Consider the following 144179-nt stretch of genomic DNA (forward strand, 5'->3'; position numbering starts at 1 on the left):
AGAGCCACATCCATTAGAATTGATCATCATATAATCTTGCTGTTGCCATGTACAGTGATCTCCAGGTAATGTTCACTTCACTTCGCATCAACTCATGTAAGTCTCTCCAGGCCTCTCTGAAAACATCCTGCAATAATATTCCATAAGATCCATACACCATAACTTATGCAGCCATTCCCCAACTGATGGGCATCCATTCAATTTCCAGTTTCTTGCCATTACAAAAAGGGCTGCCACAAACATTTTTCCATATCCTATGTACTCTTTTAACTATTGTTTATTTTTGTTTATTATTGTCTACTATTTATTGTGTCAAACAGAATTATTTTTTCAGTTCTCCACATATTGACTTGACTTTTATAATAATCATGATATTTCAATATGTAATACAATTAGTAAACAAGGAATGGTTAATTTAAAGTAACTTAAAAAACAATGATTCATGGTTAGAGCACCAGCCCTGAAGTCAGGAAGACCTGAATTCAAATCTGGTCTCAGATACTTAACACTTCCTAGCTGTGTGACCCTAGGAAGTCACTTAACCCCAATAGCCTTAGCAAAAAGAAAGAAAGAAAGAAAGAAAAAGAGAGAGGGAGAGAGAGAGAGAGAGAGAGAGAGAGAGAGAGAGAGAGAGAGAGAGAGAAAAGAAAGAAAGAAAGAAAGAAAGAAAGAAAGAAAGAAAGAAAGAAAGAAAGAAAGAGAAAGAAAAGAAAAGAAAGGAGGGAGCGAGGGGGGAAGGGAGGAAGGAAGGAAAGAAGGAAAAAGAAAAAAAGAAAAGATTCAGATAATTAAATAAATATTTATTACTGAAACCATTTATTTCACATGAGCAGTCATATAAAACACATTTCCATATTAATCATGTTGTGAAAGAAAACACAGACCAAAAGAAAAAAATATATATATATATATATACTTCAATCTACATTCTGATACCATCAGTTCTTTCTCTGGATATGGATATAATTTTTATCATAAGTTCTTCAGAATATTTGTATTGCTAAGAATAGCTAAGTCACTCACAGTTGATCATCTTTCAATGTTGCTTTTACTGTGTACAATGTTCTTGGAGCTCTGCTCATTTCACTTCGCATAGTTAATGTAACCATTTCCAGGTTTTTGAGAGCACAATATAATGACTCAATTTAAGAAAAGGATACAATATTAAAAGAGAATTGTCATGTAGCTATGATTTGAAATTGAGAGTTCACTATACCCAGAAAAAGAACTCTGGGAGATGACTAAAAACCATTACATTGAATTCCCAGTCCCTATATTTATGCACACCTGCATCTTTGATTTCCTTCACAAGCTAATTGTACAATAATTCAGAGTCTGATTCTTTTTGTACAGCAAAATAATGTTTTGGTCATGTATACTTATTGTGTATCTAAGTTATATTTTAATATATTTAACATCTACTGGTCATCCTGCCATTTAGGGGAGGGGGTGGGGGGGGTAAGAGGTGAAAAATTGGAACAAGAGGTTTGGCAATTGTTAATGCTGTAAAGTTACCCATGTATATATCCTGTAAATTAAAGGCTATTAAATAAAGAAAAAAAAAAAAAAAAAAAAAACAAGAAAGGAAATTGCAAAAAAAAAAAAAAGAAATTGAGAGTTCATTTGAAATGTTAAAACTTGTGATTAAAAATATAGCCTAGGTAATACTGTTTAAAAAACTCTGAATTCTGAAATTGTATGTAAATATTAAAAAAAACTTTTTTTTCAGAATGAAAATTCTTCATTCTGAATATGTGTAGCTTTAAAAATGTATTAGCTTCAGCTGCAGTTTGCAAAATATATATTTATTCAGTTTTTTTTAATAATAGCCTTTTATTTTCAAAATACATGCAAGAAGAGTTTTCAACATTCACCTTTGCAAATCCTGTGTTCTAATTTTTTCTCCTTTCCTTCCTCCTTCCTTCCCTTCCCTTGACAGCAAGTAATCCAACATAGGTTAAACATGTATAATTCTTCTAAACATATTTCCACATTTATCATGCTCCACAAGAAAAATCAGATCGAAAAGGAAAAAAAAAAGCAAAAAAAAAAAAGCAAGCAAACAACAACCAAAAAAGGTGTAAATACTATGTGATGATCTACATTCAGTCCCTCTTTCTGGATGCAGATGATCACAAGTCTATTGGAAATTGTCTGAATCATTTAATTGTTGAAAAGAGTCGAGTCCATCAGTGTTGATCATCACATAATCTTGATGTTGCAGCATACATTGTTTTCTTGGTTCAGCTCACTTCACACAGCATCAGTTCATGTAAGTCTCTCCAGGCCTTTCAGGTTATTTCTAAATGATAGCGTATTTCATTTTTTCCCAGCAACTGGTACAGTGCCTTGTATATTACAGATGCTTAATAAATGCTTATTTAAGGAATTCTATTTCTAAGTTTAATTAAGTAAAATTATGCAGAATATAAAAATCAACACATGGGGCATCAAACCATCAGATTTAAAATTAATAGTTAAAATGCCCATTTTTCCCCCAACAGAAAATCATTAAAATTCCAATAATCACTAATTTTTAAATGTTCAAGGCTGATGATACTGATGGAACCCTTGCTTTTCCTCTTAACATCTTAGAAAACTAATAAAACTGTACAATGTGGTAGTCATAAGTGATTTATGTGGCAGAGTTTGGGTATCATCCTTCCTTTGTCTAGGGGGATTTCATCCATAGTTTCCTTCTTTCTTAAAACTTCTGATAAAGTTGTTTTTTAGGATTTTTTTTTTTTTTTTTGGTACTAAGCAAGATATAAACATAAACTTTTTTCAGGCTTTTGTGATCACAGGATTATTAGTTTATTTAGTAAAAACTGCTGGCTAAGGAAACAGGATAGGGTTGTTAAAGTATAAGGTTACATAGGTAGTTGAGAGAGCACTATTTCATTACTAGAATGAAATGATCATCTCCATGGAAAATTAGACTTGACAGGGCCACTGAGTTTCAAAGAAGTTAAATTATTTGTCCAAGGTTGCAGAAACATCACCTTTCGACAAATGTCATGTAGTCAAAGCTCTGGTTTTTCAAGTAGTAAAGTATGGTTGTGAGAGTTGGACTATAAGAAAAGCTGAGCACTGCTCAGTCAATGCTTTTGGATGGTGATAGTGGAGTAGACTTGAAAATCCTTTGGACAGCAAGGAGATAAAATTCAATCAATATTTAAATAAATTCAGGCTATTGATATTAAAATTGATCCCATGTCATTTTCTTATTGATCCTATTTACAAGTACTTGATTTTTTCCCCCCATAACTATCATACTCTTTTTTTGTCTCTGAACTTAGTTCAGCTTCCCTGTAAAGAGTTAGGTTTAAAATTTAAGTTCTCCTGCCATAAGAAATTTAACTGACTTTCGAGAATGTGTGAGAAAGCAAGGTAGTTTGGACCTTATGCTTCTGTTCTACCAAGCTGCCCTTCAAGGGTGTTTGATTTGCTGTCCCAAAGCCTGGGCCACTATCTTGAATCTGCACTAAGATAATGAGCACTTCTTAGTCTCATGAGAGAACAAGGTGGAGGCCATTGCTAGCCTCCATTACCAAATTTCCAATCTGTGCCTCAGTTCTATAGTCAGTGATGTTGCCCTTAATTTTATATGATCTACCCTGCTCTGGTCTTTGTTCTATACTTCTTTAAGCCCTATATAAAAGGAATTGTTCTCTTGCTTAGAGTCTTTGGCATTAATGGTAGGCAAGTCATGGACCCCATTTACTGATAGGTAGCATGTCTTTGCTAATATTGCCTTGCTTGAAATCTGGCTCAGTTTACACTCTTACCGAAATCTCAATCCTGACACTATTCACTGGAAGGTCAAATACTAAAGCTGAAACTTAAACATGTTTGGCCACATAATGAAAAGATGTGACTCATTGAAAATTGACTATTTGTTAGTAAAGATTGAAGGCAAAAGGAAAAGATGGCAGAGGATAAGATGGTAGATGGTGTCATGGAAAAGATTAATGTGAACCTGGACAGATTTGGAGAGATTGTGGAGGACAGAAGGGCTAGGTGTGCTGTGGTATATAGAATCACAGAGTTGGATACAGCTGGTCAACAAGAGCTAGGAATAGAAAGGAATCCTTTTCTTATTGAAGGGCTTTTTTAGGTGTTCTATTAACAACTGTTTTTTCAAATTGTTGTTCAACCCTCTCACCCAAGATATTTCTGTATAATCTCAGAAACAAAATAATGTTTAACAAAAAATTTTCCTTATCCTCAAAACTGTTGAGGCAAAAGAAAAAAAAATCATGACTATAAAAGTTGTTCTTGTGGGTTTTTTTGGATCCATGAAAAACAAAAACAGTATTCTATCAATGCATGCTAAATTTAAAATTATTTTTGACTGATATTGCAAGAAAATAAAGCATATTTCTAAGTGTTTTAAATGTTTTCACAAGTAATTAATGATCAGGGATTCTACATTACCTAGTATTGGTCTGGCTCGCTTATTTAGAATTATATATCTGGAGTTCATGAGACCTTAAAGCAGATTAATCCCCCCTTACTCATTTTACAGATAGAGGACACCTTGACCCTTAAGGCTAAGTGACTTGCCCAAGATTACAAGGATATTAATTCAGAAGCAGTATTTGAACCCAAGGTTACATGGATGGTAATATTCAGTGGCAGTATTTGAACTCAGACGCTCTAACCCAGAAGCCAATCCATTACAGTATTGCAAAATGGAAAAGCCTATTTGTTAACCGAGCATAAGGAACTTTTTAGACATTCAAAGTAATGTTATAGACTTTCTTCCAGTTTTAGACGGTTAAATAATGTCATCTTTTCCTAGAATTTTATTAAAATTGATTTTTGATTTTCAAAGGCTTCCTGGGGCTCTCCTATAATTACAGTAAAATACACCAGAATATATAATTCAAGTTATTTCTACAGACAATCTTTTATGTTTTTAATTTGATAGTGCTATAGCTCTAAATATTTGGGACAAATTTTAAGCAGGGCTGAGTAAGCCATCAGCTTCACAAATAGGTCCATATTATGGAATCTTTCAATTCTTTATAGTAGTCTGCATTAAACTGGTTTCACTGGTTAAATAACAGGCTTTAGTGAAGGTCGGGGAAGTCAGCTGGGATCCTGCTCCAGCCTCTGCACACTCCCACTCTAAGTGGCCACTCTGGTCTTATCAGCCTCTCTGGGTAACAAGTTCATCCACGTACTTCCACTCTTCCTCTTCGCTACGTTTGTCTCAAGTTCAGCAACTTCATTTATTCAGGTTTCTTTCCTTTAAAAAAAAACCTTTTGTATTGCGAATTTAATAACCATCAACATAACACAAAGAATAAAAAAGGATTGTATAGAAAACTGTAAACTTGCTTTAAAAAGTATTAAAAATACTTTTATTTAATTAATTATTAATTAATAATTAATTAATAATAAAATAAATAAACATATTAATTAAAAAATTAAAAATAAAAAAAATTAAAAATGATGACAAGTTCGTGACAAAATTGCCGGATTTGTCTTTTTTTTAAAAAAAAAATCAACTTTGTGTATTTTAAAAATGTATTAATGCACTTTTTGTTATTTTTTTACATTTTCCACTCAGATCCTCCTCCCCTGCCCCGTTCCCCATGGATGCCTTTCAGTGTAACAGTCATGCCAAAAGAAAGGGAAAGTCCACGTCTGAAAATAAACTCTTCTGCATAAGTAGCTCAGCAGCCCAGGCTCACGCTTCACGGTCACTTGGTTAACGCACCTTCCCAGCAGGAAGGAAACTTACAGCCTCAACACTCCCCTCCCCAGGAGTCGGAGGGCACGGAGCTGCCCCAGCCGGACGTGACGCCAACCCCGTCGTTGATGGCGTTTAAGTTCCTTCCGGTCTCCACTGTATGCCTGGGCCTACTCCCCCCCTCCACATCCCCCACCCCTCCCCCTTACCTTCTCACTTTCTTCCTCCCTCTCTCACTTTCTATCTCTCCACCTCTTTCCCCGCCTCACTACCCCTCACGCACGGCTCCACCTAGCTCTCCCCTCCCTCGCCCTCCCCCTTCCCTCCTCCTTCCCCTCCCCCCGCCTCCGCCCGGAAGGCTCCAGTGTCGGGAGCATCCGCGGCTGCGTCACCGCCGCCCCCCCCCAGACAAGATGGACACCGCCGAAGAAGGTAACGCGCTGTCGCCTCCTCCCCGTCCGCCCCCGTGACACCCGCACCCTCGCTCCCCCCCTCGTCTCCCCGCCCCCGGGCTGCGACAATCTCTCTCGGTCACTGCTGTCCGCGGGTCTCTCGTTGCTATCCCCTGGGCTTCCTTGACGGGGGAAGTGATGGGCGAGGGGTCAGTTTCCTGGGCACGGGAGCAGGCGATCCGGGAACCCCGGGGCCGCCCGGAGGCGCCTCCTCCGCCTCCTTTCTTGCCCTGGCACACGCGTGGAGGGCGGGAGCCGCGGCTGCAGGCGCCTTGTCCCCCTTTTCCGGCTGCCCGCGGGTGGCGCGCGCCCCTGGCTCGCGGGGGGATGCTGTGACTAGGGCGGGGGGGTGGTGGTGATAGAGAGGAGCGGAGGGAGGGGGGAAGGGTGTCCAGGCCGGATTTCCACTGCGAGCAGGGAGCAAGCTTGGAATCATTCCCACCCAGACTGACCTGTGGATGGGTCAGGCCGCCTCGGGGCGAGGTGACCGGACCGCTGGACTACAGGGCAGGGGGCAGCCGCTCCAAGGCGATTAACTTCTATTTGCCTTACTTTTCTGCGAAGAGGAAGGGGAGGGGGAGGAAGAGGAGGAGGAGGAGAGAGATGGAAAGGTAGAGTGTGTTTGGGGGTTAAAAGTTTTCCCCATAGGGCATCTCTAGCGCACTTTTTCCCACTTTGTCCAGTACTGAGGCAGGCTGTAGAAGCCGACTCCTCCTTCCTTTCCTCCTCCCCAACTTCTCTGTCAGGCACCAGCGCCCCAGAACGAGAAGAGAGCTTCGAGTTGCAAAATGCATCCCCCTCCTCGAAAATGAAGTGATGGGGGTGGGTTGAAGCCTTCTTTAATTAACTTTTTTTTCCCTCTTCTTTCTCTCTAGAATTTTGTTGCTTCTTAATCCCTTCCCCCTTGAAAAAATGTCGATAAATTTTTTTGTTGACTTGGAAAGTTAGGGAGGAAAACAAGTAACATTGCTTTTGTCACTGGAGTAGGTAGAGTGAACTGGCCTGATTAAAAACCAAGTCTTTTTTTTTGCCAGCTTGTGTTTGAAAATTTGTTTACTAAGTCAGAAAAGAAAGGTTAAAAAAAAAAACCATAAAAGATTATTGGTAGGAGAGTTGCAACTAAATACATAAATATATCTTGTTTGTAGTGTAGTTTCTTTCCTTTTTTTTCCCTACTATCATCATTTTATTTTATTATTTATTTAATAGCCTTTTATTTACAGGTTATATGTATGGGTAACTTTACAGCATTGACAATTGCCAAACCTCTTGTTCCAATTTTTCTCCTCTTTCCCCCACCCCCTCCCCCAGATGGCAAGATGACCAGTAGATGTTAAATATATTAAAATATAAATTAGATACACATTAAGTATACATGACCAAACCGTTATTTTGCTGTACAAAAAGAATCAGACTCTGAAATATTGTACAATTAGCCTGTGAAGGAAATCAAAAATGCAGGTGGGCAAAAATATGGGGATTGGGAATTCAATGTAATGGTTCTTAGTCATCTCCCAGAGTTCTTTCTCTGGGCGTAGCTGGTTCAGTTCATTACTTCTCCATTGGAAATAATTTGGTTGATCACATTGTCCATCAGAATTGGTCACCATATAGTATTGTTGTTGAAGTATATAATGATCTCTTGGCCCTGCTCATTTCACTCAGCATCAGTTCATGTAAGTCTCTCCAGGCCTTTCTGAAATTATCCTGTTGGTCATTTCTTACAGAACAATAATATTCCATAATATTCATATACCACAATTTATTCAGCCATTCTCCAACTGATGGGCATCCACTCATTTTCCAGTTTCTAGCCTGCAGTGTAGTTTCATATCCATCCCTGTGTTAACCAGCTCTGGAGCTTGATATAAAGATATACATGGTGATGTGTTTAAAGTTAATAATCTGATTATACTAGTAAATTAAGTTTATGCTTATTAAAAAAAAACTTTTCCCCTCTCTTAATAATGCATTATATACTAAATAATATAGGAAATTACATAGGCGATTGTGAAAGGACTTATGGTGTAAGTGGGAAGAGAGCCTTGAGCCGCAGTTATGGTCTTGAGTTGAGGAAATCTTGATTCCACTACTATTAATTGTGTACCATGGACAAGTCACTTAACCAATTCAGTTTTCTCATCTCTTTGGGGATTTAATTCTTGCTGTGCTTCATGCAGTAGATTATTGTAAAGAAAGTGTTAAATAAATATCAGTGCATTTCCATATTTTGAATTCAGAGAATTGCTATAGTTTCTAATTTTTCCAAAAAATTGTGGGTTTGTGCATAATGAAGTAGATATTCTTTAATTCAATGATATGTGATAAATTGCATAGTTTCAGGCTATATAAACCGAGTTGGATATCTGACCAAAGGCATAACTGTTATGATTAGGCAAAAGGGATAATTAAAAAAATTATGAGTTTCCAGTTTTTAGTATAATAGATTTAATTTTATAGAATTCGTTTCTGATATTTTCTGAAGTGTTCTTATAAACTAATAGTTAAGACTGAAATGATTGTTTTCTCTGTTAGATGATTTTGATAAATTATTTCATTTTTGAGAAGTCTTTATGTCATTAATAGATGTTTGCCTCACCCTTTTCCCAAAAATTCTTAATATGTTATTGAAATTGTATATGGCAGTAGCAATACCCACTCCAGTAAAGGAAACCACTCAAAGTTCAGAATGGTTATCTTTTGTCAGAAATTTTTGAAATTCAGGTTTTCTCTGAAGTAGACATTTCTGAATTCAATTTCTAATCTGAAAATTCAGAAAGATTGAATGTGCTCTTTTATTCTGATCTATTGGGTAAATTTGATAGTAATGTTTTGGCCAGAACTTTCTCACTAGTTTCTAAGAGATTCATACAATGTTAGTACTAAATGAGACCTTAGAGCAGGGGTCCTCAAACTACGGCCCACGGGCCAAATGCAGCAGCTGAGGACGTTTATCCCCCTCACCTAGGGCTATGAAGTTTCTTTATTTAAAGGCCCACAAAACAAAGTTTTTGTTTTTACTATAGTCCGGCCCTCCAACAGTCTGAGGGACAGTGAACTGGCCCCATATTTAAAAAGTTTGAGGACCCCTGCTTTAGAGCTCTTGTTCAGCCCCTTATTTTTTAGATAAGGATATACAAGAGACTCAGGAGAGGTGAAATGAACTGCCTTAATGCCATGTCTAGGAAATGGTAGTTGTAAGGACTGTAACCTACATCTCTACTAATTCATGATGGTGAGTCTTCAGCCCTGCATTTTGAAATCTTTTCTGGGTCAGTAAAGAGGTTATATTATTTTCAGTATAATTTTTGGGTTAAAATATTTTATTGTATACTGAGTTTTGGTTTTTTTTTTGAAAATTGACAGGCAGCATGGCATAGTAGAAAAGAAGTCTGACAGAGTCAGGAGATTAGAACTTGTCAAAGATACTTCACTGGTCTGGACCTTGGTTTTTCTCATCTGCAAAATTGGGGTGGTTCTAAATTATCTCAGGTTCAGTTAGGTACTAAGATTCAGAGTATCCCATTCTTTGCTTACATCTGCTAACAGTTTTTTTATGCCTGATTCCTATCATGTATCATATTTCAATGCAGGCATTTAATTTTAGGGTAGTACACCAAAACATTATTTTATTAATACGAGTGAGTACTTCTTTTATAGATGAATGTGGAATTCTGATTATGTCTTAGACTCATGAAATAAGCTGCTATGACCGAAAAAATATGTCATTTCCTAGCAGTAGCCAGTCTGGAGATGATGAGTCTCTTTGAATGAGGCTGGTTTACTTTGATACCTTTCTAGCTGGATAGGAAGTGTGAGACTTTACTGATTTCAAGACAAAAAAAGCTGTAGAGTTTTATTCTCTTCCATAATTTTTTTTCCCAGTCAGCAGAAAATCAGAGAAAGCAAAAAGTGTTGTGTTGGCAAATGATAAAGACAATCTCATCCTTCGGAGTAAAACACAATAGCATCAAAATAGGTTGAAGAATGAATGGAATACCCATTCCCCCCACAGTCCTCCCCAGACAGGTCCTGTGATTTGTTGACCATTCCTTCCTCCCAGGATTTTATTATAGCCTACTGGTGAATGACATACATCTGAAGACAGAAACCTTCTATCAGTAGGTTCCTTGGTGTGAAGTCAGACAGAATAACCCAGTCCCAAAAAAGTCTGTCCTTTGGAAAGCATTTAGCCCAGGACAGCTGTTTGTGAAAACAACAGGATTCATTTCAGGTATAACTTAAAAACATTTTTGTTTTTAATCAGTAAAAAACTGTAGTAAACCTTATGTTTCAGTATCATAGATAATAATTGAATTTCATTTGAAAACTAAAATTTTAAAGTTATTTCTAGTGATGTTGGAGGACATTGAATCAAATACTTTAATTTTTGGTGAATTGAAATCATAAATTTCTTTATGAAAAAATTAGTGGGCAGACTCATAGTTTATGTAATAAGAAGTTTATAATCCCAAAATAATTGTGCACCAGAAGTAGTATATAAGATATAGAAATGATAATAGTTGCCATTTATATAGTGGCTTAAAGTTTACAAAACAGTTTATATGTATATATTTTATCTCATTTGAATCTTATCAACTATGTGAGATAATATCACAGATTTTAGTATCCACATTGTGGAGATGATTAGACAAATCTTTTATTTTAGTGTGCTCTATGAACTCTGTAACATTTAAGTATATTCCTTACTTGTTGACTGCTACAGAGTAAGTATGCATTAGTATTAAGCAGATGACATTAGCTTTGCTTCTGATAGAATACTTTTTTTTATGTTCAATTTAAAAGTAAAGAACACCTTTGAGTTTTTTTTTTGTTGGTTTTTTTTTTGGTGTTTACATATATATACATATTTACATCTTGAGTATACTGGAATCATAGTGCATTGATCAGAGTTCTGAAATTCTTCAAAGATGTTTGTCTACACAATGTTTTTGTTATTGTATAAATTAGATTTCTAGTTCTGTGCACTTAACACCTCTCTGTCCAATTCATATAATTTGGTCATCTGTTCCCTTACTAATGGATACCCCTTTAGTATCCAGTTCTTTGTCACTAATTAAAAAGCTTAAAGCAAGTATATATGTTCATTAAAAGTTTTTACTATTATCAAAGAAGATGTCCATTGTAGAGTCTGGCTCCTAGAAGGATTTCCTGTAAACAGTGACATCTTAGAAGAAACTGACATGATTATACCAAAGCCTCAGCATTGCTTCCCAGCATATTTGTACAGGAAAAATCAACTGGATGAAAAATGCCAATTTTTCTAGACTATGATAAACATTTGAATGATGGACGACCTATTTCAGGGTCATCAGTATATGTGTTTCTTGGACAAATAATGCAAACTTGACAGTGACCTATTCCCAGGATAGGAGGATGATAGTGGATCAGTTCGCCTTTGGGAAATTCTACAGTGCTTTTAATGACCCCAAACTTCTCTCTGGAGGGGGAAAAAATGTTTCTGGTGGTATTATATGAGTCATGAATACCGATATCTTAAGAACTAAAGTTGATTATCACTCAAAGGCCTGTGGTAGGTGTAAGTAAGCTGCAGTATATATTTTATATTAATATTACTGTGTAGTTGTTTGAGAAGCTGTAAAAAGGATCTCCTCAGGGAGAGATTTGTGATTAGAAGAGTCTGAATAGTCACTTAATGAGAGTGTGAGAGAGAAGTAGTGAACAGTTCTTGCTTTTTGCATCTATGAAAAGTCAAGAATTCTGTAAGAACATTCTTAGTGCATTATGTAGGATATGAGTAGAATAACCTAGTTGGAAGAGCATTCAACTGAAGGTTTAACAACATGTTTAATAAAACAAACTAAGAATCAAATAGGGTGATAAGCCATGGATGTGCCATAATCAGATCCTTTGGAGACAGTACCCACAAGAATGAGATCACAGATCCATTGAAGCGTGGGAGAAGAGAATAGACTAGTTAAAATACTTATAAGAATGGATGAAAAAAATATATATTATTTATATATATGAGTGTGTGTTTTATATATGTGTGTGTGTGTATATATATATATATATATATTTTTTTTATGACAAGTTACTGTGAGCATCATTTATTTTATTATGTTGCTTCATAACATAGCATTGGTATCAGGAGCTATTGAATGGTATAGAGTTGTTTATTTCTTTGCTATATGCTCTAGATTACAGTCTTTTTGTCTGCTTTTTATAGCTATCATATACTCACCTCTTACAGCTTTTCTAGTTTACCTTCAACCTTCTCTTGAATCAGAGAAGAGAATAAAACTAGTAGCTAGTGCCTTCCATCAGATTACCATCATTCATGTTATATATAATTTTTATGTACATATGTGTGTTTTATATCCCTGATTAAGATGTGATGGGTTTGAGATGGGATGTGTTTTTGCCTTTCTTTATATATCCAACATGAGATTTATTTGAATCATAGGATTTGAGAGTTGCAAGGAATGTTAGTGATCCTCTAATATAATGTATATCCTAAAGGAGTCCCCTACTATAACATAATCAATAAGTATGTTTCCAGTTTCTTTTTGAAGACTTCCAGAGGGATAACTTATTCCCTCATTTCTCACCTGGCTGCATCACTTTAGGAGTTGAAGCTTCTCTGCTTTTTCTGTTTCCCAGAAATTATTGAAATAACTTCATTATTTTGTAAGATCTAAATTAGCCTTGATACTCTACTTCATCTTTGTACCTTTTCTGATTTTAGATTAGAACCAGAAACACCAAACAACACAATTGATTAAAAACTAACTGGAGCTGTCCTAGTTTCTATTCCTGGGCCAGTAAACTACCTGGAGCTGACTAGACATTGTCCCTCCTGTTTCTTGATTGTTTTGCAAGTCTCTCAAATTCTCCCCTCTCAAGATTCCCTGGCTTTCTTTGTGGGTTTTTGCTAATTATTCCAAACAGCTTATCTAGTAAAACTCTGAGATACATAACCCTACTCATTGGCGTGTTAGCCTTACTCTCTGCCATATATAAAACATATTCCTAGCTCCCTGCTTGGGTACCCATTTGCTATGTGGCACCCCAAACAACAATTTTAATTGCACCAGTTAAAAATCACCATTTTTGTTGTATTGACTCATTAAAGTTCAGGTTGACACCTCTATTTAAGAAATTAAATAACTTATCCATCTTTTCATTTCTCATCTGCCTGATGCATTCTTTTGAGATTTTGCTTGATTAACTTCAGGGTGCTGATTTTTTTTATCCCCTCATCTTTTAGTTTGCTTTTGTGCTATTTTCCCAGGTTAAATTGTAAATTCCTCTAGGGTAGGGACTATTTTTCTTCTAATTTGTATCTTTAGTGTTTAGCACAGTGCCTGGCACATATTAGATACTTAAAAATGTTTATTGTCTGTTGACTACCTCTCCCCCTCTCCTCCTCTCCCCCAGGTAATTGGGGCTAAGTGACTTGCCCAGGGTCACACAGCTAGGACGGGTTAAGTGTCTGAGGTCAGATTTGAATTCAGGTTGTCCTAACTTCAGGGCTGGTGTTCTATCCACTGCTGTTGATTACATCTTGAGACAGTCCATTCTACTTTTGACAGCCCTAATTGTTAAGAATTTTTTCCTGATCTCAAACCAAAGCTGTCCACTTTATGACTTCCATAAATAGCTTCTAAGGCTAAAGAGAACAAATTTAATTTCTTCAGATCTTTAGATTTGGGACCCTTCACCATGTGGACAAAATCCTAAATAATGAAAGGGTCAAAAAAATTGTAGAAGCAGTAACCATGGATGTATAAATAGAAATGAGGAACAAGGGTATGTTTATTCCTTTTAGCATTATTGTATAAAGGTCATCCTGGTACTAGAGGAAATAAGAGAGGTCAAGTATACAGAATTTTGGTGGGGTGGAACCAGTTTTTTGCCTAATGAAAGAACTTGAAAGGAAGAGGTCTGAAAAACAAAGGATAATTTAACAAATAGGAAGGGTTTGAGGAGGATCATTTAGGATGAGAACTAGGAAGAGTTGGACTAAAATGAAAGGGGATAAGGAAATGAGTAGTAGTTGGAGAAGGGAGTTCTTGCTTAGGTATCTTTTATTTACCTAGCAGTTTAATGTGATTGTATTTCCTATTTAATCTTTTATAATACTTTGTAAATAAATCATTTTTGGTGATATGGTGTAGCCTGTTTATATCTATCATGTGTTGTTTCAGTAATCTTTGTGAATGGAAATACTGATGCTTGGATGATGGGTTCTGTATTTAAGGCTATCTAGCATCACCAGAAAAAAGTTAATAACAAAGTGATAAATGTTTGTGCAGGGTATACTTTAAGATCACTGAAAGCTCTGAAAATTATTTAAATACAATTTCTTTCTCCATTTTATTCCTTAGCTGCTTCTCATTGTTTGTAGTGTCTATTCCAATCAGATTTTGATTGACAAACTCAGTGTAGCAGATGCAATGATCTTCTTTTCTAACTTCATGTTATGCTATCAAAAATAGTTATTCTTCATGTATTTGTTTTTTTTCCTGTATCTATTATTATCTCTTCTTGAGTGTTTATAGATCTCAATGCAGATCACACACACAAATGTGTGAAATAACATTTTGGGGATTGATTAAATTAGCATCATGTTACCCTAACCCTAAAAGCATCTAGAAAGACCTTAACGCTTATACTTGTATTCTGTAAAGGATAACCTTCATAATTATATTGGGTCCTCTTTGAATATTTGTCTCCTTGTTTTAAGCTTTTCTTGATACATATTATCAGATCATTATTGAATATTTTTTTCTTGTTACCTGCAAAACAAATCTACACTTTTTTCATATCTAAAAATGTATATTACATTCATTATTCTTTTAAGAAGTAACAAAAAAAAAAAAAAGAAGTAAGTAACATGTTTCATCATCCATCTTCTGAAGTCATGATTGGTCATTACATTAATCTTAGTTTTTAAAGCTATTTTTCTTTACAGTATTGTTGTTACTGTTTAAATTGTTCTGGTTTTGCTCACTTCCTTCATCAATTTGTATATGTTTTTGAAACTCCTTTTCCACATTTCTTGTGGTACAATAATAGTTCATTATATTCATATGCCATAATTTGAACAGCTTTGCTATTTGTGGTTGCCTCTTTTATTTTCAGTTCTTTTCTGTTATGAAAAGAATAATTACATTTTTTAAAAAAGAATGAGTATTTTTTCTCTTTCTTTGATTTCTTTGGGCATAAGCCTGGTACTTTTATCAGTAGATCAAGGGGTATATAACCACAGTTCAGAAACTTTTTGTATATAATTCCAAATTGTTTCCCAGAGCGTCTGGATTTACTCACAGTACCACCGGAAATCCCTGTCTTTCCACAGCCTCTCCACCAATTGTAACTTTTCCTTTTGGCGGGTAGGAGTTCTTTTTGCTAGTTTGAAGAATATGAGTGAAATCTCAGAATTATTTTAATTTTTTAAATTATTAGTGACCTGGACTCTTGGCTTGTAGTCTTTTCAAGTTAAATAATTTAGTGTCAGTGCTATAGCTGACCTTCATTCTGTTTTTGTCTTCATTGAAGACATCTGACATAGCTGAAAATATCATGCTAAGAATATGGGAGCAAGCACATAGCCCTGCTTCATTTTATTGATCATTGAGAAAGTATGAAAGCATTGCCCATTATCTGGAACCCATGCAAACATGCCATTGTATAACTGTTATACAATACTGATGAAAAAACAAATTTTGCCATGATTTTTCGTATGCCCTTGTGATTGATACTAGTCTTTGGTTAGATCAACGAATTTTATATACAAATCTCTGTTCTGCTTTTGTCATTTCTTCCGAAATTATTGGGCAGCAAACACCATATGATCCATTCCTTAGCCTTTTGTGAAGCCACACTAGCTCTCAGATAGATGATCATCAATTGAGAAGGACTCTGGCAAGAATCTTGCTGTCAATGATTAAGAGAGTCACAATCACCCTTGTGATTGTCACAGGACAACCTGTTTCCTTTTTTTTTTTTATAGAGATGGACAATGGAGACATCCTTGATCTCCTGGGGGATAACCTCAGCTTGTTATAGAATTTGGAAAATTTCTGTCTGCTTTTGTATGAGCACTGGATCTTCTGATTTGTAGATCTCTGCTGGAATGAAATCAACACCAAGAAGAAGGGTTCTCTACTAGCCAACACTGCACCATCCATACAGGAAACCATCAGTTATAATAAATGGAGAAATTTTGAATGTTGTAGATAAGTTCACTTGCTGTGGCAGTATACTTTTCTGGATGTACATATAGATGATGAGGTTGATGAATGCATTGCCAGAGCTTGGGAAGTCCCTAAAGAAAGTGTGGAAGAGAAGAGGTATTAGACTGCCTACCAAAATGAAAGTCTACAGACCTCATTATTGTATGCCTGTGAAACCTGGATAGTCTGCCAGCGCCATGCCAGGAAATTGAACTACTTCTATTTGAATTACCTTAGGAAGATTCTGAAATTCACTTGGTCGTTTCCTGAGAACTGCCAAACGTTCATACTCTGTTATAGAGAGTTCAACTATGATGAATTGGTCATGTTATTTTAATGCCAAACATATATTTGTCTAACAGACTATTTTATGGAGAAGTCATCCAAGACAAGTGTTTACACAGAGGGCAGAAGTAATAGACGGACACTCTCAAAGTCTCTGAAGAACTTGGATATTGATTGTGATACATGAGTCAGTACTATCCAGCATGCATAACCACATCAAAGAAATTGCTGTGCTCTGTGAGTTAGGCAAAATTTGTAGTATCTCAAAAAAAATGTGAGGGGTTAGTTAGGTGGTGCAGTGGATAGAGCACCAGCCTTGGAGTCAGGGGGACCCGAGTTAAGATCTGGTCTCAGACACTTAACACATCCTAGCTGTTTAACCCTGGGCAAATAACCCCAATTGCCTCAGCAAAAAAGAAACAAAGAAAGAAATGTGAGATACCCAAATTTAGAGATATCGCCATTCCACGCCTGTGCCCAACCTGTAGTAGAACTTTCTGAGCTCATGTTGTCTACACATTATACATTAACCTTGACATCATGATGTCATTTTGGTCCTTTTTGAGTACTGAAGGAAAACAATAATTCCTTGGAGCAGGTTTTTTTGGGTTCTTGTCTGATGTTCTTTCTTTGAGAAGTCTCTTTTTGTATTTTTTGACTATATCTCTTGGGGGAACACCTTATTATTCTGTATATATAAATCAGTTCCTTGTAGACCTTGACTATCAGACCTTTATCACAGAAACTTGCTGGGAAGATTTTTTTCCCCTCAGTTAGCTATTTCCTTTATGATTTTAATTGCATTGATTTTGTCTGTATAAAAATATTCCTAGTTTAATTCTAGATTTCTTTCAGAATTTTTTTCTTTTATGTTTATTATTTGAATACAACATGACTTTTTATATATAGAGTATGTATGTAGCTACAGCTTAATGTAACATGTAGTATAAAATCTGGTTTTAGTTTAAAATCTACCAGATTACTTTGCAGTTTTATTGACTAGTGAATCCTTATTCCAGTAAAGTCTTTGGGTTTATCAGACACAGAGCTGTTAGGTTTGTTTTCTTCTGTATGTTATTCTACTGATGAACCTCTCTTTTTAAATCTGTACAAATTGGGTTTAAAAAAAATTTTTTTTTTTTTATTTACAAAGCATATGCATGGGTAATTTTTCCAACATTGACTCTTGCAAAACCTTTTGTTCCAAATTTACTCCTCCTTCTCCCCACCCCCTCCCCTACCTGGCAAGTAGTCCAATACATGTTGAATATGTTGAAATATATGTTAAATCCAATATATGTATACATATTTATATAGTTATCATTTGTACAAATTGTTTAGATGTTAACTACTCTATAATGCATTTTGACATCTGATCCTGCTAGGTCTTCTTCCTTCTTGCTTTTTTTCCCCCCCTTCATTATTTCTCTTTAGACTCTTGACTGTTCTTCTAGGTGAATTTTAGTCCTTTTATTCCCCCCCAAACTCTCTAAAGTAACCACAAGAAGCTCTTTTATGAGGCCCTCCAACTACTAAAGCATATCCGCAACCATTCTCTACTTAAAGTATAATGGGATCATGATATTATAGATCTAGACCTGAAAGGGATTTTAAAGGTCATTGAGTCCAAGTCCTTTAATTTATATATGAGAAAACTGATGCCCAGAAAGGTTAAATGATGTGCCAAGAATCATACAATATCTGAGGTACAATACAAACCGAGGCCTTTCTGATTTATAGTTTTAGAGACTTGTCTGGGGGCATTGAGAAGTTATTTGCCCATTTAACCTAATATGTGTGAGACTTGAATTCAGATCTTCTAAATGAGGCTGACTTTTTTTTGTCATTATACTATGGTTTCTCTTGGTCAATCGGGAAACACTTATCAACGCTTACTATTTGCCGGTCACTGTGATAAGTAATGTAAGGTAAGGTAAAAATGTGCCCTGTTCTTTAGGAGTTTATGTTCTAATGGAAGCGGCACTTAATAAAATCAGTAAATTCAAAATAGTTGTGTATATATTAGATTGAAAGTAATCATGGGGAGGCAATAGTAGGTGGGAGTGATGGTAGAGATAATGGGCTAGGAAAGAATTCCTTCAGAAGATGGGATTTGAAGTGAGTCTTGAAGGAAGGTAAGCAAAACCAGGAGAAGGAAGTAAGGAGGGATAGAATTCTATACATTATTGCCCATGCATAGGCAGAAAGGAGTATCAGGTACGTAGCAGAATGTAGGCCAGTAATGTTGGAGTATAGTGGGGGGTGGGGTAGGGAGAGGAAAGGGAGTTAAGTGTGAGAAGCTTGGAATGATAGGAAAGTCCAGATTAAAAAGAATTTTAAGTGCCAAACTAAGCTTTATATTTGATTCTGGCTCATTCTGTAATGAGCCACTGGAGTTTATTTGAATAGGGAATGACATGATCAGACCTTCACTTTAGAAAAATCTCTTTGACAACTGAATGGAAGATAGATTGGAGTGGGGAGGTAGATAAATTAAAAAGCTTTGGGGATAGTCTAGGATAGAGGTGATAAGCTCTGAAGTAGGATAGTAACTGAGTGGAGAGATGTTGTGAAGCGTGAATCATCATAATTGTACATAACACTTCAGATTTTGCAAAGTACTTACATCTGTCACATTTTATCCTGAAATAAACTCTTGGAGCTAAGTATTCTAGGTGTAGTGTTAAAGTGCATAACAACACAGGATTCATTGATTTCTACATGTAAAAAACATGAATGAAGCTTTTACATGGTTAGGTAAAGAACTTTTCTATAGAGCTCTAACTTTTTTTGTGAATGATGCAAGACAGTTGAATTTATAACAAAGCCTAGGCAACTGCCCCAAGGGACAAAATTGATTTCACTCTATTGCCACTTCTCAGATCTAGTTAAACTCTAGTTTGTTTTGGTTGATACTTGGGATTATGAATGCTATATTTGAATTAAAATATTGTTATTAAATAGTCTTCAATTTGGTAAGACAGTTTTGTCTTTATTCTTATTGATTTGTTGTAGCAAAACTGGAATAAATTTTTTGTCAGTATTGATGAAATGTCCAAAAAAAGTGTCAGGATTGTGGTATAGTGGAACGGTGATAGATTTGGAGTCAGTCCATTAGTTACCTGGAATTTATTGTCTACTATGTGCTAAGTGCTGAAGTCACAAAGAGGGGTCAATTAGAAGGATAAGGATCCTTGTAAGGATAAATTAGAGGTAATCTCAGAAGGCAATAGCATTAAGGGAAACCAAAAAAGGCTTCTTGTAGAAGGGGAAATTTTATTTGAGGCTTGGAGGGAGCCAAAGAAACTAGTAGGTGGAGATGGGGACCAGGAAATTGGGGAGGGGGGGTGAGGATGGAGGGCAGAATATTCCAGTTATATGAGAGATAGCCAGTGGAAACACTTGGAATGTGGAAATGAAGTGTCTTGATAAAGGATCAGCAGAGAAGCCAGTGTCACTGGGTTGAAGAGTACAAAGAATACTTATAAGATAGGAAGGGGCCTGAGTGTGAAGATGTTTGAACACATTACTAAAAAAAATCTGTGCTCCTTGTATTCTCCTCTTAGAATGTAAAGGTCTTGGAAGGCGGGCACTGTGTTTCTTTTAGTTATGGGAGAGGGAGATGGGAAGAGAGAGAGACTGTGAAAGAGGGAGAGGAAGAAGGTTGGCAAGGGCTTTAAATGGCCCCTCCAAAAAATTATATTTGATCCTTGAGGTAATATGTAATAAGTTTATTGAGCAGAGATGTATGGGTAGTGACATGGATACTCTAGTATAGTAGTTCTCAAACTAAAGTCCAGAGTATAGTATGTCTATACAGCAGTGCAATTAGTTATATTACTACTTGTTCTTCACTTGTTTAGTTATGTCTGACTCTATGTGATCTTGTAAACCATAAAACACCAATACTGTCTGTCCATGAATTTTTCTTGACAAAGATATTGGAGTGGTTTGCCATTTTTTTCTCCAGTAGATTAAGGTAAATAGAAGTTAAGTGCCTTGCCTAGAAGTCATGGCTAGTAAGTGTCTGGATTTGAATTCAGGTCTTCCTGACTCCAAAACTAGTGCTCTACCCACTGAGATAATTAGCTCTTACATACTACTCAGCAAGTCAAAATTTAGATTTGATTGAAGCCAAAACTATGAGGAGACTTCTATGACTAGAGCACAAAACTATTGCTCTCAGACTAATAGAGAATAATTTTTTAATGTCATCTATCTCACCTGATTTTTTAAAATTCTAAGAGGAGAATACAAGGAGCACAGGTTCTTTTTAGTAATGCGTTCAAACATCTTCCCACCCAGGCCCCTTCCTATCTTATCAGTCTTCTTTGTACTCTTCAACCCAGTGACACTGGCTTCTCTGCTGATCCTTTATCAAGACACCTCATTTCCACATTTAAAAAAATTTTTTTAAATAAAATTTCAATAATAATTCATTTGTATATATAATTAAGGTTTTAAAAACCTTTGACTCATAGTATCCAGTGGGTAGGTAGCATAAATAAAACTCTTTTATAATTGAGGACACTGAAGCTCTATGAGGTAACTTTCTTAAGCACACACAGTTACAAAGTTTCTGAATTGGTATTTGAAACCAAGTGTTTCTGACTCCAGACCTACTTATATCTAGATAATGTATCTAACTTTTATTTCTTCCTCCTCTACCTCTTTCTATTTTCCTTCCTGCCTGCCTGCCTTCTTGTCTGCCTTCCTTCTTTCCTTTCTTTCCTGCCTGCCTTCCATACAACGTTCATAGTTGTTATTGGAACAACTTTTAGTCTAATTTGGCAGGAATGGATTGTAAGGGAAATAATATAAACTGTATTAGGAAAGATAGGTAAAATCCAGATTATAGAAAGGGTTAAATGACAAGTCATTTAACCTTTTTTACCTCCATTGCCTCATTTGTAAAATGTGCTGGAAAAGGAAATGGCAAATCACTCCAATATCTTTGCAGAGAAAATCCCAATGTGATCAGAGTTGGACTCCACTGAAAAACAATTGGATTTAGACCTTAGAAGGAAATCTGAATTAATAAACATCTTCAAGTGAAGAAAATATTAGGCTAATTTGTGCATAACCCCCTTCTACTCACTGCTAAATTTTCTTTTTCTTTCTTTCTTTCTTTCTTTCTTTCTTTCTTTCTTTCTTTCTTTCTTTCTTTCTTTCTTTCTTTCTTTCTTCTTCCTTTCTTTTCTCTCTCTCTCTTTCCTTCCTTTCCTTTCCTTTCCTTTCTTTCCCTTCTTTCCTTCCTTTCCTTTCTTTCCCTTCTTTCCCTTCTTTCCTTTCTTTCTTTTCTTGGCATTTGGGAGTAAGTGACTTGCCCAGGGTTACACAGCTAGGAAATGTTAAGTGTCTGAGATCGGTTTGAACTCAAGTCCTCCTGACTCCAAGGCCAGTGTAAATTTTCCATGAATAAAAATATATACTTGATCCATACTAATGCTCCATACTGTTGAATTTTGGATTTTAACTAGAGATACTATAATGGTAATCAGTGATTGATACCGACTAGCTATTGTGAGGTTATGGAGGTGAAGGAGACAGACCAAGGGGTCTATATACACTCCTGGCCAGGTGTATATTATAGAGCATTATAATACCCAGGGACTATGTCCAAGATAAGGTCCTAGACCCATATAGGAGCACTGCAGGGCCTAGGAACAAGTGTCAGTTGGAAGTTTTGTCACTTTGCTACTCAGTTCCCAGTCACAGATCTAGGGGAAACTGATGAGGAAGCCTGTACCTAGGAATGTAGTTTAAGAATATAGGATGGTTTCAGGCCTTAGCCTGTATAGCAAATAAGGGGAATGTTAAGCCAGTATCAGTGGTATCTCAGACCCCAAGGTTAGATCAGGGTTTTAGGATTAGTTTCTCATTCAGTCCTGAAGAATAACCAGGGCAGGAATGTTAATTTATAGTTTTGTTGTTCTGAATAGCTTTTCAGCTGGCTGATACGGACTGAATCTAATAGTAGTCTGCTTTTGCTTAGTCCCAGATCCAGTCAGGAACTTGTAAAACTCAAACCAGGGCTTAGAACCTTCCCTGGTTTAGACTATTTTTGAAACACTGAAAGGCAGCAAACAGGTTCTCAGTGTGAGCAGTCTCTGAAAGTCTAGAATAACACAGCACTCAGGACCCCCCAAAAGAGGCAACAAAACCGGCCCAAACTTTTCCTCCAGGAAGGTGCAGAATACAGCCAAAACAACTGAGTTCAAAATCAGGAAATAGACGGGAAGAATGAACAGACAAGAGTTCAACCATGAAAAGTTATTATGGTGACAGGACAACTCAAAATGCAAAACCACAAGAAAGGAATGATTCTAAAACATCTACTATCAACCTCTCAAAGAAAGACAGCTTGGGCAAAAATTTAGCTAGAATTCCTGAAAGAAATGAAGTAACAGTTTTAAAAAATGAGTTTTTTAACAAATGGAATGAGAGTGCTAGAGGAAAAAAAGTGAGAGTTATAGAGAAAAGAATTGGAAAAGGAATTAACAGTGTGGCACAAGAAGCACAAAACCTTTCCCAAGCAACGAACTAGAATGGATCAAATAGAAGCCATAATTCCATGAGACAGTAAGAAATATTAAAACAAAGTTAAAGAAAGAGAAGAAACTATAATTTAAATCATAGCATAATTGACTGACCTAGAAAACAGATGTGAAAAAATTTGAATCATTGGACTATCTGAAAACTATGATTTAAAAAGATACTCAACATCCTGTTTTTAACATTATAAAAGAAAACTTCCCAGACCTCTAGGAACCAGAAGATAAAATGGAATTAGAATGAATGGGTTACGTCCTGAAAGAACCCCCCAAACTTCCTAAAAAGACTGAAAATCCCAGGAATTTTTTTTTTTTCCAAAATCTAGAGCTTCCAAAGAAAAACCACTTGAAGCAGAAAGAATTCATGTAGGAAAGAGCACAGTAAGGATCACACATGATTTAGCCTCCACTCTGAAGGAGTGGAGAGCTTGTAATACAGTATAAGGTGAAGGGTATTTCTATATCTATATCTCTTTCCATTTAACTATATATGAACTTATTATCAAGAATAATTTACCCAGCAAATTATCATTGTATTATTCTGTAGTATACATATATTACCCTGTAGCAGAATTTTGGAGGGAAAAAAAAGGGGGAGCCTTTAAGAAATAGAAAACCAAGTATTCTTGATTTAAAAAAATATCAGCTTTGTAGACAAAGGACTCTAAAGAAACATAAAAGGTAAACGTGTTGTATTATAATAAAGGACTAAACTATAGTAAAGTATACTTGGCTTCCAATATGGGGTGATGATTCATGTATATCCTCTGAATCCTATCATCATCAGGAGTCCTAAAATCTAATTAGAAGGTCTGAGAGTAGTTCTAGTATGTCTTAAAAGAAAATTGAAAGGAGGGGGGTGGGGGGGAACAGGAATACACTGAGGATGAGGGAAGAGAAAAGAAAGTTAGGGAAAATTATAATCAGAGTACACACTGTATAGACAAAGTCTATACTAATAAGAAGGAAGGTGTAGGAGGAATAGTTGATGCTTGAATTTCACTCATATGAACTGGTCAGAAGAAAGAAAAAATACACATACATAATTGGGCATAGAAATAACATTTCATGCAACAAAGAACTAGGAAGGAAGGGGAGAGAAAAGGAGAGTAGAGGGAGAATAGCTTAAGGAACGGATTGGCCCTAAGCAAAACATTTGTTTAAGGATGTATAAAAATATTTTTAACTTTTTTTTTGAGGTAGCAAAGAATTAGAATCAGAAGGGGTGTTCATCAGTAGTTGATTGGTTATGGATTTGATGGTGTGCTGTTATGCTGAAAGAAATGATCAAGGAGATGGTTTCAGAGAAACCTAGGGAGACTTGTATGAACTGAGATAACATGAAGTGACAGAACCAGAACAATTTGTACATTTGACAATAATACTGTAGAGACAGCTTTGAAATAATTAGAAACTTATCAGAATAATACTAAACCATAATTTTTGAGGACTAATGAAAATAATCATATACTTTCTGATAGAGAAGTGAAGGATTCAGAGTGCAGAATGAAACATATGTCTACACATACAGATATTTTTTTCTTTTAGACATGACCAATGCACAAATTTATTTTTTTCTATATATATTTGTAACCGGAATTTGGCTTTTTTACTTTCTCATTTGGAGATGGTGAAGGCAGGATGATGGGAGTGGGGAGTATAGACAGATTTTTGTTGATTTTTAAAAATTAGATTTCAAAAATATCAAGTTATATAGATCCATAAGCCATTTGTAATATATACAACAGTTTTTTTTTTTTTTATTACCAGAATATGGAAAAGATATGTGATTTATTCATCTTGGAAAATTCCTATTATAACAGCTCCCTTTAAAATTATACATAGTTTATCAATTTTGCCAGACTGTCTCCTTTTATGTGGTTTGGTATGGGCTTATGAATGGGATCCTGGCATAAAGGACTGGTCAGGAAGAACTGGGTTCAAGTACTGCCTCTTATACATAATTAGGGAATGTGACTTTGATCAAGTCACTTCTCACTGCTCCAGGCAACCACCTGACAGTATAAGTTATTGATAAGCTATAATCTGCATCACTAGAGAGTTATAATGAGGAAACAGATTTGGATCAAAGTTTTACATAGTATATAATGAAATTTTATTTTTATGAAATGATTGTGATCTGAGGTTTTAACTAACTTTTGTTTTCAGTAAAGACTAATTTTAAGTCAGCTTTACATTATTTTACTTTCTTTGTGTCTTGAGTATTATAGGATTCACTCCTGTGCTTCCCTTCCCACCAACTCTTATTTCAAGTAGCCAATTTCTGATTTTTTCAGAAATACACTGAGAACATAATTTTGGTCATGATTTATTCTCCCAAATTAAGAGTTTTACTACTTATTTTAAACCTAAAAACTAGCAATGGGAGGTAAAATTTGCATATTTTGTTTTGTTTACTTTGTTATAACCATTTTGTTATATATTTTGTTATAAGCATTTTAATTTTTTTTATTATTAAAGCTTTTTATTTACAAAACATATACATGGATAATTTTTCAACATTGACCCTTGCAAAACTTTCTGTTCCAAATTTTTCCCTCCCTTCAGTAGTCCAATACATGTTAAATATGCTAAAATATATGTTAAGTCCTATACACACACACACATACACACACATATTTATAGAGTTATCTTGTTGCACAAGAAAAATCAGATCTAGAAAGAAAAAAAAACCTGAGAAGGAAAACAAAATGCAAGCAAACATCAGCAGAAAGCATGAAAGTGCTATGTTGTAGTCCACACTCAGTTCCCACAGGCCTCTCTCTGAGTGTAGATTGCTCTCTTCATCATTGAACAATTAAAACTGGTTTGAATCATCTCATTGCCGAAGAGAGCCATGTCTATCAGAATGATCAGCTTATAGTCATCTTGTTGCTGTGTATGATGATCTCCTGCTTTTGCTCATTTCACTTAGTATCAGTTCATGTAGGTCTCTCCAGGCTTCTCTGAAATCATCCTGCTGGTTATTTCTTACAGAACAATATAATTCCATAACATTCATATACCATAACTTATTCAGCCATTCTCCAATTGATGGGCATCCATTCAGTTTCTAGTATCTAGTCACTACAAAAAGGGCTGCCACAAACATTTTTTGCACATGTGGGCCCTTTTCCCCCTTTAAGATCTCTTTAGGAGAGAGAGAGAGAGAGAGAGAGAGAGAGAAGAGAGAAGAGAGAAGAGAGAAGAGAGAAGAGAGATGAGAGAGGAGGGTGTGTGTGAGTGTGAGTTTTCGGGACGCCCCTCGTCATTCCCACATCCCCTCCAACATTGGTCATCTTAGCCAATCTGTGTGTAGTGGTATCTCAGAGTTGCTTTAATTTGCATTTCTCTGATCAGTAGTGATTTAGAACACCTTTCCATATGGACTAGAAATAGTTTCAATTTTTTCATCTGAAAATTGTCTGTTCATATCCTTTGACCATTTATCAATTGGAGAATGGCTTGAATTCTTATAAATTTGATTCATTTCTCTGTATATTTTAGAAAAGAGGCCTTTATCAGAACCTTTGAATGTAAAAAAATGTTTTCCCAGTTTATTGCTTCCTTTCTAATCTTGTCTGCATTAGTTTTACTTGTACAAAATCTTTTTAACTTAATACAATCAAAATTATCTATTTTGTGATCAATAATAATCTCTAGTTCTTCTTTGGTCACATTCCTTCCTCTTCCAAGATCTGAGAGGTAAACTATCCTATATTCTAATTTGTTTATAAGATCATGAACCCATTGCAACCTTATCTTGATATAAGGTGTTAGGTGGAGGTCCATCATTTTCATATCTTAAATGAAATCAGGGCATGATTTAGGTCAGGGGTCCTCAAACTTTTTAAATAGGGGGCCAGTTCACTGTCCCTCAGACTGTTGAAGGGCCGGACTATAGTAAAAACAAAAACTATGAACAAATTCCTATGCACGCTGCACATATCTTATTTTGAAGTGAAGAAACAAAATGGGAACAAATATAATATTTAAAATGAAGTAAAGTTAAATCAACAAACTTACCAGTATTACAACGGGAACTATGGGCCTGCTTTTGACTAATGAGATGGTCAATGTTTGGTTCCATATTTATCACTGCTAGTAGTAACAAGTGATGCAACATTAGTCTTGATCTGGTTGGAGATTTCAAATGTTTCATTCTAGAAAAAGTCTGTTCACAGATATAAGTGCTGCCAAAGATGGATGCCATTTTGAGTGCATGGTTCCTGGGATGAGGATATGTCTCAGAGGGGAGAGATGCATAGAAATTATGAAGGCTGCTTGACTTGAAGGCGGCTTTCAGAGAGTCACAATTCTGCAGTTCAGCCAGTTCCATTTGGTAAATTGTATCCACATTTTTGATGTCAATAGAAAATGGATTACGGGAAAGCTGTATGTCCTGTTTATGGAGATGAAGCTCTTTAAATCTAAATTGGAACTCCTTTTGCAATTTTTCCAGTGAATCCACATATGTGTTGTTTGGGAATGCAATCAGCGGTTTTTCCACTAACAGTTGTTGAGTTGTGGGGAGATGGCAGAAATTTTCCTTCTTCACTTGTTTGATGAGGAGGCCTAATTTTACTTCAAATGCTTTGACATGTGATTGCATATCACAGATGAGTTTCCCCTTTCCTTGAAGTTGCATATTGAAATTATTGAGTAGCTCTGTTACATCTGTCAGAAAGGCAAGGTGCCATTTCCATTCTGCATCATTGAGCTCTGGTACTTCTTTGTTTTTTGAAAGCAGAAAAGTTGTAATCTGTAGAAGTAAGTCATAGAAACGTTTCAAAACTCTTCCTCGACTCAGCCAATGGACTTCTGTGTGATATAGAACATCTTCATACTCAACATTTAACTCAGACAGAAATTCCTGAAATTGTCTGTGATTTAGTGCCTTAGCTCTAATGAAGTTAACAGAAGACACCACAATTTTCATAATAGAGTCCCACTTCAGTGATTTACTACACAGCTCTTGTTGGTGGATGAGAATGGTTATGTTTGTCCATCTCTTGGTTAATGTGAGCAATTAATTCTTTCTTAGACCCCACCATGCTAGGAACACCATCAGTTGTCACGCTAGCTATTTTAGCCCAGTCCAGCTCCAAACCATTCATAGTTTGGCAAACCTTTTCATAGATATCCTCTCCTGTAGTTGTTTCTTTGATGCTTTGCAGTGCAGCAAGCTCTTCTATGACTTCAAAATAAGTTGTTCAGAATCACGAACATCATTGCTTTCGTCAAGTGCCAAGGAAAAATATGAAATTTTTTTAATGAAGTTTTGCAAATGCTGATGCAGATTGTCTCCCATTTCTTCAATCCTCCATGTAATTGTAGGTCCTGAAAGACTCACTGTACTAAATAAATTGGCCTTCTCTAGACACATCTCTTTGGCAACAGAAAGAAGGCATTCTTTAACAAATTCTCTCTCCACGAATGGTCAGCCAGTGCGTGCTATTAGCTTGGCAACTTGAAAACTTGCTCACAGTGATGAAATATTTAGCTGCTTCTGCTTCACAAAAGTATTTTGCTGAGTTGTTAATGTATTTTTCAGTTTTAATATTTTATCTTTTCTCACTTCTCCAACCAAACAATCATATTTATCTTGAGTTTCATATTTATGTTGAGTTTCATAGTGTCGATGCAAATTATATTCTTTGAACACAGAATATAGTGTCTGGCATATCAGACATACAGCTCTTTCCTGGTACTGCATGAAAAAGTAATCCTAAGTCTACTGTTCTTTGAATATCCTACACTCTGAGTCAATTTTTCTTTTTCTTGACATCATTATTTCCTAGGGTTTCCAAATTGCTATTAGTAAAATACCAATATATATATACAGCGCTACAAAAACAATATACTAGCAATAACTTTGCCCACACAGAGACATACAGACTGCAATGCCCAACTTCCTCCAAGCTGCCTTTGCGCTGTGATGCCTCCGTTTCCCACACTCTCTCTCCCACTCTTTACGCTCCCGCTTCCAACCTTCACTGCTGCAGTGAATTCCCCCTGCAGTGGCCATGACATGCAGAGCATGCACTGTACATCCCCCGCGTCTGTCTGTTGTGGTGGCTGCTGTTATTGTACAAGGCCGCGGGCCATCAGTTCTCTGTCTTCTGCATCTCTCTCCCTTCCCCACACCACACACCCCGGCCTGGGAACTCATCTCACCTCAGTATCACCTCACACTCTGTCTCTACCGTCTCAGCCCAGTGCCAGAAGTGTGCGTTGCTAACATGAGTTTAGGTCGAACGTCACTTCCCGTCTGATTTTGCCATAACCCGGCGGGCCGCATAAACGTCCTCAGTGGGTTGCATCTGGCCCGTGGGCTGCAGTTTGAGGGCTCCTGATTTAGGCTTTGTTACTGACTAGTAAATATCAACTTTGAATTTACCCATATCCCACTTGGGTATGTCCCACTTGAACTTTACCCTGTGTCATTATTTTCATATTGAATAAGTTATAGTGTTAGTCTTAATTCAATAAATGACTATATTACAAGAGAAATAATAAAATTAATAATATACTAATTGTTTTTTGTTTGATTTTCATCTAATTGTACAAGAGCCCTTGTTCATATGATTGTTTTTTGTATTTACTAGATTTTTATACCACTTTTTCCCTGACCTGTGAAAATGGCAGCCTAGGAGGAAGAATTTAACTGAGAAGTTGCAGTGGTATCAGGAAGCAGAAAGTAGAATTCAAAAATGAACTTGGTGCTCTTTATCCTTCATCTTCCCTTTTAGTTCATGTTCTCTCTATAGGTTCCATTTTGGTATTTCATTCTTGAATTGTTTCACATTTTGCAAGCTATTGCAAATATCTATTATTGCAAAGGTACTGTTATTGGTTAATGTTTAAACCACTTAATGTTACTTATGAGATTTAGATTTGGGGTACCCAAATCAAATTAGGGTTTCTGGTGGTCAGGGATTTAAATGAGATCTAGTGGTGGTGCAAGGATAGGGAGTTCAGTGAGGTCTAATGGAGGCACAAGGTTAGGGAGTTCTGAGGATTCATTCCCTTTCTGGCGGCGCAAGAGTCCTCTATAAAGAAATTTACAGACCTCAAAATCTAGATTGATAAAAGAGGTTTTTTATGGAGATTGGAAGTAAAGTTAAAGTCTAATTAAGGAAATAGGTGAGGATAAAGAAAGGAGGGCAATGGAAACAGTATTCCAGTGGGCAGAGAATCCTTGGGGTGCCAGGCATGAAGCTGGCATGTTTGACCCTCTGCAAAGAGAGAATTTTAATTTGGCTCCTTTTATAATGAGAGATTTAGGTAAAGGGGCCCGTCCCACATTGGCTTAGATCTGAGAGGGTTGTGAGAGCCCAAGTTGGCAGATACGGTGGGGGCTGGGACAAGCCCCAGATATCCTATTGGAATTCAAAGGGGTGCTTTTGACCAGGATTTGTGAATCAGAGATGTAGGCTTCCTGAACTGATAATGCAACATCCAGGAGGGGCTGGGAGTAATCTGCACAAATCAATTTCTTAAAGGATCACAAATCAGTTTCTTAAAGGGACCACAACCCACTTCATTACTAAATCACAAAATCCATATTTAGATAAATCATTTCTTAAGGAAATCTTTTGGTAATTTGATCATATCTACTATATTGGGAAGCTAGAGGCAGTCTTCACTTCTGCCTCTTAGGTTTCCTTACTTCCTTCTAGGCCAGTAACTGTGTGATACCTTTCCTGATCCCATTATTTTTCTTTTTATCAAATTCCATGTATCATTTTATGTTACTATGCTTTTTAAGTCATGAACTATATTGTTTATAATTATGACCCAGAATGATTAAAAACATAGTTTTATGTTGTTTTTTTTTTTATGATGAAAAAAGGAAAAGTCTTGAGGTCCTGAGTAACTAAATGCAGTTGGCAAAGAAAGATGAAAATATTGATAGAATTACTCTAAAATAAGCAGGGAAGGGCACTGGTGGGGATCTGTTTAACCTCATAGTCCCACCCTTTGTGGAGGTCATGGGCAGCCCCACCTTATTATGTCTGAGTAGAAATCTGAATTATGTCAAAAACCTGAGGTTAAATTTCCCTTATAAATGTCCATGGTTTATGCCATCTTTGCTTAACCTTTGGGTCAGTCCACCACAGCACAGTGCCTTATCACCCCCATTGTCATGTGGTATCTTTTCTCTCATCCCTCACCATGCCTCTATTATTTTCTCTTTCCTATAGCTGACTAATTCTTTTAGGGTACTAAATTCTATAGATTTAGCCTGCCATCTAAGGGCATATTTCAACTTCATGGAGTGCTGTTCCATTTCTCCTGGTTAATTGTGAGTTCCACTTAGAAACTTGTCTTTTCCATCACTAATTTTGTTTGTTTTAATAATAGCTTTAAAATTTCAAAATACATGAAAAGAGTTTTCAATATTCATCCTTTCAAAACCTTGTATTCCAAGTGCATCTTTCTCCCCTTTTCTCATCCCCTCCCCTAAATGGCAAGTAATCCAATATATATCAAACATGTGCAATTCTTTTATACGTATTTCCACATTTATTATGCTGCACAAGAAAAATCAGATCAAAAAGGGAAAAAATGAAAAGAAAAAAAAAACAACAAAAAGCCATCAACAATAAAAATAGTGCAAATACTTTTTGATCCATATTAGTCCCCACAGTCCTCTCTTTGGATGTAGATAGATGGCTCTCTCCATCACAGAGTGATTTATTGATTCTAGATATACTGGAAGGATCCTCAGAGACTAGTCCAAATCCTTTATTTTATAGATTAGATTCTCAAGTTAATCAGCTGGACCATATTGCTAAGATTTCTATAATTCAGCAATGAAATCACAAGATACTGTTGTGTAAGCTAATTGCACTTTTCTGGAAAAGAAATGTAGAAATTAAAAGAAGAATTTTTGAAGTAAAGAATAATGTCCTTTTTTATGAATTAAATCTTATACATATATATATATAAAATTGTAGCATTTCAAGAGGTTAAAAAGAAAAGATACATTTAACGATTTTTAGAAATTTTAATGTAGAAAGACTTTTTAAAAGAACAAAATATGACTTTCCTTTTCTTCCGGCTTTCCAGTTTAGATAATTGACTTTTAACGATCATTTTGAATGTTTCTCTATTAGATAGATTTTAAGAGGAAAAAAAAAACAATTTGACCCAAAAAGATCTTTTATTGCCAATTAATATGTGTAACAGTATGTTAAGTATGTATTTAGGAGTATAATACATTTTTACTCAAAAAGTTGCTAAAGGTTAGACACTATATTTCTGTATAGAAGTTACTACATGGTTCAGATAAGCTATGATTTTCTCTAGTTTCCTGTGATTTTAGAGAGGCTTACATCAGAAAATGATTTTTTTTTTGTTACCATATTTATATATGATATGCCTAATATTATAGTTAAATTACTCAATAACAATATACTCGTTTTTCAATACCTAATAAGTAGTTATAAAATACCATTTTATGGTTTTGTTGCTTTACTAAGCACTGGGAATATAAAAATAGGATCAGTATTATACCAGATAAGTCATCAAATGACCTTTCCTTGTGGTTTAGTACACTGATACTGCACTCAAGTTTGCCTTTTTTCATACCCTGTGCAGCATTTTGCAAAAATATTACTGTTGAATAGTTGATATATAAACAAAAGATGCTATTTCTGCTCTCCTCTACATTAAATTCTTGTTGAATCTTTACAGATTATTTTGTTCTTGTGGTTTTCATTAAGGAATAATCATTTTAGTGTCAGTTTTCAAAATTTCAATTATATGCATGCCAACCTATTACTATTTTATAGCATAATGCCAATCCTATTTGGCTACATTATAACATTTTTGGATTTATTTCATTTTATAAAGATGCTTATTTTGCTACATTATAACATTTTTGGATTTATTTCATTTTATAAAGATGCTTAAGCCATGCATAAATGAATTTTTATTCTTGATCAACAGACATATGTAGGGTGTGTCGATCAGAAGGAACACCTGAGAAACCGCTATATCATCCGTGTGTATGTACTGGCAGTATTAAATTTATCCATCAAGAATGGTGAGTAGATTTTTTTAGAAATTATATTTCAAAACCCACTTTTGTTGCTAGTATAACTTATTATAAATGTGGAAATTCCTTTATTTTTAATATATTATTATTTGTTGGGATTTTTTTAAAAAGTAGGCATCTCAAATTTTCATAGGGAGAAGAGAAGATAAAATAAATATAATTAATTTCATGGATTTAAAACTACTTTATTTACATTGTCTTTTATGTAAGATTTTTCTCAGGGCTTATATTTGTTAGCCAGTTGGCAAAACAGGTTTCTTTAAAGTCAATGAATTAATTTAAAGTATTTATATATACATTAGTGAATAGAATGGGAAAGCATTACATTCATAAAGGACTCAGATAGCTGTTATACCCAGACTTTTCTACAATATCTGCATTTAGTACATAGACAAGGCTAAGAGATGAATGAACAAGGTAACTTCAGTTAGGTTGGGTACAAGAAAATGGATAGAATAACAAGATATAGTTTTGAGTTTACAGAGGAAGGAACATGGAGGAAGTTATATTTGCTTCCTTGTTTCAGGCTTCATGAAAAAGACAGTTAAAATCAGGATTTAATAATGTCAATTCATTTCATGTGAAATAAGTTACTCAATAACAATATATTCAATTCTTAACACCTAATAAGTTGTTATAGAGTATCTACTTTATGGCTTTACTCTGTGCTAGGCACCAGGGATATAAAGACAGGATCAGTGTGAACAATTGACATCATAAATGCCAAATTACAGAATTTGAGAGTTGGAAGAGACATCAGTGGCCATTTAGTCTAAAACATATGAGAATTGAAAGGAATCTCACCTTGACAAACCTGAAAAATGATCATCCAGCTTCTGCTTGAAAATTTCCTAAGGAGGAGGGAACCCAACAATGATGCTTTCTTCCTTTTATTATAACTTTAATGACAATACTATATGATATTTTGAGGGAAAGCATGAATATCTTATTTTTAAAAATCTAAAAGATTAACATTGTGCCCCAAAATTGCTAACTTCCCTAATAAAATATTATGGATATATCATCCATGTATTTACCTAAATACTTCTCGAATTTATATTTTCAGCTTTTACTATCTGTTGGAGGTAAGGAATTCCATGTGTTGACTACCTGCTGGGTAAAGTAGTATATGTGCACCAATAAGAAATTAAAAGCTTTTTGAAGATAAAGACAGTGTGTTAGTTATAGAGTACCTACTTTATGCTTCGTCTCTGTGCTAGGCACTGGGGATATAAAAATAGGATCAGTGTGAACAATATGACATCATAAATGCCATCTAGAATTGGGCAAAAATCACAAAATTTGAGGTTGGAAGAAACATCAGTAGCCATCTAGTCTAACACATATGTGAAAGAAATCCCAATGTCTTATTTATTTCACTATTTAGCACTGTGACCTGCAAAATAAATTGGTGCAAAATAAATATTTATTGGATTTTTATTTATACAAAATTCTTTCTGATTTTAGAGTGTTTCTGAACATTTCTTGACTGTTATTAGTCTTTGGTTCTGTAAAAACTTTGTTGGCCAAAACAATACAGAGGGAGAAAGCAGGGGACATTGTTTTAAATAAAATCTCTGCTCTTCCTTTGCTTGTAGTGGTAGCTTTCCTTGGGCTGAACCAACAACAGTTTTCTGTTTGGCTAAAAAAAAATCATATCAACTAATATCCCCTGGGTTGGGGGATTTGTGATGAGAGAGGACAACCACCATTTACAATAGATTCTCCACAGGGGAATACCAGATTTATTTTTTGATATTATTTTGAAATAATGTTGATTAAGAAACTATATGAAGCATGTTTGTTTTCTAGTGTTTGATGAACATAATATTTGTCCTGTCAATAAAATTCAAGAATTTAAAAAATTTTACTCATATATCACCCTTTCAGTTGTTACAGATTGAAGAGTCCTAATTTTTTGTTCTTTTCTCATATAGTATATCTTCTAATTTCTTAGTTGTCCTGCTGTCTTCTGTGTAGAATCTTTTTGAATAAGGCTTTAAGTAAGAATTGTATATGTATTTCCAAGTGCAAGTATTACAGGTTTGAAAAAGAAACCAATGAATTTCACAAACCTATGATTAGTATTGGATTAATATTATTAGCATTAGATACCATGTGGATGAAACAGTGGTATAATGGAAATAACATTCAGGATTCTTCATCTGTTAAGTGGAGGAAATGAAAATAACTACATATTTCAAATTTAAATTTAAAAGTATAAAGAAAGAGGAACTTTAGTTAAATAAATAGTAGGTGGTGGCTGGGGAACAAAATAAAAATCAAAGAATCTGAACATTATAGAACTGGATGGACCATTTGAAGGATCTTATTCAGTTTTATTAGTCCATTAAGATTTTTCTGAAACTAGATTTTTTTTTTCTTAAAGTAGTTTTTGAAATAATTATGTATTACTTCGCCTTTATGCACTTTGTGCTTAAGCCAACCTGGTCTCTACTTCTTGCCTTTTGCCTCTCTTTCTTTCGTACTGATCTCCATATCTGGAACATTTCTCCCTTCTTATCTCTGCCTCTTAGAATTTCCAGATCCATTCAAAGTTCAATTCACCTTTTACATGAGGAGGTTTTCCCCAAGTCCCAAGTTGTGTGTATTTTCTATTTTCTTATTTATGAACATTCCCTCCAGTAAAACCTTAGTTCCTTCAGAGCAGAAGCTATCTAATTTTATATTATCCTCAATACATGGCACATAGCAGACAATTAATAAATGCTTGTTGATTAGTGTATCTTCAGTTTTATAGATTATTTTTAAGCTTCTCAAAAATAAATATATTCATAATCTTTTTTTATTTTTTTTCATTTCAATTACTTTTTCTTTCTTATTATATCACTCGAGGTACCATTAGATCTTTAATTGGAAATTCTAGCACTCGGGACATAGTCATTTGAGGGAGTTTGTGCTTCTTCTCTGTGACAATCCTATCTGCCTTGTGGTCCTCTTGTAGTTCTATGCCCCTCTGTGACTACTGTGAGGAAGAAGATAATTCTTCCTCTCCCCCTAATTCTTATTCCCATAGTTTCTTTACTGTTCTGGTATCATTATGTAGTTCTGCAAAATATTATGTTTCTACAAAATGCCAAAATTAAGTGCAGTGTTTTGAAGATGGGGAAAACTTTTTGTGAAAAAATGAAAATTATAGTTATCATAACCATAAACTTTTAAAATGTATTTTGTGCATGAAAAATACTTTTGCAATATATTTACATTTTATAAATAATATATATTTCTAATTTCAGCTTAGTTCAGTGGTTGAAACACAGCAGAAAAGAATACTGTGAACTATGCAAACACAGATTTGCTTTCACACCAAGTAAGTATATTATTAACAATGTTAATTGCCTTTGTGTGTATTATATCTTTGCAACTTTCAATTTGAAATTTAGAAGTAATATTCTTTATTCTTTCCTTTCATATTTCATTCCTCCTTGATTTTTAATATAAAAAAGTGTTCTGAGCTCCTTTTTCATCTTACCTGGTTTGTTTTTAAAAACATTTTACATTTGATGTATTGTATCACTAGAGCTATTATGACTTTATTTGTTAAACATCTAAAATATTGAATTAAATTTAACAAATATTTAGTGCTTGCAAACTTTGAGGTATTATCCCCAGTACTTAATACACATAGGCAAAAATACAAGTCACTTGCCCTCAAAAGAGTTTAAATTATACTTCAATATTTAACAAAATATTTATAACACTTTATTAAGCAGGAATAAGTTGCTGATCCATTGAAGGAAAAGTGTGAGGAAAAATTAATTAGCCTTTTTTCCTTATTATACAATATTTCTTAAATAGAAACATTCATTACATTTATTTATGGATGTGTTTGTTTTTTCTGGAATATAAATTTTGCAAAGGTTAATTTTTTTTTTTTTTTTAGTATTTTGAGTAAAGTGTATGCTGTAGAAATGAACATTATTGACTTTGCATTTTTTCCCCCACTGGATAAATAGGAATTTTTGATAAAAGAGGCTTCTCTTTTTCTTTGATAAAGTATACTTAATTATAATAATTTCTCTGGAAATTCTTGTACTTGAGTGAGACGAACTGGATTTGACTTCTGATTCTGCCACTTATCAGTATTATTCTAGGACTTGGTTTCTTCAGTAATCAGTGTCACAAAAGTCAATTTTGTTATTAATTGGTTAGAACTGAAAAATTATCACATACAACTTTAAAAAAATTTAGGTTTTTTGGCCTTATAGCAAATTAAAAAATCTCAACAATCCCATGGCAGTAGAGTAAGGAAAGAGGGAAAGGATGCATGTTTTTTGATGTCCTTTGATGATGTCCTTGTGTTTGGTAGTGAAGCTTTGCTACCAATAGTATGAGAAGAAGTAGAGGGATGCTAAGTGAACTCAGGGTAAATGAGCATCAGTTCTGTTTTCTTCTAACCTTCTTTTGAATTCTTGGTGTCCTAAATTATGGAGGCAGGTGAACTTGCTTTATCTTTGGTTTCTATTTTGGAGACGTTATGGGAGAAAATGTCTAGTCCACATTATGTTGCTCTTGTGACCCAAAAGTCTGTCACTTCTTGTGACTTCTTGTAAAGATGTAGTTCTTCTGGGACATTGAATCTGAATTAAGCTATTGCTTTCATACTATGTTCTTGTGTAGCTTAATCAATAAGTGCTTGTCACATCCATGTTATTTCCTATGGACATCTGTCTCTTTTCTCATTTATTTATTTATTTACTTTTGCTGAGGCAATTAGGGTTAAGTGACTTGCCCAGGGTCACACAGCTAGGAAGTGTCAAAGTGTCTGAGATCAGATTTGAACTCAGGTCCTCCTGAATCCAGGGCTGGTGCTCTATCCACTGCGCCATCTAGCTGCCCCTGTCTCCTTTTTTATGAAATTATTTCTCATACTTTTGGGATTTCATTCTTAAGAAGTCCTTAAAAATTATCTTTGCATGTATTTGGAAAAATAAAAAACTATTTAAAAAAAAGATTTGTATTCTCTATTCTTTCTGGTTTAATTTTAAGCCATTTATTGTATTTATTCTTAAAATTTATTAAATCATGTGATTGTATTTATTCTTTTAAAAAATCCCCCAAAAACAAACTTAATTTTATTGATATTTTTCTTCAGCATCGTTGGTATTAAAAAATATAACTTTTGTCCTCCCTGTAAGCCATTCCTTGTAACAAATATTAAAGAAAAGAGAGGGAAAAAGCAGTTTAGCAAAGTCAATATGCACATCAGATGATCTGGCAATATATACAACATTCCACACACTTTGCAAAATGGGGAGGAAAGTACATTTTTTAGTTTTTCTCCTAGGGAATGTTATCTTTTCTCTGAATCCTTTGAAACATGTTCTTTCCAAATCAAGGTCACATGTCAAAATTTTCCAAATTAATTTTCAATTACAGATGAAGTCTTCTTTCTCCCCTTCCCCCAAGAAGTCCAATCAATTCTGCTTCAACAACTAATTCTTCCATTCCGATGAGAATCTGGTCCAGAATTAGAAGCTTCCTTCTTTGATTTTCCCATTTTTTGAAAGATGACACCATTAATATGGATCCAGAAATTAATAGTTGCTTTACTTTTGCAAGAGAATATTTCAACAGATTTCCAGATAGTTGTGAAGTTCCTCTTAATGCTATATTTTATATAACTCCATGTTATGATCTTGTGATCTATTTCTTTCTCTCTGAAGTCAGTCTATAGTAGTAGTTGTTGTTGTTTTTTTCTATGACAGTAACATTTCTCTTTTTGGCAATCAGATGCCAAGTGAATGAGGTATTTGATACTCTAATTGTTGTTCCTGGCAAGGCCAAATCTTGAGTTTTATATCCTGATATTAATAAATTATATGACAAAAATAATGAGGGCATATAACACATTAAAAGAACTTCACATTCTATTAAATGAAAATTGAAATAATTTAATCCATTTAACTTTGAGCAGTGGAGATATGTTGGGTGTTTTTAACATGTATGACGTTTTAGATGTCTTCAAGTGTTTAAAGAGTTATCTGTCATCTCTACTTGACAGAATTAGTGGCAGAAGCAGAGAAATTGTAGAGAGGCTAATTTTGGCTCAATAATAAGGTTAATCGTCCTAAATTTTAAAGCTGTTTAAAAATATAATGAGCTTTTTCTTAAGGGTATTAAGTTCCTGGATGTTGGATGTTTTCTAATTGGTTCTGGATTATCATTTGTTTGAAGTTCTGTGGGGGAGTTCTGCTTACGTATTTGTTGGATACATTACTTTTCCTTTTTTGAGATTCTGTGTTTTGGGGTAAATGAATTATTATCTTGATTTTATTTATTCAAACTGCTTATCTGAAATGTCTTATTAAGAATCATATCCTGTCACAAAAATTGTGATCTAGATACATAGCTATTGTATAAATAATTTAAATATTTTTTAATATATTTTGTTTTGAAACAACGTATGCCTCCAGTAGAGACTCAATCCCTTCTACAAACTGCATTTCCTAGAAAATTGATTAGCTTTTACAGAAAAGAGGACTGGATCAATTTTATAATAATGATCATATGATACTAATATTGAATTTTTTATTAGAGTTTTGTGGCCTTTCAATATTAATGTTATTTATTCATTCTATACAGTGGTTTTTTTTTTTTTTAGCTCAGCTTTTCATATAAGTAGCTATTTTTTAAATAGAATATAAATTTTTTGAGTTCCATTTTTTTTCTTTCAGTTTATTCCCCAGATATGCCTTCAAGGCTACCAATCCAAGATATTTTTGCTGGACTGGTTACAAGTATTGGCACAGCAATACGTTACTGGTTTCACTATACACTTGTGGCCTTTGCATGGTTGGGAGTTGTACCTCTTACAGCATGTAAGTATTAGTTTTTCAGTTAGGGATTTCTTAAATATTGTTTAATAATAGATACCATTATTTCATGTTATTCCATGTAATGTTCTCTAATGATTATATAAAGTATATGTTCTTAAACATAAAAAAATTTCACTTAAAGAAATTGGGTTCTAGATAATTTAGGCCAATTCCAAGAGACTTGTGATGGAGGGAACCATCTGCATCCAGAAAAAAGGACTGTGGGTGCTGAATGTGGATCACAACATAGTATTTTCACCATTTTTGTTGTTATTTGATTGCTTTTTTTTCCTTTCATTTTTTTCCCTTTTTGATCTGGTTTTTCTTGTGCAGCATGATAAATGTGGAAATATGTGTAGTAGAATTGTGCATGTTTAACATATATTGGATTACTTACTGTTAAAGGGAGGAGAAAGGGATGAGAGAGGGAGAAAAATTTGGAACACAAGGTTTTGCAAGAATGAATGTTGAAAACTATATTTCCATATATTTTGAAAATATAGTTGTATTAGTAATTCATTTTTGGCAGTTTAATCTAGACAGACATTTCCCAAAGAGAATCTAGGAAAGAAAAAAATGAACAAAATATGGAGAATAATTATTATTTAGAAGACCAAACTTATACTCTGGACAAATGATGGATTTTAATTCCTTCAGTCACATTGTAATTATCCTTAAATTTTGGATTTTTGGGAAGTTTATGTCATGCCCACTAGGATTTCATTTTCTCTTCTACCTTGTTTTTATTTTTTTTTAATTTTTAACTTTAACATTTTTATTTTAATAGTTGATTCTTTTTCTAATTACATATAAAGATGATTTTTAACATTCATTTTTGTAAGATTTTGAATTCTAAATTTTTTTCTCCCTCCCTTCCTTCCTTACCTTCTCTAGCCCCAGAACAGCAAGAAATTTGATATGTTATTTATGTGCAATCATTTTAGAAAATATTTCCATATGAGTCAGATTGGAAAAGAAAAATCAGAAGAAAAGGGGAAAACTAGAGAGAAAAAATAAAACAAAATAACAAAAGTGAAAATAGTGTGCTTTGATCCACAGAGAAGAAGTCTACATAGTTATTTTTCCATATGTGAATGATGTTTTCCATCCTAAATCAATTGGAATTGTTTTCCCACCTTATTTCTAAAACTTGATTATAAGGCTAAATCTGGTATATGGGTGCCTACTGAAATGAATGGCATAATGATATCAAGTAGGCAAATTGAACTGAAAAGGCTCCTCTTCTCTTTACCCTTTTCTCTCCTTCAAAAACAACAAAAATACCCTCATGTTCTGTGATAATGAAAGATGTTTCAAGACATATTTGATATATTCTGTAAGGTATGTAGGATGTAAGAGATGTAGTAGGAAATTCTAGGGTGTGAGGTTAGACATGAACAAGAAATTCTTTGAGTATTTTATTTGATTTACTTGAATTTAAAAAATTCAAGTAATTGATACTAAATTTAAGTGATTTTAATTTACTTATAATTTATGGGGCAGATAGTATTTTAAAAGAATTTAATAGTATTTGTATTTTGATTCACTCTAAGGATTTGATGTCCTTGTAAGAAAATATAAGTTAATGTATGCTCAGTGATTACAAATATAATCATTATAAATCCCCAATTAAATACCAAATTTGAAATTCTGAAATAAAATGGGAGATTAATAAAACTGAAAGAAAACTATTGAATTAAATAAAACTAAGAGTTAGTTTTGTGAAAACCAACAAAATAGATAAACTTTTAGCTAATTTGAAATATAAGCATTATAAATTCTTTCTAAAAGTTGCTATTGTTATAGTATTTTTTTAAAATGATTTTTGCTTTTGGATAGGCCGTATCTACAAGTGCTTGTTTACTGGCTCTGTGAGCTCACTATTGACACTGCCATTAGATATGCTGTCAACGTAAGTATAAACCAATATGATATGAAAAAGATGCTTGATTCAATGATTCATTTTCTTCCTCCCCCCTTCCCCATTGCTTCCTCCCTTTCTTCCTTCTTTCCTCTTCCCTTTCTCCCTTTCCTTCCTCTTTCTTCTCCTCCTTCTCATCTATTAGGGTTAAGTGATTTGTGTAGGGTCACACAGCTAGTGTCAAGCAAGTATCTGAGTTAGATTTGAATTCAGATCTTCTTGACTCCAGGGCCAGTGTGCTCTAACCACTGCACCACCTAATTGTCCTCGGAATGATTCATTCTTACTGCTTATTTGTTTTTCTTCATATTAAAATTTAGCATATACTTTTTATAGCTCTTTCTATTATCTTTGAAATAGCTGTCATTCATATTAGATTTGTAATTTTATAAATACATTGTTTATATGGGATATTCCATTTAAAGCTACATAAAGGATGGTTTTATAACTTAAGATTTGTTTTCAGTAGAATAATTTATACAGTAAGTTCACATTGAATTCATGAATGACTTTACAAACAAAACAAGAACTACAATAAAACAGCAATTATCTTTGAGTTGAATTATATTGCATTTGTCTGTTTCATGACATTTAGGATTATAATCTCTGATAACATTTCACCTAGTTGTCTCGGTGCTTCTTAATTCTAATGTGTAAAGTATTTGTAACTTTCTAAAAATAGAAGAGAGCACTTGACTTCCTGTTAATAGTCTTCTTAGAAGCAATGTAAATTGTTGACCTCATTTCATAGTTTTGCCCATTTCAGATTTACTTGGTTCTTATATTTAGCCTTTATTAACTCTTTCTACTGATCCTTATTTTAATAAGAAAAAGACTAAAAGGATCTATGTAGAAGGATGCATTGAAAAATCTTCTAAAAGCACATATATCCTTGCAATTAACTTAAAAAGAAAAGATACGAAAAGCATAGTATTTTACACTTTTAGTAGACTTTGTAGCTTTATTCCTCTTAGACTAATCCAGAGTATTAAGCATATGTCTTTAAATTGCTTAAAACTGATCATTACATTTAGAATTTTAAACCTAATTTCCATAGTGTGAAAAGTCAAAGCAACAGTGTCTTATTAACTTTGTAAACTTAATTTAGATTGGAATAGAAATTTGTTTCTTTATTACACTTGATGTAATTTAAAAAAAAAAAAAACCTGACAGATATTTAAGGTTTGAAAAGTATTTTGCATATTTCACTTGAGCCTTGTGAAACAGATACTATAGATAATAACCCCTTTTTTATGGATAAGCTATTAACTTAAGTTTTGTGACTTTCTTGTGATTTTGCACTAGCAAATATAGGAAACAGGATTTGAATTGAAGTTTTTGATTTCTTAAGTTTAGAATTACATCTAATACAATGCCACTCTCTAAAATATAATTTCTGTGTCTGTTTCTCATTATATATAAAGTGGAAATTTTAAGAGGAATGAATTTTGAAATTTATGGAAATTAAATGTTAAAAGTCCTCTCTCAAGAGGAAAAACACAAAAGGTTTATCATGAAGACCTGAAAGGAAAGTAAATAAAGGGTTTCTTAGAAAATAAGGCAATGAAAAATTAGAAGTAGAAAAAATATTATGAGTAAATTAAAAGAAAAAGTTGGATCTTGTCCTACCTTTGATTGGTTTCTATGTTTCTTTTTTATTCCTATGGTTGTTGAAGTCCAGAAAAGGCAAAAGTCTGGCATTCATATCCTGTACCAGGGAAACTTGGTCAGGACCCAAATAAATCATAAGTATTTGATATGCCTTAGGTAAACTCCCCTAGAATTATGATGTACTCTAAGTGATACCTTCCTGGGGGAGAGGAAAAACCATCCCAGTTAGGCTTGGGATTACAGGGTTAAGTGTCTGGACTATAAGACCTATTGAAAAAAAATTCCCAGAATAGATGAAGCCATTAAAAATATAATGAATATAATACATCATATTTTTCATTTTTCCTTAATATTTTTCATCTATTTGGAACCTTCAATACAAATCATTTTTTATAGTTTTGTTTTCTGGGTAATGAATAATTTATTGAAACTGTAGATGGTCATTTAAAATTATTTTCATTACTGTGGAAATAATTATGTATATTTTTTTTTAATAGGGAAAATTTATTGGCAGATTGTTTGCAGGGTTGTTTTGTGGTGACCTGCACTCTTTGTGCATTTATCAGCCTTGTGTGGTTGCGAGAACAAATAGTCCATGGTGGAGCACCACAGTGGTTGGAACAAAATCATGCTCAACCTCTCAATGCTGCTGGACAACAAAATGAGGTAAGGTACTTGTTTTAACTTTAGTTGTTATGGAATTATTTATGATTATCATGATCTCAGCATCTATTTGCTTCCTTTCTCACAGGTATATTTGTAAATTAATAATACATGTTGTTGAAATAAGCAATGAACATATGGAGGAATATGCTAAATTAATTTCTCTTTCTGCTACCTGGGATGATATTTAGTAACTCTCACTTGAAAATACAAAAAATTTGTCCTATTCCCAGATCTGTTTCCAACTTGCTTTATGAATTTAAGAAAATAATTTTATTCTTTTCCCTCACCAAGCTTGGTTTCTTCAGTTAGAAAATGCCAATCCAGTCAGAACTATGAATAATGTTATAATTAGAGAAGTTGGAAATTTATGCTTCCATTTTTGTGATTACCTGTAAGAGTATCCTTAATTTTTTTGTTCTTTATGTGGGTATTAGCAGGCACAGGATCAGATATTAAAGCCTGAAAAACAATTGGTGGGCTTGATGAACATTTTAAAGATTATAGATTAATAAATGGATGATGTTTAACTTTATTTGGTAATTATGCTGACTGTGTAACTGTTTTGAGTACTCACCAGAACTAGGGGAGAACTATAGAGAGATAACATTTTTTAGACTATTGAACATAAAACAGTGTTCCAAACTTTTGCCAAAAGTGTCATTGTCACTTTGTATGCAGAAAGCTTTTGGTGTCCTAGTTATCACTTTCCCTCATGTAATTTGTTAAGTAGTGATAACACAGGTACTTAAAGATCTGTTAGCTGGTTAGGAGGATATATAATATATAAAAATATGTGTATATTTTGTTAGTGACTAAGCAAGACCATTGGAAAGTACTAACTGGAACAGTTAGTGAAAAGCAGGAAACTACTTAACTAAGAGGAATTTCAAGATTATATCTTGTATATAGACTGTATCTAGATATATATACTTCATCACTAATCTAGTTTATGGAATGTTAAATACTAATAAACTGCACTGTTATCTTTTTGTATAGTAAGTTATTTAAAATATATGAACATATTCCAAATAATAAATTTGTTTATTTTGAAAACATTGTTTTGAAAGTTTGTATATTTGATGTCAAATAAAGTAATCATTTTATTACAAATTGGATCAAAACAAAGCAAAACTAAGAAAAAGTTTTTCCACATATCTGGAATATCTCATCAATTTAGGCTCCAGGTGTGGGAAATGGTGCTGAAAATGTTGCAATTGATCAGCCTGCTAACCCACCAGCTGAGGATGCAGTAGTAGGGGAAAACCCTGAAATTCAGGAAGAACAAGCTGATGAAGAAGAGGAAGACAATGAGGATGAAGAAGATGCTGTAGTTGAAGATGCAGCAGATGTTAATAATGGGGCACAAGGTAACAACTATTGTAAGATAGCATTTCTTTTTAAATTTAAATTTAATTTTAATCAAAAGAATGTTTTATTTATTTTTAATATTCATAAATCTTAAAATATTTTAACTTACTATTCGTCTTTGCATGTTTTGTGTAGACTGTAAATATGAACTGTCATATATATGCATGCATACACACACATATATTTATGTTTCTTATAGGAAAGAATAAATGACAGCTAGATATGTTAATGACAGCTAGATAGAAATGTTAATAAAATTTGAGCTAATTTATTAAATTTCTTCTTCCTGGTGTTTCAAATAGATATGTTTTGAAAGAATTAAAGTACCTTCCAGGTGCTATGCTCATAATGAATTTTTTTTTTTTTTACTTCCTTCTCAATAGTAAGATTCAGTTTAGTATATGTGTATAAATGTCTGCAAAGTACTCAATTCAAATATAGTTCCTATTAATATTTGTAGTGCAAGGTACCTCTAAACTATAATTATTATTTCAGATGATATGAACTGGAATGCTTTAGAATGGGATCGAGCTGCAGAAGAATTAACATGGGAGAGAGTGAGTAAGAGCCCTTTTTATAAAGTACTAGAAGTTGTAGGCTCTCATTTTCAGGGTTGCCTAAATTTTTGACTAAAATTAATTGTACTAGTTGGGGACATCCAGATATACTACTAAAACTTTAGTAAGTTATTATTTCTATTTAGATTAAGTGGGCGATTCAATAGACATTTTTAGAAAAAAATATTAATAGTATAGTACCAACAGTTGCTTTTATTATAGGTGAATTTTGTGATATTAAAGTTTCTTTATCAGCCATCTTCATAAGTAATACAGTCTGTCCTAATATGCTAAAGTGTTGAAATGTATATTTTGAAGAATATATTACTGGATTTTTTTTTCAGTGAGAAACAGTGCATTTTTCCCCCCCAAAAATTTACTTTATTTGAAGAAAAAAATGAAACAAAAGAGTATTATGTGCTTAGCAGAACATCAGGGAGGATTCAAAATATATGACAACAAATACTAATTTAAGAAAGTATAAATATTAGTAGAAGAAATTACATTTATTTATTAATTTATTTCCTTGTAAATTGTTATTTTATTCTGTACCTCCTTTTCCAATTGGTTAACTTTTTTTTTTATAAGCTTCTTGTTTTTCTTGGATGGTTTTAATTTTTTTCTTTAGTTTTTCCTCAGTGTCTCTCATTTGGTTTTTGAATTCTTTTTTGAGTTCTATAAATGCTTTCTGGACATAAAGCCATTTTACATTATTTTTGGAGGTAGAATTTCTGCCTTTTTTTTTTTTTTTTTTTTTTTTTTTTTTTTTTTTTTTTTTTTTTTTAATAAGAGGTATTAATGTAAGTGTCTCTAATTGTGGGGTAGAGGGATGGTGCCATGTCATGCTTCCCTTAAGTTCTCCACACTGATCAGGAACCCCAAACCAGGAGCTTCCCCTTCCTGCAAGTGCTCATAGCCAGCAGCATTCCTATCCCGCTGCCTCTGTATTTACCAGGTACTGGTTCCTTTTTGCCTAGGGCCTTGTCTCAGCCTCAAAGCTGGGCCTGGTGTTCTCAATCAGTTGAAGTTCACTCTGTATTCCCAGACAAACCCACAATGGACAAACAGTTCAGGAGGTGAAAGTCTCTGTGATTCCTGCTGAGGCTCTGGCCACACACCCAGCCAGCCCATGGGGTCCCCACTTGATGTTTCTGGAGAGCTAGTTTGGAGGTGTCTGCACTTCAGACAGGTTAATCCCCTAATCCCAGCCTGGGTCTTTCTTCAGATCTTGTAGGGTTATAGCAGAAGGACCCCAGTTATGCCCCAAATCTTGGTTTTTCATGAGTTTTTCTTCAGGTCCAAATTTGTTCTGTTTGTGGAGGAAATCTGAAGAGCTTAAAATTGGCCAACTTTCTCTGCCATCTTCCCAGAATCCTCCCCCCAAAACCAGTGCATTTTGAGGGCATTTTAAACTTGTATTACAAATCATTGCTAGTTTTAGTTGAATTACTAAATAATCTTTCCAAATGTAAAATGATAAATTCATGTGTAAACAGAATGATAGTTTCAAACATGCCTATACTGACTGCGCTAAATATGTAATGCTAGAACTAAACACCCAAGATATTATGTTTATTTAGACTTTTTTCAGAGAAATGGGAAAAAAAAATATTCTAATCAATGAAATTTACATGAATGGAAAGAGCTCATATGGACTTTTAGTACTTCCTTGGTAAACAAAAATGCATAAAGGTAAAGAAGGTTCTTTAGAATAGAAAAGCATACTGACTTATTATATAATTATTTTAATTTTTTTTTTCCTTAGATGCTTGGACTTGATGGGTCACTAGTTTTCCTAGTAAGTAAATTTATCTTCTTTTAAGAATAGAATTGTGTTTTACTTCTTTTAATCCCTGTTTCTCTTGATAATTTGAATGTCTTAAGATTTATAGCAGTGTAACTTAAAAATAGATTTTTGTTATCTTTTGTTTTTATATTGCCTAGATTTTCCTTCTATACCTCCCTTCTTTCTGCCAGAGCCATATAGCAAATATTTTTTTAAAGAAGAAAAAGTTGAGCAAAACTAGTTAATATATCCCAAAAATATGATGTTATTCAGTGTTCCACATTTGTGAACTCCTTGCCTCTGAAAGGGAATGAGGAAGAGGATTATTGAATAGGGTAATTTTATACTTTAGATTACAAGACCACACGTAACTTTTGTTTAGTATCAAGGAAAATATTTGTTTCTATTTATTGTATGAAAATGCATTTTAAAGAAAACATATTTCTAATTTTGAATAAAAGTTTAAAATATTTATTAAGATTCTACTATATGAAGAACTTTGTTCAATGCTGGGAAAAATATAAACATAAGGCATAGATCCTTATTTCAATCTATAAGAGAATATGACAAAACAATTGTAATATAAATTGGAACATAAGTGATTAAACTAAGCATAAATAAGACATGCAGCACAAATATCTTAAGAATTCAGTCATTTTTTACAATTCAATTTTAGAAAATGATGAAACCAAATCAATTCTTCGCATATACAATGGGCAAAACTTTAATGCTATTCTTTGTTATTTACTTTCTTCACTCCATTGAACTTCAATTCTAATTTTTTTATATCCAAGAAACATTTTTTAATGTTTCTAAAATACCAGTCATATATATCTATCAGATGTTATATTCTCTCCTAGCAGGGATATCTGACCCTGCTCTCAGGCTTTCCAGGGCTAAAAACATGATATAAAATTGTGTGTGTGTGTGTGTGTGTGTGTGTGTGTGTGTATGTGTGTATTCTAAGGTCATTAGGTCCTAAGAAGTAGAGAAATTTCATGTATGGGAAGATAGCTATTGTGAAGGCCTATGGATGGGATATTGAATATTGTATATGAGAAACTGTAAGAAGGTCTGTTTTGCAGCATCATAGAAAGTAAATAATATATAAAACTGGAAAGATAATTTCTGCTAGGTTATGAAGAGCTTTGACTACTAGTAGAAAAATTTATATTTGATCCTAGAGGTTGGAAGGAACCATGGAGTTTGACTAAGAAAGTTTAGCAAGATGTGTGGCTTAGGAAAATGACTTTGGAGTAGGAAGATGAATAAAGTATAGAAACCAATTTGAAGATTATTATAATAGTTCCAAGTGAGGAGTGGCGACTTGAACTGAGGTGGTAGCTGCCTGAGTTAAGAGAAAGAAGGTGTATATATAAAGTACTGAAAGTAAAAACAGCTAAATTTGGAAAATAGTTGGATATATGGAAAGGAGAGAAAGTGAGGAATCAACATTGACAACAAAGTTCATATTTGGATCATAGGAAGAATTGTAGTACCCTTGGAAGTGACAGGGAGATTTGGAAGATAGGTGCTTCTGGGGATTTTTTTTTTAATTTAATTTTTTATAGCTTTATATTTTTCTGAATACATGCAAACATTCACCTTTGCAAAATCTTGTGTTCCAAATTATTTTTCTCCCTCCCCCCAGGGACTTTTCAAAAGGAAAAGGGTATTATTTTTGATTTGTTGAATTAGAGATGCCTTTGGTACTTCCAGTTTGACATGTGTAAGAAATGTAGATCTAGGAGTTACCTGTATGCAAATAATTATTAAATCCATCATAGCTGATGAGTTCACCAGTTGAAAGAGTATAGAAAGAATTCCCAAGACAGTCTTGTAGTATTCTCTTAAAGAGTATATCATGGATGATAATACAGCAAAAAAAAAAAAAAAGCCAGGAAGAATGGTCAAACAGTTAAGAAGGGAATCAAGAGAACAAGATACCATGAAAACCCAGAGAGTAGGGAGTCATAAGCAGTAGCCAAGAGGTCACGAATGAAAGATTAAGAGCTAGATTTGACAATTAAAAGATCATCACTAATTTTGGACAGAGAAGTTTAAATTGAGTTCATAAGCCAGACTTCAAAGGGTTAAAAAGTGAAAAGAAAGGATGGAGACAGACAAGGAAGGGTAGATTGCTTTTTTTATAGAAATTTGACAGTGAAAGGGAAAAAAGATAAGGTATAGGATGTTAACTTGAAAAGATGGTAGGATCTAGCAAGGGTTATTAAAAATGGGGGAGACATGGACTTGTTTAGGCATGTTTATAGGAAGGAACTGATTGATAAAGATGAGGATAAAGATTAACAATCAAAAAACAATGATTGAGGGGCCAAACTGTTGAGGAAAGATACATGGCAAAAGATGTGTATGGCATCTTTTTTTTTTTAATGTTATTTTCATTTGGACTGGTTTATCTATTTAGGTAGAACATGGTAATCAAGAAGCTGAAATTAAATCACAAGCCAATTTGTTTTGCACAGAGAGAAACTATAATGTGCCCATAGTATTTCATAGGCTTAACCAGCTCTCACAGACTGTTTACTTGCTCATAGGTGAAATTAGGTTATATTTATTATTTTAAAAACAAACCCAAAAAAACAATGTTGACTCTTAGAAAAACAGCTCATTTCACAATAGTAATACAATGGCATCATCTGTTTACAGGAAATTAATTACAGAGTTTGCTTTTCAGAATGCTTTATTTGTTTAATAATTTAATGAAATAATTTTATTAAATTGTTTTAAATAGTACTATTGAAAGTATGAAACATTGCATTAAAATTATTTATTTATTGAGTTTTCCTAGGAAAAGTCTCACTGAAATATTTTTTTTTTAGTTAGAAATACTCATACTTCAAGACTTAAGATTTGATAATTTAAAAATTAAAATTTTTCTAATTAAAAGTTATCTATATGTAACACTGTGTTACTTAAATTTACAATGTGAACTAAGCAAAGTCTTGTTATATTGATATGTAATTTTGTCCTTTGAACTTATTTTTATTAGTATGTTTTTTTTTAAAGGAACATGTCTTTTGGGTGGTGTCTCTGAACACATTATTTATTCTTGTCTTTGGTAAGTATTCAATTCAGCAAACCTTGATTAGCTGCCAGCTCTTTTAAGGTGCCAGACTAGATAAGTGCTAGGGATACAAATATGGAAAACACTGATGTATCCACTGGCTCATATTTTTCAAATATAACTATTTGTTAGGAAGCTGTATTTTAGGTTATGGAATATTGTTTCGGATTCTTTGTTTATTTTTTTTTAAACTGGTAATTTTTGACTTAGAAATATTTGGCAAAAAATGTCTTGTATATAAATAGCCATCCTATTTGAAGAATTACTACTTTGACTGCTTAAACTCTCTTATTGTCATTACCCTTTGTTCACCCTGATCATCTAGCTAATCTGACCTGCCGCCAATCCATTTCATCTTCCTGCTGATAGAAATACCTGTAATTTTGCTCCCATCCTCATCATTCTCACCCATCATTTCTACTCCATGTTCCTGTCTTGGTTCTAATTCTGCTCTTGCATTCTTCACCTGTAGCTAACCTGTTATCTCATCCAAGTGCTAAAGATGACCCATTTTGTTACTATTAACTTTACTTCTTGTCTCTACAGGCACTCTAGTTCCATCACCCCTGATCTATTTCTGTAGTAGAATTCCTTTTCTCAAGCTATTAGAGCGGTCCCTGCTTTTCTATTCATAAACTTTGCCCCAGGAGCCATGACCGATGTCTTGAGCTAGGTGTGCTTCCATCTCCGCTGCCCAACAAAGTTTTTGCCAGGGAGAGGAAAGAATGGAATAGTTTGGGGGTAGTGTATGGTATCTTTCTTCCTCTTTATGATTTCTTAGTGAAATAGAGATTTTAACATTAATTGCTAAACACATTTTCCTATCAAAAAGTTGTTATAAATGGTAGTTAAATTCATTGATATCATTGGTCAGCAGTGTAAAATAGTGAAAACAATGCCAGATTTGTCATTAGAAGACCTGGATTTGATTCTATCTCTGTAGGACCTTAATGGAATCATTTAATAGAAATGACAATGCCATCTAAATTAATTTATGGATTTAGTACTAATACCATCAAACTTACCAATAGGATATTTTTTGGAAGTAGACAAAATGTCAAAATTTTACTGTACTTTTAAGTATTTTTTCCATTACTTCTAAAAGTAAGTAAAATAGCTATTCATTATCCTTTCATTTGAATTTATTAATATTGGAATCTGTTGCAGTGTTTTTTAAATAAGCCACTTGTATTATTTAGTCAGGCATTTTTAAGTGCCTGGTATGGGCTAGATTCTGATAAACACAAAAGTTAGGACATCAGTGAAGTCCAACATTATGCAGTATTTAATATTATTCCTTCAGACCTACAAAAATGAAAGGTATGTTCTTACTTTTTTGGAGCTTACTGGACTTGACTGTGGTTTTTTATAGCCAGTAGCTCCTCTTTTTCTGGAGAGAAGAATGAGTCAGAACAATAGATTTGAAATATAATGTACATGAATAGTCCAGGAAGATAGGCAGCTTTGATCATGTATATGTCAGAGAGATTTGAGAATGAATACCATTCTCATACCCTAGTTCTTGTCATCTTATCCCATATTTTTTATGATGGCAAAGTGTAGCCTGTTCCAGAAAAAGGTATTATTTTGAAGTTTTCATGTTTTAATTTTTTTTTACTTTTAGCATTTTGTCCTTACCACATTGGTCATTTTTCTGTTGTTGGCTTGGGATTTGAGGAATATGTAAGTATGATGGATTAAAAAACTTTTAAAGACATTTATTTTAATTAATTACTATTAAGTTCTTGGCAACCTTGGGGCAAATCTTGAGACATAAAATATATCTTTTTTTTATATATCGAGAATGGTTCTCAGATAGTGTAATTGATCCTTTGTTTTTATGTTACATTAGTGTAATCTTTTATACTTCAGTAACTAAATTAAAGTTTCTAAAATGAGTATCTAGTAATAAATGTTCACAAATGATAGCTGTAATTAATAAAGGTAGGAGGAAGACATTCAGACTAGCAATACAGAAGTACTGGTATGTTGCACTTTTTTTCCTAACTCATTTAATTACATTGAGACTATTGAAAAGCTTTCTCTTAATGATTTCATATCCTGATAAATAACGATAGCCAATGGTATTCTCTAATCTACTACCTTTACTTTTTCTTTTATTATCATAGTCAGGTTTATTGTTTTTACAAAAAGACCTGATTTCCAATTTTCTCCATCAGTATACCTATGATACTTTCATCAAAAGAAAAGAGTAATCCCTCATCCTTTAGCATTAAATTACTACCAATTTAGAAATAAAAATACCATGGCATATGAAATTTAACATAATCTGAGATGTGGGTTATGGGGAACATCCAAGATGAGGAGAGATATTTTTGATGGCTATTTTTGTTCCTAAGTAAGGTAATTTTATTTAGAATATGAAATAATAAATATCTCTAAATAATATCTAATATCTGCATAATATATAAGAGCTTAAGATTACTCTGTAAAAAAGTAATAAGAAAGATTCTTGCGTTGTATTTTCAAAGCAAAAATAGATTTGTAGCATTGGAATTTATTATTTTACCCTGTAAATAAACAGAGTGTCTTAGAATCTGAATAGCAACCAAAACAAATGTTCCTAGTTTTCCAATTTTAAATTCTCAGCCACTCAATATATATATATATATAAATGTGTATGTCTCAAGTTTTTAAAGTTTAGCACTGATGTAATTTAATGGCATATTTTAATTCCTCTCAGATTTTTTTAAACTATGTATTCTTCTTTAACATATAACAGACAGCAAAGGATGATGATTTGGGTTGTATAAATTTAGAGAATATCTAAATGAAAACTTAGAAAGCCTTATACTAAAATATGTCCTTTGAATGTTTAGGTTCCAGCATCTTGAATTGTTCATTTTTTTTCTTTCTAGGTCCAAGCATCACATTTTGAAGGCCTAATTACAACAATAGTTGGCTATGTACTTTTAGCAATATCACTGATAATTTGTCATGTATCCTTGAACAAATTGATTTAGTTACTTCTGGTAATTTATAGATTTATCTTTACATGTCCTCTGCTTGGACTTGAAGTTCTAGTGGTTTTTAGGACAAAATAGAAGAATTTTCCGTTTGGCTTTTAAAGTCCATACCAGTCTGGTTTCACCTTATGTTACAGTTTTATAATGCCTTACTCTCTTGTTTGCTTTTTCAATAGGACAACCAGATTGACTTGTTTACTTATCCCTGTATGTGACATTTCACCTCCCATTTTCATTCCTGTTCTTAGGCTGTCCTCTGTGTCTTAATATATTGCTAGAATCTATGACTTCCTTGAAATTCCTCTTGAGAAAACAATCTATAAGAAGCCTATCCGTCTAGTGACTAGTGCCCTCCCTCCAGGAATCGCTGTGGATAGTATATTAAATTATGCAGTTGTTGATTCCCACAAATAAAAGGTATGCTCTTTGAAGCCAGGAATCTTTTGCTTTTGTCTTTGTATCCTTGACACCTAGTACAATGCCTGGCTTACAGTAAACTGAGTTGAATCTCATAATAACTTTAATTAATGCTCAATAATTCTCTTTATAACTACTTATCTGTGAGAGGTTAAATTTTGGTAGCTGAGATTATTTTCTTATCTTTTAATAGCTGTGTGGTAAAAAATGTTAAACTGATAGTCACAAGATCTGGATTTGTATGCTTACTTAGTAATATCATGGGCAAGCCCTTTAAACTTCTCACTTTCCTCATTTGTAAAGTTAATGAATGGTTTCCAAATTATGCTCTTTAAAAATCTTTTGCAGATGGAGGACATGAGAGCTATATAAAATTATTTGAAAGGTGTTATATAAAGATTAGGCCCATTGTACCTGCATTACAGCATACGACTAGAATCAGTAAGTGAAAGTTTAAAAAAATAGTTTTATTTGCCATAAGGAAAAATTTCATAAAAATCAGACTTTAGGAAAAAAAAAAATGAGCGACCTTAGGAATTGGTTTCCTTTCACTGGTGGTCTTCTCATAATGACTGATTTCATATTGGGAATATTGTAGAGATTATTATTCAATTAGAGGTGGATGTATAGCCTCTTGAAGTCTCTTTCAATTCTAAGAGTTTTTGATTCTGTAACTTTTTTCTTTCTAATTGGATATTTACTTTGTTTTGCTCCTGTTATTTCAGTATTTGATAGTATGCATACATATAGTTTGAAAATGACTCTTACAATCAGTAACCAGTGAATTCCTTTGTCAGATACAGTTTTATATTTTACAGTGTTTAATTATTGTCATGTATAGCATTTTCTAACTCTTTAAAAAGTTGTTTATGTTATACAGGGAAGATACTTCTAATATTTTTCTTTTATTTCTTACTCTTTAAAGTTTATTCTGTTTTTCAAAACTAGTAAGCATTTATTTTCTTTTCCTCCACCTTTCCCCATTGAAAATAAAACAAAATCCTTATAACAAATATGCATAGTTAAATATAGCCAATTCCCATTTTATTCATGTTCAAAAATGTATGTTTCATTCTGCATCTTGAGTCTCACTTCTGTCAGGAGGTGGGTAAGCATATTTCTTCAGTTTCTTTGGATCTTAGTTGTCATTGTATTGATCTAAATTCTTAAGTCTTTCAAAATTGCTTATCTTTATGATGTTATTTTATAAACTATTCTAGTTCTGCTCACTTCTGCATCAATTCATAGAAGTCTTCTCAAGTTTTCTGAAATTGTCTCTTTTGTCATTTCTTATGACACAATAAAATTCATTGTATTGATATACCATAGTTTCTTCAGCCATTCCTCAATTGATTGATTGATGAGCAACACCTTCATTTACACTTCTTTGCTGCCACAATAATTGTTGCCATACATAATTTTTCTATATATGGGTTCTTTTCATCTTTCTTTAATCTCTTTGTGATCTAGACTTGGTAGTGGTACAATTAAATCAAAAAGTTCATACATGTGGACATAGTGCCTAATTTCCAAAATTTACTAAATTGATTCACAGCTCCGCCAGCTACATGTATTAATGTTCCTGTTGTCCTGTAGCTCCTCCAACATTTGTCAAATCTTTTTGTCAACTTGATAAATCTGAAGTGGAAGCTCAGAGTTGCTTTAGTTTGTTATTTTTATAGAGATTTAGGGCATTTCTTTTTCAAGTAGTTCTTGATAGCTTTAGCTTGAAATTCTTTCTTTCTATGGTTTCTTTTATATCCTTTGACCATTTATCAGTTAGAGAAAGACTTCATTTCTCAATCTTGAACCATATTTTCTATTAATATATTGTTCTTCTCCCATGCACAGGTTTATGTTGAAGTCACCAAATATTAATATTGACCTGGTCCAATTCTTCAACTCCAAAAGATGTTACTCTGTAAAATCAGTTTTATTTGTGGTAGTTTTTTTGCTTATGCTTATCATGAGTACAGCAAGATGACATGACTCCAGTATCCCAAGAAATTGTTTTATTTTGCCTTTATATGAATAATGAATCCAATTCAACCAACTACTTTCTTTGTCTTTCCAAAGAGAACCCATAAGCTATCTTTCTCTTTTGTTGCATCTTCTTTATGTTTTTGTGTAATTATTGTTATGACAACTTAATAAGTATCTATTTTCAACTGTACATCATGATGCCAAATGCTTAGGACACAGACAAAACAAAAACTAGTTCCTGCCTTCCAGGAGATTGCAAGTTAATAGAAAGTTGAGTACCAAAAATTAAATTTATGTTTATGGATTGTCTAAAACAATATTTACCACTGATAAATGAAAGTTTGTAACTGAGTGCATTGTATATTGTCCAAGTGCTCTTGTTTTGATATTTTATTGAGTTTTTTCCTTGACCAGATGAAATAAATAGGGTTTGGCAGCTCTTGTGAAATTTCAACGATCTCGTCGTTTACTAGGAGTCTGCTATATTGTTGTTAAGGTAATTTAAATTTTTTAAAAATAAAACTATTGAAAATATTTATCTATTCTATATTTATCATAGTATTGATGAAATTTGTTTTTACTTAAGGTCTCTTTATTAGTGGTAGTAGAAATTGGAGTGTTCCCTCTCATTTGTGGCTGGTGGCTAGATATATGTTCTCTGGTAAGTATTGTATTTTTTGGATTATTATCTTAATTTAAGATTTCAGTCACAAAATTACTTTTGAAAGGTTACTTTTGAAGGAAAGTATGAGTCTTTATCAACTAGGTAATTTTTTTGCCCTGAAAATTTAACTAACATGTAACTAAGGAGTCTTCAGAAATCAGATTTATGTCTAATCATTGGACTATATAAATAAGATATAATTGTAATAGGAAATTTTTAATAGTATTGTATTTTAATACACAGTATTTTTATACCTTTAATAAGAGGTAAAGGGTAATAACTATATTAGCCATTTTAACACTGATTTTTTTCTAGTATCAAGAAGTACAGATAATTAAAAAAGGAAGATGAAAAATTAATAAATTAGGAGTTTGTGCTGTTATCTATAATTTATATTAATTAAAGACTTTTTCATTAGTCTTAATGTCAGTTTGTAAAAGATAAGATTTCAAAAAAATTTATATCTCTATCTATGATTTCAGTGGTATTAGGGAATGCTATTGAAGAAACTTCATCTATGGGTGCTGACTAGCTATTTTTCAACACCTTATTTATACTTCCACTATGTATCAAAGTCAGTACTTGAACCTAGGTCTTCTTGAGTTGGTACTTAATATATTATGCTCTACTGTTTTTAGTCTAGTCTCCTCTTACAATTTTATAAGTAAGGGTCTAGAAATATGAGTTGTCTGAGGTTTTAGATCTTATATAAATGATATGGATTTCAAATAGATTTCAAAACCACATTCTCTTTGCTCTAAATCCATAGGTCTTTCCTTTTTATTACTGTTACTTGTATTTATAATTTGAAAAACTATTAGCTTTTTGAAGTACTTATTATCCCTTTAATTATTGGTGTTGATCATTATTTTTCCATTACCCAGCAGGCAGTTTTACAATTGTTAAACTGAGTTGCATGGCCAAAGTAAATTGATCACCCAAGGGACAGTTCTGTGGATTCTTACATCTTAGATCTATTCTCAGAACTTTTATAGCTTGATAGAATATGCTAGAACTTTCAGTCTTCAAGTAGCCAAGACTATCTCCATGTCAGAATGAGACATTAAAATAGGACTTTAGTAAATAAAATAGTCATAGTTATGATTATTAAGTACTTTGAATCAGCTAGTGCCACAGTGGATAGAGAATTGGTCCTGAAATCAGAAAGACAAATTCAAATCTGGTCTCAAACACTAACTATATAACCCTGGGCAAGTCATGCTTTCTCACTTGTAAAATGGAAATAGTAATAACACTTCCCTCCTGCGATTGTTGTAAAAATCTAATGAAATAATCTTTGTAGAAGTGCTTAGCACAGTTGCTGGCACATAATAGTTACTATATGAATATTTATTTCCTTCTTTTTTTCAGAAATAGAATTAGAGATATTTTGAAGTAGTGTTATATCTATAATCAAAAAAAAAAAAAAAGAATCATTACTTGTATCAGCATCTTCCATCACAAAACTATAACAAAATATTATTTAACTTACTAGGGTTTTTTTTTTTTTATGTTATTCTTAGGTGGCATTGTATATACTGCCAAGCATGTGAATATATTATTAGCACATAATCTTTAGTTTTCCTTTGGAAAAACACTACATTTTCTCTATATTTAAAGCTGTTTTAAATTTTGTTTATGAGTCTCTAGAACACTTTCCCAGTCTGTTGCAAAGAACAGATGTGACACTGAGACATAGAATAGAATTTTTGGTCTAAAATATGTTAAATGTATATGTAAACATTTTATTTTGTTCCTTTATTTAAAAAATGAAATGTGTAAAATTGGGCAAATTTAAACTATAGAAAAGATTGCTTCTACTTTATTTTCTGCTTTGGTTCAGGAAATGTTTGATGCTACTTTGAAAGACCGAGAGTTGAGCTTTCAGTCTGCTCCAGGAACCACGATGTTTCTGCACTGGCTAGTGGGAATGGTCTATGTCTTCTACTTTGCTTCTTTCATTCTTTTACTAAGAGAGGTAAGTTCTCAGAAAAACAGTTATTAAATTGTAAATTGATAAAAAGTGTCACTGCCATGAACCCTTATTACATTTCCCCAAAAGGATTATGGATGTTTTTGTGTATGTTAATAATGACTACTTTTTTTTCCCCATTCAAGAAATGGTAAGATATGTGAATTTAGCTTAACTTGTGCATTAAAAGGGATCATAGAGTTTAATCTAAGAGTTGAGTTTAGTTTGACTATTAGTACTATTAATGGATGATCTTTGTTATTGATCTTGTACACATTTTGCTAGAGCAGCTGAATTATCTCATTTTTAACATTTTTGCTATGAATGAAACCACAAGAAAGAAGGAAGTTTCAACTAAAATATAAAGATGACTCACAGTTACTCCTTGGAGAAGTAAAGGAAAAAAGGTAGTAGAATAAGTATCATCAAAGTCAGCAAGAAACATTTCAAGAACTATTTGGTTTTCATGTATTACAGTACTAATGGTATGCAAATTAATTTGAAAAAGACCACCATGAAAGTAATTGCTACTTATGCAAGAATATCAGTGGCTGAGGATGACTTAGAAGAGAAATTATATGAAGGATTTGACCTTCCAAAATAGATCAGTCTACACTTTGACACTCATGACAGAAGGAAGACTAAAATCCAAAACTCCATCTGACTTAGTCCAATACTTCTGTGAGCTCTCCTGTTGGTCATTCTTTGTGTTGAGCTATTAAAGTAATACCACAAAACAATGTTTTTAAGTTAATATGATTAAGGTATCAAAAGATTAAAACTTATCCAAAATCAAATAACTTCTCTGTGTGGTAATACTAAGATTAGAAACAGGTCTCTCAAAATGCTTATTTGCAAGTAGTATCAACTCTCACTGTAATTTATTTACTAGGCAATTAATTTATCTTTTTTGCTTAGGGATGACCACTTGTAATTAACCAACATTGGACATTTTAAAGCAGCCTAATTTGAAAATTATAGTTTAATACAATGTCTTTTTCTTGGCCTTGTTGGTTTTTGGAAATCTTTTGTCTTCCCAGAAGAACTATGTTAGCTTTCTGTTTTTTGGTTTTTTAAAAACATTTTATTTTTAGGTGAAAATATCATGGTCTACAATTTTTGCCACAAAAACTGTAGTTAAGCTTGCTGGCATGTAGATTAAAAATTCCATTCTCTTGTTTTGAAAATCAGGATAATATTTGCCCTCCAGCCCAATCCTGGACTCTCCAAACAATATTGGTATCATTTCAGGAAAGGGAATGTCATTTGATTTTCTTGTGGATCAGTTAAATTCATCATCCTTATAAATTCTCAAATCAAAATTCCCTTCCATAGCCAACAATACTCTCATCATGTTTTATTTCTTTTCCAATGGAATATAAACTTGTAGAAAGTATAGAAGTCACTATAAAGAGAAGTAAATATTGCTACTTTATAGAGCTTGGCCATAGCCTCTGCTTCTCGTTACTCAAGACCCTGTTGCTACACTGAAAGCTATTGTCTTCTTGTCCTTATCATTGATGCTTCCTACTTCTTTTGCAAACTGGAATATTTATTTCCATAATAACTCAAAGAGCAAGTCTTAATAATGGAAAGAAAAGGAGAGGAAGAAGTTTTAAGCAATGCAGATGTTGTTTTAGTTAATTTTTATAGTGGCTGGGTCATTTCAGTCAGATGTGTTTGATATTTATGAAAGACTTCAGTGTCATTAAAGACTATACAAATAAGATCAAGTACTCAGAAATACCCAAAGACATAGGGTAATCAAATATTCAATTACAGAACTGTTCTGGAATGCTATGATGAATGAGAGAGTATAAAAAGTGATACAGACAATGATAGCAGTAGTAAATTACATCAGTCAACTTTTAAAAAGTAACTCTGTTCATGATTGGGAGAGAAAATTTCTTGATTGCTGAGAAAAAACAACCACTGTATATTGTGAACAAAAGTATACAGACAACTGCCTCAACTTTTTATGACTTTTTTGCCTTTTCTGCTTTGGATCTATTTCAAAGCCAGAAAGTTTTAATGGAAACAATATAATTTTAGTTATTATAGAATTATGCTCCAGATATGGTATACTAGAGATCTCAAATGAATTTTCACCTAGCTTGTGTTTGGTTGGACTCAAGATAAATGTGATGTTCTTGTTCAATAAATAGTATTTGAAAACAGAGAGGAATTAACAGCCTTTGACTATACTATAAAACTAAGTAGTCCAACAGTTTATAAGTGGAAAAAAAAAAAGTACAATAAACTTTTTATATGCTGACTGTGGAAAAATTCAGATATATGTTTTTTACATGTACAAAAAATACCAGCAGATTACCATGTTATAGCCATTGACAGTCTTTTCAGATTTTAAGGATTTGTTGATTCCAAACAAGCTCAAGCAGTTTGCATTAGATTTGCATCCTAAATAATTGCAAAGAGTTTCATCATAGGCCTGATTCTTCTGTTGTTGCTTCTGGACAGCACACTGAAAGCAGCTGCAAGTAGTCCACTAGAGAGCTTCTTTCAAAAACTGGCACCCAGAGAATATAGATATACCATATCAAGGAATTGAAATGAACTTTAAAAACTTGGGGGGGAAATTGCAAACCTTTTAAGCCCCAGCATCAGATTATGAAGTGGAAATAGTAAGTTTATATTTTTATAATTTTACATGTATTTTTATTTTGAGTATACTTCACAAAAAACTTTTGAGTTCTTAATTCTGACAAATCAGATTGTATGATTTGGAGGCCATTCTTTAAAGTCCTTTTGTTAAATTTTAAAAAGAAAAATGTATCAAGTATTCCATTTAATTTTTTGCATTTGCCCTTGTCCTCTAAAACATTTATAAATCTAATGAAAGGTTGGGTTCTGCAAACCTTCTTAGATATTGCCAGAAGATAGCCATCTCCTCAAGGTCAGGGATTGCCTTTACCCTTTCTTATTATTCCCAGTGTTGCTTGGCACAAGGTAGAAACTTACTGCGTGCTTATTGACTATGCTGACCCATTAAATAAGACTCAGGATGCTTTTTATGTAGCCTGTTAGCATGAACTCATTTTTTCCCCCTTTCCTTTGTATAGGAACAATTTTGTTGATACTATCATTGTCACATTTCTCACAACTTAAAGGGTATATAGTCTTCATTCTTGAGAGAGGAAAAAGAGGCAAAAGGTAGTGATTGTCCCACTTTTTGTATGTGAATCCCTAGCACAGTGCTTTGCACATAGTAAGGGCTGAATAAATCCTTTTTAATTCACTCATTGCCAAAGTGATAATAAGAGCTTTTCACCCCCTATTTTTCCATTGTACTTTGTCTCATGCATATATAGCTAGGTCCTGATTAGTATAAATAATATATTTTCTTGGCTTCATATATTCAAATTCATATTATTTAAAGTTGTAATTATGTAAAATATTGTGATTGATTTGAATTAATTCAATTTAATCAAACACAGTATTAATTCAAATAATGTGACCACTTTGGGAATTTATTATTCACATGAATTGGAACCTGGTTGATCAATGCATTTTTATATTTTTGAATTTATTTTTTATAGGTGCTGAGACCTGGTGTCTTATGGTTTCTAAGAAATTTGAATGATCCAGATTTTAATCCAGTACAAGAAATGATTCACTTGCCCATTTATAGACATCTTCGAAGATTTATTTTGTCAGTGGTAATAAAACATTCTTCTTTAGTTCTTAAAATAAAATGTCACTCTTTATATATATACTTTGCCTAACACTTATTACACTCTTTCTATACTGTTTTTCAGCTATATCACAAGGGACTTTTCCCCCATTAAAACAAAAGAACGTAACTTTATTTTTACTTATTGCTCTCTGTTAAAAGTAAAATTACATTGATAAAAACAAAATGGTTTCTTTAATGTAAATGCAAAATTAGTTATAATAGTTGAAATTTGCATAGTGTTTTAAAGTTCACAAAACATTATAGAAAGGCCCTATGACCTTAAGAGGTAGGTACAACAGATTTTTTTTGACTTGGGCCTGTGACTTGTTTATTGTAGCAAACTTTCAGTAAGAAAAACCTCCTTTTCCAATTCAGAGCAACACTGAGAGTTATGTATGAGCTTATGTAATTTTTCCTTGCTTCCATAACCAATTTATTAAAGATGGAACTTGAACCTAGATATTACTGAGCCCAAAGCTGGCTATTTATCCACTTTGCTGCACAGACACATAAACGTGCACACACACACATCTAGATGCTGGCAGTGCCAGATCTGGAGTCAGGAAAACTCATCTTCCTGAGTTGAAATCAGACACTTAATAGCTTTTATGATCCTGGGTAAGTCACTTAACCGTGTTTGCCTCAGTTTCCACATCTGTAAAATGAGCTAGGGAAAGCAATGGCAAACCACTTTTGTATCCATTCCAAGAAAACCCCAAATGGAGTCCTAAAAGGTTGGACACAACTGAAAAATTGCTGAACACCAACATTAATATTCACATTTTATAAATAATAAAACAGGTTCACTTGACCAGGATGATACAGCCAGTCTTAGATGAAACTGTTATCTTTGTTACTAGTTTTCACTGTTCCTGGTGTGCAAATTTCTTCCACTGATGAAGATTGTTTGCTCATCTATGAGCTTCCTAAAGCTACTGAGAAGTATTTTATACTTAATTACACAGCTATTATATGTCAAAGGCAGGACTGGCACTGAACTCATCTTGACTCCAGGATCACAATCACATCTCTCTGTCTCTCTTGTCTGTCTATCTGTCTGTCTGCCTGTCTCTATAGCTGTATATCTATATCTATATGTATAGATATATAGATATAGACATACACTCGCACGCACATGCACACACACTCTCTAAGATCAATCTGATAAAGTATAATTCATCTTTCCATATGGTCCTGACTATAAAGAAAAGGACATTAGACTCTTATAAACTGGCATAATTTGGAAAACATAACTTTTTTAACTTAAAGGTTTGACTTGTCTCAAATAAGTTGTTATAGTTTAATGTCATTTTACTTGTTGCAGATTGTCTTTGGTTCCATTGTCCTTCTTATGCTGTGGCTCCCTATACGTATTATTAAGAATCTGTTGCCCAATTTTCTTCCATATAATGTCATGCTATACAGGTAAGCTTTTTGTACTTGAAATTTCCTTCTTCAAAATGTGGATTTTGCATTCTGATTCTGTGTTTTATTTTGTTGATTTTTCTTAGGAAAATTTCTGGGGGAGGGGTAAGTTCATGAGGTTAACTTAAATTTTGGAAAATTTTAATACTGATAAACAATACTGTAGTATATTCATGCATTTTCTAGAAAGTAAAATTTTAAAATAAAATCATTTATTTAATATTAAATTGTTCAGAACATAGTATGTGGCATCAATTTTGTATATCAAAAAATGGTACTTAATTATTTCCTAATAGTATCATTTTGCAAATGGTCTTATTTTAGAACTTCAAAAAAAACCCAAAACTGATACCTTGTAACAAAAAATTTAAAAAGAGAAGAAGAAAAAGCCATTCAATAGAACTAAACCAAGACATGTTATATAATTGCATTTGATCTCTCTCTTATATTTGAAATTTTCATGAATTTAGAAAAGTGTCTTTTCCACAAAAAGAAATTAGTATGAATTTATAAAAGTATTGTTTTTATTTCTAAGAGAAGGAAAAAATTAGCAAAATCATGCATTTCTAATAGTCTACATAGGATCCTTTTGATAGAAATAAGAATCAGGAACTTAGCAAATCTTCTGTTATGTCACAGTTGTGATCAACTTAATACACATTTACATTATAGTTTATCAGGTTGTTTTTTGCTTTTTTGCTTTTTTTTTATTGTTATAGTGATGCCCCAGTGAGTGAACTGTCTCTTGAGCTGCTCCTGCTACAGGTGGTGTTGCCAGCTTTACTTGAACAAGGACACACTCGACAATGGCTGAAGGGTCTTGTCCGAGCATGGACTGTTACTGCTGGATACTTGTTGTGAGTATAAACAACTGACACCTTTATTATATTACTTGTTTTCTTATTGGTATTCATTATCTTATATAGGCAAAATGTAGTCTTGAGGACAATTACTAATATGAAGATATTTGAGTATTTTATTTTATTATATTGGTTAAAAATGCTTCTTGTGCTTCAGATTCATTTCCTTTTATTTGGAAATTATTTCTTGACATATATCCTGCAGGAAATTAGTATTCATTTTAAAATAGCTTTTCTTAGGAGTACTGCTTTTCAGTTTTGTGAATGTTTTTTAGACCTTGACATGATCTGCACATTTTTGTTTTACATGCTTTAAGCTAAATTTTTGTGGTAAACATTATTTTTGGAAAAGATGGTGCCTCTCAGATTTAGTTTCCTATTATAGCATGAAGTGAAAACTGAATTGTTAAAAACTTAATTTTTATTGACCCAGTGTGGTAGAAGAGAATGAGAACTGGATTTGGAATTAGAAGCTTGGGTCCATAATCTTTCTCTGCCATTTATTATCCATATGTCCCTAGGCTGGGCAAATCATTTAGTCTTTCTTGGTCTCAGTTTGTTTATCTTGAAAATGAGGGACTTGGATTGGATGATCTGTAGAAAGGCACCATCTATTGAGAAATCCTGTGATCTTTTGACTTTCACTAAAACATATGATACTACTTATAATAGGTGGCATGGTTAACATTTCTGTATAGAAGAAAAATCTTTTAGAGACTATTAGGTTTTGATACTCTCTTGAGATAAATATTTTATCCTCTGTGCATATTTTAGATTATTAATTTCTTTTTTCATGCTCAAGAGACCTGAATCACAATAGGCCTGATTTATATCACTAATACAACTCAAAGTAGTTAATGATTTTTTTGAAAGGTTTAGAATAGATGTCTGTTAAAAATCATACTCTTTAAGCTTCTTCTTTAAAAAAAAAAACACTTAATTTTGTATTTTAAAATGATGTCATGGAGAAGTTTGCTAAATAGAAAGAGGATCAAATTTGATCCCACCTCTATTACTTATTACCTATTGATCCTAGGTTCACATCAAAGGTTGTGCCTTTGGACCTCAAACTAGAGATGATTAATACAGAGTTTCTGCTGCACTTTGTGTCAGTCAAAATAAGCCTAGCCAAGTATAGAAAGATTAGAAAGTTGGTAACCCAGATGATTTTTTTTTAACATTTTCACAGTGTTGAGAGCTTGTGATGATTAGTAATATCTATACTGATGAGATTTTAATCTTGAAACAGTAGCAGAATCTACCTGTATAGAAAATACCTACCATTTTATCTTTTACATTAGAAGCAGTAATGATAGCATGGAAAGAGCATGAGATTATCAGTAGATCTCTGATACAGTCTTGACTTTGTCATTTGCCAGCCAGGTGAACCTGGGTATTTTAGATACTTGAACTTCAGTAGGATCAGATTAGATCATCACAGATATGGTTCTTTGATTCTGTATTCTTTCCCGTTGACTTGATTTATATTTTGACCTAAAGAGAGCTTTTTCTTATTAGGGATCTTCATTCTTACTTACTTGGGGATCAAGAAGAGAATGAAAACAGTGCAAACCAACAAGCTAACAACAACCAGCATGCTCGTAACAACAATGCCATTCCAGTGGTGGGAGAAGGTCTTCACGCAGCCCACCAAGCCATACTTCAACAAGGAGGACCTGTTGGCTTTCAGCCTTACCGTAGGCCTTTAAAATTTCCACTCAGGGTAGGTACAGTAAATTCTTTTTGGAAATCTTCTGTTATTTAGATTTGTATCAGGTTTCTCTTAAGAAATAGTGCTCTTGTAATTGCTAGCCTTCAGTGAACATTATGGCTTTCATAGTTGTCCATTCTGTATGTCATACTTTTGAAGGATAAATGTAGTATATTAATAAATTTTCAAAACCTCTTTGTATTAGATGTCTTGTAGTAGAAGTTTAAATGCATAATGAAAATGTATAAGTTTCAAGGTTTTCTAAGTTATTTCAATTTAAAAAAAAAGAAATCTTTTAAGTATTTGTTATATCATAATTAGTCATTCACAGTTAAAAGATGTCATAGTTTGTTACTATAGAATTCAGCTGCCAAACATATTAGAATTTTTAAAAACAAAATGAGGCTTCTATAAGAAATCATGATTTGCTGTTAAATAAAACATACCAATTAAAAATTTTTGCCCTTAATTTTGTATAATAAACTCATTTAAAACTAGGCTGTGCTGTATTTATGTAAAACCAAAATCCCATACTTTGAGTTCATACTATTGAGTAACATTTTTTCATAGAATAACCTCTGTTATATACTTACGTGTTTACCATACATATCAATAAGTAGAATATATTTATTTATAATTTTAAAAAGCAAAATCAGTTATGATGTGTTATATACTAACTTTTTTGTATCATGTATCCTTTTGCCAGTCTAATGTAGCCTGTGGATCCATGGATTCTTTTTCATCATCATATTTTTAAATAGTTGAATTAAAAGCCAAATTTTAATTGGAAGTTAGTGAAAAATCATCTATCCATGGATTCTCAATTAATTATTCCTGCTATAAGAAGCTTATGAAAGCACTTGGATTGATGGCATTTCAGGAATGTATGTAAAGTTAGTACTTTTCCTTTTTGATAAGGAAAGCTTGTTGTGATCTTTACTGACGTTACAAGGTTAAAGACTAGAGTTTCTAGTTTTAGAAGGTAAACCAGCTAGGGAAAATAATGACTGTCCTTTTGCAAGTTTATTTTAATGTCCTCTTTATAAAAATGCAATTGCCTGTAACTTGTCAGTATATCTGTTTATATGAAAACAGGAGTCTATAGAAATTTTCTTTGGTCTGACTTCTAGCTGACATTTTCATTAAATATTTTTTCCTCTTTTTACATGTTTTTCCTCAATACATGATGGAATTAGCTTGAATATAAAACCTAAAATTGCAAGCAATCTTTTAATGCTTGTTATAAAATAAATTAAGTACTCTTAAGATGTTTATAGTTTGTGCTTTATATCACAGATATTTCTGTTGATTGTCTTCATGTGTATAACCTTACTGATTGCCAGTCTCATCTGCCTTACTTTACCAGGTATGTTTTTTATTCTAATCTTCAGCTAAAATTATGCTTGATGCCATTATTTTAAAAGGAAATATATTTAAATGTGTATTCATCAAATATGATTTCTGAGTGGTGTTTATAATGTATTGGATCAGATAGAACTTGTACACCAAAAGAGTGATCTCTTTGAAAGGGAAAAAAAAAATACAGATATTAAGCTGTGCTTACTGTACATAAGCAACATCTGCATCAATAAAGGCTACTTTGCAATTCCTTCAAGTATGTTATGATTTACAGCTGTGGGGGCTCTTGGAGAATCCACCTGCCCCTTCACACTTAGGCATGGTCCTTAACACATGATTGTTTCAATTACTGAGGGAAAAAAGCCTATAGTAGTACTTTGACCTAAAATACAGAAAATACATTGGCATGCATGTAAAAGAATTTGAGAACTAGCTACAATTTTTTCTCCCTGTAGATATTTTGCAGTAATTTTAACTAAGCCATGAGGAAACTAAGGTACAAAGGGGCCAAATGAATTCATTTGTAACTTAATTTCCTCATGGCTTAGGTAATTTTTTTAGTTCTTTTCTGCTAACATTTTGTGGTTTTTAAGAGAAGTTTTTTAAAAATGAAAGAAATTGATACATTGTCTAAAGTTTAGGATAGTCATGATACATCAACATAATAAAAACTAACAAAATGTATCCTTTTATTAATATCTCTGTAAAGATAATAATTCTCTTTACTTAGCCATAAATCTCATTTATCAGCCTTTCTGTTTTCAGTATTTGCTGGACGATGGTTAATGTCATTTTGGACGGGGACTGCCAAAATCCATGAACTATACACAGCTGCCTGTGGTCTTTATGTCTGCTGGTTAACCATAAGGGCAGTGACAGTTCTAGTTGCATGGATGCCACAGGGACGCAGAGTGATCTTTCAGAAGGTTAAAGAGTGGTCTCTTATGGTAAGTTTTCATAAAAAGGTTTATTATTGTGATAGGTAAGAATATTTTTTTAACTTCTTATTTTTTCCCTTCCCTTCTGTTTTAGCATCAAAATCACTTTTTCAAAAAAAGATTCAATTGGAGAACAGTGGCTTGATGCCCTTAAGAGACAATACTAACATGTATTACCCTTTGACAATTAAGAATGTGTAATATAGTTTTCAATTTTTTGCCTCAGACTAATATTGTGTAAAATTGACTTATACTCTTAGCAGTACCATAATTTAAAATCGTAAAGGTTTTTTTAAGTATTACTTTTAAGAAGGAATTTTAAAATTTTGCTAATAAAAGTAAAATTCTAATAGAGCTTAGTATTTTTTCATTCATTACAAAGAGCATTATAAACTACATATCTATTCTTTATAGCCATAATACTAATTCAAGAAGCTTGTAGAGAAATTAGAATTATTATAGTGATCTATTATTAGAACCTGTTGTTGAAGCTTCATTCTTATTAAATGAAAAATAATTTTTAGGTTGAATGTGTCTCTGTGTGTATATGTAAAACTAATCAATATAGTTATCAGTTCACTTTATAATGAATTATGATTAACAAGTTTTACAACTGATTGGCTTCTTTCTTATGCTTGTTCATTTATCCAAAATTGTCATACTTGATTTTGAGTTTTTCATCTTCAGTTCTAGTATAAATATCTAATGTTGATTTTGAATACAAGAATAAGACTCATTCTGCCATTGCTTTAAAAACCTTGAGAAATAAGTTGAGGGAGGAATAAGATTTTAATTGCTAAACTGTGAAAGCTACTTATTAATGTATTCAGCCATATGTCATCATAGTTTTTATTATTGCTTTTCGGATTTTCTTCTGTTTGGAACAAAGAAAAAAACCCACATACACAGAATCAAGTACTACATTCTCTATTGCCAGCCTTATCATACATAATAAAATAAAATTTCCAGTTTTCTTTATCTCTTGGTTATCGTACCTAATCAAATACAATTTTTCATCATTGGAAAAATTGGAAAAGGACGACTTTTCCCCAAATTTTATGTTGACATGTTCATGAAATCTTGATTGCCATATGTATCCCAAAAGGCATCTAAAGTGATGTGAATTATCATATTGGCTGCACTTTTCCTCCAAATCTAGTTTGTTTAAAAATCGAGGGCAGAATATTATGTATAAAATGGGAAAATCAGAAAAGAGGGAACATCTTCATCAATTTTGGTGCTGAAGGAAATAGTGAAGGTCAAAAAGGAAAAAAATACATTTGATTGGAAAAACATGTAAAGAAAAAGTTTTACAGAAAATATAATCTTTCAGTAAGGTAATATTGGATGAGTATTTTCGAATACCTTTTTGTATTTTCTTTCATTCAAAATTACTTCTTTTAGGGCTACATCTTATTTTGGGGGGAAGCTAAGCTAAAGTCAAACAAATACAATACACATTTTTTTCTACTACTCATCAACAGTAAGTTTTTCTCTGTTTAGAAAAAGGTATTAAAAGTTCTGGCAAATAAATGTCCAAAGCATGTCACACTTATGCCATCTTGTTTTTAATTAGATAATGAAGACTTTAATTGTGGCAGTACTACTTGCTGGTGTTGTTCCACTTCTACTTGGACTTTTATTTGAACTGGTAATTGTTGCACCACTGAGGGTTCCATTGGATCAGACACCTTTGTTTTACCCATGGCAGGTCAGTTCTTATCTATTTCAGTTACTTTTTCCTGTTAAGTTGGAAAATTTAAGTAGAGCCATTAAAAATAAGTTAACATTGAATTTTTTAGATCATCTAATATTGTTTCGTATAGGAAGATGAGATAGGTGTAATGAATATTTGCTTTATAAACATGTTTTTTATTTTTTTATTTTTATTTTTTGGATATCTATATATTTTATTTTATTTTTAAAAATTATAACTTTTTATTGACAGAACTCATGCCTGGATAATTTTTTACATTATTCCTTGGACTCACTTCTGTTCCGACTTTCCCCTCCCTCCCTCCATCCCCTCCCCCAGATGGCAAGCAGTCCTATCCATGATAAACATGTTTTTTAAACATAATAATGTTTTATAAACATTTAGAGAGAAATGAACAAATGCTAATTTCTAGTTAACTAAAAGAAAAAATTTTCCCTCAAAGTTCCTAAGTCTAGAATAATTGTAATATGTAGTTCTCACAAGTTAATGTCTTGTTTAAGATAGCATAGTGAGAAAACAAGATATTAAGGTTATAAGAGATATCGGTTTTCCATATAGCTTCCAAATACATATTTGATCATGTTGTTTCACTGTTGTGGAAGCTTTATTACTTCTGAGAATTTGTAATGATCACGCTAGCACCCCAGAACACCCTAGAATCAGCCAGAGTCAGGATAAGCAAAAGTCCATCTTTATTCTTGGTCTTTAGGGGTAGAAGTGAAGGGGACAGAAGAGAATCTCTGCAAGCACCTTCTCCCTTGTCTACCACTGCCTAGAGTCTGACCCTGGCTAGCTTTACCCTAGTCCCTTCTACAATCCTCTATATACCAATCATTGAGCCAGTACGGATAATGGAAAGGACCATTTTCCAAGCATATACCCATAGAGTATTGTCCAATCAATAGTTAGCCTCCAGTGCTCTGCAGTTCTGACCTCAGTGCATTGATTCAATAGTTTCAGCCCTCTACATCAAATATAAATTCTTTCGTTTGGCATTTAAAACAAGTTTCAGTCTCCTTCTAGCTTTTACCTATATTCCCTTCCTTGACATTCTATAGTCCTTGTAAATAGGTCTTTCCATACATGGCACTCCATCCAGTTTTTGTACAAACTGTCCTTCCCTGGAATGTTCTCCTACCTCATCCTTTTTTCTTAGAATGTTTATATTCCTTTAAAACCTAACTCAAATTCTCCATGAAGTCTTTCCTGGTCCCTTGTGATGACTTCTCAGCAAACCAACTTCATATTTTGTATGGACTAATACATATTATTTCCCTGATTTAATGTATGCTCACTGAAGGTAGAGACTTTTCTATCTTCAGTGAGACTAGTCTTTGTATCACCTATGTCTAAATGTGTTTGACAGACATTATAGCTATTTTATGACAGTTTTTTTTTTAATCAAATGAATTAAATGTAGTGTCATTAGAAATTATAAAAATGTTTTTTGAAGCCATTCTTATGGTCTTGTGGTTAATAATAATAGCTAAGAATTTCAAGTTTTCCCAAAAAGTATAAACCAAAACCCCCTAAAAGTATTAATTTCTGAGTCTCTATATAGCTTTTGATTTCTTTGACAGCAATTAGATAATATCTAGAGATAGTCATAGCATAATAAATAACTAGAGAACTGGCCTTGGATTCAGGGAGATCTGGACTTAAGTATTATTTGCAATGTATACTGATTAAGTGTCTCTTCACCTTTCAGTATCCATAGGAATCTCTCAGAGACTAAAAATGTAAAATGAAGTGTAAGTGCCTGTCTACATTGGCAGGGGAAGTTTCTTCAACTAGGAATTTTCCTTATGCCAATGAAATCACAGGTCCAATCTAACAATAACAATAATAATGGACATTTTGTATTGTGCTTTACATATGTTACATGATTAATAAAAGTAATCTGGAAGATAGCTAGTTCTAATTTCATCAATTTTTTTCCTGTCTGATTCTGTACGTTTCACTGGAAATGAGTGGAAGGCTTCTATTTTCTCTTTTTTAAAATGAGGAAGTTGAAATAAATGACTCCAAATTTTTTTCCAGCTTGAATAATATGTTGTGATTCTTTGTAACTAGAATGTTGAGTGGATGCAGCTAAGGATGCAAATACAATGAGTGAAACAGTTTTTTTTCTCCAAGAGTTTTACATTTTGTTTGTGGGCCTGAATGGTTATTTCTTTAAATAGATTATGTCTCTGGGTCAGTAGAAGTTCAAGAACTATAACTGAAGCAGAATATTCTGAAGACTGTGATCTTTACTCATTTCTAAGAAGTGACTAATAAGAAACCCAGTAAATTTTTACTTTGAATCTAGGATCCAGCCTCACAATTTATTAACTAGATTAGTTTGTTCATTTTCAAGTAAAGATCAGTGGAACATTGGTCCCTACTCTAAGGTGAAGGCTCAAATTAAAGGTTTTCAGAGATCCCTCAAATGATCTTTATGGAAAGGTTCATGGACAGAATTTAGCACATTTGTTGAAAGTACTTTCTGGGCAATATGTGTTGCAGATAAGCCCTGTTAGTACTGCATTTTCTTCTTCCTTCATTCTGTGCTTTCTTCCTCTTCCCTTCTCTCCATTCCTCTTTTTCCCCTTCTTTTTCTTTGAGTGCAGTTAGGGCATTGAGCTAAAGTTCAAACCAGGTCAGATTTGGTGGTAATTGAGTACTTTGGTGAAGCCTCAAGTACATCTTTACTGATGTTTATATTGAACAGTGCTTTTCCATGGCTCTGGTTTTCTTTTTTAAGTTAAAATACATTTATGTAAACAAGGAAGAAGAATAAAGTATGCATCTAAAATGTCAGGTAAGATTGTATGGAAATTATGTAATCCCCTGCTGAAATTACTAGATGAGTTATACTTCAGTCACTTAACTCCTTTGATTTAAAATTTTCTTTAGCGATCTATGTGTATTGATTGTTGAAAGGCAGTTTTGGAATATAATCCTGTAATGATATTAGGACTTAACTTTTGGAAAAAGCAAGATTTATTTTCTAGTATAGGTTTACTGTTATGTTAGCATAGACTAGTGCTATAGAATTTTTTATTAATTTTTTTTTCTTGGCCTATACTTTTAAAAAGAAATGTGGAGCTTCTTACTGATTGACCAAAGAAATTGTTAGGCTTGTCTACTGATAATAAGCTCATTTCATTACTAAAATTGAATAGTTAAATGTCTTCATATACTAGGATTGGGCCCTTGGAGTTCTCCATGCCAAAATAATTGCAGCCATAACATTGATGGGACCTCAGTGGTGGTTAAAAACAGTGATCGAACAGGTAAGAAAAATTTTTTCTTTAATTACATTGAAACTTTGGTGCCTCTTATATAACTCCATTTAATTGATTGTCATTTATTTGAACTGTCAGGAATAAAAAAAAATCTAGGAAATAAGTTATAGGTTTTGTGATGCCAAAATATATTTTGGCACTTTGTGATCTAAACATCGTCATGCTTTATTGTTAAGCTTTCACTTAGAGCAATTTACTTTTATTTTGCTTCTAATAAGTTGAACTTATTAGATCCTTGGTTTAGTTTGGGAAACTAGATAATTAAGATTCTCAGAAAGATTATGTTTGAGACAAGAACTCTGAAAGCATTCAGAAGTACAAGTAACTACAAATGAAGATATAGGAAATTCTTAAAAGTAGATACAGAATGCCATGTAAGCATCCTGGAATTTTTTTGGTTAGAGGCAGAAAACCCTAACTTTGTTATCCTTTAATACCATCACTGTATTAGGAAAATTCTAATAATTGTTTTTCACAATGATAACCCTGTTTCAAAACAATTCAGAACTGTCATCCTCCTCCATTTAAGACAAGCAAGAATAAGTCATTTTAAGGAAGATTTTTCATCCAAAATGATTATGTGCTTTAAGGGATAAATCTTTTGGTACTTTAAGGGCTAATCTTGTTAATATGGAAAATTCACTAATATAGAAAATCTCATGTCTGCACTATAGATTAACGAAATAAAACTATTCTTTAAAAATATAGATGTACTTTCACTTTCAGCAGACCCTATATTTGAATAACAATATCTATAAAACAAGTAGGTTATAAAATCAGTGCTAGAACCATCCATATCAGCGTAGTGTATATTCATTAAAATGAATTGGTGTGCCAATTTATGTTCCTTTCTTAAGTAATTGTCTTTTCCTGAAGTCTGTGAAATATAAAACCATTTTCAAGAAGGCAAAGTCGTGTGGTAGTTTGTGATTTCATGTTTATTTAGAAGTGCTCATTAAATATATTTAGTCTTCTAGGTTTTAGTTTATAGGGAGTGGACATCATGTCAGGCTGTGCTACGTTGTCTACCATATTGAAAAGAATGTAAAAAAAAAAATTCAGTAGAGACAGCATTTTTCCATCCTTCTCTTCTGTCTTACCCAGATACTGTTGTCTGTTATATAGAATCCTGAATTATGCTCTACCCATACTTGTTCCCCCCCAGCCCCCACCCCTCCCCATTGGACTTTTCATTCTCCAAAATTCTCTCTTCCTCTTTATCAATTAACTCATCCATCAAATCATCTTAGCTGGTGTTTGTTGTCCTGACTGAGAAAAATTCACCATGGTTTGGATGGGTTATTCTAGTTTAGGTAGACTTTTATTTATAAGAGGAACCTGTTAAAACAGAAGGACCTTCCAATTGCTCACATTTGTAGGAAAGAGTTTTTTTTCTTTTGGAGTATAGAATGCATGTTGCCTGTTTAGTACAGGATACAGAATAACCCTAACCCTAAAGGACCTATCCTTCCTCCAAGATGAATCTTTCCAGTTATAGAATATATGTAGGCAGCATTGTTGAATAGGTGTATATAATCATAGAATTATAAATTAAGAGTTAGCCAGTATCGTTTATAGATGAGAAAATTATGACCTAAGAGATTAAGTGGCTTGTTCTGTTCTCTAAATCATACTGCCTCTCAGAATACAAGGCATACTCCCAGAACAATGTTCTACCAGACACTTGAGTAGTTTTCTTATGTCTGTGTTCTGCCACTTACCTAACCTTTTAAGGAAGACATAAATTTTAGTTATTTTGGTTTGGTGAATTGAATAGGTAGAGCTTTGAATCAATTGATATCTTTTCTATCTTGGAGGCTTTTTTTCTTGTTTACCTACTCTTACTCTGCTTTTTCATTGCTTTAGGTTTATGCAAATGGCATCCGTAATATTGATCTCCATTATATCATTCGAAAATTAGCAGCACCAGTGATATCTGTACTGTTGCTTTCCCTTTGTGTACCTTACATTATAGCATCTGGCATTGTACCTTTACTAGGTGAGTAAAATTCTTGTTGTTGATGGTCATATTTCAGTGCTTTAAGAAAAGTTGGACTTTATTAGTATTGTGTTATATATTCTGTGTATCTTGTGGCATCATTTTTCAAATTTTGTGTACTTATTTTTTCAATAAAAAATTATTCCAAATTATAATTTTGTCAGATTGACTATTGAGAGCCAGAGGAAGAAAATCTTAAAACTTGGTGTAATAATTATTGCTTATACATTACCTACTGCAAGTTTTGATTTTCTAAATGTTGGATCTTTTAAACTGTCAGTTTATGATTCTTACTGCTGTTATAATTTAGCCTTGTTGATCCATGATTATAGGAGGCACTTAGTTCAATGGGAAGAAGTTATAATTTGTATGTTAGGCAGTTGGCCAATTCCCCCCCCCCCCCCCCCCCCCCCCAGTGTTTAGTATTGTTTGATTTGGTTTTAATGAATTAATGATATTAAAAACATGGTTAAAGGAAGTGTTCTTCAAAGTATTTCTGCAAAAATATTAGTATTGAAATATACTCTTTTTTTTTTCAAAGTAGATAGGAATCTGTTATATGACTTTTCTACTAATATAATTGTGATAAAAATTTCTGTAGTTATTCACATTCACAATTTAAAATATTGTAGCCTTTGCTGATTTTTCTTTGTCTTCAGGAGAAATAGGAAAAACTAAAATGTTCATTTGTAGCAATGTAATCCTATTTCTTTAATGTTGTTTTAATAATAGAATAATTTAAATTGTACATAACCTAATATTCATTAATGAAAAAATATATTTTGAACTCAGTTTGTTGAAGGCTTATTTTGTCACTGGAGTATAGAAATAGAGTCCTCAGGTATGCTATACTTAAAATTCAAACTGCTTTTATCATCTTCTTATTACTTCATATATATGTATAATAATTCAACACAAATTAAAAAGAAAGCTTCATATTTTTTGCCCTTTAAAAAGAAAGGACTTTCAAAAAGAAATTTTTTAATAATTTCCTGCCCAAAAGAAGTCATGGGGTCAGTCAATTACCAAACAGAGAGAGAGAGAGAGAGAGAGAGAGAGAGAGAAGGAAGAGAAGGAGGAGAAGGGGGAGAGACGAGAGACACAGAATAGAATATAGAATATAGGTAGTCATTTTCTTAGGATACATACTTGACATTGTGGCATATTTATTTTCTATGCAGTGTTATTAAGTACTTAGAATATTATATATACTAATATACAGAGAAAATGGCAAAAATATATTGCAAAGCACAGTATTAGTGAATTTGAAAATTATATTGTACAATATATTCTCCCGTTCACTCTAGTAGTTTCAAAAGTTAATTTCATTAAATTGTAGAAAAATGTCTTATACTCAGGTTTTAAAATTTAAATTTGTCCTACTCACTTAGGTTAATATTAATATTAATAATAATAATACTTACTTAGGTTAATATTGCTTATAAAACATGTAACATTAATTTTGCTTTGAGCCAAAGAAACCATTTACTAGCATAGGAACTGGCACATATTAAATCCTTATTAAATGCTTATTGACTTTACTTGGTGTACTAAAAAAAAATTTGACTGAGAAGTCAGGAAACCTGGATTTTCATCCTGACTGATATTAACTGTGTGATCTCACATAAATTGCATGACCTCTTTCTAGGTCTCAGTTTGTATATCTCTAAAGTGAATGGGGGTGAACCAGATAAAACTTGAAGTTTGTTTCAGTTCTTAGTAGGGATATCTTTTTGTACTCCTCAAATGGTATTTATACCATCCTAAGCTTCCACAATGAAATGCTTTTTGAAACCTTACCTTCTAGACTCCATGAAATTTTGTAATTGGAGGTGACCTCAGAAATTCCTTGCTTTATTTCCTAGGTGGAAAAAATGAATATGAGACGTGTAGACTTAATTATTTGCACATGGGCCACACTGCTAGTTAAAAAAGGACTGAATTAGAACCTCATTCTCTTGAATCCACTGAGTTTTCTGCTATATAGTACTGCCTCATTATTAGGGAGAATAGATTTTACTTTCAATTTTGACTACATAGAAGTAGGCACATCCCTTATCACATGTGCTAAGTGTTTATTGTTTATTTTACAGGTGTTACTGCTGAAATGCAAAATTTGGTACAGCGTCGAATTTATCCTTTTTTACTAATGGTGGTGGTTTTGATGGGTATCCTGTCCTTCCAGGTTCGACAGTTCAAGCGCCTTTATGAACATATTAAAAATGACAAGTGAGTTTTCAAGTTTATTTTTGGATAATGTTTCCTCTTAATGTTATCATAATTCTTCAATTTGTGATACTAAAGTCAAGATTAAATGGCAGAATGAAAAAACAAATTAGGCTCTTGTAACATTACATTTTGAGTTCATCTGTACCATTAACTTTAAGACTCTTAAGTCTTTAATTTCTGTGCTAGAGTACTACCTACTAGTGGCCAAAAAAAAAAAAAAAAAAAGTACAAACACACGTGTTTTCAAAATTAATCATCTTTAATATTCTAAACCACTTTTCATGCTAATTATGTTGTTTCTCCAATTTCTCAAATAGTTTTAGTCATGGAAAAGCAAAAATAATACAGAAAAACTAAATAAACCCTCTTACATACACCAAATAGCAGAACTGTTAGTCTAATTATTTAAAATAGTGTTTGGGAAGATTACTGCAAAGTGAAAAGGACTTTCTTCTTTTATAAGAACATCAGAAATAAATTGTGAAAGATATATTGTAGAAAGAATGAAAAACTGAAAATGAGTCAATTTAATAAATAGTGACTTAATGCTTTTGCTTTCTATCGACTAGTTAAAATTTTCTTAACTTTTAAAAAAAAGTAGTAATTAATTACCTGTGTGCCCAACAATCAGAAGGTACAGAGGTAACTGAATGTTCTTTCTGGCAAATTTTCAAAATCAAGAGTACTCCAACAATCCACAGTAAACTCTTCCTTTACCCAGTGATGTGAAGAGAGGTCATTTTCAGTGATTAAAATCAATTCTGGATTACTACGAATTAATGTAATGCCAGTTTTAGGTGACAGCCTTGAGTACTTCCTCCTAAATCTTAAAAGGAAAAAAAAAAAAACTATCAAAATCATGGTCTGGGTTTATATGTACAATTTGAAGGATTGAAAAACTTTTAGGTGGAAAAAATAATAAAAACTAATGGTTATGTTATATTGATAGGAGAAACAAAATATACCTAGAATTTATTACTCAACTATTTTTTGCAGAGAAGACTGTATGTATCTTCAAGAAACTAACAGTCTCATAGAGGAGATAAAATACCAACACAGATAGTCATACTACTGTGGCCGAGGTACATATAACAAACTACTGTGAGAAGTTTGATGGTTAAGGTATATTGTTTATAAGAAGTCTATGGATGGCTTTCTGGAGGAGATAGCATTTTAATTAGACTTTAGAGGATGGTTAGGAAAATTAAATAGGCAAAATGGGAAAGATTGAGTCTAGGCAGAGAGACCAACAACCTAAAAGGGGCTGCAGAAATAAAAGGTGTATTCAAGGAGCAGAGTAGTTTAGGTTGGTCTTCAAAGGCTGAGAAAAGTTTGAACTTTACTGGATAGCTAATGGGCCACCATTGAAAATTTGCATAAGAGATTATCTAGTAGTTGGGTCAAGGATGAATTGACAAGCTGTATAAGGAGACTATAGTAGTAATATTATCTAAGCAGGTAGAAAAGAGACCCTATACTGCGGTTGTTTCATGGGATTAAAAAATAGGGGAAAGGTTTTAAGAATGATTGTGGAGATAGAATTGAAAGTTCTTGATAAATGTGAAGAAGTAGAAAGATAACATTAAGATTAGAGACATGAGAAATGATGAATGGTGATTATAGAAAGAAATAGTGAAATCAGAAGGGAAAGTAGATTTGGAGAGAGATGGTTAACTTCCTTTTGGACATATCTAGTTTGAAGTATCTGGGATATTGAGGAATAGTTTCTCTTAAGTAGCTAGGAATAAGAACCTGGAACTTTAAAAAAGAGGTCAAGACTAGGGAAAGATTTAAGGAGTCATTTCTATAAATTTGGTACTTGAAGCCATACTGAAGGAGATTGCCAAGGTTACCTAGAAAGGGAAAAGAAGAGGACTAAGAACAGATCATAGAAAATACAGATATTTAATACTTTAGACCTTAAGGAGATGAACCTGGGAAGGAGTTTATAGATTAAGGAAAATCAGGAAAAGTGTGGTATCTATAAAACTAAGGGGGAAAAGATTATCCAGTGGAGTAGGGCTTGTTTACAGGATCAAATAAACTGTAAAGGCTCTTTGAAGAAAGAAACTATCCAGAGAACAAACTAATAAATAGTGACAAGCATGGCATAGTTTCCTATACATTTATAAGTCTGCATCAAATTGCTTTTTTTAGTGCTGAATGAGAAGGGAGGGAGATTTAGAATTAAAAATGTGACCAAAAGATTAATTTAATTAAATTTAAAGGGGGGAGGGGGGAGGGAGTCTGAAGTGTAGCCTATGGATATATAGTTGTTAGTGAAAGAAGAGAGGAGAAGAAGGTTGAAACAGTTGGCATGGGAAATAAAAATAAATAAAGCAGCTAGTATTATATAACACTTTAAGGCTTGCAAAGTTCAATTCTCACAATATCTAGTGTAAGTATTATTTGTCTTGGTCTAGCATAATGCACGCACAATAGGTGTTTAATAAATGATTGCTGAATTATATCCATTTCTCAAATAAGGAAATTAAACTTGTAAGGTATTTATTAAATGATTCACCAGAGTTAGACAACGAGCAAGTGTATGGGGGTGAATTTGGTTAAATCAGTTAAGATCTCTGAGTTTCAGTTTCTTCATATATAAAATGAGGTTATCATTTAATGCCTTTCTCATACCATGCTTTGAAGAAGCTATAGAAATGTTAAAACATTATATAAATCTGACTTGTTAGGGTAATTAAGATTTTATTTTTATTTTTTGGGCCTTCTCATCCTCTTATCCTTGCTTCCCTAACTTTCCATCTTCTCTCTCTTTCTCTTTTTTTTTTCCCTTTCCCTTTTTTTCTGTTCCTGTTCTTTATACCTACTTTCAACCCAACAGGCTCTCAAATTCCTACTGGTTATTGCTAAAACTCAAACGAATTAAAATAGATGCTCATTTGTTTCTGTTTCCTGTTCTGTATTTTTCAAATGGCAAAATGTTATGATCCCATATGCAAAATGGTTTAAGCCTCGATATTCTGTTTAATTGCATGTGTTCAAATGTAAGGAAGCATTAATTTTTCTTAATACTAATTCTATTCTTTTAAAACTTAGATATCTTGTGGGACAACGACTAGTGAACTATGAACGAAAGTCAGGTAAACAAGGCACGTCAACACCATCTCCACAGTCTTCTCAAGAATAAAATAGTTGTCTTAAATATCTTGACCTTCCTTTTGCCTTTATGTGTCCTTTTTTGTGGACTCTTCTATCTCTGGATAATATTTTTCCTGGTGATCCTCACAGCAATGTTTTTACTTTTAACTTTTTTTAAAAATTCATATTCTTAGCATTTAGATAGCAGTTGAAGATCTGCTCCTCTATCTGCATCTTCTTCATTTTTCATTGCTGTCTGAGATCTGTATATGTGTAAATAGAAGTATCCTGACACCCTAAACCTTGGATTAAACAGAATGTGCATTGTACATCTTTAAACAAAATGTATATTAATTTATTAAATCTAGTTGTCACTTTATTTTGGACCTGCTGTTCTGTTGACAAGAAAGTGCCACAAAGCAATGGCGCAGAGAGGCAAGACTTTTCAGTGAATTTGGAGCTCATTTTATGGTGTTCCTAATAGTTATTATTAAATTGAATCATTCTGACTTTTTTGGGTGGAGAGGCCTTACCAAGAACATGAAAAGAAACAAATACAAATCATCAGTGAAGTGTCTGTGGTAAGAAAACATGAACTGTGTGCTTCACTATCAACCTTTTTAAAAGTTATTTTGTATAACACCAAAGCTGTTGTACGTTTTCTACTGCCTGATTTTTTTTCATGTGTCTGTGTTTGTAATATTGTACAGTAACTTGCTGTAGGTGAGGAATTTATTTTTAATTTTGATAACTTTAATAACCCTGGAGATCAGCATTGAAAGTCAGGTTTTTGTGCTTGTTAAGGGCATGTCTACATTTACCAAAAAACAAAAACACCAAATCAAAACTTTTTTGTTTTTTCTTTTATTCATTTGCATTTGTTGGCAGTAGTGGCCAAAAATCATACATCACAAATCTTATAGAATAACATCATAAACAATACAGTACTGCAGTTTTATTGAAATTAGTAGATTTCTGTGATGTTTTTGCTGATTGTAGATGTGGCTTATTTCCTTAGGTAAAATATGTTGGAGAAGATTATTTGGAAAAATCTAGCCCTTTGAGCTAGCAAATGGCTGAGTTGGAATTGGGGAATATATTTCTCTTACTTTATCATCTCCCCAGATCTCAAAAGTTTTATATGTGAGTGAATGCATTGATTCCCTTATAAATTTTATCAGGCAGAAGCTAGTTGAGCTGTTTTTGTTTTGTTTTGTTGTTTTTTTTGGTTGAGGCAATTGGGGTTAAGTGACTTGCCCAGGATCACACAGCTAGGAAGTGTTAAGTGTCTGGACCAGAGTTTGAACTCAGATCTTCCTGACTTCAGGTCTGGTGTTTTATCCACTATACCACCTAGCTGCCCCAGCTGTGTTTTTTTTTTCCCCTTTTCTCTTTTTTTTTAAAGAAATGCAAACTGTAATATTATAACCTTGCTATGAAATCTCATTCAAAAAAATTAATTTTCCTTGTAACCAAAGCTGCAAATTAGAAACTTTACAGGGAGAACTGATGGGCAAATGGGCCGAATATTTTAAATTACATATTGTATGAAATGATCAGCGAGTATGTCTTTTTTAAAGAAAGGCAGAATTAACTTTGGTGAGTCATAAATGGCCATAGGAGAATGATCTTTGTAAATTACAGAAAAAATTCACATAGTATTAAAATATATAAACTGAAATCCAGATTTTTAAGTATAGCCAAACACAAACTACCAAATCAAATGTAACAATTTCTAGTAGTTTCATTTATTTGCAGTCATTCCCAATCACCTTGTCCCCTCCTAGGTTATAAGTGATTATCTTCATTTAAATTTTTTATTAAAAACAATATGGATTAAAGAAGCTTTACATGGGATGTAGTATTACATTATTTCGCACTTTGTAGTACATCTCTATGTGTTTGCAGATTTTTTTTGTACTGCATTAAGGAATGTTGAAGCTAAAACTCTGCTCAGTCCTTTGTCTAATAAAATTTTGGATTTTCTTTGTTCTAAATACTTGATAAAATCTGTCATGTTAAATTTTTATAGAAATTGCTCTTTAGAAGAAGAAAAGATTTGATAAGTGAAATTCGATTATTATATTTACTCAAATTCTTTGATGTTTTATTTAATTTAATGTTAGCAAGAATTTAAATTCCATTATACAAAAGTTTAATGCAACAGGTCTGGGCAGTTTCCCAAAACATTAATAATTGATATTCTTCAGAATTATGTAGGTTTTATATACTTGTTGGAAAATTTCTGGTAAAACATAACATGAAAAAAGGCCAAAATAATTTTCTCTCTGATTCACTTATACATGTGTGTACGTACACACACACATACACACACACACGACAATAATTAAATGTAAAATTTGGATTACTTTTGCCACAAATTATTTTTGGCTTGAATGTCAGTATTCCTTTAGCATTCTGTCATTTCAGAAGGATCTTTTTTACAAAAAGACAGGATTTGCCAATAGTAATTTGTTGGCATCAAGATTTTTTCTTAACAGTCTTGTAAATATTTAAAATCTTTATGATTGCAGTCCTTCATATAGTATTTCCCGCCTTCCCCCCGACCCCCAGTAATGCAGTCTCATATATTTCACACAAACTGAAAACTCAAGTCTTTGAGAAATATTAAAATTTGTTAGAAAAGTAAGGACTTTTTGCCTTATTTTAGTTTTTTTTTTTTTTAACAAATTAAAATTTAGAATTAGCTTATCATGACCAACTCAACTTCATCAGAGAAGTCATTGTTTATGTCAAATAAATAATTGTTCTTTGTCAGTAAATTGTGAATTTTCATTTTAAAAGTCATCAAACAATGTTTTTTAAAAATGTCGATTTGAGTTTATTACTTTTAAAAACTGCTAATATGAAGTTTGTTAATTATAGCTAGGATCCAAAAACCTCAAAATGTTTTCTTTAAAATGATTTTTTCTGTTATATGTATATGGAGAAACAGTGGAGATTGAAAACAAATGTCACTGGGCACCTTAAGTCCAGGTATAAATGTAAAATAATTTTTATTTTAAAGTTTAATACGCCTCTTAAATAATATAATAATTATTGTCTTGTGGGTTGTTTTTTTTTTTTTATTCACTTATTGAAATAGCAGAGGCTAATTTTCCTTCAAATGATTTGATTTTTATAATACTTACTTTTCTCGCACCTTGAAAAGCAGCCAATTAAAAATATGACTTTTGCATTTGGATTCCAATGAAGATTTTAAAAAATATATTTCTGCATTAATAAAATGTTTGCAAAAACCACTGGTAAATACATTTGGTGAATATTGACACACGTAAAAGTAAAGTTTTCAGTTTTTTCATTTTAAGAATGCTGCATTTTAAATTTATTTGCTAAGGTCAATTTTATAGTATTAAACTTAGCTATGTTTAAAAGAGATTTTTCATAATGAAAAGTAGAAAGTATCTGTTATATTACTACTTCCATTCATGATGAAAATTGTAGAAAACACAAAGTATTATTAAAAAGCATGACTAATATAAATTCTTTCAAACTTTTGGTTAAATTATTTTATCCAAGTTTGTTGTTGTTTTAATCTAATATTTCTTTTATAAGAGGCTGTGAGCCCATATTTTTTTTTTAATGTCCCTGTCCCTAGAGATTTCCTTCCTTCATATTTTACTTCCCAGTATTCTGTATTTTGAATCATATGACAATTAGACAATGTATCTTTTATTCCTGTATACTTTTTATATGTGCCTTTCACTTTTTATTTGTCATGAATGTAAGCAATTTCCATTCACAGAACCCCCATCAATAAAAATGTGAAGAGTGGAATGTGAAGAACCTTTGATAAAAAACAAACAAAAAACCCACAATATCTGGAATTCAGAAATCAGATTTACAGTTTTTCACTGTAAATGACATTGCAAATGACAGCAACTATCAAAGCTAATCTCAAGCAATTGTAATAGTTAAATCATATTCAATTGTGCCTGACTTTTTGAAACTGCATTTTAGGTTTTCTTGTAAAAGAGTAGTTTGCCATTTTCTTCTCTAGTTCATTTTATAAATGAGGAAACTGAGGCATACAGGGTTAATTGATTTGCCCAGTCACACACTTTGTAAATGTCTGGGAAAGATTGGAATTCAGGAAGATGAGTCTTCCTGACTCCAGGTCTAACTCCAGCTCTTATCCATTGTGGTATCTAGCTAGCCTGGCATCATATTCTTATAATTAATAGTTTATTATCCTGAGGTAGTTTGTTCAAAGAACATATAATCTGAAATCAAAATAATCTGAATTTTGAATCCCTGTACTGTCACTTGCTGACTGGGTAACTTAAAAGAAAATAAAAATTTGTTTTTCCAAACCTCAGTTTCCTCATCTTTAAAATAGGATAATATTTTGCTGGTCCTGCCAACTTCACAAGTTAGTATAAGGATCTAAAGATCTAATGTATATAAAGTACTTCACAAAAACCACCTGTTATGTTCTATGTATGTAATATGCTATATATGGGAAGACAAAGATAACTAATACATGGTCTCTTTTGTCTTAGTAGTTTTTAGCATTTAAGGGAGATAGGATATGTTCTGGGTGACATTTCAGGAAGAACATTGAAAAGCTAGAAAATGTACAGAGGATGCCAGCTAGAATGTGTCACATGAGGAAAAATGAAAGAGCCTGGAGAAGGTTTAAGGGAAACAAGTGCTGCCTTCAACTATTTGAAAAGCTGTTATATAGAAGATGGGTTTAATTTGTTTCATTTGGCCCTAGAGATCAAAACTTGAAATAATAGGTAGAAATTACAAATTGGCAAAATATCCTTACAATTTAAGTTACCTGGAAATGGAATGGGCTGTCACTAGAGGTAATGTTGGATTTCCTATCAGTGGAGGTCCTTAACCAACAGTAGGATTATCACTCGTCAGGTATATATTTGAGCAGAGCTACAAAATGCTGCAGATAACTCTGGAGTGCTCTGAACCAAGTTAAAATGTAATTGAGAAATGTTTAACAAAATAAAGTACAATAAAAGAATGCTAATTTGTGGTTTTCTAAGACATTATGAAGCTCACAGGGATCCTTATGTACAGTTTAGTGGCCTTCCTATATGAGTTTGATGCCATTACTGTAGAGCAGGGGTCCTCAAACTATGGCCCACGGGCCAGATTCGGCAGCTGAGGACATTTATCCCCCTCACCCAGGGCTATGAAGTTTCTTTATTTAAAGGCCCACAAAACAAAGTTTTTGTTTTTACTGTAGTCCAGCCCTCCAACAGTCTGAGGGACAGTAAACTGGCCCCCTATTTAAAAAGTTTAAGGACTCCTGCAGAGATTGGCATAGAGTTGTAATTTTATGCACATAGAAAATGGGAATTAGAATAGTTTCAGTAAGATGAAATAGTCTAATTCATTTCATACCTGAAGGAATAATACCTCCAAAATGTCCTGAAATAATAAACACTGGTAGAAAAACATTAATGAGTAGAAGCTCAAACTTTTCCCAAAGTAGCCCATCCCATATCTGGATAGCTCTAATTGTTAGTCCACTCTCCTGAATGGATACAGGAAAGTACACTGAGCTTGAACTATGACACCTAAATATGAATCTTGCTTCTGCTGCTTACTATCTTCAAGATCATAGCCAAGTCACTTGAATGCTCTCATAGTTCAACTTCTGGCTCCATTTCCATCACCATCCTCATTGCTTTTCTCTGTATGCATTCCAGCTTGTGACTGCTCTTCCTAGAATATGACCTTCAGAATTTGACATAATACTTTATTTGTAGAATAGAGTCATCAAGTACTCTGCTCTGTAAACTGTACCTCAGTATAGCCTGAGTTAGTTTGCTTTTGTTGGCTTCTGTGTCATAGTGTTGATTTATATTGTACTTGTAGTTCACTGAAATCTCCAAAGTCTTTTTTTTTTCACATGAAGTCTTTTGAAGGTATGTTTCATCATATATCTGGAAAGATGTTTTTTTTTTTGAAATTTAAGAAGTAAAAATTTATTAAACTACACTTCTATATTCATCCCATAGATATAGTGTAACAAACTCAAATTAAATCCTAATTCTACAATCAAAATATATTATCTAACTGTCCCAGTCTTAAATTTGAAAATTTGATAGGCGTGCTTTGTATTATATCTTCATTAAAAAGTTGATTTAAATACTTAAAACAGCACAGAGCAAAGGATAGATCCTTCTGTTAGAGACCTAAAACCTATAAGCAAGGTAGATGACTCAGCTGATTTTTGGGATTAGTCATGTAATTATCTCTCAGATCTATCAGACTACTATCATCTAGTCTAAATATTTCCATCTCTCATCAGAAAATCTAGAAAAAGCTATCTAAACTTACTCTATTCATTTTTTTTCTTATCAGATCAGTTCCTAAATCTTAATCAATTTTACTTCTACATCTTTAGTATCTGTCCCTACTTTACACTTACACAACTGCCATCATTAATTAGGCTTTTATCTCTCACTTTAATCACTCTTAGTCTTTGAGCTTCCAGTCTTTCCCCTTTCCAAGCTGTCCTCCACAGTTGCCAAATTGCATTTCTAATCATTTCTGTATATACATTTTGTGTTTCTATAACATTGGTTTGATAATTCCCTACTTAAATTCCAGTAGCTCCCTTTTATCTCAGTTTTTAATGGTTGGATTCTGTTATTTGTTCTAGGCTTGCTGTGCAATACTTTTTCTTCACGCACTAAAACATTTGCTTTCATAGCAAGCTACATTTAAGAAAAGATATATATATATATGGGTATATAGATTCATACACGTACACCACATCTACCCCACATACACATATTTTTTATCCTTGCTGTCTCTTTAAATTCTGCTCCATAACTTGTCTTGCTGTTAATTAACCTCCTCCCGACAAGGAACCTTCTCTTGTCTTCTTCCCTTACCTTTTACTTCCCCATTCATCCATCCCTCCCCCCACCCTTTTTAAAAATAGATTTTGGAGTGTTAGACCCTTTGTGGTATATATGTAGTTTTGTTATTGAACCCATTCCTGATGTAGGGTTTTAGAACTATGATCACCCTTCCCCCTCTAGTGCCTGTATGTCTATTCTTCTGCACCTCATTTGTGTAACATGATTGCTATTTTTACATTAACTCTGCCAATCTTTTGAACTACCCTATTGTTGAGATGAATCTTATATACATACATGTATATATTTATACACATATATATAAACGTAATTTGTCCATGTTTAAAGTTTGTTCATCTTAAGTTTCTTAAAACTGTTCTTTCATATTGGCTTTTATATGTTAAATTTTCTGTTAAGTTTGGATTTTGTTGGTAGAAAGTCCTGGACATCTGCAAGTTCGTTGAATGCCCATTTTTTCTCATTCAGGATTATAGATAATTTTGCTGGATATGATATTTTTGGCCTTAGACTTTGTTCTTCTGGTTATACATATAGTTCCAGAGCCTGTGGGCTTTTATTGTAGCTGCTGCCAAGTCTTGTACAATTTTTACTGTGGCTCCAGCATATTTGCAGGTTTTTTTTTCTTGTTTCTTACAAAATTTTCTCTTTGATGTGAAGGTTTCAAAATTTGGCAATAACAATTTTGTGTTTTCCCACACAGAATCTCTTTGAGATAGTGATTGGTGGCTGTTTTCTATTTCTGTTTTCCCCTCATGTCCTATCACTGCAGGACTATTTTCTAGTATTATTTCCTGCATTATTGTATCAAGGCTCTCTTTGGACACAGCTTTCTGGAAGTTCATTTATTCTTATAATTTCTGTTCTTGATCTATTCTCCAGATCTGTCACTTTTCTATATTTCCATTATGCTCTATTTTCTCATTCTTTTTATAATCTGTTTTGTTATTTCTTGGTCTCATAGCGTCATTGGTTTCCCTTTGCTCAATTCTAATTTCCATCTTTGAGACTGTAACTCCTTTTCTGGTTGGTTAATTTATTTTCATAATCTTGTTTTTCTCGAGTGGTTTTAATTTTTTTTTTCTTAGTTTTTCCTCAATGTCTCTCATTTGATTTTTGAATTTTTTGAATTCTATAAATTCTCTGAGGAGGGAGCCATTTCACATTACTTTGGGGAGCAAAACTTCTACCTTTTTTTTTTTTTTTTTTTAAAGTGTCCTCTAAACATGAATCCTGGTCTTTCCTGTTCTGATAATATATTTCGGTGGGGTTCTTTGCTTGCGCTCTCTCTCTCTCTCTCTCTCTTTCTCTCTCTCTCTCTCTCTCTTTTTCTCTCTCTCTTCTCTCTCTCTCTCTTTTTTTTTTTTTTTTTTTTTTTTTTTTTAAATGGGCATTAGTGTAAGCACCTGTAATTCTGGGGTGGACAGATAGTGCCTCAAACTTCAGCCCTCTTCTTGTCTTCAGGAACTCCAAACCAGGAGCTCTTCCCCTGCCCTTCACTCATCAGGTTCTGGCTCCTCCTTGTCCATGGCTATGTCCCAGCAACACAACTGGGCCTGGTGTTTGTTCTCAATCAGTGGAGGTTTGCTTAATCTTCCTGGACTCAACAGAAAACATTGACTCCATAAATAGTCCAGAAGGTGAAAGTCTCTCTAGTTCCTGCTGAGACTTCAGCTACACCCAGCTAGCCTAAGGGGTCCTTACTTTATGTTTCTGAGGCCCTAGCTGGGAAGTGTATGCATTTTGGGCAGGCTAATCCCCAGCCCAGGCCTTTCTTCAAATCTTGGGTTGTATCAGAAAGACTCCAGTTATGCCCCAAGCCGTCTTTGATTTTTCACAAATCTGTGTTCACCCTTAGGTACAGATTTGTTCTATTTGTGGGGGAAATGGGAAGAGCTTGAAATTTATCAGCCTAGGAGCAGCTAGGTAGTGCAGTGAATACAGCACTAGCCCTGAAGTCAGGAGGACCTGAGTTCAAATTTGACCTCAGACACTTAACACTTCCTAGCTGTGTGACCCTGGGCAAGTCACTTAACCCCAATTGCCTCTGCAAAAAAAAAGAAGAAATTTACCAACCTACTCTTTCTTCCTCCCCTCCTTACCTTTTCCTTTTAATTTTAAAGCCCTCTAGATTTTTAAGATTCCAGGCAAATATACAATTTTTTTTTTGCACTCTATCCCAGGTCAAAGACTGATTGGTTTTAATTTGTTCCCACTCAAAAAATACAAATTACTCTGTATTTGCTACATTCATTCACAAAGAAAAAAAAATCAGTCTAGGATATCAGAAAGGTGATCTTGCTAGTAAAAGATGAAAAATTCTGTATCAGAAGATTCAAACAGCTGTAAATGCCCTTTATCAGGAAAGTAAGTGATTATAGTCAGGTGGGGCAGATTTAAATCCTAGAAAAAGTAACCTTTTCTCTGAAGACTTTGGATAGATTGACTCTAATGGTCTAGAATTCCATTTTTCTGCTTGTGACTTCTAAGGTCACTCATAAGACTACCTGGATCTCCACCTCATCTTTCTCTTACTCTTCAGTCTGAACCTTTGCTTCTGCATTGTAGTATAATCTGAGTTGTTGTAAAAGTTAAAATAGCATTAGTAATTCCGCAATAATCCTGGAGTATGTAGTCACAGAAAGTATGTTATACAAACATTTTTACACCAAAACATTGTCCCTACTCCCTTTTATTAAATCTCCAGATCATCCTAAGTCAGTTTTCCTTCCCATCCCCACTATCTCTCACTTCTTGAGTCCATTTGTTTTATAAGTCATGATCAGACAGATTTATTGCTGAAGCAAATTGGGATTAAGTGACTTAACCAGGGTCACACAGCTAGGAATTATTAAGTGTCTGAGACCAGATTTGAATTCAGGTCCTCCTGACTTCAGGGCTGGTGCTCTATCCACTACACCAATTAGCTGCCCCAATCAAACATATTCTTAACCAGAAGTTCACTATCTAAATCTACCTGAAACACCTAATTTTGATTAGAAATAGTTCAGTGAAAACTTTACCTCTAAGACCTTTAGTTTCTTCCCCAAGATTTCATACTTTTTTAGGAGTGCGTTAGAGGTTCTTTCTGATAGTATCCTTTGTGGGACATTGGGAAAAAAAAAAAAAAAAACAACCACCACCTGGAAATCACCTCCATTCGGTAACTCACTCTGAAGCACTCCCATCTAATTTTTTAAAATAAATTTTTTCAGTCATCAAAAATACAAGTTCCACTCTTCACTCCTTTCAGGGGTCCTCAAACTACTGCACTCGGGCCAGATGCAGCAGCTGAGGACGTTTATCCCCCTCACCCAGGGCTATGAAGTTTATTTAAAGGCCCACAAAATAAAGTTTTTGTTTTTACTATTGTCCGGCCCTCCAACAGTCTGAGGGACTGGAACTGGCCCCCTATTTAAAAAGTTTGAGGATCCTGCCTTAATTGCATGCTTTGAATGTTAAAGTGTTAGTCTTTAGAAGACAATGATGAATCATTAAAAGTTGAGCAGTGTAGGCATATTCATACCTGTATACATATTCATACCTGTATACATAAATGGATTAGTTTCCCAGCAGTTTGCAGGGTGTGTGTGTGTGTGTGTGTGTGTGTGTGTATATATATATATACACACACATACATATATATGTATGTATATATGTACGTATATATATGTATATGTATGTATGTATATATATATATGTGTGTATATATATATACACTCTGCAAACTGCTGGGAAATTAATATATATATATACACACACACGAGGAGCTCAATTCCTTAGTGAATACCTGGTGCTGGTTCAGGCCATAGGGTAGGATCATTCCAGAGTGCAAAGGTTTATGGTTATACCAAGCTGGTAGCACAACCTCCTTGCTATTTTTATTTTGGTTGTGTGACTGCACTTCATTAGTACATTTTTCTCAGTGCAAAGAGCTTATGTTTCACATCAAACAAGTACCTTTCATACATTTCAAATGGGATGTTCCAAAGATATCTCAGACTCGCTATGTCCTAAAAAGAACAACAAAGAAAAAACTTACTCTTTCTTCCAAAAACCCTTCCCTCATTCCAGAGTTTTATTTTTGTGGAAGGCACCGCCATTTTCCCCCTCTTCCAAGTTCATGACCTTGGGATTTTCTTTTACTCTTCACTATCTTTAACCCCAAATATCCAGTAAAAGTTGCCACATCCTGCCATTTGCCTGTGAGAGGTTTTTTTTAACCCAAGATCAACAAACTTTTGAAAAATAACTTTACAACTTTCTATGTGATTGGAATTTTATTTGCAGTCATATTGTATGCATTTTAAAATGTTCTGAGGTCCAAAGATTTCACCAGATCACTATAAGCAGAAACAGAAAGTTAAGGGCCCCTTCTTTAACAACTTCCTTTTTGCCTCATCCATTCTTTTCTCTCTCTCTCTTTCCTTCCTTCCTTCCTTCCTTCCTTCCTTCCTTCCTTCCTTCCCTCCCTCCCTCCCTCCCTCCCTCTCTCTCTCACACACACACACACAGTCGTCTCTTGCCTAAACTATTGTAATAGATTCCTAATTGTTTTCAGTTACTTAAATGTCTTCCCCACTTCAATCCATTCTCCACATAGCTTCCAAAATAATTTTTCAGTGGATCTGTGCAGGTCATCCCCCCAACTGAATAAACTACAATATTCCAGTATTACTTCTAGAACATAAATTTGTTTTGCCTCTAAAGGCCTTTGTAAACTAGCCTTGTAAACTAGTATAAATTCATTTATATATTACTCTCCTTCACTCTGTAGTCCAGTGATACACTATCCTCTTATCTTAATGCCTTTGCACTGATAATCCTTTGGAAAACACTTCCCCCTCCCCCCCCATCTTGTCCCTTCATGGAGTACCTCCTCTTCAAATAGTTTGCACTTGAAGCATTTTTTTATTCCATCAACTACTAGTGCCATATCTTGTATTTTTTTTTTTTATTAATTCTGTATAAACTTAAATGTGAGGTTTTTTTCTCTAATAGTATATTAGGGCCTTACCAGATATTGCATTGTTTTGTGTTTGTGTCACCTTTGTCCAGCACAGTGTCAATAAATGTTTCTTGATTACAGAATTTTGAAAATTAGAATTTTATGGAAAAAGTTACAAACTTTTCAATTTCACATCAGAATTTTAAATTTAAAATGTTACTATTTTGAATATAAATAAGCTAAAGTTAAATATTATTAGGTGTCAGGTGTCTTCCATTCATTTGGACCAAGCAAAAAGATGAAGAGAATTAACTTATCCAGGTTGAAACAGATGGCCCCTCTTAAATGACCAGAGATAGTTATTTTAAAATATACCTAGCTTGCCCCTATTAATAAGGATACTAGGCGTTTATTCATTCTGGTAACATTAGGAACCTAGCAAGTGTTCTTGTGCTGCCCTTTGTGGCTGGTAGTACAGACACCCCCATTCTCCCAAAATTTGCCCTGTACAAAAAATTATTCAGGGGGTTGTTAATCAAACGTAAATTACTCATAGTCTACGAATTGTTTGTGTAACATTGGGTCCCCAGGATAAAAGTGGTAGTACAATAAACCAAATCAGCGTTCTTTTCACATTCCCTGACATGAATTGTTTTCACTTGGTTCATTTAGCCTGTTCCCTCCAAAGCTTATCTTTTGGAGCGTCCGACCTTGTGTGGCCTTCGGTCATTGGTATGGAGCTCCCGAGGAGGGACACTCCCCTGTGCTGGGGCTCACCAGCAACTGCTCCGAGACTGGGAGCCGGGGGCAGGGGCAGGGGGAGGGGGCAATGAGAAGGACATGACGTCCAAGGTTACACACCCTGTATATGTGTTGAAAGCAAGCCCTGAACTCCACAGAGTCTCTCCTGACTCCGAGGGCAGTCAGCCCTCGTCCTCCGGGCAGCGATGCCCCGCTGAAGGTCCCCACCTATTTCCATGCCTCCCTTCCAAAGACAGGGTAAATTAGGTTGCTGCCCCGCCTTCAACCCGAGCTCGGGGTAAAGATGGAGAATGTGACAAACCCGCTACCCAGCTCCGCCTGTTAATGGAAGGTGTAGGCACCATCTCCGCGCTCTCCTAAACCCAAGCGAAACAAGTACAAAACACCTCTCCATTCATCTTTCCAGCCCAGCCCCCAAACGTCTATGCGCTTGCGCGGCGACGGATTCAGCGGTGAGGAAGCAGGTAGGTGAACCCCGCGCGCGTCCTCGTTGCCTGGATACGGCGCGAAACAATCGCGAGCCCACCCCGTGACCCCACCCCGTGACCCGCGGCCTGGTTGGTGGGGTAGTCTCGAGGATCCGCCGTTGGTCCTCATTTTCAGTGGATCAGGAGGAGCCGGTAAGAGCTGTCCCAACAGCTTCGTTCCCCCTTGAGGAAGTCTCCCATGCTCAGGTCCAGCCCCCTCGGCGGCAGCGGTTTCCCCGAAGCTGCTCCCCATCTGTGGGATAAGTCCGAACGCCACAGCCTTTCTGCTCTGGGGTCCGAAGCCTTCCAGTTCCCCGAGAGGAGAAGCAGGAGGCGGGGGTCAGCCGACCGAGTTAGGAAACTCTTATCCCGAGGGCCGGCTTCCCCAAAGGAGTGGTCTTGCTGCTGACGGAGGCTGGGCCGGAACTGTGGTTGGGTAGTTTTCAGTCTTTGTCCATCTCTTTGCGACTCCGTTTGGGGGGTTCCTGGAAAAGACCCTGGAGTGGCTTGCCATTTCCTTCTCCAGCTCATTTTACAGATGAGGAAACTGAGAAGAAACGGACTGAGTGACTTTCCCAGGTTCATACAGCTAGTGTCCGGGACCGAGATTTATGGATTCAGGAAGATGAGTCTTTCTGACTCCAGGTCCAATGGTGGGGAAGCTTAAAAAAAAAAAAAAATTCATCCTCACCCTGATGAAAAATGCTATTTTTTTTTTGTGATTCCCTACTTCCTCTCTCCTCTCCCCAAAATACCCAGGAAGCTTGACGACCATCTGCAGTCAGCCTCGTCTCTACCCTAAGTTTCTCCCCTAAAAAATCAGGATAACAAAAGTAAATATGATCCTCCTCTTAGGGCAAATAGACCAGTAAACCTCTTAATTATACCCGTAGGACATTTTACTTATTTTTCTTTTCAGGCTTGGGTTGCTAAAATACCGAAGAATCATGCCTCTTCCAGATACTATGTTCTGCGCTCAGCAGATTCATATACCCCCAGAACTTCCTGATATCTTGAAACAATTCACCAAAGCTGCTATTAGAACTCAACCAACCGATGTATTACAGTGGTCTGCAGGGTAAGAGTGTCATCTTTGGAATCACCTGAAGCAGCTCCTCTGCTTTGCTTGGGTTGGATTTTTGTTCGAAATCAGTGATATTTCAACAAAGGAACTCTAAAGCCTTTTTCTTAAATGGACACTATGCTGTTGTAACTATTTTCTTGTTAAAAATTATTTTAGTGAAAGTCTTAATTGCCCCAAGTTATAGGATTTTTCTTTGGCCAGGAACTGTTCTCCCTCTTCTATGCATTGACAATTTAGGGATAACTAACACACTACCTGTGATTGGTCCGCGCGAACACCTTGCTAAGAGAGACTATTCCCTGATTGGCTGCTCCATTGTTGTTGGTTTTTTTTTTTTTTTTTTTTTTTTTATGTTTAGAAATGTGATTGGGGGAGAACTCGAAAAGCATATACACACTTACAGGAATTAGTGAAGTCTGAGCTCAGATAACTTTGTGACATTCTTTAAAAAGTTTTGTTTTAAAGTGAAGGTGCTTGGGATGTTTGTCTTACCTCATAGTTAAATTCTTATATGTCAGGGTCGCTGCTGCTCATAGAAAGTGTGAAGAACCGTTTGGAAGGAAGGGGGAGGGGGTCTTTTAACCTAGGTTCCTAGTTAGAGATTTGAGAGAAATCTCAATTTTTAGAAAAGATATATGTATTTAAGTATATAATTGGTTTCTTTTCTAATCCAATTTATTTAATTTTCTGCATTTAGAAATGTTATTCTGTGGCCACCTGACTGGGCAAGGAATTTAGAGGATTGTACTTGCCAACTTCTATCCCCCCTCCACTTCACCATCTGAGGGTTGTGAAGGAAGACTAAGCTCATTGATCCTTTCACTTTCCATTGTTGTTGTTCTCTGTTATAGTTGTAGTTCTTTTCCCTAATTCCTTCTATGGCCATCCTTTCTGCCAGAAGTTCCATTGTTCAGTAGGTCACAATGGGTTCAAAAGTCCATTGCCCCATTCTTTTATGATTCCTGGTGGAAATCATTTGCCTCTACTTCTATTATTGAATTCTGTGTAGTAAGGATTTTTTGGGGGGAAATGAAGTCAAACCTGCCATCTGTTTAGGAATATCTTGGTGTGGAAACTCAGAATCACTACTTATTTATAATTTAAAGTTGCCCACAGGGTCCTAGGAGATTAGATGATAAATCTAAACAATCAAGCAACTAGTGTGTCACAAGCTAAACCCAAGGCTGGCCAGTTATCCAAATACCTTGACATATTTTTAAAATTATTTTTTACTTATCTGGTTATTTCCCTACAAGGAAAAAAAAAAAGAAAACTGGAAACACTTATAAAATAACTCCAACCTACTAGAGTTTCTGAGATACAAAGAAACAAGACTATGTAAAAGTTCTCATCAGGGCTTTAAAATGCTGTATAAATGAAAAATGTAGGATTTTAAAGTTTTTTTTATTCATTTTCCTGAGATTGTTTTAATGTTTTCCCATTTCAAGGAAGTGAAAATAGATAATGCTAAATCACTAAATCAAAATCCATGTTCTCTGACCAGGAAGTTCATTTTCCCTCATATCCAAGAAGTACTGTGATAAATGCTCCTCAAATTTATATTGATTAAACTAGGTACCTCATTTTATGTTATTTATCCATAAGATGGGAACTGAAGTATTTTCAATTGATACTTATGTATGTGATTTAAACCATTTTAGTTTTGGAAATATTTTATGCTTTCATTAGTATAGGCAATTAGATAATTATACAATAGTTTACAGTCTAGGTTTTCGGAGAAAGGAGTATGTTAAGAAGACATGAAAGGTCATACAAGCTGCCATGTGTCAGAGGCTGTATTTGAACCCAAGTTTTCCTAACTTGGGTCTTAGCCATTTATACTAGTTAGCTCCCCAACCTTCTAAAATAAGATAAGTATGTATGTATTCCAAGGATTATTACCTAGTTAACTCCCCTAATCCAGTAACATATTAATCCAAAAACATATTATCTTGGTTTGATTGACTGTGATCAGCAATGCTTAAGAGATCACTGAACCACCTCCCCATTTCAAGTTTAATTTAAAATATTAAATCAATAACTTGATCATAATGGTTATTAACACAACTTTTAAGCACAGTTTTAGTTTTGAGGTGAACTTAAAAAACTTAAAATAGTATTTCTCTGTGGCCAATTAAAGACAAGCTTCTAATGTCAAGTTCTTACATAATAAGAGCATCTTAGATGATGGAGAATGAATCAATTTTAATTCTTCTCATTCAGCCAAGCTTGTCTATCCTATTTAAAAATACTTGCCAAAAAAGCTAGTCCTACTTTGTTTCAGTTTATTTTTCATCGAAATTATATCGTTCTGGCTTTTCTAGATTTGTCCTCCATTTCACTAAAAATTAATTTTAATGAAAAATATATAAGATTCCTATCAATTTTACTGGGAAAAGTTTTTACAAGCTGCATGTATGATGCAATATTACATCATCTTGGGACTCCCTTGTTTTAGGTAATATCATTGTGATATAGTTGATTAAAAGGACACATATCTTCCAACACCCTTGGAGCCTGAATTGATGAATTAATAAAGGATGGTTGTTGATGTCTTTGCCTGATATGTCATAAAGGATAATATTTAAGCATAAAAATAGGTGTAAAACTGCAAGTATTGCAGACATCATTGATGACAAATTTCATAAATTATGTTGAGCAAAATTTGTGAAACAGAAGAAAACAAAAACATTATGGAACAAAAATAGATAACATATCTTTAAATTACCTTTGTAAATATAATTTTCAGGCCTTAAAATAGTAAAAATAATCTAGACCACAAATTCTTAGTAAACCCTACTTATTTTTTTAATATTAATCTTTTTTGTTTCTTCTGTTAGTCAGAAGACCTAAGATTGTGGCTTAGTTCTGCCGTTTATCTGGATAACATTGGTTATACCAATTTACTATTCTAGAATTCCATTTAATATAAAATGGGGACTAAATAATTAGTGTATTGACCTACCTCATAGGGTTGTTTTGATGATCATTTGAACCCAATGTATATAAAGCATTTTGAAAACCTCAAGACTATTAAAATGCAAGTGTTTTAAATTCTTCCTCCTCATATTAAAGAGGATTCCATGGTTACAGGAGCTAGTAGGGGAAAAAATAGGATTTTTAGAAGATCATGAGTCTGTTACCTGAATTCCATGAGGTTTTTTGCTCTGGACAGACCCCACCTTAGTAAGATGTTATTTCATACATGAGTACTTGCCTAATGAGTAGAGTGCTGAAATGAATTAGGTTCAAGAAATGAGCTATATTTACTACATGTACCAAAGAGCAGCAAAGAAGTCATTCTGCATGCATACATTTAGTAGTAGTCAGTGCTATGACCATCTCTGCTCAAGTATTTATCCTTTTTCCCCAGAGCCTGGGGAAATAACAATTTCCCAATTGACTGTGCTAATTCTTTGAATCCATTGGGAAAGGCTTCAAACTTGAGTAGTCCCTACTATGTTTTAGAAAGGAAAAATGAAAGGAGTTGATGGGAAATGGTAAAGGGTTATGATTATTGGAAAGTGTTAGGAAAGCACAGGTAGATTAAGGTGTCTTCCTTAGTGCAGCAGAACTTAGGTGATTAGCATCCGGTTTTATGATGATCACTAGTTAATTAAGAGGAAATCTGCTTGAATTGGGACTTCTAATGATAACATCATAATGGGAAACTTATTTTTGATATATTAGTATTTTAGAAAAACTTCAAAGAGGAGGGGGGCCAAAAAAATTTTAAACAGTTGAGAAAGTCAGAACAATGCAACTACTTGAGAACTCAAATATTAAATTAGATTTGATGCATTAGATAGGAAATGTCAAAACAGATGGCCTGTAGATCACATGAGATCCACAGAACTCCTGAATGTAGCCTGAAGCAGATTTAAATATAGTTTAAAAATGTTTAACAAAATAAAAATGCCGTAAAATGTATAAAGGCTCTTTATATACAGTTTAGTGGTCCCTGTTTCTGTTTGACTTTTAACCTTTGTTCTAGATGAATGCAAGAGCCTAAATGAAAAGTTTAAGTTCATTTTTTGGCTAACATTTCATTTATCTTTTGACTTTTTGGAACCACTCACAAAATTAAATTATTCATATTATAAATAGTGCTCCTATGAGCTTTTTCTAAAATGTTTCTTTTACTGTTAGATATTTTTCAGCTTTGTCAAAAGGTGATCCCCTTCCTGTAAAGGAGAGAGTTGAATTGCCAGTTGCTACCCAGAAAACAGATTCAGGATTGACAAGAGGACTACTTAAAGTTTTACATAAGCAGGTACAAAAAAACCTATCCTATCCAACCAACAACCAGTTGGTTCCCCTGCCATCCTTCCCCCCATTAAAAAAAACACCCATATAATGATGTAGCCTCTTTGAATTGTAACTCTAATATTATTTCTGTAGTTTAGTTTTTTAGTTCTTAAAATCAAATCTATTCAAGATAAGAAATATTAAGTTTTATTTTCATATCCAACAAATTTTAAAAGTTTATTTGAAGAGGAAGCACATCTAAATAACATGCTTCAAACTTAAATGATAAACTGTTGTTTCCCTAAGTAAGATTATTCTCATCACCTAAATTTTACATTATCATGAATTAATTTATATATTGGATACTATCTTCTTTTTTTATTCAGTAGTTTTTCTGTGAATAAAGTTATAATTCATCTAAATTATTTATTCCCTTAATCTTTTGAACCAAGATTAGGTTGAGTCTGTGAAAAGCCTGAAGAGCTTGACAAGGCACTGTGCCACATGGGTGTTATATACCTTCCTGAAAGAAAAACTAAATGCAAGAACACCTTGCAAAAGTAAAGATCAGAAAATTTCAACTTTATACTAAACCATTTATTTTTAAATATGTGCTACATTTTTAAAAGTCAAAAATGTATACAAGGTTGAAAAGACAAAGGGAATAAATAATTTAGAAAATGATTTGCAATTTTATTCATACAAAAACTACTGGATTAAAAAAAAAATAAGATGGTATCCGATACATGAACTAATTAATGATATATCCCATCTTGTTTGTAATTTTTTCCCCTCATCTATCTAAAGAGGAAAGTACCATCTCCTTTAGGATCATAGTAGTATCATATACTACTTCTGGAGGTGTCTAGGAAGTAGTTACATCATAAGCATAAAGAATATCTGACAGTGAACCATGTTTCTTCACCTAAAGTCTCCATTTCAATTTAGGAAGAATCTGTAGAAATTTTATTAGAGTGAAACAAAGCCTCCATAATTATTAATGGCCTTTGTATCTTGAAACTTCAGAATATAATAATTATTTATTATACATCTTTTGAAGGATTTTTCTTTTAAGAAACAAGTTGAATTGTGGGTATAAGATTCTTTGTGTAGCTTTAGGAAAACTACTTCATCTCTTATGACTTCAATTCCCTCCTCATAATGGAGGTTGAATTAAATCATCTTTAGAGTATGCCTTCCAGTTTGAAGTTTTTGACATACATTATTATACATTATTATGAGTTTCTCTTAATTTTTTTCACACATGAAAGAGAAGACAATTTTCTTAGAGTACTTGAAATTTAGAATGGCAATCAGTATTTTTGTTTAAAACTGCTTTTTATTCTATTCTACATGATTTTAACTTTTCATTTCTATTTCTTAAAGCTTTCTCACAAAAAAATTGTGGATTTAAGAGAACTTCAGCAGAAATGGAAGACTCTGTGCTTGCCAGTAGAAACACTCGGTTTCATTCTCAGAATGGATCCTATGGAAGAAGACACAGTAGAATGGATGAAATTTTTCTCACTTGCTTGTAGCATGCTGGGTGGGGTAGGTGTCTACAGATAGCATTTTAATAACTTTTTGTATAGGACAGCCAAAAGGGAAAGGAGGGAGGGAAGAGAAGGAAATAAAGCATTTATATATAGTGCCTCTTATGTGTCAGAGGCTATGCTAAATGCTTTACAATTATTATCTTGTTTGTGCCTTACAATAACCATAGGAGGTATAGGTGCTTTATTACAATTCTGCAGTTGAAGAAACTGAAAAAAAACAGGCTAAGTGACCTGCCCAGCTTGAGTGTCTGAGGCTGGATTTGAACTCAATTCTTCGTAATTACAAACCCTAGCACATTCTAATCTACTGAGTTCACCTGGCTGCCTCTAAACATCGAAAACATAAATAGATTTATGACTTTGAATAACTAAAGTTGAGAAGCACTATAACCTCTTCAGTAATTTTATTTATGGCCTGTAATTTTCATTTTACAGTTTATTTCCATAATCTAAAACTGAACTCTGATGTGCCTCCTTGTGATATTCATGCTACAGCATGACAATGACCTGACTTATTCAGAGAACATACCAGGCCCTTCAAATATGAGTCTGGAGCAGCCTATTTAAGTTTGAAAGGACCTCATTGACAGATTGACTCCTAGGGTCATACATTTTTTGATCACATCAACTCTTAGTCACAATGCAGTTATGATCTTCTTTGGGGGAGGGGAGTATTTATGGAATCACCAATCTGTTTTTAAATCTTGATCTTTTTAAATTCAGTGACATTATTTAAATGTATTTTCTGAAAAAAATCACATTACTAATCACAGAAAAAATGCTGGCAAATTAAAAAACAAAGCCAAATCTGCCATCACTGTTAAATAGAAAAGTCCTTTCATTTCTTGTCTTAACCTAATCTGTTTTTCATGCTTTCCTCATTTATAAAGAAAGCATAAAATAATTCTACTTCAGAACCATAATCAAATAAACTACAATAAGTGATTTGAGTGTTTTGCAGATACTGTGTAAAATATCAGTTAATTAACATTTATTAAGCACTTATTATAATGCTAAGAACTGGGAATACAGAAAGAAACTAAAATAATCTGTCCTCAAGCAACTCACAGTCTAATGGGAGACAAAAGGCAAAACCAAAGGAGGAGCTGTAATGAGAGGGAAAGTACTGGATTTAAGGGAAGTTGAGGAAAATAGAGGGATTTAACTGCGACTTCAAAGAAACTAGGGAATCCAAGAAGCAGAAATGAGGAGGGAAGAGAATTCCTGGCATGGAGGCAGCCAACAGAATATGCCCTGAGCTGAAGGATGGGAATGTCTTGGTCAATAGGACTCCTTGTGACAGGAGGGTAAGGTATGAGAGACTGAAGGAGGAAGGGAGTTAGTTATGAAAGCTTTGAACACCAGATTATTATTTTATATTTGTTCCTGGAGGCAATTAAATGAAACTCATTGTAGGGAGGATCATTTTGGTGAGTTGAAGGGGAGGAGGATTAGGTTGGAGTGAGGAGAGACTTGAGGCAGCCCAACTACTAGCAGGCCACTGCAATAGTATGGGTATGAGGGTGATGAGCACACCTGCACCAAAGTGAGGGTATGTAATAGAGATTGCAAAGGGGAAATTGACAGGCTTTGGCAACAAATTCAATATAGGGACTGAAGGAGAGTGAGAATTCCATGATAACTCCTAGGATTGTGAATCTGAGGGATTGGAAGGATGAATATTGCTCTTTACAGTTATTGGAAAGATTGGATAATAGGATATGGGTTTAAAGGATAATAATAAAGGATAACAATAATGAATTCAGAATTGCACATGCTGGACATCTAGTTTGAGATATCTTAACAAGCAGTTGGAGATGCAAGGCTGGAGATCAGCACAAAGATTGGGACAGGAAAGGTAGATTTGAGAATCATCACCATTGAGATAATTACATCCTTAGGAGCTGATGAAATCACCAAGTGAAATAATTTAACAGATTTAGAAGAAAAGACCTGTTAAACATTTAAGAGGGCATAGATAGCCTGTATAACACATAAATGAAATAACTGTTATAGTTATAATATGTATAGTTATAAATTATTCTCAAGAAACTTCTATATTTCTTGGATGCCCACAAAAGTTGTTGGAGAGAGGAAAGAGGGCCAGAAAGAGAATTTCAAAGACCTTTGCAAAATGGAATTTCAAGTGGCAGAAAACAGAGGAAAAGATAATTTGACATGATAGTGTGATTAGTGAAGGATGATTCTTGATTAGGGAAAATGTTAAAAAGAGATAATCTGTTCATATGTGAAAAGGGAGATAGCTATGAAACTCCAAAAATGGAAATATGCAAATATTATTAGTCTGGAGGAAAAAAAAGGCAAAGAAGTGTAATGAAAAAATTTTTTTTACCTTGGACACAACTACTTCTGGTTTGGAGTTTATAATGTCAACCCTGGGCATGGTCGTAACTACTGGCCCAAGAGCTTCTGGTAACTGACATGATAAATTATTGCTATATCTTTGTACAAATTTTCAGTATCACTTGTATATATAAAATGGAGAGAAGATCAGAATGGCATTGAGGCATTTCACTATATATATGGAAGAACAAGGACAAGAAAGTAAATTCAATTCTCGGAGGAACCCATATACATATATACACACACACATACAACACACTATTTTATTAAATTTATTATCTGAAACTTTTTCAGTTTAGTTATTTAAAAAGTTCATATGTTAAATGCTTATCTCCCTATTTTTGAAAATCAAAAGCTAAACGAGAAACATGTTTTAAAAACATTCATCTGTTTAAAATGTTTTTACACTAGATGGCGACATTTTGTCATGAATAAAGCTACACATTCTATCAGTTGATGACTAATAGTACACGTTTATTGTACTGGCAAATGAGTCCATTGCTCACATGTTTTAAGAAGTTTAGATTATGCCATCGAGGAAACATCTCACCAGATATCATGTAGGAGGAGAAACTTTAAAGTTTTTGCAAACCTTAAAGCAAAGGTTTTTATAATGTTATTTTTAATAGTGAGATATACATATTTTTCCTTCTCTTTTCCCCAAATTATTTATTTTTATTCTAACTAGATGAAATATAGTAGGAACAAATACAAAATTAAACATTCTGGTGTCAGTTTCACAAGAAAAGGTAAGCGGAGTGGAGTGGTAGCTTGGGTTAAACAGCAGTTTGAAAAAGATAGGTTGGGAGGGAGTCATTCTAATGGACCCCAAGCTAAGTGAGAGCCTAGAAAGCTATCATGTTCTTGGAAGTCATTAAGACAACAGCCTCACTTCAAGAAATTAAATGGCAATATTCCTTCTATACTCTTTTCCAGTTAGATCAATCTCTAAAGCATTGTGTTATGTTTTGGAGGTCACCACAATTTTTAGGAAATTTTACGATAAGCTGAGGACCATCCAAAGGATGTCATCTGGCATGTTACAAGAGCCAATTATGATTTGTAGAAGGATTAACAATTGAAAGAATTGGTGGAAGCAATAAAGATAAAAATACACTTTAAAAAGTTATTGGAAGAGGGATTTGTTTTCTTTGAATCTCAAGGAGCAGAGCAAGAAACAAGGGGGGTAAAAGTTAGAGAGGCAGATTCAGAGTTGATATGAAATAAAATTAGAGCTATCCAAATTAGAATGCATTGGCTTTCCTGGATAGGCCATCAGAGCACCTGTTTGGGGTATATCGTTATAGGAATAATCTTTCAATTCTGAGAGGGGCTGGATGACTACTAAAGCCCCTTCCAACTCTGTAATTCTGGGATATGTTGCTGGAAAATACATTTGTGATTAATCTTATTTTAAAAATTTATATGGTTCCTACCCCAGTACCCACCCATATGGATGTATATACCTTGGAGTCATATGAATTCAATATATGTTCAGTCTTTACTTTGAACTAATAATGACATTAGTTATGCCATCTCCTGATAGAGGATGTTAGCCTATTTTTGTATGCCCTGACCCTAGGAACTTTCACATTTTTAAAAATAAAACAAAAATTTTGGGCTTGCTGGTAGTATAAAAACAGGCTGTTTCATGTACTGTATCCCTGGACTAGAGAATAATGAGCTATCCTGCGTGATTATCTTGAATTATGGTGCCTAGACCTGCAGTAAACTTTGAATAGCTTGAGAAAGTACTACTTTCTTTATACTTGAATGTAAAAATACTAATAATTACTACATAGATTATTATAAGAGCATGCTCCCCTAACCCTATTTCCTTTGAGGCTTTTCATGAAAAGCAAGCAGAGGGAAGATGGATACTAATCATGGAAGTAAATACAGCTCCTAATAAATAGACTGGGGAATGAGAATCCACCTCACATATTCTAAACCTGTTTGTGGAAAAAAGCACTAATTGTTAAACAAGCCCATTCCCAATGGTGTGGAGCAAAAGGTACAACTGGAATCCATTATTTCAAGTACTTATATTGAGTACTTGGCAGGAAATTAATACTTTCAAGCTATACTCTAATCTTTGTGAAAACAAAATAGAACAATGAACAAGAAATAGTTCTGTTTTAGAGGGCAGGTAGGTGGTGCAGTGGATAGAGCACCAGCCCTGAAGTCAGGAGGACCTGAGTTCAAATTTGACCTCAGACACTTTTAACACACTTCCTAGCTGTGTGACCCTGGACAAGTCACTTCACCCCAATTGCCTCAGCCAAAAAAAAATTTTGTTTTTCTAATGTGGTGTCTTTAAAATTTTTTCCCATAAGAAATAAGTTGCTCTTAGAAATAAAAATAAGAAATAAGCTGCAGTTTCAGACAACATACTATATACAGTCACTACCCTCTTGCCATTCTCCCTCTCCCCCAAATCTTATGGTTGTCCCTCTAGTGGAAACATATTGCTCTGTAAGAGTCTTGTCTTTAAGATCGTTTCCTTTGTTCGTTTTAATTGTTTAGTTCTTTCAAAACCCTCGTGGGTAATTGAGGAAACTTCCTTCAGATTTTTAGTTTCATGAATTCTTGGAGTATAATGGGTATTTCTTTATATCCAACATTATATTTTAAGTTAAAGATACATTGAAGATACATTTTAAAGCTGAATTACTTCAGATTTTACAGTGGGTTCCATAATTTTCCTTTTGTTTTCATTGTGCTATTTAAAAAGATGACATGACATGACATTGGTACATATACTGTTATTTATGTGGTATTTAGTTATAAACTAAATGTTAAGAGTGTATGCCTTTCTTAGAGTTCAAGGCTTATAGCAAATTGGTTTCTATGAATATCATTCAGGTTTTTCAGATACTTTGAAATTGATTTGTCAAACCAACAATTGATCTTGACTTGAATATATGGAATTTTCAGCCTTGTATATTTTCTATGAAAAAGTCATTTTTAATAACTTCTCACTTAAAATACCTCTTTGTTGACACAAGTTGTTGGAAACTTTTTGACATATATGCTACAATTATATCTTCAGAGAAGATCTCTGAGTAATAGGCAGATTAATCCTTAAGGATACAATACATATTATCTGCCCCATTCTTTTTCCCCCTTTATCTCTCATACCTATCCTTACCCAAGTCAGTTTTTCAGGATCTACTGCACCCCATGCCAACTGAATTCTTGGCCATAAATTAAAATCAGAAAATATTCTTTGTACCGTAATATAGACAATTTGCCAAATATTTTGCTAGTTTATCTTGACACTAGATGGCAGTAGAATAGGCTAAGGAAAGTCAGGCTTTTGTAAAAACCCTATGTTGGAAGAGAGACAAATCCAAATTCCATAAAGTGGGATTGTTGGCCTTCTATTTTATTATCTACCCTGGGTCTTTCCTACCAACAGAGAAAATGTTAAAGGAAACAATGAACACTTTTGGATACGACATCATACTTTGGACATTATTTTATCCTTTGTACCTTATTTTCAAAGTTGAGGTATTCTTTGAATAATCAGGCATTAAACAACAAGATTTGTCATTTAATCATTCAAGAAGTAGATGCCATTCTAAGATGATAGGAAAAGATGATGATAAATGTTGGGAGAAATGTGGGAAAACTGGAACATTAATGCATTGTTATTGGAGTTGTGAACTGATCTTCTGTAGAGCAATTTGGATCAATGTTCAAAAGGCTATATAAAACTGTGCATGCCCTTTGATTCAGCAGTATCTCTACTGGGCCTCTATCCCAAAGAGATCTTAAAGGAGGGAAAGGGACCCAGATGTGCAAAAATGTTTATGGCAGCCCTTTTTTGTAGTGGCAAGAAACTGCCCATCAGTCGGAGAATGACTGAAAAAGTTATGGCATATGATATGGAATATTATTATTCTGTATAAGAAATGATCAGCAAGATGATTTCAGAGGGCTGGAGAGACTTAGATGAACTGATGTGGAGTGAAGTGAGTAGAACCAGGAGATCATTGTACACAGTAAAAAGAAAATTATGTGGTGATCAATTCTGATGAAGAGGACCTATATGTAAAATGTTGCAAAGGTGAAATCGGCAGGCTTTGGCAATGGTTTGAATATTGTGGGATGGGTATGTGTGAGAGGGTATGAGAAATAGTAAGGTTGCAAGCCTGAAGAACTGGGACGATGGCATTGCCCTCTATAGTATCAGGAAGGTAGTGGGGGGGGGGAAGAATTTTGAGGGGAAAGATAAAGTCATGTTAAGAAGTCTACTGAATATCTAATTCGAGATGTCTAAAAAGCAGCTAGACGTCAGCAGGGAGATTGGGTTAGGAAAGGTAAATTTTTCGAACCATCATCAACAGAGATGGTAATGAAATCCATTGGAGTTGATGAGATCAAATGAAGTATAGTATGGAGGGAAAGAAGATTATGACCCAGGACAAAACCTTTGTGTGACAATAATTGGAAGGTGTGATTTAGAGAAGAATCAAGCAAAGAAGATAGAAGGAGCAGTCAGAAAGGAGGGAAGACCAGAAGAGAACCATATTAGAAAACAGAAAGAGAAGAGAGCATTGAGGAATGAATGGTCCATAGTGTCAAAGGCTAAAGATCTCTATATTATATTAGCCTATTCATGAAGAATTCTGAAACTGAAAAATGTTTTTCAATTGAAACAGAAGTCTTAATGGAAAAGATAGGATGTAAAGGTGAGATCAAAGAGACCTGAGGATTGAGAAAAGGCCATTGGAATTAGAAAGATTAACTATTTGGAGAGAACTGTTATAGTGAAATAAAGTCAGAGGTTAAGGAATTAAGAATGAGAAAAAAGGGACAGCTAGGTGGGGCAGTGGATAGAGCACCAGCCCTGAAGTCAAGAGGACCTGAGTTCAAATTTGAACTCAAGACACTTAACACTTCCTAGCTGTTGTGTAACCTTGAGTAAGTCACTTGACCCCAATTGCCCCAGGGAAAAAAAAGAAAGCAAAGATATCCATTAAGACAGTCTTTTTGAGTTTAGTTACAAAGATTATAGTAGGAATTGAAGGACCAAGTAAGAGTTTGGGTTATTTTTTAGGTTATACATGTACTTTTCATTTTTGTATACATTTCCATGTGAGTCCTATTAGGAGAGAAAAATCAGGAAAAAAAGGAGGAAAAGAGAAAAAAAAAGGAGAAAAAAGGTGAAAATAGTTCTGGTTTGCTTTGATCTGCATTTAGTTTCTATAGTTCTCTTTCTCAATGTGGATAGCATTTTCCATCCCAAGTCTATTGGAATTGTCTTAGAATTTCTGAGAAAGAGCCGAGTCTCATGATTGATCATCATATAATTTTGCTGTTATTATATACAGTGTTTTGCTTGCTTCCCTCAGCCTCAGTTCATGTAAGTCTTTCCAGACTTTTCTGAAATCAACCTGTACATTTCTTACTACATTCATTCTGTCACATTCATATACTAAAATTTATTCAGTCATTCCCCAATCAATGAGCATGCACTCAGTTTCCAATTCTTTGCCACCACAGAGCTGCTACAATTCTGTACATGTGAGTCCTTTTCTCTCTCTTATGCTCTCTTTGGGATACAAACCCAATATTGGCACTGCTAGATCAAATGGTATACACAGTTTTTATAGCCCTTTGGGCATAGTTCCAAAATGCTCTCCAAAATGACTGGATCAGTTCACAGCTCTACCAATAATGTGTTAGTGTCCCCGTTTTCTCATAGCCCCTGATATTTTATTTTTCCTGTCAGCCAATGTGATAGGTGAGTGTGTGAAGTGGTGAGTTGTTCTAAATTACATTTCTTTAATCAATAGTGCTTTAGAGCATTTTTTTATATGACTATAGATATGACTTTAATTTCTTCATCTGAACAATCTGATCTTCTGTTCATATCCTTTTATCATTTGGGGAATGACTTGTGTTCTTATAAATTTGAACCAGAAATGAGACCTTTATCAGAAACATTGGTTGTAAAAATTGTTTCCCAACTTTCTGCTTCCTGTCTAATCTCAGCTGCATATTGGTTTTGTTTGTGCAAAATCACCTTAATTAAATCATAATTATCCATTTTGCATTTAATAATGTTTCTCTGTCTTGTTTGGTCCTAAATTCCTCCCTTATCCAAAGATGGTCATAGAATTCCTCCCTTCTCTAAAGATCTGATAGATAAACTATAATTTGTCCTCCTAATTTGCTTAAAATATCACCCTTTATGTCTAAATTATGAATCAATTTTAACCTTATCTTGATGGAAAGTGTGTGTGTGGTCAGTACTTAGTTTCTATACTATTTTCCAGTTTTCCAAGCAGTTTTTTATCAAATGATGAATTCTTATTCCAAAATCTGGAGTCTTTAGATTTATCAAATAATAGACAACAGTCATTGACTATTGTGTCTTGTGTACCTAACCTATTCCATTGATCCAATCTTATTTCTTAGCCAGTACTAAATAGTTTTGATGACTGAGTTTTGTAATATAGTTTTAGGTCTGATACGGCTGGGCCCTACCTTCCTTTGCATTTTTTCCCCACTAATTCCCTTGATATTCTTGACCTTTTGTTCTTCATATGAATTTTGTTAAAATTTCCTCTAGTTCTATAACATATTTTTTTTGGCAGTTTGATTGGTATGGCACTGAATAAATAGATAAATTTTGGCAGAATTGCCATTTTTATTATGTTAGCCTATCCATAAAGAATTCTGACTTTATATGAAAAGTATTTTTCAGTTGAAATGGAAGTCTAAATGGAAAGGATAGGATCTAATTAGACCTTGAAAAAGGAGTTCCCTGGACAAAATATAAAAACCAACCCAAAAATCACCTACCTATTTTCATGAAATATGAACAATCAATAAATCAACAAAAACCAGTTTTGGGGAGTCCAAATATGAAAATGAAACACTCCTGCCCTATTGAGGGAATATAATGCACATATTTAAATACAGATTATATGACTTAGATACACAATAAATACACAGTGATTGGAGTGTGGACATTAACAACTGAGAGGAATCAGGAAAGGCTTCATAAAAGAGGTGATTAAACAAGATGGGGGAAAGATTCTTAAAAGATTTGAAGACCTTGAATTAGGAAAGGAATTTCAGAAAAAATAGTGAGAAGAGAGTACTCCAAGCATCAGGGGCAACTTGTGCTGAGGAATGGTGGCAACAGAGCATCATCATGCGCAGAGAACAGAAAGTAGGCCAATTTGATTAAAATGTAGAAGTGTGAGAAGGTATTGGGTAATTTGTAAAAAGGTGAGAGTCAGATTGTAAAATTGTTTAAGTATCAGATTAGAGCAGTTTATATTTTTAACCTTAAAGAAAATGGGAAGCCACTGAAACTGAATAAAAGAGTGACACAGTCAAATTCATGCTTTGGCGATGTTAATTTGGCAGTAATGTGGAAAACGGAGTAGAGAGGAAATAGACTGTATGGACACATTAAGAAGATGTTGTAATGGTCTTGGTGAGATATGCTGGGGGCTTAGCCATAAGGTGCCTGTGGTGTTAGTGGAGAAGTGGGATGGATGGGAATGACACTGGGGAGGCAGACAAGGCTTGGCAGCTGACTGGGTATGGATGACTGAGAGAAGAGATGTGGACCTTGAGGAATGGTGGCTGGTGGCACTCTCAATAGAATAGGAGAGGAGAACAGTGACTTTAGGAGGGAGAGGTAAGTGGAATAATTTCTGTAATTCTGTTTTGGACATGAGCTGAATTTGAGATGTATATAGGACGCACACAAGTGGAAAATGTTCAGCAGAAAATCAGAGATGGGTATGTGGAGCTCAAGAGTTGAGGAATTTTGAGAGTTGTCTGCCTGAAGATGACAGCTAAATCCAAGGGAGCTTGAATGAAGTCCCTGAGAAAATAAAGCTTTATATGATGACTCAAAAAAAAATAGTCTGTTTTGGCACTCATTGGCAGCCAGGATATGGATGGTGAACCCTGAAAAGCAGATCAAGAATTAGGAACATATTTGAAAAGAACCATAACCAACCAATGTCACAAAAACCTTGAGAAGAGAAGACTATTAGTGCTCTTTAACATTGTAAAGAGGGGTCAGAAAGACTGAAAAATAGCCATTGGATTTTGCAAGAAATTGATTACATTTTGCAGAGAAGACTTTTCATTAAAAGTATGAGTAAAGACATTGAAATTTGGGAGAAGCCAGGACAAGAAAAATTAATATCCTAGTATAGCTAGAACTACATGAAGGAAAAGATTTAAAAATAAACTAGACACTGGTATATTTGAACCAATTGTAGAGGACTTTAATTAGTAGATAAAGAAGTTGTATATGATACTTGGCAGCCTCAGAGGCCTTAAGCTAGGGTGGTAATGTAAATCAGATTAGTATATCAGGAAAATTAAATGTACATTAGAGATTAGAGTTGTGACTGAGAACAAGTCCTGCTATAGAAATGGGGAAATTAGTCATTTTGCCCTAAACTTTAGAATCAACACTTTAAGCTTCAATTTTACTTGCCCTCATCAATTTTTTTAAAGAAATAACAACATATAATAAAAAAATTAAATGATTTTTAACTCCTGAGAGTGTCATGTGAATATTATCAGATATATTACAAGTATTTGTAAAGTGCATAATATAGTGCCTGACATATAGTACTTACCAATTACTTGTTCTTCCCTATCCTCTATTTTTAATCACTGAGCCTAGAAAAAGGAATAATTGGGTTTAATTCAGACAAGTGACTAAGTTATTTGATCTTGAGCCAAATTATTTAATGTTTCTCTTAGTTTCTTAAACTGTAAAATAGAGATAATAAAGAAAAAATGAGATACAGATAGCTCTTTTTACATTAATTTGCATTGTGCAAATTCTACTTTACCTAAAGAATTATGAAAAGTTTGGAAAGAAGTAACAAACTCGTATAGAGAATTTGGGGAAAAATATGCTTCACTTGTTCATTCCTGATTTTTGTGGATTTGACAAAGATGAAGAAGTGAGCAACAAGACTGTAAAAATTAGCACAAGAATTGGACCTAGAAATGGATGAGAATAATGTAGAGGAGTTGATTGACTCTTATGGAAAAGAGCTGTTGAATTAGGATTCTTCAATTGTTGGTAGTTGGCTGTCTTAATAGATCTGCTTTGTTCTACAATTGAGAAGAAAGGAAAGCTTCAAAACCCAAGGTCAAACCCAAAAAAAGGTTCACAGCAAAACAGTGGGCAGAAATATTTAATCATTGGAGTGATTTTTTTTTTTTTTGCATAGTAAAGATGGATTCAGAGACTAGTTGAGGATAATATTGCTTGCTGTCATCAGATATACAAGGGGGAGAAAAAAGAGAATCTCTACCCCAACCATATCTCAAAAGATTGCACAGCCAATCACCAGAAATAAAGGCACACAGGTTCTGTGGATGGGGAAGGGGCAGCATATACAGCATATAGTACGCACCCCTGTTAACTTTTGTACAGTTACTGTGCATTCTTTATCATTAAGTTTATCTTTAATTTCATAATTCTGTTATGATAGTAAAGTATTTAATATGCTGTATTTTAGTACATTTTTTGACTTATATGAAAGTATTTTATGTATATCTTTGTTATACAGGCTAAATGAAGTGAGTGTGCATAGGAATAAATTAGTGTTACATAAAAATTGCTTTACATAGAGGGTCTGCCACACTATCTTAAGAATGTATTTGTAAAGTGTGTAGCACAATGCCTGGCATGCAATCATAGATAGCATTTATATAGTGTCTATTACTAGTTTTGCTGTGATTATTGTTACTATTATGTAAATACAAAGGAAGTGAGATGATTTCTTGATTTGCCATAGTCAAGTAAGGCTTTAAAAAAAATTGAAACCAGTGCTTAAAAAGATTTGATAGAAGTGCAACAGGCAGAGGGAGGAGGGAACGATAGGTATATATAAGGCATAGGAAAGAGTATGAAAGTAGCAGAGTAGAAAAAAACAAAGTTTGAGGAGCTGCTTTAACCTTTTAGATGTCTCAGAAGGTCAGATAAAAACTCCATTGTATTTTCAAGGTCAGTTTTACTAACAATATCAACTTTATTTGCTTATTTTCATTTAATTTAAAATTTTTTATTATTCATTTGTAAGAAGAAAACATATCCCATTCCTTTTTTGCACTCCTATCAATCATGCATAGTTTGGAACTGAGAAACATTCTTCCATCAGAAGTTGTATTTGAGCCATCAAAAGTTCTTTCAGAAAACCTCATGTTTTTGTGGGGGGGGATGGAGATTTTATATTAAAGGATTTTTGTAATTTGTATACATACATATTTTCACATCAGTCCAACATTTATGAAACAACACATAAAAGGCACTGTTATTTTTTTCTGGATGGGAAATTATAGTATGACATAATTATTGGCTGATAATTATTTTATGTCACTTTTGTTGTATTATGTTGAGATTTCTGAACTATTTGCTTCAATTATACAGCACTCAAGGATAGTAGAAAGTAGAAAAATATTCTTTATTGCTAATTTAGCCCCAGTGCAAAAAATATACCTACAGAATTAAGTAAATATGAGCAACATGCAGAATCAATTCCTTTTAATGGCGTTGGGGGGACACCTTCAAAAAGTAGTAAACTCTCCAAAGCAGAATCTGTAATATTCATAAATAAGCACTTATATTGGGCTGATAAAATCATAAAATATCAGGAAAATAAAAATTATGAACATAGCAAATACTTTTTAATTCTCCTAAAGATCTGAGGTTTATTTCGGACACACGAAAGAAATCTCAAAGTTTGTTGAATATGTGTTTATAAAATTAAAACCAGTTTTAAAAAGGTTAAAGCTTCAGACCAATAGCATCTTAATAAATATTCTCTTCATTTTCATGATCTTTAATTCCTCATAATTTTCAATAGTACACAAAAAGATGTTTTTAGATCAATTATATTCTATTTTACTTCCCCTTTTTTTTTCTAGTTAACTTGAGAATTTCAGTAAAATTTTTCCTCTTTGTTGTAATTATTATTATATGAAACTAAATAGTGAATTTAACATTTTTCTCTTTGGTGGTATTGTTTCCAGACCTTACATAGTGCAATGAAGCATGCTTGTGAAATTCTTACAGAAGATCCCGAAGGTGGACCTGCTCGTATCCCATTTGAGACTTTCTCTTTCATCTTTACTTATCTCTCAGGATTAGATGAGGATAGACCTGAGACTGAAACTAACCTTTTTCTCAGTAATCTTGAAGACTCAGTGTAAGTGTTAAACTGAATTTGATAATCTTTTATGATAATGAATGTGGAAACCTACTATGGTAAATTCATATTTCCATTACATTTCAACTAAGTAATCTTATAATTTACTTTGTTTACACACCAAAAGTGAGACTGATAAGTTTTAACTTATGTGCTTAGAACATAAAACAAAATATTTTTAAAGATAACATCTTCTTGATTTTACTGTATTGGCTAATTTTCTGTTCTATTTTTGTCATTTGAGGAAGAAATTTCATCTCATTAAATAAACTTTTCAGTAAGTTTATATTGGTTTTTACATTCAGTCCTTCAAATAATTTTGACTATAATGTGATGTAAAAAAATTAGAAATATTTTTTCTAAAATATTTAGAAAAAGATAATTAGAAACATAACTAAAAATTTTTGATGAAACTGAAAACTGTACACATCAAAGAGATTTATATTTCTGGGATGATAAATTAGAGCATGTTACTACTGTAGATAGCCAGAAAAGTACAGTATTGTTCCACATTCTAAATGCCTGGGGAAAATGCTACTTAAATTCCAGTTCTTCATTGAGTTGATTTTGCTTCATTTACATGGTATATTATGTGATGTAATTATATGCTTTTTTTGAGTGTGAGGTACTTTGACTAGCATGTGTCTCAAAAACTAACCCTTTAAGAATGGAATTCATTAGATAGAAAGAGGAAAGTTATTATAGACATAGAAAACTGAAAAAAAAGTGGAATGTGTATAAAAGAAAAAAGTATTTTATAGTTAAATGTATGAAAATCATAGAAGTTAATTTCTCCAAATTAAATAGTAGATGCCATGATACCATGTTTTTTGTTTCAGTTGTCTGGTTAGCTATCCAACTTCTCGGTCTCAAAGGAGAGAGAGGAGAGGTATATGTGTTGTGTTATCTATTATAAGTAACTCAAACATGAGAAAAAATAGGTACATTAAGTAATACAAACATTTTATTATTTTGAAATAATTTTCATCTTATATTTATTTGCATTGTAAGTAAAAAAAAAATACACCATATTGACACAATTTGGTTCTTTGAGTTCTTAAATTCCTTCTTTAACTTAGCCTGCCTAACAAGCATATCACAATTTTAAGTTGTCTAAGATAAATTGGTAGTAGTTGGTATCATTTGTGTTAGATATAAATTATATTGTTGGTGTAATTTGTTTTTATTTTATTTAACATTTTCTTTCTAAAGGAGGATAAAGGAACAAGATACTAGGTCACCACCAGGTCAAGATGGGGAAAGGAGAGTACATAGCCAGTATAAAAGTTATGGTCTGTGTTTAGCTGCAGAATTGGGGAAGGATAAAAATGTAAGGAAAGCTAAACCAAGAGTAATATAATTGTAGAATTGGAGGGTGTCAGAAAAGGGTGCCTGGAGTGTGATAGTCAAATAGCTAGTGAGTATCACAGTTTGAATCCAGGTTGTCTTGACTCTTTAAGTACCATTTTCTAGCCACTGCAAGGACATTGTACCAATTTGACAATTTCTATATTTAAAAGATCATTGAACCTATGGGAAGTTATGGGTGGCAATTGTAAAGAGGCAAATTTAGGTTTAATATAAGGGTTTCTCTAATAAGAATTATCATCAGGTTGGGCTGCACCTAGGAGCTGTACTAGTCATCCTTTCACTGGAGGTCTTTAGCTAAATACCCAGATGGATCACTTGTCAGGGATAAAATAAGAGGAAGTTCTTATTTGGGAACAGATTAGCCAAGGTGTATCTCTGATGGGCTCTTCTAACTTGAACGTTATACAATCTTAAGCACATTTGTACTTTTGGGCTTCCTTTTAACTTGATGCCATGAACTAAATATATAAAAAGGCCAATTTTTAATCTTAAAATAATTAGTAAGCATCTAATCATGATTTTTCATTTTTAAGGTCTTATATTAGATAACAGAAGTTAGTTCACTAACTTTAAACTGGCAAAATAGAGAAACTAGTAAATCCTAGTTTTAAAAAAAATGGATCAAAAGATAATGTTTAGTTAGGAAAGTTTTAGCCTTGAGCTAACCCTTAATGGTGTGAAATACCTTAATAGAGATAATAGTATAATTTTAGTATTCACATTATTTCATGCTCACTGAATTTTTAAAATTTCCATGCTTGTTAACAAAATATTAATGTGTCTTTTACTTTTTTCTTAAGAGTTTCTAGGAAAGATGGAATGATAGGAGTTTCAGATTTCTTCATAGAGGACAAGAAGAAATACCGTTCAGCTTAAGAAGCAAATTGGGGAAATTTTCTCAGAAAACATATGGCACTACTTCAGAGAAGAGAGCGCTTTTAAAAATCAAATAGTGCTTTATGAAAACTTAGCAACAAATACAGCTTTGTGCATAACCAACATAACTTGTTTGCTGTGATTTTTTTTTAAGGAAATAATATTGGTTGTAATAACTTTGGCAAATCACTTAATTTTTCCATGCTTTAAGCAATGAGGAGTCTTAAAATGTAGAGTATGTTCCTCTTCTAGGAGATGCAATTATGGGTTCAGTTTTTAAAAAATGATTAAAGTAAGAATGTGACTTGTAAGAAAAATCTTGTAATCATGTTCAGAAACCTCACTTTCCAAATAAGAATTAGGAGTAATTATTTTGGTTTCCATGCTAATATACTTTCAAAGTGGACTTGTTTGAAATCTCAACTTTTATCTTCTCATTTATTTTTGAAAAATAACAATTCTTATTTGGAAAGTGAGGCTTCTGAAGGTGTGATATAAGATTTTTCTCCTGTGCCACTGTTCCCATGAACCATTAAAATAGTATAGAAATTTGGGGCAGCTATGTGATGCAATGGAATAGAGCACCAGCCCTGAAGGTCAGGAGGACCTGAGTTCAAATATGACCTCAGACATTTAACACTTCTTAACTGTGTGATCCTGGGCAAGTCACTTAACCCCAATTGCCTCAGCCAAAAAAAGAAAAAGATAGTATGGAAATTTCAACATTTTGGCAATTTATAACAAGAATTACCATATAAATGTCACAAAAGATGAGCCACAAAATTGATCAGCTATGAAAATGAATAAGTATTAAGTTTTTAATGCTTGCTTTGTAAAGCCAGGCATTGTGCTAATGCTGGGGACTGTCTTTTGAGGAGCCTCACAGTCATATATTCATCTCTGCTGCTGATTAAAAAAAAAGTGATTTAGAATAAAAGGAAGATTTGAAAATTACAGCTGGCTAGGAACATTTGAGACTTTAAAGTTACCCCTTAAAATAAAGGAACAAAGTGCTTCTAGCTAGAAAAGGGGGGAATAAAATACAACACTAGTCAAATGTATTTACCCTGTCCAGGTTTAATGGCAAATTAACTTTTTTTTTAAAAAAAAAATAGCAACGATGGAGAAATGGTGTAATGGTGTGACATAGCAAAAAGAGAACTACTTGGAAACAAGACAACCTGTATTTAAGATGCTCTTCTTTGACAATATATACTGTATGTGTGAACTTGGATAAATTCCTTAACTTTTCAATACTTATGTTTAGGCAGCTCTCCAGATTGTAGGGGAAGGTACATTGACAATGAAGTTTCCTCATCCAGGAATTTTCTACATCATTGAAATCACAAGACCTATGTGAAAACACATAGGTTTGATCATTTCATTCCCTTCTCAAAAACCTTGGATTATCAATAGGACAAAAACCCTTCCTAGCATTTTAGAATTTACAAAAGCTGATTTTCACATCCATTTCCAGGCATTTTTGTATTCCTTCCTGCCATGAACTCTCTTCCAGTGAAACTGAAATACTAGCTTTTCCCCAAATTTGATATTTCATATTGTTCCTCCATGAATTCAACATAAGCTCTCACCCAAGTCTAGCCTGAATTCCCTTCTCATCTCAGAATTCTAGTCTCTTTTTTTATTTTTAATACACATTATTTTATGACATATTTGGGAGAGAAAAATCAGAGCAAACAGGAAAAACCATGGGAGATTTAAAAAAAAAAAGTGAACATAGCATGTGTGTTGATTTATATTGTCTCCAAATGGTATTTTCTGTCCAAAGAATTACATTGGATCACTAAACCCGAGAACTCCCCAGCCTTTCATAATAGTAGTTGATCATGGCCCATTTTTTCTGTTACTGTATACAATGTATTTCTGGTTCTGCTTGTTTCACTCAAAAAATCAGTTCATGTAAATCTTTTTTTTTTTTTTTATTAAAGCTTATTTTTCAAAACATGCATGGATAAATTGGACCTTAGCCTTTGCAAAACCTTATATTCCAATTTCCCCCCTTCCCCCACCCCTAGATGGCAGGTAATCCAATATATGTTAAACATGGTAGAAATATGTTCAATCCAATATAGGCATATTTATACAATTATCTTGCTGTACAAGAAAAATCTAATCAAACCAGAAAAGACAATAAAATGCAAAGAGAATGAAAATGCTATATTGTGAACTACACTCAGTTCCCACAATCCTCTCTCTGGATGTAGATCGCTCTAGCCTTAATTTCATTGTTGAAAAGAGCCATGTCCATCAAAATTGATCATTGTATAGTCATCTTGTTGCTTTGTATAATCTCCTGGTTCTGCTCATTTCACTTAGCATCAATTCATGTAAGTCTCTTCAGGCCCCTCTGAAATTTTAAGGTTCATTTCAAATGTCATATTCTTAATGAATCATTCCCTGATTTTCCTGTTAGTGTTTTTTACCTTTTTAGTTTAACTGAGAAAGCCCTCAACCCTAAAAAAGTTTTTTAGAATTTTGTTTGGTAGAGGAGGGGAGAACCTTAAGTTTTACATTATATGGAATTCAAGTACACCAGGACAATCACCTGAGTAATCTACACACAGGCAATTTCCAGATAAGGCATGTAAGTAACTTGCTTGACATATATATATATCTGCAGGTAAGTCTGAACATAAATAAAAAATTTGGCTAAAGCAGAAGTTTGGAATGAAGTTTCGACACAAGACTTAAGTGGGGTTCAAGCATTCCTTGCAACAATCTGGCTTTTTTGGAGAAGGGATCTATTGCTTTACACTTTACTGCTATCCTGGTTTCAACTAGATCACCACACAAAGCTAGGTTCAAATAATCTATCCTCCTTGTGTACATTTTATTCCATAGAACATTTGTAAGTTGCTTGAAGACACGATTTCATTTGTATTAGTGACTTACATATATAATAGGCATTTAGTAAGGGTGTTGAATAGAATTTTAATACTAAATACATATGGAATGAATTTCCCAATAAAATGCAAAAGAATCAGAATGAAATTTCAATTTAATTTAATCCATAAAGACCTAAAAAATTCAAATTTATCCTATTCAATTATGTATCTTTGATCTAAAAACATAGGGGTCAACCCATCCATGCTTGTCTATTCATAAAAAGTTCTTATCAATATCCCATAAGTTTGAGAATCAAATCCTTGTGGCAATAGCCTCCTTCAACATATTATTTTAATACCACAGGAGTACTAGTGAAACACTATTATTGTCGTTTAAGCTCATTGTATTTGATTAATCCATTAAATTATACCTCTGTGTCAAGCACGATGTGTGTGGGGATACAGAAAGATGCAAAATATAGCCCTTGCTCTGAAGGTGCTCATAGTCTTAAAGAGACAGATGTACTTACAAACGAGCTATAAAAAATAGGATAAGTAGAAAATGAGAAGGTACTAGAATTAGGAAAGTCTTCCTGTGGAAGATGGAATTTTAGTTGGAGCTTGAGGCCAGGGAAGGTTGTAAGTGGAGATGAGAAGAAAAAACATTCTTGGTCTGGAAGACAGCCAGAGAAAATGCCTAGAGCTTAGAGATGGATCCAGAGTCATTAATCAAAATGTTTTGGGGAATTAGGTAGAAGATTGAAAAAGTAGGTTCTAAGTTTTGAAGGGCATTGAATGCCAGGCAAATAATTTTGATCCTGGAGGTGATGAGGAGCTACTAGAGTTAACTGAGTAGGGGCATGACATAGTCAGACCTGTACTTCAAGAAAACATTAATGACTGACTGGAGGCTGGAGTGGAATGAGGAGAGACTTAAAACCGGTGGATCCACCAGGCAGGTTATTCAACAAAAATCTCGGTGTGAGGGGAGGGAGCACACGTGAGAGACCTGGAGAACTTTGGCAACAGATACTGTGGGAAGGAAGGAGTAAGAGGAGTTGAGAACAACTCCAAAGTTTGGGAATCCTGAGAATGCTGGGAGGATGCTGTTGCTCTCTACGATAATAGGGAAGGAAGGGGAGGGGTAGGATTTAGGGGGCAAATAATGAGTTCTATATTGTACATGTTGAGTTTATGATGTCTACTGAACATCTAGTTGAAGAAAGCTGAAAGGCACTTGGTTAGCAGAGTAGGAGAGTGACCTGGAAGTCTATAGACAAGTTAGCAGGATTGCATGGTAGAGGTGAATGACATGAGTCACAAAGGAAGAGATGTTGCTTATTATTAAGGTTAGGAGGAGAACCTGGAAGTGCTAAAAGGGAGCAAGAAGTATTCCAACTCTCTTGCCTTGAACAATGAGCAAAAGTGATTAATTGAAGGTGCAGCCAGTGCTGGAAATGAGGTCTGGAAAGGATGGGGTCTCTCAGAAAGAAAAAGATGATAAAGGAAATCCCAGAGGGTACAGTAGGAAGGCTCAGTGATATTAGGTTGAGCAATATGAGAATAATGAATTAGGAGATAGTGGTAGGTAGGCAACAAAGTTTCTATGATGACTTATGGGGCTTCAGAATCACTAGAATATTTGGGGTATGACCAGGTGTGAGAACGTTCATCACTGAGCACAGGATATCATTCCTCTTCCCAAAGGAGGAGACAAGTGCAGCATGAGATAGACCATCTTCAAAGGGTGGAAATTAAGCAGAAATGTGTGCTTTCCACTATCTTTTTCCTCAAAGGACGAGTGCATCAGGAATTGGGAGCCCAAGATCAATGGAGAAGATTGCTCCTCTTACACTGGACATTCTCTAAATCCTGGCTGAGACACTGTACTGGCAGCAGGAGGATGGGAGAGCTTTGGGTAGATGGAAGATTCAGGTCCTGGAATTTTATCTCCTCCTTTCAGGAGCATATGGTCAGAGGGTTTTATACAAATAGGCTGTCTCTGTGAACCATGTAAAACTTTTGTATAGCCAGGAGAGTCAGCATGTAGGGCTGTAATTATGGATGTTCTTTTGATTATATTTTTCCCATAGTAGTAGTGTCCAATATTTTGTCCATTCTTCAGATGTATCATAGAGTGATCCTTCCAACACCTTCACAATTGCATGATCTCCAATACAGATCTTGATATAGTCTGACTGCTTTTGTGTTCTTTTCAGTACCATTTCAAACTCCTCTATAAGCCCATTTATAAGTATAGTATTAATTCAAATGTGTAGTTCCATGTCCTTGATGGAAAAAAAGATTTGTCACAATTAGTACATATCTTTTCTCATTGGTTTCCTCCCCCTCCCTTTTTTTTTTAAAAGAACATTGCATTGTCCCTTAGCTTGGAGTGTAGAAAGGTATTCTTTATACTCTTTCATCTTCTGTTAATGCTTTTTCACTTAAGATAGTTGATATTTCAGGGGTTTTTTGATATCCTTACATCACTCAGTTTTTGGACCTATTCCCCTTTGTTGGAAGGTGCATCCCTGAAGATTAGTTGCAAGGCTGCCTAAGTCTCCTAAATAGTTCTTTGGCCCAGGGATCCTGCCATCTCCCTTTGGGAGGCAGGGACAGAGTGGGCCCTAGCTGAGTTTCAATCATGTTTTCTTCGAGTCTAACATGCAGCTATTTGTACTGTCGTCCTGCCCTAATTTCTCCCTCTGATATCTTCCCTAACTCAGTGCAGTATGTAACCCATGTATTTATTTAAGTTAATATTCCTTGTCTTTCATGTTATTGAAGTTAATTTCTTGTCTTTCATGTCATGTGTGAGTGATTATAAGTTAACGCTTTGACAGCTGCATTAGTACTTCTTAACAATTTGACAGCTGTGACTCTCATCTTCCTTTCTCTTCTCTCTATAATTTCTTACTTTAATAATAAAACAGCAGCTACAGTTTCCTTTGTCTTGAATTTTATTATTCCATTCCCTCTTTTGCCTAATTCATCTTATCCTTGCATTCTCCTTGAGTTCTCTACCTTCTGCTTTTTGTTCTTCTCTTCCTCCTAAGATCGTTTACTCCAATCTTCTCCAAAACCAACAAATAAAAGATGAAAAAGATCTGCAAAGGTTTTTTTATACATTATTTTTAATATCAGAGAAAATGGACCTATCAATTTTGGCCTTTAATATCACAGTCCCAGATATGCTTTTGGAAAAAATAAAAATGGCGTGAGAGAAAACAGATATGGCAAAAAGCATGTCGGCTAGATCAAATATATAAAAGGAGATCTGTGCTTTAGTGACGCAATTGTGAAGTTATTAAGGGATTGATTCTCAAGATTTCTGAAGGAGGAGAAGATACCAAAGATGGAAGAAATCTCAGACAAAACAGTGATAATGACAATTTTCCTTTTCTGTGATTTATACTTGTATTGAGGGCATCCTTGATGACAATGATAGAAAAGAACAGGCAGACTTTCACTAGTGATATTCCATAGTGACCACATCTTTACTGTCACACAAGTGGCCTACAGATGCAGAGAGACAGGAACCTGTTTGGCTTTTTCTTTATTGACTAAAAAGCAAATGACTTTGTAAATAAAAAAGCCTTCTTGCAGTATCTTCAAGAAAATATTTCTAATGAATATGCTCAATCCATAGAAGATTCCTCCAGAGATTTATAGAGATATCCTCCATAGATAGCCTCTCTTAATAAGGAGCAAGGGATAAAAGAGAGAGGTATATATATCCCCAAAGATATTTATCCTGGTATTTATATCCTGTGCTGAAGGAGATCCAGCACAGGTTATAAAAGCCAAAAATATATTTTGCATAGATGGTAAAGCCCTCCAGGTATTCTTCTTTGTAGATGACATTGGCTGATTATGTTAAGACTTAGAATATTGTAGTGCTTTCTAAATAAGATGCATTGAAAACTCAAAAGAATTTAGTTTCTCTATCCATAAAGCAAAAACTTAGTGGAAGAACAAGGCTTATCATCCAACTAGAATAATGCAATTAAGTAGACAAAATGTAGAATTCATTCATCTAGATATACACAGACACATGTATATCATTTGTATTTACATATAGTTACCTACTCTACACATAAGGCAACTGGATGGCACAGTGATTAGAGCACCTTGCCTGAAGTCAAGAAGACCCATCTTCCTGAATTCAAAACTGTCCTCAGAAATTTACTGTGTGACCCTGGGCAAGTCACTTAATCTTATTTGCCTCACAGCCCTTTTTGTAGTGGCTAAAAACTGGAAACTGAATGGATGTCCATCAGTTGGAGAATGGTTGAATAAATTGTGGTATATGAAAATTATGGAATATTACTGTTCTGTAAGAAATGACCAACAGGATAATTTCAGAAAGGCCTGGAGAGACTTACATGAACTGATGCTGAGTGAAATGAGCAGGACCAGGAGATCATTATATACTTCAACAACAATACTATATGATGACCAGTTCTGATGGACCAGGCCATCCTCAGCAACGAGATCAACCAAATCATTTCTAATGGAGCAGTAATGAACTGAACTAGCTATGCCCAGAAAAAGAACTCTGGGAGATGACTAAAAACCATTACATTGAATTCCCAATCCCTATATTTATGCACACCTGCATTTTTGATTTCCTTCACAAGCTAATTGTACAATATTTCAGAGTCTGATTCTTTTTCTACAGCAAAATAACGTTTTGGTCAGGTATACTTATTGTGTATCTAATTTATATTTTAATATATTTAACATCTACTGGTCATCCTGCCATTTAGGGGAGGGGGGGGTTAAGAGGTGAAAAATTGGAACAAGAGGTTTGGCAATTGTTAATGCTGTAAAGTTACCCATGTATATATCCTGTAAATAAAAGGCTATTAAATAATAAAAAAAAAATCTTATTTGCCTCAGTTTTTTCATCTGTAAATGGGCTGGAGAGGGAAATGGCAAACCACTCCAGTGGATTTGCCAAGAAAACCCAAAATGGTGTCACAAAGGGTTGAACATGTCTGAAATGACTGAAAAATAAGAACACATATACACATACACAGATACTGCAATTGGACAATTGCCTGGGTTTGACATTGAATAGGAAGAACAGAACAAGCTGAATTGCTTTTGGGAAATTACAAAGTTTTCATAAACATCCCTAGATTTTTCTCTCTTAATGAAGGCCCATTTAAAAAATAGCAATATTTTTCTCATAATGTTGTATATTTCCAAGTCATGGAAAAATACTAGAGTACAAGAGGACATGAAATTGAAGATTCCACAGGAATGAAGAAGATATAGGTTAAGCAATCTATAGAATATAACATAAAGAGACCTACAAGAGGTGTGATGAATGGCATCAAAAAATGTATGATGTGAAAAGATTAGTTAGTTGTTCAATGACTCCTGTGCTTTACTCATATCCTTGAGATATTAAGAAATTACAAGAAGGCCTATGGCCTATATCTATGATAAATATATAGTAGGATATGAATATGGATGAGAAGTACACAGAATGAATTGCAGTCTACACTGATTGATGGAATACTAAAATTGATGAGATCCCAGAATCTTTCAATAATGAGATATTTGTTGCTCAACTTTTAAGTAGATTACTTCAAATATTCATTTCAAGGAAAATAACTAAGCTCTGAACTCTTCAATGAAAAAATTACTTCCATAACACCTATTTCATCAACTTCTGCATAAAGGGTATAGATACTGTCATTTTATTTTTAAGAATTAAATGGGATGCTGGGGGGAAACACTTCAAGGGGGGTGGTTTGGATTGACAGAAATATCTTGCTTTGAGGTGCTTCTCCCTATGGAGTTAGAGAGGATATATGTGAATCTAATCCTTGAACTAGGAAGATCTATAAGAAGTTTTTGGAAAAGATAGATAAACTGAAGAAAAACTTAATTCTTATTTGAAATGCTATTTTATAATGTAAAGAAATAGAAATAAAATCTAATCAAGAGACTATTTTTTTGTCTGATTTAGAAGCTGGAAAAGACTGAGATGTGGATGTGGATAGCACTTTCTATCATGAAGTTTTTAGAACTATCTTAGAGAATTGTATGGCTTAGGAGATAGTTCTAAAAACTATCAAAGTCTATCAAAGTTGATCATTACACAATGTTGCTGCTACTGTGTACAATGTTTTCCTGGTTCTGCTCAATTCACTCAGGACCAGTTTATTTAAGTCTTTCCAAGTTTTTCTGAAATTTTCTTGCTCATCATTTCTTTTTTTTTTTTTTTTTTAATTTAATAGCCTTTTATTTACAGGTTATATGCATGGGTAACTTTACAGCATTAACAATTGCCAAACCTCTTGTTCCAATTTTTCACCTCTTACCCCCCCACCCCCTCCCCTAGATGGCAGGATGACCAATAGATGTTAAATACATTAAAATATAAATTAGATACACAATAAGTATACATGACCAAAACGTTATTTTGCTGTACAAAAAGAATCAGACTTTGAAATATTGTACAATTAGCTTGTGAAGGAAATCAGAAATGCAGGTGGGCATAAATATGGGATTAGAATTTGATGTAATGGTTTTAGTCATCTCCCAGAGTTCTTTCTCTGGGCGTTAGCTAGTTCATTCATTACTGCTCCATTGGAAATGCTTTGGTTGGTCTCGTTGCTGAGGGGATGGCCAGGTCCCATCAGAACTGGTCATCATATAATAATTTGTTGAAGTATAAATGATCTCCTGGTCCTGCTCATTTCACTCAGCATCAGTTCGTGTAAGTCTCTCCAGGCCTTTCTGAAATCATCCTGTTGGTCATTTCTTACAGAACAGTAATATTTCATAATATTCATATACCACAATTTATTCAACCATTCTCCAACTGATGGACATCCATTCAGTTTCCAGTTTCTAGCCACTACAAAAAGGGCTGCCACAAACATTCGTGCACATACAGGTCCCTTTCCCTTCTTTATAATTTCTTTGGGATATAATCCCAGTAGTAACACTGCTGGATCAAAGGGTATGCACAGTTTGATAACTTTTTGTTGCTCATCATTTCTTAAAGAACAATAGTATTTCATTACATTATATTCCACAACTTATTCAGCCATTCCCCAATTGATGGGTATCCCCTCAATTGCCAATTCTTTGACACCATATAAAGAGCTGCTATAAATATTTTTGTATTTGTGGGTCCTTTTCCTTTTTTTATAATTTCCTTGGGTAACAGACCTAGTGGTACTATTGTTAGAGCAAAGGGCATACACAGTTTGATTATCCTTTGGACATAGATCCAAATTGTTCTACAGAATGATTGGATCAGTTCATAACTCCACCGATACCTTAATGTACCAATTTTCTCACATCCTCTCCATCATTTATCATTTTCCTTTTCTGGTGCACTAGCCAATCTGATAGGTTTGAGGTAGTAACTCAGAATTGTTTTTATTTGCTTTTCTCTAATCAATAGTGATTTAGGGCATTTTTTTAGATATCTAAAGCAGCTTTCAATAGCCATAGACAGACTATAGAGAGCTTTAATTTCTTCATCTGAAAACTGCTGGTTCATATCTTTTGACTGTTATCAACTGGAGAATAATTTATATTCTTATGGATTTGACTCAATTCTCTATATAGTTTAGAAATCAGACCTTTATCAGAAACACTGTAAAAATTATTTCCTAGCTTTCTGCTTCCCTTCTTTATCTTGGTTGAATTGGCTTTGTGTGTATAGAATCTTTTTAATTTAATGTAATCAAAATTATCTATTTTGTACCTCATCATATTCTCTGTCTCTTGTTTGGTGATAAATTCTTCCTTTCTCCATAAATGTGACAGGCAAACTATTTCTTGCTTTCCAGATTTGCTTATAGTGTCACCCTTTAGGTCTAAATCATGTTAACCTTACTTTGATATTTGGGGTGAAATGTTGGTCAACGTCTAGTTTCTGCAATACTGTTTTCCAGTTTTCCCAGCAGTTTTTGTCAAGTAGTTCTTTTCCTAGAAGCTAGAGTCTTTGAATTTATCAAATAGTAGGTCATTTGTTGTCATTGACTATTGTGTCTTCTCTAACTAACATATTCCATTGATCTACCACTTTACTTCTTAGCCAGTATGGAATAGTATTGATGATTGATGCTTTATAATATAGTTGTAGGTCTGGTATGGCTAGGCCACTTTCCTTTGCATTTTTTTTCATTAATTCCCTTGATATTCTTGGCCTTTTATTCTTTCAGATAAATTTTGTTATGATTTCTTCTAAACTCTATAAAATAATTATTTTGGTAGTTTGATTGGTATGGCACTAAATAAGCAATTAATTTAAGTAGAATTATCATTTGTATTATATTAGCTCAAGCTACCCAGGAGCAAGTGATATTTTCCCAGCTACTTAGATCTGTCTTAATTTGTATGAAAAGAGTTTTGTAACTGCCCATATAGTTCCTGCATTTATCTTGGCAGGTAGGCTTCTAAATATTTTATATTGTCTACAGTTATTTTTAAATGGAATTTCTCTTCCTCTCTCTTACAGATGAACCTTGTTAGTAATATAGAAATGCTGATGACTTCTATGGATTTATTCTGCCAAAATTGTTAATTATTTTGAGAAGTTTTCAAGTTAATTCCTTAAGTATACTATTATATCATGCAATTTTAAAGTTAATTCCTTAAGTATTTTATTATATCATCTGCAAAGAGTGATAGCTTTATTTCCTCACTGTCTATTTTAATTCCTTCAATTTTTTTTCTTCTCTTTTTCTTAAAGCTAACATTTCTAGTACAGTACTGAATAATAGTGGTGATAATAGGCATCCTTATTTCACCCCTGACCTTACTGAGAAAGTTCCAGCTTATCCCCATCATATATAATGCTTGTTGATGGTTTTAGATAGATATAGCTTATCATTTTAGGGAGAACTCCTTTATTTTTGTGCTCTTTAGTGTTTTAATAGGGATGGGTGCTATATTTTATCAAAAACTTTTTCTGCAATTCTTGAGAAAACCATATGATTTCTGTTATTGATATGGTCAGTTATGCTGACCTGCATTTCTGATATAAATCCCACCTGATCACAGTGTATAATCCTTGTAGAAAATTGCTTGTAATCTCTTTGCTAATATTTTGTTTAATCTTTTTGCATCAATATTCAATAAGGAGACTGATCTGTAATTTTTTCCCCCTATTTTGGCTCTTTCTGGTCTAGGTATCAGCACATAGTTGTGTTATAAAAAGAATTTGGTAGGACTCTCTCACTTGTTTTTTTCAAATACTTTATATATTATTGAAGTTAATTATTCTTTAATGTTTGGTAGAATTCACTTGTAAGTCCATCTGACTTTAGAGATTTTTTTTCAAAGGAATTCATGGAAAACTAGTTCAATTTCTTTTTTTCTAACATGTGTTTATTTAAATGTTTTAGCTCCTCTTATGTAAACCTAGGCAATTTACATTTTTGTAAATATTCATCCATTTCACTTAGATTGTTAGATTTATTGGCATATAATTAGACAAAATAGCTCCTAATTATTGTTTTAATTTCCTCTTCATTGATAGTGAATTCACTTTCTTTATTTTTGATATTGGTAATTTGATTTTCTTCTTTCTTTTTTAAAAATCAAATTAAGCAAAGATCTATATATTTTTTTATAAAACCAGCTCTTAATTTTGTTTATTAATTCAATAGTTTTCAACTTTCAATTTTATTAATCTCACCATTGATTTTCAGAATCTAATTTGGTATCTAATTGAGAATTTTGAATTTGTTCTTTTTCTAGCTAGTTGCATGTCCAATTCACTGATTTCCTTTTTCTCTATTTTATTCACATAAGCATTTAGAAATACAAAATTTCTGCTTTGGCTGCTTCCCATAAGTTTTGGTATGTTGTCTCATTATTGTCATTCTCTTGAATGAAATTATTAATTGGGGGCATGGGGGGAAGATGGCAGAGTAAAGCCGGGAAGCTGTTTGAGCCTTCCCATTTTCCCTCAAAAAGCACATGAAACCAAGACGCGACAGATTCTGACAAAATGAAACCATTTTCCAGCTTAAAATAGTGGAAGAACTTCAAGAAAGGTCAATCTCCCTGGGATGAAAGGGATGTTTAGCCCAGCTCAGAAGATATTGAGAAAGTTAGTAAAAGGATCTTAATCACAGCAGATCAGCAATTGAAACCCTCAGTCCTGGCTCAGTAGTAGAGCAGAGAGCAGTGGGGCAGCCTTCAGTCCCAGCATAAAAGGAAAATTTCCATCCAGGGAAGCCAGGCTGTTACCTGGAGTGAGCAGGTGGTGCTGTCCCCTGCAGTAAGCAAGACACCAAACACAAGGGGCCCCTGTGCTCAAATCTAAGGCTCAAAGAGGCACAAGAAGCTTGGGGCAGCACCCTCCTATACCTCAGGAGCAGAGCTCAACCTTAAAAGTTACAAAATGGGTGCAGGGAGAAAGAAAGAAAGAAAATGAGCAAGAAACAGAAAAGAGTTTTAACTATAGAAAGCTACTATGGGAACAGAGAAGACCAAAACACCAACTCAGAAGAGAACAAAATGCCCACATAGGAAATCTCAAAGGATGATGTGAATTGATGTCAAGCTCAAAGAGGCTTCTTGGAAGCATTCATAAAAGATTTTAAAAGGAAAATAAGATAGGTAGAAAAATGGGGAAAGAAACAAGAGGTATGCAAGAGAGCTTCAACAGCTTGGAAAAGGAAGGACAAAAATTGACTGAGGAAAATAATTCTTTAAAAAATGCAATTGGCCAAATGCAAAAAAACCCATTGAGGAAAATAGCACCAAGAAAAGTAGAATTAATTAAATGGAAAAAGAGGTACAAAAGCTAAGTGAAGAAAATCATATGTTAAAAACTAGAATCAGGCAAATGAAAGCTAATGACTCTATGGGACATTAAGAATCAGTCAAATAAACTAAAAAGAATGAAAAAATGGAAGGAAATGTAAAATACCTCATTGGAAAAATAGCTGACCTGGATAGTATATCTAGGAGAAACAATTTAAAAATTATTCGTCTACCTAAAGGCCAAGACCAAAAAAAAAAAAAAATTCAAGAACTCAATAGTATTCAAGAGATCATCAAGGAAAAATGCCCTGATATTCTAGAAACAGAGGGGAAAATAGTCATTGAAAGAATCCATCAATCACCTCCAGAAAGAGATCCTTCAAGTAAAACCCTAAGAAACTTTGTAAAACTGCAGAACTATAATTTCAAAGTAAAAATACCACAAGCTTCCAGAAAACAAACATACAAAAAAATAAAACAGTTCAAATATTGAAGAGCCACAGTCAGGATTACCCAGGATTTGGCAACTTCTACAACAAAGGATCAGAGGGCCTGCAATATCATTTTCTAGAAGGCAAAGGACCTGGAGTTAAAACCAAAAATCAACTATCCGGTGAGACTGAGCATCATCTTCAGGGGTGGAGATGGATCTTCAAGGAAGTAAGAGATTTTCAGTCATTTCTATTGAAAAAAAAAACAGAACTAAACAGATAATTTAATGTTCAAACACAGGATTCAAGAGAAGCATAGAAAGGTAAACAGGAGGGCAATATATATTATTTAAAGGTTAAGCTGTTTACATCACTAGATGGGGAAATGATACTTTTAACCCTTAAGAACTGTATCTTTTATTAGGACATTTTCAGGGGACATACTTTTGACAGAGGGTATGGGTATAAATTGACTCTGATGTAATGATATCAAAGAAAAAGACATTAAGGGGTAGAATAATCCTTTTTTCTAGGAGGGAGAAGAGGAAAGGGGAGGTGTAATGGGACAAAGTAGATCACATGAAGAGGTACAAAAGATCTATTAAAATAGAAGGAAAGAAGAGAGAAGGATGCACATTGAAGTTTAATCTCATCAGTTTTGGCTCAAAGAGGGAATAATATTCACTTAGTTGGGTATAGAAATTTATCTTACCTTATAAGAAAGTAGGAAGAAAAAGAGGAAAGTAAAGGGAGGAAGTGGTTAGAAAGGAGGGCAAAAACATTAGGGGATGGGAATAAGAGAAAAGAGAAGGGGTGATAGAAAAGAGGTCAGTATGAGGACAAATTGGGTCAGAAACAAAACACTACTAAAGAGGGATAGAGGGAAGAGAGAACAAAAATATATACAGAGGGAAAATAGGTTGGAGGGAAATACAGAGCTGGTAATTATAACTGTGAATGTGAATGAGATGAACTTTCCCATAAAATGGATAGTTGAGCGGATTAAAATCAAGAATCCTACAATATGTTGTTTACAAGAAACACAAAAACAGAGATACAAGCAGAGGAAGAGTAAAAGGTAAAAGATAAAATGAACAGAATTTATTATGCTTCAACTGAAGCTAAAAAAAAAATCAGGGGTAGCAATTCTGATCTTAGATAAATAAAAAGCAAAAATAGATATAATTAATAGAGAAAAGGAAGGAAACTACATCTTGTTAAAAGGTACCATAGACTGTTAAGTAGTATTGATACTAAATGTATATGCATGGAGTGGTACAGCATCCAAATACTTAAGTTAAACTTATTACAGGAAGAAATAGACAGCAAAATTACACTACTAGGGGATCTCAACTACAGTATTAGATAAATCTAACCACAAAATAAGAAAGGAACTAGGGGGCAGCTAGGTGGCACAGTGGATAGAGCACCAGCCCTGAAGTCAGGAGGACCTGAGTTCAAATCTGGTCTCAGACACTTAACACTTCTTAGCTGTGTAATCCTGGGCAAGTCACTTAACCCCAGTTGCCTCAGCAAAACAAATGAATAAAATAAAATAAAATAATAAGAATGAAATTAGAGATGTTAATAGAATCTTAGAAAATTTAGATATGATAGACCCCTGGAGAAAACTGAATAAGAATAGAAAGGAATAAACCTTTTTCTAAGCAGTATATGGCACCTACACAAAATCTGACCACGTATTAGGAATGAAATTAGAGATGTTAATAGAATCTTAGAAAACTTAGATATGATAGACCCCTGGAGAAAACTGAATAAGAACAGAAAGGAATAAACCTTTTTCTAAGCAGTACATGACACCTACACAAAAACTGACCATGTATTAGTGCATAAAAACTTCACAATCAAATATAGAAAGGCAGAAATAGTAAATGCTTCCTTTTCAGATCACAATGCAATAAAAATTACATTCAATAAAGGACCAAGGAAAAAGACTAAGAACCAATTGGAAATTAAATAATCTAATTCTAAAGAATGAGTGGATAAATCAGAAACAAAGCACTACTAAGGAGGGACAGGATAGAAAGAGAGAACAAAAGAAACATAGACACAATAATTTCATGTAAAGGGCTGAAACTCTGAGTTGATGCACTGGGGTCAGACAACTGAGCACTTAAGGCTAATTACCGATTGGACAATATGCTTGGAAAATGGCCCTTCCCACTATTCTGTGCTGGTTTGATATTTTGGTGTATACAGAGAATTGTTGGAGGGATTAGGGGGTGGAGTAAGACAAGCCAAAGTCAGTTTGGTGGTAGATAAGGAGAAGAAAGGTCGTGGAGATCCTGTGTCCATTCCCTTCATTTCTACCCCTAAAGACCAAGAATAAAGACCAAGGACTTTTGCTTATCCTGACTCTGGCTAATTCTAAGACATCCAGGGTGCTAACTTGGTCTTCACAATTTCATCCAAGAAAATGACAATAATGAGACAACATACCAAAACTTATGGGATGCACCCAAAGCAGTTCTTAGGGGAAATTTTATATCTCTAAATAGTTATATGAATAAAAGAGAGAAAAGAGGAGATCGATAAATTGGAAATGCAACTTAAAAAGTAAAAAAAAAATTTTAAATCCTCAATTAAATGCCAAATTAGAAATTTGATAATTAAAGAGAAATTAATAAAATTGAAAGTAAGAAAACTATTGAACTAATTAATAAAACTAACAGTTTTATGAAAAAACCAACAAAGTAGTTAAACTTTTGGTTTAAAAAATGAAATTGTTGATTTTTTTTTCTGATTTTTCTTCATTCTTTAATACTAGATCATTTAGTTTCCAATTAGTTTTTGATCTATCTTTTCATGGCTCTTTATTACATGTAATTGTTTTATTGCATCATGATCTGAAAAGGATGCACTTAATATTTCTGTCTTTTGGGATTTGATTGTGAGGTTTTTAGGCCTGAGTGCATGGTCATTTTTTGTGTAGGTCCCATGTACTACTGAAAAAAAAGGTATATTCCTTTCTATTCCCATTTAATTTTCTCCAGAGGTCTATCATATCTAACTTTTCTAAAATTCTATTCAACTCTTTAACTTCTTTCATGTTTATTTTATGTTTAACTTTATATAGTTTTGAGAGATGGAGGTTGAGGGGCCCCGCTAGTATAGTTTTATTGTCTATTTCTTCCTGTAACTTAATTTATCCTCTAAAACTTTGCTGCTTATATATTTAGTATTGATATTATTTCATTGTCTATGGTACCTTTCAGCAAAATGTTTCCTTCCTTGTCCTTTTTAATTAGATCTATTTTTGCTTTTGCTTTGTTTGAGATCAGGATTGCTACCTCAGTTTTTTTTTTTTTAAATTTCAGCTTAAACTTAATATATTGTACTCTAGCCTTTTGCTTTTACATGTGTAACTCTCTGCTTTAAATGTGTTTCTTGTAAACAACATAGTGTAGGTTTCTAGTTTTTAATCCACTTTGCTATCTGTTTCCATTTTATGGGAGAGTTTATCCCATTCACATTCACAGTTATGATTACCAGCTGTGTATTTCCATCCATCCTATTTTCTCTCCCTTATATACTTTTGTTCTCTGTTTTCATCCTGTTCCTCCTCACCAGTGTTCTGCTTTTTACCACCACTTCCTTCAATCTGCCCTCCTTTCCACCATTCTTCCTCTTTTCTTTCCCCTTTCTTCTCCTGTTTCCCTATAGGATAAGATAAATTTCTATGTCCAATTGATTGTGTATTAACATACTTTCCTCATTGCACCAAACCCAATGAGATTAAGGTTCAAATAATGCTCATTCCCTTTCCTTTTTCCCCTCTACTGTAATAGGTCTTTTGTACTTCTTCATGTGATGTAACTTATCCCATTTTGTCTCCCCTTTCATCTCCTGGTACAATCTTTCCTTTTTTGTTTGCCTTTTTATGCTTCTCTTGAGTCTTATATTTGAAGATTGAATTTTCTGTTTAGTTTTGGTCTTTTCATCAGAAATTATTGAACATATTTCATGGAATGTTCATATTTTCCCCCTATTTTGCTGGGTAGTTGATTCTTGGTTGTAGTTGAAGCTCCTTTGCCTTCTGGAATATCATATTCTAGGCTTTCTGATCTTTTAATGTAGAAGCTGCTAAGTCCTATATAATTCTGACTATCGCTCCTTGATTTTTGAATTGTTTCTTTCTGGCTGCTTGAAGTATTTTCTTGTTGATCTGATAATTCTGGATTTTGCTAAAAACCAGATTTTCATAAAATGAAAATTTCATTCATAAAATGAAAATTAGTTTTCATTTTGGGATCTTTCAGGAGGTGATTGATAGATTCTTTCAATGATTATTTACTCTCTGGTTTCCCTGGATACCAGGGCAATTTTTCTGGATAATTTCTTGAAAAATATTTTATTGTCCAGGCTCTTTATCTGACCATGGCTTTCAGATTGTCCAGTAATTCTTAACTTTTCTCTCCTGGATTTATTTTACATATCAGTTGTTTTTCCAATGAGATATTTTATATTTTCTTCTTTTGATTTTGTTTGATTAATTCTTGAGGTTTCATAGAAACATTAGCTTCCATTTGCCCACTTCTTTTTCTTTGGTTTACTTTTGTACCTCCTTTTCCATTGGCTAATTCTACTTTTTAAATTTTCTTCAGTGGATTTTTTTCCCCATTTGGCCAATTGTATTTTTAAAGTATTATTTTCTTCAGTCAATTTTTGTCCTTTCTTTTCCAAGCTGTTGACTCTTATATACCTCTCATTTCTTTTCCCAATTTTTCTTCTATTCTCATTTGACTTTTAAAATCCTTTTACAGCTTTTTGGGCTTGAGACCAAATCATCTCCTGCTTTAAGTTTTAAATTTTCACATGTAAGATTTTGTCCTCTTCTGAATTGGTGTTTTGATCTTCCCTATTACTATAGTAGATTTCTATGTATGATCATTTCTTTTTTGTTTGTTTTTTTACTCTCTTTATTTAGCTTTTTTTTTTTTTTTTTTTTTTTTTTTTTTTTTTTTTTTTTTTTTTTGGCTTTTTAAGTTGAGTCCTCTTGGGAGTATAGGAAACATTGTCCCAACCGTCTTGTGCTGGGAAACATAGAAGGGTTACTAGCTTTGAGTGCTGGGACCTCAGGTTCTGACAGCTTGCTCATTGTGCTGGGGTAACCCTGCCTAATAGCACCTGTTTTTGCCTGATTTCCAAGGCTGGCAATTTGCCTTATACTCTGGTGCTGGAGTCTTCACCAATGGCCTGCAATACCACTGTTGAGCCTGGATCAAGGGATCAAGGAACTTGTTGATCTATGCTGTGGCTAAGAGCCTCCCTCTGGCATACCTGCACTGTGCCGGTACTGCTCTGCACTATCCTTTTACCAAAATCAGATAGACCTTTTCCAAAGTCCTTCTAAATTATCTCAAGCTGGAAAATTGTTTCACTCCATCTTTTTTGTAGATTCTGTTGGTCCAAAGACTTAATTTAACGTTGATCCTGCTTCCTGGACTTTCTCCACTATCTTAGTACCACCTCCTCTAGTTTATTAACTAAATAATATTTAATGAATTGTGGTGGTAATAACCATTAAGAAGAAAAAGATTTCAGTTTAATTGCTTGATTGAAAAATATCCCATTGTACCATTTTGATTATTCTAGAGTTTGGGATAATAAAATCAAATGGAGAAGGAAATGACAAACCACTTCAGAGTTTTGCCAAGAAAACTCTAAATGGGGTCAGGAAGTCAGACGTCAATCACAAGAAAAATAACACTTTTTAAAAGTGTTTTTAAAAACTGATTCTGTCAAAATGGACCCTGTGTTGAGAAGACACAATGATTACATATCACACTCCATATAGCACAATCACAATTTCAGATCCTTAAAATGTGCCTCTGAGTATGAGTTCTTTATAAGCCAATTTCAATATTATTTGCATTTAAGTTTTCAGCAACATTAACAAAAAACTTCAATCCTTCAAAAAGTATTTTAAATTCAGATGCTCATAATATTTTGTAACTGGATTTGGGCAAAACATTGTGTCATATTTTAGATAGACTATTTTTTCCATAGGGATTCAAAATGTTGTTCCTTAGCTTATTAGAATACTTTCATAAAAATATTGGCATTAGTGTATATGATCTTGAACTTAACATTCTTCCAAGTGAAGACCTATGATCATTTAAGTGATTAGATTTTCTCTAGTCTAGGCCATAGACTTGATGATTACACTATTGACACATCAGCTGATAACATTAAGTTCAGAGGAAGAAAGATATATAGTCACTAAGAATCTTGTTCAGCAAGATCAAAAAAATACAACAAAGCACCTCATATTCAACATGTCTAAAACTGAAGTGCATCAGCTTCCCTCTGCTCTCTATTCTCCTTCTAACTTTTCCTATTTTTGCTAATGTACCACCATCCTCATAGTCACAGAAGCTCTAAAGCTCAGACTCATTCTTGGCACTTTCTCCTTCACCCTCTTCCTTTCCCATTCCTTCTCCTACTTCTACTCTCCATGTCCAGATCATTATGAAGTTCTATTCACCCTAACTGCAAATTATTTCATATGTGTCTTTATTCTCCACCCAAACTGCAACCACCCTAAATTCAACCATCATTATATTACATTATACACATTACATCATTACATCATGCCTCTATAATATACCTATTCCCATAACTACCAAATGTGATCATTCTAATGCACAAATCTGACCATTCTCTTGCACACACACACATACACACACACACAAACCCTCCTTCAATGATCTTCATTACTTCCTAAATCAAATAACTTTTTACCTTGACATTAATGGGGCTCTGCATTCTGTTTCAAATATGTTTCTAACAATAAATCCCATTCTCCCTCTCATTTGATTCATACTCTAGCCAAACTTTGCTGCTTACTATGCTTTGGTTTCATCCTGCTTTCTCCCACATAATTTTTCCCAACCTTATCTCTTATCTATAAGACACTTGCATCCAATAATCCTAGTGCTGACCCTTCTCCCCCCCTCAGGTAGCATACAAGAATCTCCTGCTTTGGGAGAAGTTCACTTAGGTCAATTTTGCTGCTGATTCTTGTGTCCATACTCTAATACCTGTGACTTAATCTTTCCAGTTCTGACCCTCTTGTTTAGTTTATTTAGCTGGGGCCTGATCTGCTGCATGGTCACTCCATGCTTGTTCCAGATTTCCAGTGTACCCTCTCCACTGCCCAAATAGAGCTCTACTTGCCTGGATCATGGTATATATAAAAACCAATCCCTCCTTTGCATCAGTTCTATACTTCTACCAGTGTCCTCATGCTCAATCTGGACTTATGTCACCCAGGTGGAGGAATCCAAACAGAAAAGTCTTTATTAGGAGGACCATCACACACTATTGCCCAGTACAAAGGAGCCTCCAGCTCAAGAGAGGCAGGGGAGATTTAGGCTTGAAAACCACAAAGGGGTGATTTAGGGAAGTGTTGGGAAAAGGAATTCACAATATTTTCCAAGAACAGGTGAAATACAGAAGCAGGATAATTTGCAAGAACAGATCATTGCAAGCCTGCTTGAGTCACTTTGGGGAGCACAACCTAGCAAAGTCAGCCAACAAATACCATCAAAGGTATCTGGAAGTAAGCTGCCAGATTCTGATTGGTTCCTTTTGGCAAACGGCTTACCTTGAGTCCACTGCTCCTGCCAGTTAAGGTAGCTCATAGAAAAAAAAAATCTCATATTTGGGAACTCTATGGCTCAACTTGGCTCTACTCTCACTTCTCAGGCTGCCCATCTTTCCTGTTTCTTCCATATCAAGTTAAATCAACAAGATTAGGTACTTTTTATGCTAAGCACTGAAAATTATAAAGAAAGTCCAAAAGCAGATATTTCTCTGAAGGAGCTCACAATCTTCTGGGAAGACAAGATACAAACAGCTATGCACATGTAAGATATACTACAGAAACTGGAGATCATCAGGGAGTTATTAAGATCAAGGAAGACTGGGAAAGACTTCATGCAGAAAATAAGACTAGCTGACATTTAAAGAAAAACAGGAAGTGGTGAAAGGCGAGGGAGCATAGTTTACGAGTCAGAATTTGGAGCAACTTGTGGGAAGAACAGTACGGAAACCAGCATCAGTGGAATGCAGACTGTGTAAAAGGGGAGTAAAGTAGAAGACCAGAAAGGTAGAGGCCAGATTACGAAGGATTGTAAAAGCCAACAGAGGATTATATTTGATTGATAATATTTGCTATTTGACCCTGAAGGTAACAGGGAGACACTGGTAGACACCTGGACTTTTACCTTAGCTTCACTTTTCTTTCGACTAATCCCTGGAGTATTTAGCTATTTTTGATGTACACTAACCTAACTCAGTTCTTTTCCTGATTTGACGTATCACTATCCAACCCCTTTGCTATTACAGTAGGACCATTAATCAGTTATCTCCAAACTCCAGATTTAGTTTTAGGTTAGTCATTGCTAAAGAAATCTTGAGATATATTATGATTTTTGATTGAGACAGAACTTAATGAATTGAAAGAGTAAGCTTGAAGTGAGATAAAACCATCTGAAAATAGAAAGAAAAACTGAGGAAAATAATGGATAAATGATCAGACATGAATGAATAGGTACCTTGCTTTCAGACTTCAAATTATATTGTTTAACAGTGGACATCAAAACCATCTGGTTTTGGTCACAAAATAAAGGTAGATCAATGAAATAGATTAGAGAAGCAAGAAGAATCACAATGAAACTCAATAACCACCCCCCTCCCGAAAAAAGAAACTCGATAACCCAATATTCAAAGATATGGAAAACATAAATTGCTTAACAAAGAAATCCTTATTTGATGAAAACTGGAAAACAGAATGTCAAATATTAGGTTTAGACCAAAATCATTCAAGTAGTTGCATAAATTCTACTACTTGAAGTTATAATTATGTAGCATGTGATAATTGGTCTCAACACAATGAAAATATACAGTGCAACAGAATTTATCATGAGTTTCTTTGGAGCAGAATTCTCTCTGTGAATTTCAAATAAATTTCATGTTATAAAAATCCCAAGTGAACATATTCCTTTAGGAATCTAATCATATGAGCTACATATATATATATATATTTGAACTTAGGGATGAAGTAGATATGGGTACCCTGTCAGCCTTATGATTTGACACACTAGACAGCTAGCTCCCTCCAGGGTGTAATCTGGAATGCACAACTGGCCTCTATGTATCTTTGCTGTTAGCCTGAAATTTTGTCATCAGAGATTCATTCCTCTGAGTTTAAAAGATTTTTCAGACTTTAAGGATTTCTCCCTGAAATGCAAATTCCCCTTCAGAAGGGGAACTTTCAACTAAACTTTTGTAGGCTTTAGTTGACTGCTGGCTGAGAGGAATATGAAAGGAGCAGGACAGACAAAAGTCTGGAGGTACTGAAAGGATTAAAGAGTTTAAAAAGGAATCCAGATGACTCCCAAAGACAAACTTTGCCAGTTTCACCACCCAAGACTTACCTTCAGCTCCAATCTAGTGGGTCTCTGCTCTAAAAGAAAGAGTAACCAGAAGTTTATGGAGGCTATTTTTCAGTTTGAAGGTGAAAGGAATCCCCTTTCTGGCCTGAGAAGTTAAATGGGAATAAAAAAAGCTGAAGATCTATCTTTTTTTCCTCTACATAAAATATATTTTGTTGACTGGCAAAAGCTCTGAAAGGTTTCCTGTCTTTCTTTGTCAAATTGATTCAAGAGCACCATAAAAAATATCCTGTTATTCAACTCACAAGGTTATTTTCTGTCTTTGTGATAAAGAAGCCTATTTCTATCTGGAAAAGAAGCATATTCATAGCATCCCACTGAATTGGGATGGGTGAAACTGCATGGCACACACTGTTCTCCAAAGGTCAGCACCCTACCTACCTATACAAGGTCTACCCTTTGTACTGTACTTTGTATAGTTCAGTGCCAAGTAAGGCCCCCTGCATTGTGCTATCTCAGCTGGAAAGGTAGGACATTTGTGGCTAATGACATGATTGAATCCCACCTTTTCAGCTTATTGTTATATCTTGAGCAAATTACTTAGCCTCTATGTCTTACTTCCTGTTTAATATGAAGAAGCCAAAGTCTTCTAGAGTGAAAACTAGAAGTTTAATTTTAAATATATGATTCTGTCATAGTAAGAATTGTGGGATCAAGAATTCCCTGTTCCCCCAATCCACCCATACCCGAAATCCCCTGAGAAAGCATAACTTTCCAACATTTTTAGCTTTGTCTCATAAACCAGTCTCCCATTTTGAGTTAAAAGGATAGGGGTAGGGGAGCTGACTGGTAAATTTTAGGGTGAACATTTACACCTTGGAAATTGGCAAATGCTATAAATTAGATATTGATTTGTTGATTTCCAAAGTGATGGAAAAATATTAATGCAAATTGAATTTAAAACTGTATGCTGTATCTCTCTCTCTCTCTCTCTCTCTCTCTCTCTCTCTCTCTCTATATATATATATATATATCATGTCTCAGAGAGCAAGTTTTTAAACATTGACTAGTACACCTTTAGGGCTAGGGAATAGAATTGTGATTTCATTGGTACAGGGAACTCTAGTTGAGAAAGTTTCCTCTCCCCAAGCAGGTTATCTTCTTTGTAGCTCCCATTGTTCGAGAATTCCTTAGGGCACTGAGAAGTTACATGGCTTGTCCAGAGTCCCACAGAAACAGGTGTCAGAGATGAGATTTGGAGCAAGGTCTTCCTAACCCCAAGACCAATCCTCTATCTATTATGGCACACAGCCTCTTTTTAGTATCATTCTTGTGCTTTTTGCAAGAACATACCAGGAAAATGAACTATTCTCATTCGCTGCCCATCTAATTATGTATCAACCACAAATCTCACCGTCCAGCAGAGTATCGTGAAGTGGGGCAGTATTTCTCTGAGAAACTTTGGACAGTAACTTAAAAGATCAAGAAGATATATTTTGGCAGGAGCAGGCCAGTTACATCTCTAGAAGACATCACTGGTCCTGCAGTTTCTAATTCATGAATTGCCCCTTCATGAATGAACCCTAGTCATAACTGCTCCTTTTGTAATCCACCTTCAAATGTGTTCCTTAGTACATCTATCCTTCCAACTAATTTGGTGAGTGTGTATATATATATATATATATATATATATATATATGCATATATGATATATGTATATGTGTATATATATATATATGGGAGGGTATATTTCTATGATGGCTAAAATAATGTAAAGAAAAAGAACAATGAAAGATTTCAGACCTCATACATTTTCAGACAAGGCTAATGTTAATTTGTTCTGTTTAACTGTATTTGTTACAGGAGTAGTGTGTGTGTGTGTGTGTGTGTGTGTGTGTGTGTGTGTGAACTCATTGGAAGGTGACAAGGACAAAAAAAAGTATCAGTAAAAAACTAAAATATATAAAACTAACAACAAAACCCGATATTCTTTCACAATAAAAAGCATCCCTGAGAGCACTTGATTTCATAGCCATGATGTAAAAATATTATAAATGGATGATCAGATAAACTTCACAGCAGGATTTGTTTATAAAACATTAATAATGCTATTGAGAAAAGCATCAGTTAGACCTATATTAAGTCAGTTGAATAATTTTCTCCTGTCTCCTCCTCTGAGTTGGGCTACAATATTAGTGGGAAGGAGAGTTATGACCATCTCTCCCATAGAGGAATTTGGCTTCTTGGATTATATAAGGAGAGAGTTATGAGTATGTCAGCAGTACCAGAATGGTACTTAGTTATGAAGCCTGAGATAAAAAAAAACACCAAAAATCAAGTAATGCCACTAGGGGGGAAGATGGGGAAAATGGGAAAAGGGGAGAGACAGATCGAGAGAGAGAGAGAGAGAGAGAGAGAGAGAGAGCAGCATTTGTATTATTTCTAAGTAATATTCAGAAGAATTTTGGCGCAAAGATGAATTATTAGATTCTAGATCATTCGTTTATCTGATCAATATTCTTTCTTAATGGAGAAAAGTAGGTCATGGTACCAATCAACCTCTAGGTAAAAAGAGGGAACTACTCTTAGAGGAGTCAGTGATCTAGTTAGTGACTGTCTGGTGTAGGAAAGCAATGATGTAAAAACAAGACAAGAATTAGCTTAGTTTTAAAAAAAAAATGTTCGATAGCATCCTTAATCCATTTCCCCAAGAAAAGCTTTTTTGATCAATCGTTCACCTTTCCAGGTCTACTTAAGCCAGGAAACTTCATTCACAAGTCAGCAGACAATTTTTGATTCAGCTTTTAAGCCATATTGAGGTCCAGCTGCAGTCATAGATCAACAACAAGATGAGCTATAGAACAGCATGAAAGGGCAGGGATTATTGAGTTTAGTAGTCTCTGATACAGTATTCTCTCAGGTTTAGGCTGAATAAATGGCCATTTGAATTATCTATCATGTCACTTTGATGAGTGGCAGTTCTAGGTGCAGGAAACATTAAGTACTTCTGACCTCTTAGACAGTAGAATCTGAGTTAAATTCTAAAACCACATTTTGGGGGAGAAGAATGTGGATCAGGTGTCAGGATCCCATAATCTTTGACTATCAGGATCTTTTTGCCTCTGACACAAGAATCCCCAAAAGAAGAGGGTCAGGCTCAAGTGGCATTGAGCATGTTGTCATCATGGAATTTGTGATTCAGATTCATCTTGGAGAAAACTTTCCTTTGCTTAAGTGCTGAAGATTCAGCTGAACAAAAGCACCAACACCAATAACTATACCAAGCTTATGATTGATTTCCTGACTTCTTATTATCCAGGTGACCTATTGTATATCCTAATTACAATATCACTCTTCTTTTGATTGATCTTGAGGACTAAGAAAGAAGTCTCTGCACCACTCATGCCTCTCTGCTGCAGTCTAGTTTGAAAATTCAAGGGAGTAAAAGCACATGAACTGGTTTATAGCATAATTTTTTATACCCTGATGAAGAGCAA

General features: G+C 33.8%; 2 protein-coding genes across 5 annotated transcripts; both read left to right on the forward strand.

Annotated features, from left to right (window-relative positions):
- The first annotated feature begins 5770 nt into the window (after positions 1-5770).
- MARCHF6 (membrane associated ring-CH-type finger 6) lies at positions 5771-81843 on the forward strand. Of its 2 annotated transcripts, none has more exons than XM_031946128.1 (26): positions 5771-6133; positions 33173-33269; positions 36539-36612; positions 39980-40123; positions 41960-42032; positions 44150-44318; positions 45496-45685; positions 46182-46243; positions 48009-48041; positions 51060-51111; positions 52742-52800; positions 53997-54077; positions 56932-57000; positions 57091-57165; positions 59012-59146; positions 62698-62817; positions 64159-64259; positions 64979-65116; positions 66638-66842; positions 68127-68196; positions 68940-69136; positions 70704-70838; positions 74033-74122; positions 76001-76133; positions 78227-78362; positions 81423-81843. In XM_031946128.1, exons 1-26 carry the CDS (start codon positions 5830-5832, stop codon positions 81511-81513), a joined length of 3033 nt encoding a protein of 1010 aa, XP_031801988.1. In that variant the 5' UTR covers positions 5771-5829; the 3' UTR covers positions 81514-81843. The 2 variants fall into 2 exon arrangements, with proteins under 2 accessions (XP_031801988.1, XP_031801987.1); XM_031946127.1 differs by having other exon boundaries at positions 5826-6133; positions 68955-69136.
- A 12419-nt stretch (positions 81844-94262) lies between these two features.
- Positions 94263-117353, forward strand: ROPN1L (rhophilin associated tail protein 1 like). 3 transcript variants are annotated; one of them, XM_012541202.3, is made up of 6 exons: positions 94263-94513; positions 95436-95594; positions 99750-99873; positions 101235-101399; positions 114806-114981; positions 117153-117353. In XM_012541202.3, exons 2-6 carry the CDS (start codon positions 95464-95466, stop codon positions 117226-117228), a joined length of 672 nt encoding a protein of 223 aa, XP_012396656.1. In that variant the 5' UTR covers positions 94263-94513; positions 95436-95463; the 3' UTR covers positions 117229-117353. The 3 variants fall into 3 exon arrangements, with proteins under 3 accessions (XP_012396656.1, XP_012396657.1, XP_012396658.1); XM_012541203.3 differs by lacking the exon at positions 94263-94513 and adding an exon at positions 94569-94669; XM_012541204.2 differs by lacking the exon at positions 94263-94513 and adding an exon at positions 94676-94952.
- Positions 117354-144179: the final 26826 nt, after the last annotated feature.

Source organism: Sarcophilus harrisii, chromosome 1 (assembly GCF_902635505.1).
Source record: "Sarcophilus harrisii chromosome 1, mSarHar1.11, whole genome shotgun sequence".
Taxonomy (NCBI): Eukaryota; Metazoa; Chordata; class Mammalia; order Dasyuromorphia; family Dasyuridae; genus Sarcophilus; species Sarcophilus harrisii.

Coding starts and splice junctions, on each gene's coding strand:
- MARCHF6 (XM_031946128.1), top strand. CDS start 5,830: ATGGCGTTTAAGTTCCTTCCGGTCTCCACTGTATGCCTGGGCCTACTC. Junction 40,124..41,959: donor AGTTGTACCTCTTACAGCAT/GTAAGTATTAGT, acceptor GCTTTTGGATAG/GCCGTATCTACAAGTGCTTG. Junction 68,197..68,939: donor CATCTGCCTTACTTTACCAG/GTATGTTTTTTA, acceptor CTCATTTATCAG/CCTTTCTGTTTTCAGTATTT.
- ROPN1L (XM_012541202.3), top strand. CDS start 95,464: ATGCCTCTTCCAGATACTATGTTCTGCGCTCAGCAGATTCATATACCC. Junction 95,595..99,749: donor GTATTACAGTGGTCTGCAGG/GTAAGAGTGTCA, acceptor TTTTACTGTTAG/ATATTTTTCAGCTTTGTCAA. Junction 101,400..114,805: donor CTTGTAGCATGCTGGGTGGG/GTAGGTGTCTAC, acceptor TATTGTTTCCAG/ACCTTACATAGTGCAATGAA.